Source organism: Leptosomus discolor, chromosome 11 (genome assembly GCF_034619465.1).
Source record: "Leptosomus discolor isolate bLepDis1 chromosome 11, bLepDis1.hap2, whole genome shotgun sequence".
Lineage (NCBI taxonomy): Eukaryota > Metazoa > Chordata > Aves > Leptosomiformes > Leptosomidae > Leptosomus > Leptosomus discolor.
Window position 1 is genome coordinate 14,173,579 of NC_141401.1, and position 141,501 is coordinate 14,315,079.

Genomic DNA, 141,501 nt, shown 5'->3' on the forward strand with positions numbered 1-141,501 from the left:
AGAGGTTTAGGGGTGAAAGCTCGGCCAGCAGCGCCTGGGCTTGCAAAAAAGTCCTGAGAGAAGAAAGCTGAACTGTGCCTCCCCCCCTCAGCTTCCAGCAGTGTTTAGGAAAGAAGGCAACAGATGCCATCCATTTAAAACAAGCATGTCAGTAACAACCACAGCCTGAACCAAAACAGATGTCATCTCTATGGCTGTTAAGCCTGATATTTCACAGACTGCCATGACTGCTGGACAGTGTAGCTTGAGGTTCCCCAGTCGCTTGTTGTACTTCCTGAAATGAAGACCTCATGCTCACAACTCAGAATCCAGTTAATCTGCCATCAGCACAAAATGCTCCTTCTTCTTCCTGACATCTCTGGGAAAAGCTTTTGCATACACTTAGACTCTGCTGGGTAACTAGAAAAAGCAATTTTTCAAGCTCCCCAACGATACAGGAGGACCAACAGTACTGCAACCCGAAAACAGCTGCCTGTTTTTAGAACAGTAAAAGTTCGCTATCCTAGTCTTTTATTATATGATCTATTTGGAAGTAAGCATGTTTATTCTACTGAATTTCCCTTTTGCTACTAATAAACTCTTCACAGCAAGGATGTTCTCCCAAACACAATTTGTGCAGGATCCCATATACTAGCACTTCTCTCACAGGTAAAACCATCTTAAACACCTCTTCGCTTCATCTGGAGAAGTAAAGTGTACTGAGCCTCAGAAATAAGTTCTGAAAAGCAGCTTCCATGATCCTTGAGCCTCTCCTTATATCCAACCTGAACTTCAGAACAGTCCACGTGCTCGCTCTAGATATTTACAAGACAGCAATATCATGTGATTTACTGAGAGTCTGCTGAACGCTTGGTAGACACTTCTAGAGGGGTTTTAGAGTTGTGTACATCTCTCTAAACGGCAGGTCTTGTACGAGATTGAAACAAACTTTTTGACTTCTGGAGTGCCAGCATTTTAGAGGAAAAATTATCACAGCAACTTCAATTGCTATCAGTGAATCAAGTAATAAACATCAGTCTGGGGTAATTAATATCCCAGGGGATGAGAAATCTAGGGCGTGTTAGTTCTCGGTGAAGCCCTAGCATGGGTAGGGAACTTGACTTTCAGTGTCTTTTGTGACACTGGCTCATGCAGCACAGACTCATTGCCATACAACTAGTGTCACAAATAAATGCTTTCTCCTCTGGCAGTTATCAATTTGCTTATTTTGATATTAGGGATTTTGTATAGTGATTGTAAGCAATACACATTCAAAAGTGAAGCTTAAATTCATATTATTGAAGGTTACATGGTGGCACTGAGGATACTTTATTAAAAAAAAAAAATTACAAAAGCGAAGATTGTATCTCAAACGATCTGGTATCACAACTAAATAGTCAGTCATGTTCTTACTGAAATACCCAACCTGCCATGCTGTTAGTTTACAGCTCACCTAATTCCTGTGGCTTTGCTGCTGTGACACAAGACATAGTGGAATCCAACCATTTAATTTTTTTCTTCTGTGTTGTCCAACATGAATTTTACAAACCTTTTTTCAGTTTGTTACTGAAAATATGCCAATGTCAAAACGTCTTTGTGATCTTTCTAATTAGCTGCCCCAACTAGCTCCAACTTTGACAGAGTCTATGCACAGGTTATTGTGTCTTACTCACCTCTGTAGATTCACTTGTGGATCTTAGACTCGATTGATCAGACTGACCTAAATTTCTTAAGTAGATATTCTACAGAGGTTTCCCAAGTTTTCATTCTTAATCTCCTAAACTCACTCATGTGGAAAAAATCCTTATTTTTTTTTGTCTATAGCTAAGTATGAACATTAAGTTTTACTCTCATCCTCTAAAGATCTCTCACTGCCTTAGAACTGTGTAAGATCTACTGCATTCGAGCTCTAAATCCAACAGTCCTATGGAAGTCTGTGTGTAGCCAGGATTAGAAGTGATTTGATTCGAAGGCCTGTACTTCAAACGGTTGGTCCAACCTGCTTCTCCTGGAGAGGAATGTGTGGTGTGGGTGCTGTCTGGTCGTTCCTGCTATTGTCTTTCACCCATCTTTACAGAAAAAGGAAGGAAGACAAAAGAAAGGCACAACTAGAAAAGTGTCTTGCCTTACACTGAGTTCTCTCTTTCTGTCCTGATATGGTCGCTTTTATATGGTACTGCTGTGGACCACAGACCTGAGAGCATTATTTACCTCTGCTTTTTCCACAACAAAACTGCTTTCTCTGTCTGAAGGCTGCAATATGGTGAATGACAATACTGAAATTCTCTGTATAGAGTGACTGCCTTGCGCAGAAGCAGCACAAAGTAATTCCTTCTATTCACATTCTCATCTTCACTACGACACTCCCATTTAGCCTGCTTCTGTCAGCTCTAATTACAAACCAGCAACATCCATCCCTGTTTTTCTTCTGGATAAGCTCTCCCTTGAATTTGACTTATTTCAGGATGTTGGATGCCAGCTGGGAAATGGAGAAAACATTCCGGAAACTGCAAAAACATCTTTCTTCCTAGACTGTTACACAACACCTTAGAGGACTCCAGGATTCTAAAAGAATCACACACACAAAATAGTATGCAGAACAGTGGAGTAAGTAATAAGCAAAAAGAAAATTTCAGTATAAATTAATACTAAAAGCCAAATATCAAATGGCCAAACATTGTGTTAAAATCAAATATATATGGGATTTGCTTTTCAAAACTCTGTCTGATATGTAAGAAGGGCATAAAACCCTATACATTCGGTGCTAAAGGATTTGGCATGTGAACAAGAAGTGCTCCACACTCCCTAAAATTCCTTTCCCTGGATGTACCTGACCCACCAAAGTCAGCCTTCAGCCAACACTGGAAAATAACCAGAAGTCATTTTGTCACTGGCATCCTGTGGGCTCAGCCCTGTGAGACTAGAGGTGTCTTTCACAAAGGAAAACAAGCGGGTCCATGATGGTGCAGAATGTCCCCAGAGATGTATCTCACCTGAATTTGTCAAGAGGCAAACAAAGCTGCCATCATTTGTTTTCTGCTCGTCACTGCGCCTTCCAACACTGACCCCAGGAATTCCTGCCAAAGTCCTCTGGGAGCAAACGTGTGGCCAGCAAAGTGAGGTAGCCACTGGGGAGCAGAGGGTCAGAGCGCCCTTTGTGCCAAGGCACTGGGCTGCAGCCCTCACTGTTTGCCTGAGCTTTGCAACGAAAAATGACTGCACCGATCCAACAAGGGTGAAAGCTATGAACGAGGTGTCACACGTAAATAATCTGTGCAAAGAAACAGACTGCTTTTGGCATCTGAACATGCTTTACACAGCTGAACTAGGGGAGCTCCTCTAGACATGTCTTGGCCACATCCTCCACCATCTTGTTTCCCACTAGTCCAGTTCCTTCCACCTGCAGTCTCTCAACGATATGCCAGACACCATCGCAATCTAGAACAGGTAAAACTGTGCCAGAATTATCGTTGCTCATGCAGTTTTGAGTATAACTTTTGCAATCAGTGTCAAGTGATTCTGTTACAGTTCAAGAAGGCAATGGCAGTTTATTGGGTCAAATGGGTCAAATTGGGTCAATGGGTCAAAACAGATGCAGGCAAAAGGGAAAATGGATCAATTAGAGGCTGTCACAGTTATCTTTTCGGTAATCTTTTTTTGCTGCCTTAGCCTGATGATGAGTTCTGGCCGCATGAGCGTCTAAATCCTTGATATTATCTGTCTTATAGCCTGGAGAAACTAGTAATGCTTGACTTGGTCACCACCACAAGTGTAACCTCCTGTACTGCCACCATTGCACTGAAGATCAAGACAAAAATAACATTCCATCATCAAGCTAAGAAAAAAGATCATCTTGAAAGCAAGAAGAGAAGAAAAATATGAAAAGGAAAAAACCTCCCAAAGATCTAGGACCAGAGATGAAGACCAGAGCAAGGTTAAGCTTGGCTGTGTGCCAGAAAGCTGCCAACAGGTCATCCCACGCTTTCTACTGTGGGTGTTAATGCTTTGCATCCGGAATCAGCTCATAGGGGTTTTCAATGCTCTGCCCTGGGAGATGTTTGCCACTACTTCCCCATTTCCTTCAAGGGCATCCCCCGCCATCCCAGCCGCGGAAGGCCCGAACACAATGACTTGCAGCACAGCACAAACCAAGGTGCGTTCCGGGGCGCTGCCGCCGTAGTCCCGTGTGTCGGTGGGGCGCTCTGGTACACGCTGCCAAGGGAAACGGGCACCCTTATTTCACCGTCAGCCTCACGGCGTTACTCCCGCCAGCGCCCTGTTACAGCGCTTTACTTTAACCCCTCGCCAGCCCCCAGCGCCTCCGCAGCGCCCCTCGGCCAGGCCGCAGGTGGGAAGGAAGGGGCCGAGCAGCCAGGGGAAGGGGCACGGCCACCGCAGGCCCACCCGGGCTGCTGGGAACCCGCTCGGCGGCTGACATGAGGGACCTCCGCCCGGGCCTCACCGGGCCCCTACGATCCCCTCTGCGACGGGGACGAAGCCAGGGCCCCCGCGGCTGGCCCCGGCCCGGCCCCGCCCCGCAACCACCTCACGTGGGGCCGCACGTACCCGGGGCGGCGGCCAATAGGCGGTGCCCGCGGGCACGCTCGCACTCAGCCGCAGGCGCCCCTGGGTCGAAGCGCTTCCCCGCAGGGCAGCTCCGCCCCCTCTGCCTTCGTCTCGGGCCCCACAAGCATCGCGAGAGCAGGCGGCTTCCCTCGCTCGGTTACTTCCGCCCTCTCCGCAAAGCCTCGCGAGATCTCGCGCCCTAGCCTCGGCTGCGCCGCGGCCGGTCTCGCGAGCGGCGGCAGGCGGGGCGGGGCGGCCCCAGCTCTCGCGAGACTGCGCCCCGGCGCAGTCTCGCGAGAGCTGGGGCCGCCCCGCCCGGGCCAGCTCCCCCCGGCCCCCCGCTCCCCTCCCCGCAGAGCTACTATGGTCGCCAGCGATGGACCCTGCCAGGCCAGGTCAGTGCGAGCGGGGCCGCCACCGCCTCCCGCAGCGCTGCCTCCGCCCCCGGGGGGCACCGCCGCTACTCCTCCCGGCGGGACCCCCGCGGCCTGGGCCATCGTCTCGCCCCCTCCGCACCGGCTGGCGGCGGAGCGGGGCCGAGCGCGATCCCGGCGGTGTGAGGCCGCGCGAGGCGGTTCGGGTCTCCCGCCCCGCCTCCGCCTCCTTCCCGGCGCTGCTGCGGGACCGCCGGCGGCCCTTTGTGCGGGAGCGCTGCCTGGGGCGGGAGCGGGCGGGCCGCCCCCCCCGCTGCTCTGGCGTACCCGCCGCCCCCCGCCCGGGCCCGTTACCGCCCCCGGCGGCGGCTGCCCCCGCCGCGGGAGGCGCTTTGTTCGCGGTGGCGGTGGGGACGGCTTCGGGGCCCGCCCGCTCGGTGGCGGCTGCCCGGGGCGCCCGGCTGCGGCTGTAAGCCCGTCCTGCCGGGCCTCCCGTTATTCCTGACGACCATTTTGGTCCGTCGTTCGGTTCCCGCTGCCGCGGAGGCCGCGGCGGGCGAGGGATGTCGTGGCCGTAAGGGTGCCCGTTCGTAGGGCCGAGGCCTAAACGGTGCTCGGCTTAATTTGGGGGGTCGTGTTAGCTGTTTGGATGTTCAGGTGACGCAGGTTTTGTGAGCTGTTGGTGGTGTAGCGTTTGCTTTGCAGTGGAAGCGTAACTGTCGTGTATGACGATCAAAGCAAACAGCAAACAAAGGGTAAGTGTTATGCTGCAGATCCAGCGTTTGGTATTTGTGCTCACAGGAGCAGCTCAGTGATGTCAGAGCTAACACCATTTTCCCCATTGTTTGTAGTCTAGATTTCATTTCCTTAAGCTTTTACTATATGACGTTCTTTAGGCCTGAGGGGGTAATCGCTGGCACAGTCCCTTTGCTTTGCTAGCAATTGAATTAAAAAGTTCTTTTTGTGAACCGTTACTTCTCTTCTTGAGAAGTTATTTATTCTGTCCACCTAATAGCTGTTACGAGGTTTATTTTTATCTCCTTTGCTTGTCAGTAGCCTAGCATTTAGTGCTTGATGTTTTCTGCTCTGTTTAAACTTGTATCTCTTATCTGAGTTGGTGAGGTGCATTTATCCTGTTTTGTAGATGGTAAACTGAGACAATAAAGGTCAAAGGTATTCAGGCGTGTGACTACACTCATTCCTTGCATGACCTGTATATGCCTTGTATTACATATACTTTTAAAATCCATCTTAGTCACATATCTACATCATTAAGTGTCTCAATCCGTTAAGAAACCTTTCCATATTAAGATATACATAACGTTCTAGAGGAACACTATTTTTGGTAAAATCAGGAATTAAAAGGCTGTCCTTATGAGTCCTCTATCGGTGCTCCAACCTCCCATTCTTTTATGGCTGTAACTTTTTTTTTTTTTCCCCCCCACAGGAAGCCCTTACCAGCCCGTAATTGAAGCATTAGGAAACTATCCACAAAAGAAGTTCTACAATGTCTCAAAGCTTGGAGGCGCCAAGTATGGTAATGAAACTTCCAGTGGTTTGTAGTTCGGGGGGTACCTGTAGTGAACACACACCGCTTACCACTATGAGGTGTGGGGAGATGCAACTGTGAATATGTGAATTCTTAACAGATGTGTTTGAAAGCTTAAAATTTTCCAATCTGTTCTTGCTTTATGAAGTTGGTAGGGGGTAATATTTCATCTAGCTTTTTTTTTCAGTAAGGGAGGAAGTATAGGTGTTGCTGGAGTTTTCTTTTCAGCAATACTCCAGATCATAATAATTTCTCTTTCAAAAAAATGAAGTGACAGAGAACTCCTGTGTAGTACTTCAAAAATAAATAGTTTTTACTGTAATTTTGTACTTCTGCCTGGTGTTCTACTTTCACCTTACCAGCGACTTCAGATAGTGCTTAACTAACTGTGTATTTACTAGAACATAGCTTCTACTGCAGTTGCTGCAGAAAAGTGAGTTTTTGTGGTGTTCATACAGTTGCTTAATCGCAGCATGTCATTAGTAGGTAATACAGCACTGAGGAGTATGTGCCACAAAAGCTTCTGTAGGCTCTCTGTGTCTGGGTGCCTTCAGAAAAATAAAATGTATGTGCACATTTGATGGGAGCAGGGAATACGTGCAGATGGAGAGAGCTACAGATCAGTGTCAGCTGGGCTAGGCTTTAGTCTTGCAGATTATCAAAACATACTTTCATTATTCTCTCCCTTTGTTTTCTTGTTAAACTCCTAAAATACTTACCTGAGGTACATATTAAAGGTGTTTGGGATTTTTTTTTTTTAGTTTTGCAAGGTCTGAATTACTCTCTTTTATTCACAGAATTTGTGATATGTTTCTTCAATAAAAAATTACCAGTGGATATTTCACTTTAAACCCATATTTGGCAGCAGTAATTACTTCCCTGTTGTTTGAAGGGAAGAGGGAGGGAAGCTAGTGCACAATGGCTGCTAAAACTTCTGTGCAACAGCTGTATGCTCTTGCAAATTTCTACTACTTGTGATAATGAAGTTGTTCTTTCAGATAAGCACATAAGGAGGAGGTAGAATGCTTCAGTTTGTGGCTTTGTCCCGGAAGAAGCAGTAGTGTGATAGTAACAAAATCAGTGAGTTCTACAGCAGTTTTTTGAAAAGCCTTGTGACAGGAGCGGAAATATGAACAGAAGATAGTCCTTTCTGCTGAGGTGTGCTGTAAAGCTTGGGGCAGCAGTGGATATTCCCGAAGACAATCAGAGGAGTCAGAATAGACCAGGCTAAGAGTGTCTTTGTCTTCCAATAGCAGCTTCTGTGCAGAAGTTGGAAGTCTCATTTTAGCAAGATACTAAATAAAATTCAGTCAGCATGGGACAGCACTGGTAGCAAATCCAGCATCTGGAATTGCTTGTGGCCTTTGTTACTAGAACATTAATTTTTGGTTTTACCTGTTTGCCCTCTGCCTTGGGGCTTCTGACTAATCTGACAATAAGTGCCTATTTAAATTAATCAAATTACTAATGTAAATGTTAATTCATTTATTTGCCATTTGCTAGGGAGAATCTGATTTTTCTAGTGTTTAGAATAGTATTCAGTTATGGGGAAGGTGGTAGCTAGACAGAGCTCAGAACGATTTAGGAAAGAGGGGGGCATCTGGAGATCTAGTCCAGCCTCTTGCTGGGACTAGAGCTAACTTGGAGAACCGTTCTCGATTGAGCTCTGCAAGGATGGAAATTCCACTGCCTCTCTTGATCCTGTGCTTCACCACCCTCCCTGTGAAGTTCTTTTTCTTATATCCAGTCACAGTGTCCCTTCATGCACCTTGTGGCTTTTTTTTATGTCCTTTCACTGGGCACTTCTGAGAAGTCAGGCCTCACCTTCTCTGTGGGTCCTGCTGGGTTCTGGACGACTACAGTTAGTTCATTTTGCACGCTTCTCTCGGGGTGAGCAAACCCAGGTCTCCCAGCTGCTCCTGTGTATCGGGTACAGCAGCCTCATAACCATCTCGGAAGACCCTTCACTGGATGTGATCTCATTTCTTGGGCTCTCCTGTGTCCTGGGAGGCCGAAAAGCACACACAGTGTTGCAGATGTGAGCATACTGGTACCTAATAAAGAGAAGTGGTCACTTCCCCATAGCTGATGGCTGCTAAGCAGCCCGTTGGACAGTTAGATTTACCAGAAAAGGCAAACGAGTTTTCTTTGGGTAATTTGGCTTTTAAATAAAGGAAGTGGTGCCATTACAGCTGATTAGATGTATTTTTATTAATTCTTATATTAAGTGATTTGTCTAATTAGACAACAATGGGTAATATCTGAGAAAGACACACAATGAGAACAGAGTAAGCAAATCCTATATTAATAGCTTGTGGACAAACCTGGGGGTTAGGTTGAGACCACCAAATCTCACTTTTTTGTTAAACCCTGAACTAAATTGTTTCACCCTCTTCTTCCAACTAACTTTGTATTTCTCGGTGTTCTCAAAGTCATCTGCCTGCTTGAATGGTGCTGAAAATAGTGGGATTGGGGATAAATGTGAATTAATTTGATTTTTTTTTTGTTTGTTTGCAGTGAACAGTGAAATCTGCTTCTTTTTTTCTCCACCTACTTTTTTCATTCTCGTTTCCTGTTCCCTATTTTTTTTTGTGCCAGAAAGTGCTGCTAATCAGTACCTTAATCCAGATCAGTAGCAATCTTAGCTAAAGTTGTATTTAGTGAAATCTCATCATTCTTTTTGTTTTATGAAATGCGTTTAATTTTAGGGCACGTGGCAGAACAGTTTCCGGTCTTCATAACACTGTTTATTTGAAAGAAAAAGAAAAAAAAAAAAAACCCAAACACAAAATATGCTGGTGTTGGATGCTTTTGGCTTGATATCTCAAGTAACGGTGAAATTTACAGTTAGAAAAATACTTTTGAATATTCTAATTGTTGTTGCTGTTCACCCACTCTGGTCAGTAATCCCCGCTCTAGATTCCTTGCATCCCTGTCCCGCCAGCAGAGCATACCTTCTTAAATGCCAGCATCGTCGCACAGTGCAGTTAAACCGCTGGTACCTTCCATTCAGATCCCGTATGATAACTCCTCCTCTGCAAGGTACGCACTGTGCAACTCCCTGTGCCGTGTTGTGTAGTGGAGATGGAACCCAAAGGCCACTGGAAAAGCAGGCTCCTGTAGCTGTCATTCTTCCAGTCCCTAGCAAACTGGAATTCTTTAGAAATGCGAGACTGTGACTTTTAAAAACTGTAAGCTGAAGGTGTTGCACTAATTCAGTCAGTTCCTTTCCTTTACCCTAGATACTCTGCCTTATTCCATACGAGTGTTGTTTGAATCCAGTATCCGTAACTGCGATGGCTCCTTAGTGAAGGAAACAGATGCTATGAACATCTTGGACTGGAAAACAAAACAGAACAATGTTGAAGTGCCCTTCTGTCCTGCCAGAGTTGTTCTTCAAGACTTTACGTAAGTGTCTGTGTGTGCGCCAACACCACTGAAATAATCTGTCTAAACTCACCGAGTTGGGTGTACAGTTCTTTGGCTTCAAATGAAACAGCACCCAGCCTTTTGATTCTCAAGTATCTCTCTTTCTCGGTAGAAACCTGTGCGCTGCTTCTGCTATCCAGTAGATTCTCCTGGTAATTACATTTGGTGCAAGGACAGGAGTTGTTCCATAGGGTACCCTGGTTTTAGTGCAGGTTGGCAAGGCTGAGGCTGTTGGCCTGCAAGGAACGCTTTGGAGGATAAGAGCCAAAACGCAAATGGAAGTGGTGACATTTTGGCTGTAGCCAGATGGCTGATGGTTCATTGAAATATATGGAATTCTTGCTTGAGATAAGTGAAGATTAAATATTGCTTACTCCACGAGTATATGTAATCCAATTGAATCCATGAATAATACATATCTTTAAAAAAGAAATCTCTTAGGGTATTAACTTTCTCGGTGGTTTGAGCATAGCATAGCTAAAAGGGCAGTCCCTGAGCAATTTGCAAATATTAAATTTTAGCTGTTTTGCTGACTCATTAACTATTTATCAAGAAGTGAGATGATTAAAAAAAGGAATTGTGATATTAATAATAAAATGAGGTAACTCCTGCTTGGCAAGCAAGAGGAGGAGGATTTATATAGTACTGCATTATGTAAACGTTTTCCTCAGTTTTGGACTTCAGGCGCACTTATGTGTGTAACAGCAGCAGGAGTATTTTTGTGCAATGCTATGAGCTGCAGAAATGGCTGGCTCTGCACGTAGAGCACTAATGCATGCTCGGTGTTGATGCATGCAGCATGAGCACCGCTTGCATGGCGAGGTTCTGTCGCAAAGGTAGTAAGTATCTAAAACTTAGTTTTGTGGTAAGGCACCATCGCGCTTCAGAAGCATAACAAGATGAAAGAGAAATGTAATTCTATTTGATATGTTCCTGTCTTCTTGTTTGGTGTGCTATCTTCAAGCGTGCTGATGCTTTTTGTGAACGAGTACCAACTCCCCTAACTTTAAAAATGTTTAAAGTTCTTTGAAATTTAGAGGAAAGAATAATAGGGGTTTATTATCTGAAGTAGAACTTAGGTAGATACAGACGTAAATAAAAGTAAAAAGTAGCTTGTGTATTTTAGTGAGTGAATGTCCCATGTTGTTACGCTGTTTTGGTTTTCTGTCTGTTAGTGGAATTCCAGCAATGGTGGATTTTGCTGCCATGAGGGAAGCTGTGAGAAATGCTGGAGGAGATCCTGTGAAAGTCAATCCTGCCTGCCCAACTGATCTCACTGTTGACCATTCTCTGCAGATTGATTTCAGCAAATGGTAGTGTATCTTTTTTTTTTTTTCATGAACCATACATTTTTTTCTGATGTTGAAGTACGGGTTCACTCTGGTCTTGGTGCTATCCCATCAAATAATTTGTCATGTGTGGACCCCTGAAACTAGACCTGATAGTATCTGAAAGGGAGTTGAGTAAAAATGGATAAAATAACACTCTTGAAGGAGAGGAATAATGGTTGTGAGGGATTATGGATGAAGCTGACGCGTGACCCAAATTCTGGGCAAGAGATTGCTGAAATAACTGGATCTGTCATGGTTTCCAGAAAATAGTATGTCTTAAGAGAACGAGGCAGAGGGAGTTTGTAATTTTGCTTTGCCCTGTTTTTACTGTTAAACAAAACTTTTTTTTTTTTTAACATGACTGCCTTGTCACAACTCCAGAGAAGCGGCTTGCAATCCTGCTGGACATGTTGAAAGACTGAAGTTTCAGCCTGCAGCTTATGACTGATGTTTTCTTTTTTTATGGGCCTGCATTTTACAACAGACTAAAAAAGGCTGCATATATTTGCAGAGGGAGAAGTGTACTTGGAGGAGTCTGGAAAAGTATTGGGATGGGAGAACTAGCAGCGTGGTTTTCCTTTTCTGACAGGCAGTAGTGTGATGAAAACAGCCTGGGGCTGCCTTTTGCTAGAAACAGAGTACTGCAGAAGAGTGTTGCTGAAGTAAACAGTGAATAATGCAGCTCCCTTCCACCTTCTCCCCCGTCCCTCATGGAGCCTTTCAGACTCCTGCAGAATAGTGTAAATTGCTCAAGGTCTTTGGGAATTTTAAAAGTTCATGGGGAAGAAGCCTGTGGTCAAATGGACATGGGTGTGTGAGTCACTGCTGTAGACCTTCCAAATACATGTGGGATTTCCGTTTGGTTACTGTTGGAAGAGTGAGGAGCAAGAAGCGACAAATGATTTGCTGTGTTGCATTTGTGCTGTTCCAGTTCTGTGGTCTGTCCGCTCTTGCGCCTGGAGGGACAGCGGGTTCGATTGCAGTTAGGCCAGCCTAAAATTATCAGAAAGACCAAGTTGTTGGCAAGAGGTCTCAGCATGCTGCTTTGTAATGATAAATCTGGCTTCTGCAGTTTCACTTTTGGAAAGCTTACAGGATCTCAGCAGCTGCTGGCCCGTGATAAGAAACCCTTCACTACAGGATGGTTTGTGCTGCTTTTATGTAGCTTCCATCTCCTGCTGATCAGAGGCTTGTGGACTAAGTTGGGATTTAGACAAGGTGTCCTCTCAGGCCATGCAATATCCTGCAATTTGATAATTAAGTATCTTTCTGTGTTACTAAAGCAGAAGAGAGGAGTGGCTTTAATTAGGAATCCATGATTCGTTAAATAGTGAGAGGTAAAAAATGATTCATTTTTCACAACAAGCTTTTTTTGCTCATGTGAAGACTGAATGTTGTGTAGCATGCTATATGGATTTTAGTTAAAACAAACAAACAAACAAACAAACCACAACTTGGTCTTACTTCTGATTGACTTGAATACTGTACAAAATTCATCCAAGCCTTTGAGAATTCATATTAAAAGCCTAATTAATAAAGTTACATTTCTTTCCCTGAGAAGGCTTTGTCTATAATCATTCCTCTGTGGATTTAACAGAACATGTATAGTACTGTCTTAAAAACCAGCACTTGTTCAGCAAGTCTGCTGCGCAGAGGAGGCTCTGCCCACACCTTTGAAGTTTAGTAAAAGTAAGAAAACCCAACAAAAACAAACAGCAAACACATGAGTTTAGCTTTTGCAACATTGTTTATAAACATTTCTGGTCTGTTCTGAACAAATTGAAGTTGTTTATCTGGTGATAATCTTTCAGACAATCCAGTTCTGTTGACTTGCTTGTTACCACACTGCATTACTTAACTAAGCTTATCCAACGATCGTTTTCTTTGCAACAGGGTTGTAGTAACAGAACTGCTTTTTTTTTCAGATAAAATTTTATAATCTGTTGAAGGGATTGCAAAAAACAAAGGGGGGGCGGGGGGAAGAGGGCAAAATTCCTAATGTCTGAATTATTCTTCTATTTAATGTTGTAGTGCAATACAGAATGCTCCAAATCCTGGGGGTGGCGATTCACAGAAGCCGATGGCAAAGCTTTCTCCGCTGAAGGCGCAGCCTCGGAAGCTGCCTTGCAGGGGTCAGACTGGCTGCAAGGGGCCCTGCAGCACCGGAGACTCGAGTCGCAACTCAGGACAGTTTTCTGCGCAGATTGAGAACACCCCTCTCCTCTGTCCTTTCCATCTGCAGCCAGTGCCTGAGTATGAAAGCTTTCTTACTTGCATTATTTGTACCTTGTGTTGTTAAGCACTGCCTGTGACAATTCATAGAGATGTGATTATTTTTTTTTTCCTAAACATCCTTCTGTACTCTTCTTCATGTGTGCCATAGAGAGATTTCAGCATCTAGAAGAAGGACTGATGTAGCAGATAAGAACTAGCCTACAATAAACTTTTTTTTTTTACAAGAAGGGCTTTGCTGAACACAGCACAGATGGCCAGCTGTGTGACTCATGGCTGTGATGTTTAAATTAAATTTTGAGACTTTTCTCATTTCTTCACAAGGACAAGAAAGCATAGGAGTAATCCTCTGTACGTTACAAAGTAAACCTCAATGAATAAATCCATGAAGCATTGGTTTATTTCTAAAAGTAAATTTTAGTTTTTCTGTGGGAACGTTTCAAAAGCCTTTGGTTCTTAGAGAAGAACTAGGAACTAGCCTATACATCATCCCCCAGCTTCTGTGGAATCTCACAGTCCATCTGTCATTGAGTTGAAATTCAATTAATATCCTGCCTGTATGTAGTGGCCCAGGGGAACCTCATCTCTCTGCCTTTTCCACATTTTCAGTGTTATTAACAGATCATTGAGTACCGTTCCATCTATGACAACTACATGTAATCATCCTCCTCTTTCAGCTGCCACCTCTTTTGTCTGATAGGCTGTTCAGATCCCTGTCTGCCCGTGCTGGGCAGGGGTAGAATTTAAAAGCTGACCAAGTTATATCCCACAATGATATGATGCTGATTGTCTTGGTAATTTTATAGATAGGCAAATATTCCTGCTCAGTGCAGGTGTCGAATGCAGCATTAGTGATGTTTTCAGCAACATTGATGTTTCTGGCAGCAAAACAGTGGTGTTTATTAAGCTGGCGTGTGAAGGATGACTGTCCCTTGGGGCTTTGCAAAGCAGTGTAGCTGGTAACCTTCTGACACTGCAGAGAAGAAAGGGAAGGGTCAGGAGGTAAAACATGTCTCTAGAAGATTGAGGACTTTCTGCCTTCCTGGTACAGAGCAAATGTGTTCCCTTCCTTGTCCACCTCCTCAAAGCAGAGGTTATTCCTCTTAAGTTGTGGATTACTCCTTTGTAATGAGTATCAGTATCTTAAGTATTAATGCTCCTTAGAAAAGATGGTTCATTTTATGAGACTGTACTGATGAGTACTTGTGAAGAAAAAATTGTGTCTTGGAGGCAAAAAATACAGAAATGGACAATAGTTACTGTTGCCCTGATGTTCCACTCAATTGCTGAAGGGCTAGTGCTGAGCACAGAGCGTGTTTTTTACATGAACTAGTGAACACTTTGGTTCTTTACTGTATTGACTTTTGAGGTATGTAACCTGTAAGACTACTGATTAGGAGGAAGAAAAAAAGCTTCTGTGTATTGTAGTACATGCTTGGAATAGATCTCTTAAAACGTCTTTTTGAGATCAAATGCTTCAGGCAAACTATACTTAGAATAAATGTGTTCTCAAGCACAGCACAGATTAAATCAGTTATTTTTCACTGTTTACAGAAAGCTTGCTGCAAGGAAGAAAGTGTCTTTGTTCTAATAAACCACTTCAAACTATGCTGCAGGCTTAAATGAGTGTTTCATCAAACAAGGAAAAATCACGACTTGTTCTTCTGTAATTTGAAATAACGTTGTGACGGTGCTTGTAAACTTGGTGTCTTCCTAGGCCTGAGACGGTATTGAAAAATCAAGAGATGGAATTTGGCAGAAATAGAGAGAGGCTTCAATTTTTTAAGGTATGTCTGTGTACCTGTGAGCTGTGTATTGTGTTGTGTTTTTTGGTTTTAAGAACTTGCTCCATTTGTCTACCAGTGTTCAGGTTCAGATGATAAATTAAATGTAATCATATGGAAACAGCAACCTCTCAAATCTGAATTTAATATGGGAACAGAAAATTGGCTAATAACGTGGTTTGTGACTGAATCTAAAAAGTGTTAGGGCACAAAAGTTCTAAATCTAGATGTCACTTAACAGGGAGATAATTTTTTTGTAATTCTAACTTGAAAAAGTTTACACTGCTTTGGTTCTTGTCAGTGTGAAGGCAGTGAACAGAGTAGGTATTTATGAAGCATCAGTCTTTTTTTTAATGACCACAGTGCCTTAGGCCACAATGAGTTGCTGCATAAAAGGTTCATTTATCCATACTTGTGTTACGAATCTTACTGAAGTTGGAAGTGTTGAACAGAGGCTGGTGTTGAGACATGGCTGCTCCGCTAGTAAACTTGTATTTTTATTGGCAGTCTTGTGTGGTGAACATCGGTTGCTTTGTTCCTAGCCAGGGACCTGCAAAATTGGTATTGGATTCTCATCCACTGATTTAACATGGTTTAGGAATCTAGTGCAATGATCTAAAAATGTTTTCATACAGGTAGACTAGGAGGTTTCTTTCTGAAAGTTGCACATCAGCTTTTACGTTATTAAAGAGAGCAACTATCAAGCTGCATCTTGCTATGTTTCCATGTCAGCTTTTTTTACATCTAGCATCTCGAGGTTGCATTTAGCAAGACACTTCTCTAAATTGCATCTTCAGCCTCATCCAGGAGTGTAAAACCTAAACTCAATTCTGCTGTAAATACAAGTGCTTAGGTTCTGTTGTCTAAATACTAGCCTGTGCTTGAGAGCAGTTGTGTGAACTGGAAGGTGAGATTTGTGCAGCCCTGCCTTTGAAAGGTAGGTATGAATTATTGATTCAGCCTTCAACAGGAGCTGAATAGATGGTTTTGTTGATGATTAAGAGTGTATGGAATCCAAGGGGATCACGCACCTCTGTTTGACAAATGAGCAAAAGCCATTTGCATACATAGCAAGTACTGTTTTACTGTGTATTAGTTTTGTCTTTTTAGTTATGTTCTAAGAATTGAATATACCTTTGAAAAAATGCAACTTTTTTTTCTCATTTTGGAACACACACAGTGGAGTTCAAAGGTTTTCAAGAATATTTCCATAATTCCACCTGAGACTGGAATGGCGCACCAAGTTAACTTGGAATATTTGTCAAGAGTTGTCTTTGAAGTAAAAGATTTCCTATATCCAGATAGCGTGGTTGGCACAGATTCTCATACAACCATGGTAAATGGCTTGGGTATCTTGGGCTGGGGTAAGTATGCTAAGAATAACTTGATAGCACTTTGCCAGGCATACTAAAGCATTACTGAGAAATACTTTCTTGCCACTGGATATTTCTGTCTCGGGCTTAAAAAACTCTATCCTGTATCATGCTTCGGAATGTCTTTTGTCTAAAAGTAATCTCAACTAACATTTCTTTCCAGTAAGAAACTGCTTTTTGTGATTTAAAGAGAAAATAGCCAAAAAACCAACTGATATTGAAATAAGTGCTGTTTGTACATGCAGTATAAGTTTTGTATGAATGTTTCTTTTCTCTTGGAAAGTTAATTTTTAGATAGAAAATATTTTCTGGTTGACCATGAAGTCTAACTTCAGCAGTAGTCTTGCTTGATTGTATTTTTCATGTACAAATATTTAACAGAGAACTTAGACTTAATAGGAAGGGGTTTATTAGGTTTTAGGACCGCAACATATTTAGTGTTGGTTACTTAGATGGATGAAAAGCAACCTGATACTGTCCTTTTCAGGTGTTGGGGGCATTGAAACAGAAGCAGTGATGCTGGGGATGCCGGTTACTCTCACTTTGCCCGAGGTGGTTGGGTGTGAACTGACAGGCACAGCCAGCCCGCTTGCTACATCCATAGACATCGTTCTAAGCATTACAAAGGTAGGAGTTCAGGGCCTTTTCGAACGCAGCAAAGGCTGTGGCAAGTTCTACCCGTGGTGTTTGAGAACCGAATTAAGTGTTGGGAGTATTTTTAGTATGCCTTCAGTCATGGCAGCCCAGAAAGATACATACAATCTCTAACCATTTCTGTTTAATACTCCTCCAAAGTTAGTGTTGATTTGTTTTTTTTCCTCTGCAGTAGTTTGTTTACAGGCCCTCTTTCACTAAAAAGTAATTTTAAAAAAAAAAAGAAAAAAGTGTGGGGATAGGGGAGAGAAGCCCTATTTTCTGTTTTTCTCCTGCTGACAGCACGTAGCCTTCTTCTCTAGCTCAAACTTTTTCTGGATACCTTTTTTGTTCTGAAATACTCTGCAAGACACAAGGCCTATCTAGGGGTGTAAGCTGGTATAACTCTGTGACGTATTTTACTGAAGACAGGGTTTGGCCAGGGTGGCACAAACTGTTGCTGTAGTAGTAGGTGAAGAGATGGTATCAAAGCATTGGAGAGCTGTGGCCGCTTTGAAAATATGGTCTGCTTTCCGGCATGATGCCTTAGGAAGCGTGTGTCTGCTCTCAGCTAGGAGATCTGAACAGCTCGGTTGCAGATGGAGGTGTGTTTCTGACGTCAGCTTCCCGTGGAGATTTTTGGAACCATGTGTTAATGGGGCTTGGGGTTTTTTTTGCAAACTGGGCCTTTAGGTTTCAGCTTTTTAAGTACTCGTGACTTGCAAATTGCAAATTGTTGCAACAGACACTGCTTGCATTGTACCTCCTCACATAACAAATGTTGTTTGTTCTTTTAAACAGCACCTTAGGCAAGCTGATGTCGCTGGAAGATTTGTGGAGTTTTTTGGGAGTGGAGTTTCCCAGCTGTCTGTAGCAGACCGAACCACGATAGCAAATATGTGTCCCGAATATGGTGCTATTCTGAGCTTTTTCCCTGTTGATAATGTGACGTTGAAGCACTTAAAGCATACAGGTGAAGATGACATTAAAATAGTGCTTCATTGTAGTAGTGTTTTAGATGTGCGTCGATAGATTTATTTATTTTTTTTTTTTTTTTTTTTTTGCTTAAAGTTAAAACTGCATAGTTCTTAAACAGTGGTTTTCTGCAGAGTTCTGACATGGATTTAATGTATAAAATTCTGCTGTAGAGTAACAGGCAGTGTTATGGGATATACTTGGCTACAGCTTTATCCTGTAGAATCCCGTGTGTCTGAGTGCTACCTGCTGCAGAAGTTGTACCGTACATGTTTACTGTTGGCTGGTTTTGTGGGACCTTTGGTACGTGGCATTTGGGTCCGAGTTACTTACCTGCTGTATTGGCAGAGATGTTTTCTTGTGGCCTGTTTTGTCTCCGTGTATCCCATGTATTTAAGCGAGGCTGCAGTTGTTGTACGCACAGCGCTGGCACATGGATAGCTGACTTGCACTGGAGGTTTGTGTCCAGTCTGGTTAATTTGTCCAATACCTGATTTACTAACATCTTGTTACTTTTTTATGTCCAGAGTCCTTGGTTTTGAGAGCATATGTAAACCTGAAAAAGAAAAGTATTAAGAAAATTATTACTTGTATTCTGAAAAGTGTGTGGAACATAAGTCATCTTGATATGAAATGAATCCCTTAACCACCTGTAGACTCCCTACAAAAGACAAAGTCTAAAGTGATTACTAGAAATAAGTGAAACTGTAAAACAAACCACAACATATTTTGTTTTTTTCACAATGTTTTTTTTTCCCCTTTGAAGAGCATTATTGCACTGACATTTCAAGTGAAGCTGGAAGGATGTCAATTCCTTATCAAGCAAATAGAGAAAGCTGCAGGGTAACAGATACCAAAAAAAGCCTTTCTGAAACTGAAATCTGTCACTTTTAAATGTGCGTTAAACATTTTAAATTTAACAGCAAACATTTTTTGTCTGGTCAGAGCAGATGAAATATTTTCTAACAGTAGCCAGTAGTACTGGCTATTGTCAACTAAGCATATGAGTTGTATTAAGCAAGTATATCAATAGAGAAAAGCTTAATGAACTTCAGGGACAAACCTCTGTACTTAGGGTTACAACTGCTAAGAGTTAGAACAGCTTATTTTGTTCCTTGACACAAGAAGGAAAGTTAAGCTAACTTAAAAAAACCAAAAAACTAAAAAGCATTTTAATTCGTGTATACTTCCTGAATAGCTCCTGGAGGTTGAGGTATGGAAGTGGTGTGCCTTGAAAAAAGTGGACGATATGTGTAGAACAGTCCTAATTTGAGAACTGTGTGTTTTGTTTTGTCTTTTTTTTAATGCGACTTTTCTCCTGTTTGAAATAACTTTCTGAAGGTTTTGACAAGGCCAAGCTTGAGGTCATGGAAGCGTATCTTAAAGCTGTGAAGTTATTTAGAAATGATGAGAGTTCTTCCAGAGAGCCTGAGTATTCCCAGGTATGCTTGAAATGACTTGTTTCTGTATGTTTGGCTCTCATGATGAGTGTAACTACTGCTGATTTACAACTTTGTCCCCCCTCATAGTTTTAATTGCTTTAATAAAAGTTGCATTTATTAACTTTGAGCAGCAGAATATGTTTGCAAAATAGGGGGGGTGGGGGAAAGAAGGGAAGTACAATGTTCTTGTCAGCTAACAGATACTGAATTCCTGCCGCTCCTGAGTGATCAGGTAAGTCTCACGGATGGCAGAAAAGTTAGCGATAATGTTAAAATGCTTTGAATAAGACCAATGACCTCTTACAGTGGTGGTCTATGAAAATGGAAGCCCAGAGTTTTAATGTCTCAGAATATTCAAATATTAAACAAAAGAGTTCCTGGATGTTTCAAGAGTATGTACCATGTATGGTTGGGCTGAGATTAATAACACATGCTTCTCCTGTTTCTTTTCTTTTTTTTTTTAGGTAGTGCAAATTAGTCTAAGTTCTATAATTCCGTATGTCAGTGGCCCAAAGAGGTCCCAAGATAGAGTGGCTGTTAATAACATGAAAAGTGACTTCCAAGCCTGCTTAAATGAAAAGGTTTGTACAACTGATGTACTCTTTAAAAGGCACTTCCTGTACTCTACGTGAATAAATTTTACGTTACTCACTCCTTGCATACCTGCTGAGCCCTCCTTCTTGCTGTATAAACAGCTTATCCAGTGATACTCTTTTCTTGCTGGACAAGTGTCATGAGAATAGTAGCTGGTAAATCATAGGGTGTTTGTCAGGAACGTGAACTTCTAAAAATCCTTAACTTCCCAGTTTAGATTGCTGGGGAAGAAAAAAGTTAAACAATAAATAGCGTAAGCTCGGGAAACATTTTCTCATTTTCGGAGTTGTTTAAACAGCTGTGTTTTTACTTAATTTCCGAAACAGAATTACCATGAGAAAAGAAAACTCCTCGTATCTTAAAGGAGATACAGAAAGACTTCCAAGATTTGTAGCTAATCAGTGTTCTGAGTTCTTAACTTAGCAAGTTATTTTTGCTTGCAGCTTAACGTCACAGAGGAAATTATTTTACTCTGAAGGTGATATTTTTGGTTAGGAATATGCATAGGTATCTAAGAACGCAGCTAATACAGGAATGCATCTTCATTTTCATTGTTTGTCATTAAAGTTGAAGACTGGCAGCAGTATTCGAAACATTTATACTTAGACGCTGTAAAAATTCTTTCTGTTGGTTTTAGCATTTTTGGCATGTAATGAGGTGTATAATACAGAGTGAGCAGTTGTGCTGGAGAGAGAAATTGTAACTGATCGTGGATCACAGAGTGCTTGAGGTTGAAAGGGAGCTCTGGAGGATAACTGAGTGCTGAAGAGCTGCAGGGTGTGAAATGTTAGTTGACCTAGTCTGCTTTTAGTTATCTTCCAATTAAACTCTTGGGTATGCTTCTAATTCAGCAACAAGTATTGTGTAGAATTGGACATGTACCCATAAGGGATTATTCTTTCATGCATAGCAGGAAACGAGTGTGGGATCAACCATGCTTTGACTGCCGTTTGCTCCCAATTGTTGCAAAGTTAAAGCAAGTATGAAGAAGGAAGGATGAGACCACTGTGTATATGGAGAGAGGCGTGAACGGAGCTGCTTTTAAAATCTGTTTAAGGGCTCTTAATGAGACAGCTGAGTGTTATTTTAAAATGAGGGTTTTCTTTTGGTCTTGCTGTAATGTCATACTGTCTGTGCTATAATACCTGCTAACATGTATTCTTGTCATCTAGTCTGGTGTTAAAGGGTTTCAGATTGCAGCTGAGAAACAGAATGACATTGTGCCTGTTCAGTATGAAGGAAATGAATACAAGCTATCTCACGGCTGCGTTGTCATCGCTGCGGTCATCAGCTGTACAAATAACTGTAATCCATCTGTCATGCTTGCTGCAGGTACGTTGTGACTGGTGACAACTGGCTTGATCTTAATGGTGCTCCCATGTTTACACAGCCTTTACATCTCCTTTTGTAGATTCTCACTAATGACTTGACCTGAAGGTTTGAAACTGTAAACTTTTAGCCTTAAACTTGTGGTATGTTCTGGAGGTTATATATCAAAAGTTACTTCTCAATAATACAATCTCAAAACTTGTCATAAAGCGGTATTAATGACTGTAATTACAAAATATGTACAGTTTTAGGGCCCTTTTCAGATGGATGCACATAGGGACACGATGGATGCAGGAGGTGGGCTTTGGCTTTGACTCCATCCTGGACGATGAGTTAGCCTCAGAGGCTGGAAAGAAAATCCGTGTTGCTGAACAATGTTCTGTGCTTTAGTCCCTAGTTAAGGAGTATGTGCTGTCCCTTCACAGGCTACAATTTTCCCAGAACAGCTAGCCCACTGTCAGACCTTGCTTGCTTCTTTTGAGGCCCTCTGTGGCCAAGGCAAGCTTCCCTTTGAGCCTGTGTGGCCTGTGTCCGAAGAACAATAAATGGGTTTGTGCTGTCAGCTAGAAGGTGGGAAAGAGATTTTTCTTACAGAAAAGAAAATGGGCATCTATGTTATGGGAATGGGAACGACAACCGGAACGGTACGGTTATAAGAGATTTTATTTAGGCAAGTAGTTGCTTTAATAATTTAATAGACTGAAGCTCTATTCATCCTCTGGGTTTTTTATGCTTAATTTAACTAAGGTAGCATCATAGAGGTGTTCTTTTAAGGGACATACAAAACGTAAGCTATCTCTTGGTTTTTACTTTTTTGTTTGGTTTGGGTTTTTTTTTTTTTTTGGGTAGGACTCCTGGCCAAAAAAGCTGTGGAAGCTGGCCTGGTGGTGAAGCCCTACATCAGAACAAGTTTATCGCCAGGCAGTGGAATGGTTACACATTACCTCAGTTCCAGTGGAGTATTGCCATACCTCAGTAAGCTTGGGTGAGTTGTGACACCGGCTTCGTTTGTTGTTTGAGGAAAACAGTGCACAGGCTGTTTATACAGGCTGATAAATATGGCTGCGGTTCATTTTGGGTTGGCGAATTCTTAACTTACTAGTTGTCACTTTGACTACTCGCTGACTTAAGGTTGTGTTACTCCAGTTTACTCCCACCTTACATTTACGATGTGTAGATGTCTGCCTCATCTGAGATCTGTTTATTCAGTAGCAATGTACTTAATTGTAAGTGTTTTACAGGACAGGATGCGCTTGTTTCTATGTTTTAAAAGTGGAAGCTGGATGTAAATTTATCAGGACAACCTGTATTAGTCTTTTGGTAACATTGCTGCTGTTGTGGGTGGTTCAGCTTGTTACGGTTGCTCTGTAGCAGTAACAATTAGATTGTGTTCATAATTCTGTAACAGTGCCCAGCTGTGCTCTGTGGAGGAATGTACTGCCTTTGCCTTGCCCTTACTTATCTAACAACATCGTAAGATTTTATTTGACTTACCCTTATTGATTACAAAAGTGTTACCTCGTCTTTTCCTGCTTGCATCAGTGAGATGTCATGTCTGCTGTTCACTTCCTAAGATGTCTAATTGTCAAAGGAGAAAAAAAAAAACCCTTCTTAATGACTGCTAATAAAAGAAAAAGCCATTTTGCGAACAAATTGCTTGTAATAATTTAATGTGTTACTTGATTTTTTTTTTTTAATTTTTTTTTTCCAATATAGGTTTGAGGTCGTTGGTTATGGCTGTTCAACCTGTGTTGGAAACACTGCCCCCTTGCCGGAAGCCATCAGGAATGCAATAAAGCAGGTAAAGCTCTAAGGCTTGCTGACTACAGACGTACAGTTCTCTCCCAGTTAAGCCAGCAAGAGTCCCAGTAATCCGTGCAAAATGTACTTCACCATTGGTGCGGACTTTGCACATCTGTGTGTCAGAGGGAGACCATGGCGTGGTGGTCATCGCTATGTAAAATAAATGTAATAAACAGTATTTGTAGCGTACAAATGTAAACTACAAGATAACTACATAGGATCTAATCTTACGGAGGATGCAATGTGTAGGGTTTGTATTGTAAATGAAGAGGAGGGGTTTAAAGAGCTTTGTGCTCGAGTGATTTAACCAGCGGTGTCTAAACAGCTGCAGCATTTTTCTCCTGTGAAGTAGAAGAAAAATATAAGAAATAAAAGGCAGGAGAGGAGTTCACTGAAGTGACTGGAGAACACATCAGAGCATCAGGAGTGAGAGGAGGAGGAGTCGGGGTAGCGGGAGAGCAAGATGCTTTTAATTGAAGTGCTAGAATAAACATTTGAAGTGGAATGTTAAAAGCACACCTGACTTAGTCAATGAAAAATAGCGCAAGCACAAAGACCTAGAGAATACATATGGGTCTGCCTTTCAGGGGGATATAATTGCCTGTGGAGTACTGTCTGGAACAAAGAACTTTGAAGGACGTCTGTGCGACTGTGTCCGTGCCAACTACCTTGCTTCTCCACCGCTAGTAGTGGCTTATGCTATTGCAGGCACTGTTAGGATAGACTTTGAAACTGAGCCTTTGGGTAAGTATTCCCTTCCATCTCCTATTTCCGCATCTAATGCGTACACAGAAGAGGTTTGTTCGTGTGCATTTCAGCGTACAAACCCAGTGTATTTGAAGCGGAGGCGTGCTCGTATTCGGTGTGGCTCGTCGCTAAAGCAAAGCATCCATTTAAGTGGTGAAATTCTTTGCGGATCTGGTACCATCTCTGGACATATATCTCTGGAATATATGCATGTTCGTATTTTAATATAAATAGAAGTAAAACATTTTATTCTTCAAAATTACAATTCTGTTTAAAATCTTACTCAGGCACTGGCTTTAATGGCAAAAGTATTTATTTACGAGACATCTGGCCCACTCGAAGAGAACTTCACACAGTGGAGGAAGAGTGTGTGATATCATCGATGTTTAAGGAATTGAAAGAGAAAATGGAGGTAAGAATGGTCTTCTGTTCTACATAACTCAAACATTGCATTCCATTGTATCTTTGTAGTATCTTCCAGTTGAATAGGATTGTTTGTCAGTTATTTCCAGTTCTGTAAAGGAGGACTTAACTGAGATGGGTACTTGTATTAGGCAGTGATTCGTAAGTAATATTCAGTGAGGTTACTTCTCGTATACAATAGAAATTAAAAAGCAAATCACCCCTAAGCTTTTGGCTTCAGATTGTAAACTGATTTCTTAACTTTCTTTTTTTGTAGAAAGGAAACAAACGATGGAATTTACTGGAAGCACCCGACTCAACTTTATTTCCTTGGGATTTAAAATCTACTTACATCAGATGTCCTTCCTTTTTTGATAAACTTGTAAGTACATGGGTCTATCTGCCAGATTATATGCATTACATTTAAGTAAAGGAATAGCTATTCCAGTAAAGCCTTGATGTTTAAGTAACAAATTTGATTATCACTAGATCTTTTCTCAGTCTTTTAAATACTGTTGGTATGTCTGGAATGAGTGGAACCTGTACATCAAGGTGCCTTCATGTATTGCAGACATGTCTTATGTCTCTAAGGATCTTGGAAGAAAAATGTGTTTGTTGTTGTTGTCTTTCCCCCACCCCTTCCCTTTTAGGCCAAAGAACCGGTTTCACCACAACTGATTGAAAATGCCCATGTCTTGCTTTATTTGGGAGATTCTGTAACTACGGATCACATCTCCCCTGCTGGAAGCATTGCAAGGAGTAGTGCTGCTGCTAAGTATCTGACCAACAAAGGGTAAGGACTTCTCATATTAAACAGCTCTAACTATACCAGAGGACAATGATCAGCACTGCTGCTTTCCTTTATAAATGCCTGTCTGCATAAAGTGGTGATAACACGTGGATAGGCAAAGCAGTAACTGTCACTGGGTTTCTAAGTCATTACCTGTCTTGCCATCCCAGTAATCGCCACTCTTGCCGTTTCTGTCCAAGGTTATGAGGAACAGCTGAGACGCTGTCAAAGAGCTTGTCCTCACAGCTGCCCTTACAGTAATAGCTGCTGCCGCATGCCTGCCACGGTGAAAATAATTCACTGACTTACAGTCAGGTGACTGATCTGTTAATGTGAGGTCAGTCACGGTGCTGTCATGGGCCTCAGCAGTCAGACAGATGCATGGAACAGATCAGAAACTCTGGAAACAGACATACTTTAAAAAAACGAAGCCCAGTTTTATAAATGAATGTGGTTGGTGCTCTCTGGTACCTCTGCAGCAGCGGCGGGTGCCTTTCACCTCCACTGAAGTTCTGAAAAGACACAAAGCACAAGGTGGTGCTGAGCTATTCAGTGTCACTCTGCTGAATATTTTGGAAATTACATTGTTGGGTTATGTTGCAGAGGTGTATTATTACAGTATCAGTGAAGCATTACAAAACAATAGCCTGTGGTGTGGACTCTTCTAACTATTGCATTCAGTCTGAATGAGTAGTATTATGAGGGAGAAGGAATTGATGGGCCTCTCTTAATCCCAGGATGGTTGTTTGATTTGTGAATGAAGCTCTCATTTTGGTATAATGCTTGTTAATAAATATGCTGGTAGAGAGGATCAGTAAACAAGCTTGTTTCCTAGAAGAGTCTCCCCATAATTCTTCTGTGCCATACTGCTCATAGTACTTTATAATGAAGTCACAGAACAGGAATTTAAAATTGCAGCTTTCCTCACACTGTGTTCATGATTTATAATAATTACATCTATTCCATGAATAGTTCTTTACAACTTGCACTGAGAACTTAAGAGATGCTGCAATAACTATTACAAAAATCATAATATTGTTTTAAACTAGATAATCTTTATAGTAACTGATTCCTTTTTAAATATTCTTTTTGTTCTAGACTCACACCTCGTGAATTCAACTCTTACGGAGCTCGAAGAGGTAATGATGCTGTGATGACAAGAGGTACCTTTGCAAATATCAAGCTTCTGAATAAGTTCATAGGAAAACCAGCTCCTAAAACAATTCACTTCCCATCAGGACAAACGGTAAAAATACATCTGTTTGCGTAGCCACTCTGAAATTGTGATGTGGATTCAGAACTCACTCAAACTATTTCACTTTGTTATTCCACAGCTAGATGTGTTTGAAGCAGCGGAGTTGTACCAGAAAGAAGGCACTCCTGTAATTATTCTAGCGGGAAAGAAGTATGGACTGGGTAGCTCAAGAGACTGGGCTGCAAAAGGGCCTTTTTTGCTGGTACTGCTGGTTTGTTTGGTTTTGGGGTGTGTTTTTGCTTTTTCCTGGAAATACCTAAACCCACATTGTTTAGTTTTGGGCATGAATGTGTTTAGAAACTGTCCTCAGTCTTTAATACAGCACCACATTTTGTTTTCAAAGACCTCTCCAATTTATTTGCTAGAATCTTTATAGATGAGAATCAGTGGTCAGGATAAATCTGAATTTCCTAATTATGTAACTTAGTGTCTTAGACTCAGGACTTTGAGATAAATTAGACATTTATCTAGTGCTGCCTTCTGTTTGGTCTCTGGGGGTATTAAGCATCTAGCCATCACAGACTAATTTCCGCTAATACTCAGAATATATCCTGAGTCAGCCGTTTACTGATGTGCAGTAATGGAAGCAACTACATTTGATCTGGGATTTTCCTCTTGCTAACTACAGCATGGTCGCTGTCTGTTACAGAGCTCTGTTTCATACTGCACGGGCCTGCTCTGGCTCCCTTGCTCTCATCCAGCTGTGAGGCTGGAAGATGTTACCTGCTTGCTTACAAGACTCATACAAAGCACTTGCTTTACTCTGCAGTCTGAGTTGCAAGATTTTGGACGCGATACGTATTTGAAGCTGACTTTTGCGTTTCACTCTGACTACTGAAATACACAATCGCTTGTGTTTTCGCAGGGTGTTAAAGCTGTCCTCGCTGAAAGCTATGAGAAGGTTCATAAAAGCCAGTTGATTGGAATTGGCATAGCTCCACTTCAGTTCCTTCCCGGGGAAAACCCAAGTACTTTGGGTCTCACGGGCAGAGAGCAGTTCTCTATATTGTTCCCTCCGGAGCTGTCACCCAGAATGACTTTGGATATTAAGGTATCTTTGCAATGTTTTTTTGATTTCTCTGTTGAATGCACTGTTGATTGAAAGCACAGAAAGAAAAGTTAATCCTGACGGTTGAAAGCAGGAAAAAGCCAAAAGTTAATTTTCTTTGAAAATAAGCTTGTAGTCTTGCGTGGAGTTTGTCATGGCTAATGAAGCTTCCCAAGGTATGTACACACGTGTTCTTTCTACACAACTTTTTGTGCCACCTGAAATTCTCGGTTGCTCTTTCAGCCATTGTTTCCCCCATCATGGGCACTGTACTAGGGTAGAATTGATTCTTGTGTCCATTCAGGTGCTTTTTTAAAGACAAGGGTGTGACTATTCGAGATGCTTCAGCCTTCCATCCTGTGTAAAGGGACTGTACGCCCATAATAACACACCTTGTGCCGCCTTAGGGAAATGGCTTTTTCTCTGGTACCAGTAGGTACGTAGCATGGTCCCAGCTGGATCTGAGCTGTGCAGCGAAATAAGCCTTCGGTCTGTTCCCAGCAGTGTCTGAGGCTTGCAGTGGCAGATATGCGAGTTGAATTTGCTTATGTTCAAGAAAACTCAGGGTTAGAATGGTAACTGAGAATTAGCAAGGGGATGTGACAGCAAAAAAAAACCCACTCTTAATTGGTCTCTCTTTTGCTTTTGTTTTGAAGACAAGCACTGGAAAAGTATTCAGCGCGATTGCCTTGTTTGAAAACGAAATGGAGATAACTTTATACAAATATGGTGGAAGTCTAAACTTTGTGGCTCGAAGATTCTTATAGTAGCTACTGACTATATGGGTACCTTGCATAACTGGTAATTCTGAAAATGCCTTGTGTGAACCCAGGAATCTGTACTGTGGAACTGCAAACAGTCCTAGTGTGCTCAAAGTTACTTCGTCCATGGATGTAGAAGATTGTGAATCATTGTAACTGCAACAAGATCCTTCCTGATTTTAAATAATATTCTAATGGTGCTATTAAACATTGCTAAATCAACATGTGTATTGTGGCAGAGAGCTGTAAGTATGGAGGGGATGTTTTATCAGACCATTTTGTAAATAAACTATGCGAAATCTGAAACTGATTGTGCTGAAGATTATTATGTAAGAAGATTTTCTGCAGTTGTTTCCACTCGGTTTTTGCACCTGTAAATGTGTGTACTGCTCTTTGTTGGTTTAAGGGTAGCGGATAATATGGAATGGTAAAGGCCAAACAAATTCTTTTTTTTTTTTTTTTCATCCAGTGCTTAACAGGTATTCAGTTTTGAATTTCTTGCTCGTTGGGTTATGGGCTGAACAAAAAGCAGTCCACATGAGGCCCATGGTATCCTGTATCACAGATCATGAGTGTCTTACCTTTATTATGGGATTATATTTCATCTGGATCCAGACTGAAAACTGCTTATGCTATAAAATACTGCGTGCTTGTAAGTATGGGAAATATCTCTGCATTTAAAACAAATGCTCGCAATTATTTTGTCCCTGCAGGCGAAGTGTAGCAGCCCAGCTTTTCTGGCAGGGTGCAGTATCCTCCGATTGAAGTTTGTCATGCCTACTTCAAGGGATGCAGTTTGACATTTATGACATCAGTTTTTACTGTACTGTCTGCGATACCATTAGACAAAGTACCTCCCCTTAGTATTTTAACCTTTAAAAAAACCCTTTAAAAACACTTATCAGGACTGTTGAAATTCCTCTGCTTTAGATATGACCTGTGTCCATAAGCTGTACTTGTCCGGTGTTAAATAGCTGGGGTGGCCATGCTGCCTGTTAATGCTTTCCAATACGCTGTTCGTGTACAGCGCTTCCAAGCAAGCATCAGATTCCCCCGCTGAAGATCCCAGAGTACTGAGCAAATCTGGGCCTTACACCATTGCCACTCCTCTAAATGTGTCAGCACATTGATGGCAAAAACCCTGTTCCCGATTTCATACTAACAGAAGATGCAGAGTTTCTGCAAAAGTGCTTCTTTTACCACTTAACTAAGCATCGATAGTGTCTAATCTGTGCAAGTGAGTCTTCAGCTTCAAGATGCTATTTCTGTGCTCCTGTATCTTGAAAAGCTTCATAATACTGCTTACGGTTTACAGAGAAATTAATTTCTTTTGGAGAACAAAACTGCAATAACTTGCCTATACATTGTCAAGATTTTGCTTTAAGATTTTTTTGCTCTTGATAAACATTGTGTTCAATACCAAAACTTTCAAGAGGACTTTATTAGCTTTACTACACATGCTTTCAAGTTATAGCCAGACACTAAGCTAGTTGACTTGCAAACTAACAGATGCACCGTTCAAATCTTCAAGTAGTATGTTTCTGACATTCCTTAAAAAAAAACAAAACAAAACAACCCCCTGGCATAATTATATCATTACAAGATACTAATTTTTGACAGTTCAAATGCCAAATTAATTTGAGTTCACTGGCATAACTTTGATACACCTTTTTTATTTTATTGCACAGAGTTCACTAAAGCTTGAAATTCTGTATAATCTGTGTTTAAATTTCACTAGTTTTGCTGTCATTTTCTTTTAGTCAAGATAAAAACCATTTTGGTGACTCCTCCACTGACGGGTGATAAATCAGTGCATTTTTGAGTATTATATTGAAGTGACTGCAGAGTGAGCTTCTCTTGTGGTACACTTACACTAATTTTATCCAGAGTTTATTGAGCAGATCTTATTTCTTGTACAACAGTGTCTAACACTACTTTTTCCCAGCTCAAAGGTATTTTCTTGATCTAGTTCAAGAAAATGCATGTTCATTATTGGGGAGCAAATAGGAATTTAGTGCTGGCACAGAATGATGCCTTGTGCAGATGACAAATGAAAACGCAACTACAAGCCTATTTAAAACTTGTGTAGCTGCTCATGCTTGGATGGAGCACAGCCTCCCACCCTCTCGTGCAGTGACACGCTCCTGGCGTCAGGAGACAGCGCTCCGAGCCATGTCAGGGTGAACCAGTATTATTACCAGTATGTGAAGTTAAGTGCAGTTTCATGGGATGAGTTATCAGCAGGCGGTCACCAATAAAGCCAGTCCTCTCTCTCAAGGGACTCGATGGGTTTCATTACCATAGCAACTACTTTAATTCTGCTGCACTCCTCTGTCTTAAAACTACTGACAGCTTTTGGGCTGGGCTTTGGCACAGCTGCTGTTCAGCTGCAGGCTCCCGCTGTGTTGCTGCAGTGGGTGCAGCCCGCAGCACGCCGCGGGCAGTAGCACCTCTGTGAGCAGCGCAGGCTGGCTCCTGCCCTTCAGGTCAGGGGGTGCTGTGAGGCACAGCGCTGCTCGCGCACCCATCGCCGCTTCTCCCGTGGCAGCAGCTGCCGGTGCAGGTAACACTTGCCTGATTGCCCGTGGTGCTGTGCCTGGCCCCTCTCTCTCGGGCAGCCCTCTTCAACGGCCCAGCGGCAAAGGGAGGACGTTTAACTTTGGACACGCTGCTGGGATCCTGTGAGCTCTAGATGGGCAAGAGTGACATCTGCTTTCTGGCAGTGGCAGGATATGGCGCGGTCAGGAGTGCTGTGATCACACACAAAAAAATATTGTTCAATTCAACCTCTTTTAGCATCTTAAAGCATAGGAGGAAATGCACCTTTTTGAAGAAGTGACTCAGTGTTAGATGTACCTAACCTAGACTTCGCTCTCCATTTTGATTTGGGGGGAGAATCTGTTCCAATTTTTCTAAATGTTTTCTTTCCTTGTGCCCCTCTTCCTCCCTTCCCCTCCCAAACTACAAAGCTTTGGGATAGTGTTGATGTTTATACACTTTACACCTAAGTATAAGGACATGAAACGATGTATATTAATCATATTTAAGCAAATCAATGTCTGCTGTTTAAAGCCAACACAACAGTGTAAGTTTTAAGTTCAGTAAGTATTGTATAGATATATCTTAAGTTCAATTGATGACAATTGTGCATAAAACGTTACTGATGCTGTAAATTATTTTTAATAAAGAAAATTGTATCAGAGTTCTTGTATGTTACCATCTATTTTGCATAGACAGTACGGAATACACTTAACATGGTACTGTAAGTATGTGTGAAAGGGTGGGGTGAATAAGGAAAAGGCTATAACTATGCATGTTGTTGTTTTCTCATCAGGAGTGCCTGACAGGTGGGCTTCCAAAGCATGTTACGTTGATGGAGAAACAGGTTTTCAGTGTTAGCTGAGCTCCAGATACTAGTCTGGATGTTATAACTGTACCAAATGCTTTTTGAATAACCTATTTATTTTCTTCAGAAAAATGTCTAATTTAGAACCTAGATCCAATCCTGTGTTAGAGCAAGCTGTTGACAAGGTTTCGGTTATGGCACATAGAGTTAACAGCTGTGATGAGCTTTAAAAGTAGTTTGGGGGCATCCGACCAACCCACCTCTGAAGACACACGTTCAGAGGAGGCATTAGATTTGCAATGCACACAGAGGTGCTAAACTATTCAAGTCTTACCTTTCTTACAGGTAACGATAAGAGAGGCTGAAGTACAACCGTAGTCCTGTGTGTTGCTTCACAACCGTGGTGTGCTTCTGGCCAGAGTACTGGGCAGGCAGGGTAAGTGTAGGACTGAAAGTCTTGGCACTGCTGTCTGGCAGCTACGGCAAGACCAACGAGGTGCAGATCCGCGATGCGCGTTGCAGTTTTGTTTACAGAGAGAAGGATTATATTCTGTATATTTTTCTGTAACCTGCTATGTATCTTCAAGTTGCAAGCAGAGCCAGAATGCTTTCCTGCTGGATCCATTTTGTTGCAGTGAGCTAAACCTTCAGTCAGCTGCACAAACTGGGAGAGGGAACCGTAAATATTTTCTGGAGCTCTCTTATTCTTGAAAAAACTTGCTTGTGTGATTTCTTGGGGGGAGAGTAGTGAAAAATATTTAGTAGTTGGTCAATCATTTTGTAGTAACATCTGTTCTGAAACGGGAAAAAAAAAAATCCAAGGAACTTGTATTTGTTTCCTGAGGAAATAGTTTACATTTTCTAAATTCCCTGTTGGATTAAAATAATGTTTTCAATTTAATGTCCTTAATGTTACAAATAACACTGAAATATTGGGACAGAGGATTGTCAATAACTGGTTTACTTAAAACCAAGATTATTTTTTTTTCAGTAAGTCTTTCCTAAATCCTTTTTTCCTCATACTCCTATTTCTGTCATAGTGTGACCTCAAATATTGCAGAAGATTACTAGGTTGGGTTTTTTATTAGGAATTTCAGAAGAGATTTATATATTGGTCTTGTGGGGCTCCGAGGTTTTTAATTGTATTAATTGTCTAAGATTCTCTGGGACTGGACAAGTGTTCCCAGGCTGGACTCTGGTACAGTCTAAAGGACATCAGGTTTGTTACAGGTGAATGATCTTCGGTCGCTAGAGCCTCCGCTCTGGCGTGCTGGTAAGAGGACTTAACAAAACAGTCGCAGTAAAGCCCTCCTGCTCGCGGCCGCAGCGCGGGCCCTCTCCTCAAAGCCTCCTCCCGTGGCCGCGCACCGCCCGCTTCCTTCCCGCCCGCGCCGCCTGGAAGCAGGGCCCAGCGCGGCGCTGCAGGCACGGGGCAGGTTGGCCTTGTTCCCGGCCGGCCCCGGGGCCGCCCGCCAGCTGCCGCCAGCCCTGCCCCGGGGAGCGGAGCGGGGCCGGGCCGGGCCCGGGAGGCTGGGCCGGCGGCGGGGGCAGGGCCCGGGCGGCGGGCGGGCACGAGGGCCGGGGCGGGCCGCAGCCCCACGCTCCCGCTCTCGCCGGGCGCTTCGGCCGAGGGGCGGGTTGGCGGCTCCCCGTCAGGCCGCCGCGCCCCGGCAGCCCCTTGCCCCCGCGGGCGGTCCGAGGGCTGGCGCCGCTCCCGCAGGGTCCAAGGGCTGCCTGTCGGCGCGGGAGGCCGCGGCTGGGCCCTGCCAGCAGCTGGGCAGGCGCCGGGAGCGGGCGAGGGACCGAGCGGGCGGCTGAGGGTTTGTTTGGCGTTCCTTGCCGCAGGAGTTCCGAAGGCCGTGGCCGGGCAGGAAGCTTACATCTGCTCTGACGTCAAGACCTACTGAAGTATTTGTCTTTTGCAGACGTGAATTTAGAGCTTCCTGGCCCGGGGTTTCAGCGGCTGTTCCTTAGGAAATCGTTCCTGGTTAGCCACCTACCAGGTTAGGCTGCTACTGCAAATTAGGAAATCGTTCCTGGTTAGCCACCTACCAGGTTAGGCGGCTACTGCAAATTAGCTAATAAAAATGTGACTGGTTAATGAGCTTTTCATGTCCGCTTGTTCTGAACGGATTGAGTACATCTCTATAGAGGTCTTTCTGGGGGGAGGGGGGCTACAGACTAAGTAGCTGACAAGAAGCCCGGGCTGGCTTAGTGGGCTTTCTTTGCTTGTTTAATAAACGTAGGAAACTCCTCTCGGGTGTCTGATTGCATTTTGTTGCAGAAATCACTGCTTCTGCTGTCAGAATACAGATAAGGTCATCCAGCTTCTCTCTTTCTCCTAGAGATACAATGTCTACTGGAAGCAACTCTCAACCCCAGACATTCACCAAACCAGCACTTGGTGAAAAAGAGGTGACCGAATTGGTTGACAGGGTGTTTGGATTAAAGGTGTCTTGGATCAGGCCACTCCCCAGCTATGACGACCAGAATTTCCACGTGCGTGTTTCAAGAAACAAAGGTGCGGCTGAAGGTGCTGATGAGTATGTCCTCAAAATCACCAATTCAGAAGACAGCCAGGAGCCTGACCTCATCGAAGCGCAGACACAGGCCATGATGTTTCTCAGCGCTGAAGGCTTTCCTTCAGCTACTCCTTATCTTACAAAAGATGGTCACATCATGTCTCTGGAGTCAGGAGGTGAGCAATTACAAGTGTCTTCACTGCCTTACTGCCACCCTTAGCTTGGCAGAGGCTTGCTGTATGGCATGCCATATGTATGTCCTGAAGTAAAAGTCGAGGCTTATTTTTAACCGTTAGGGGATGTGTATCAGGTGACCTGTATTTCCAGCCATAATAGTTCAAACTTAAAATACCAGAAGTAAAGCAAGTCAAAGAGAGTAATAGTTAACTGTGAAAACAGTTAGGAATTAACTTCAGTATAACGAATTGGAGAAAACATTGATCTGACCTGTCCAGGCTCAAGAAAAGGAAAAAAAAAAAACCTCATTGAGTAAACGATGTTACAAATTATTTGCCTACAGAATGCTGTAAAATACAGTGCTAGCCCATCTGTGATGCCAGAACAAATTGCTTTAACAGTGCTTGGAAGAAAAGTTGTGGTGATATTTTGCTTATTTTCACTGTAACTTCCAAACCAAAGCTGGGACTTCTGAGACCGCCTGTTCTGCTGCAAAACGGTGTAAGTGGGTGTCTGCAGGCAGTGGAGGAAACGTGCTGTGTGCAGAGTCCGCTCCAAGGACTAGGAGTCCAGCATAGGTTGCAAGTGTGCTAAGGTTTGCACACCATCATACAGCATTCTGGAAATGCATTTTATCAGCTACATCTGACAACTTCTACGCTGGAATAAACCTGTTTTGCCTCTTGCATTAACTCATCATAACGTATGTTCAAGCAACTGACTGCACCTCTCTGTGCTTGTCAGGTGCTGGACCCGGGAACAAAAAGTACATGGTCAGGCTGCTGACTTACCTGCCAGGTACGCCTGTAGCAAAAATTGCTGCAAGTACTCAGGTTCTCTATGAGATTGGTGAGCTAGCTGCCAGACTGGATAAAGCTCTCTCAGAGGTGAGTTTTCATGGCTCCAGCCTCACAAACTTCTTTCTCAAATTAATTTCTCCTCTGTATTTCTTCTTGTGCTTGCTGTCCACTTTCCTGATCTGCAAAATTCAAGTTGGTGAATGCAGATGTCAGTTTTAACTCATCTTTCGAGTGCCAACCTCCAAGCTGGCTGTTACTAAAGGTAATGTGACCAGTTGGTGCTTATGACATGGTATTGGTGATCCTTTCGCCTTGCGTTTTTGTACCATGAACAGGGAGGTACGGATTTCTTTTTTACTTACGCCGAACTCACTGTTTGATGTTTCAAACCTGGCAAATAAGGAGAGTGAACCCTGGGGTGCTCAAATGAGAAGCCTGTAAAGCTTGTTGTAAAGCACTCTTGTATAGCACGCGTCAGGCACAGCTGGATGATCTATTATTTTGAGTTCATTTTGACTTGCTCTCTTTCTCCTGGTCGTGAGAACTGTGACCATTTAACATCGGTCGCAGTTGGTTCCTTCTCTGCGATGCCAGCTGTGCCAACAAACGGAGATTTGTGACACTTCTCTCATTTGCACCGCTGCAAGTCAAATAACCCTAATGCAAAGGAAGTTCTTTCTTTACTTTGTAATTATACAGGATAATAAAGCTGATAAATCGGCTAGTAATTAAGTTTGATAATAAAAAAAACTCTTGCATTATTTATTGCCTTTCATTAACCTTTTCTTCTCATGTTCTGGCTACCGGCTTCAAACAATTATGGGATGTGGATTGCCAGCTTTGCTAACCACATTCATAAATTACAAGAGCATTTTTCAATTGGGAAGGATAATTTACTGTTGCCTTCTAACACTCTGGTCACGCTCTTATAATGCGATTAAAATAATTTATATAGAGCAGCTAGTCTCAAAATATACCTGTGACTTGTCCTGCCAAGGAGGAAATAGTTGATGAGAAAGCAAATTTTGATGGAAAAGGCTCTTTATGCCCTTAACATGTGGATTATCATCTACCAAGGTTTGTCATTTAAAAGAAAGAATCAGAATCATTACTGTCAAAACTCCAAAATATCATTGACACTAAAAATAATACCTAAAGTATTAAGTTTTCTGATGACAGATCGTAAAATACAGCCTGTCTTTTCTACCTGCTGAATTTACTTTGTTGACTCGATAGCAAAGCCATGTGCCATGCTTTGTTCGGGGCACAAAATAGCATTTCACCGCTTTCTCAGTTGGTGTCTCCTTTTGCTTGGACGTGCTTCACATCCTCTAAAGGGAAATAAGTTTATGGCTGTACAGTGACTGCCTGTGGCTTTACAGTGACAGGGGCTCGTGACTTTCTGTTACCCTTCACACGTCCGGTAACCTGCATATACCTTGCTGGAACATCCGATTTGTGCTGGGGAGATGGCAGTGGTTGCCTACCAGGTGGCATTCCTCCTACCAATGTGGTGCTTTATACGGCAGTAGGATCCTGTATTGTGTGTGATTTTTGGTTTAGGCTTGATGTTGTTCCTTCCTTTATCATGCATGGTTCCAGTTTTATCATTTAGCTATCTTTAAGAGCCTTAATAACAAGCGCAGGTTTCTTTTAAGAGGAAGCTGGCTACTCTTGTGGGAAGGTTTTTTTTTTAATTTGCCCTACGCACTGGTAGAATCTGGCCCACAAGCTGCCTTAATAAGCATTAGAGGATTCAAGGATGAGCATGGTATGCAGTGGGAGAGGAGCTTTTCCTCCCTGAATGTCACCTTCCGAACCACCTTTTTCGTTTGCTGGCCTCTCAATGAGAGAGAGGTTAAGGCCCTTGTTTGTTTAAAATGTTTAGGCTACCTGGATGTACAAAGGCAAACTTTCGTAAGAATCAAGCTCTGTCCGATGTCTCCATAAAGTAACCCTGTCCTCGGGATTTTTCCTGTACCAGCTGATCCTAAGGCTCGTCCCCAGAAGCTGCCACCTTTAAATGCACAGAGCGTGCCTGTTCCCAGCACGCTGGCAGGTTTTGTGTCTCCTCTGCTCCGACAGCTTTCTGCAGCGCCAGCTGTGCAATCCGGGCTCTGCCCGTGTGGGGCTCTGGCCTTGGCACAGCCTCAAAGTTCCTACATAATGTCACGTTACAGAAAGTCAGTATCAAGTTTCAAACTATTTAAGTGACTTAAATGACTTCAGATAATCTCTGTACCTTAAAAATGGGGAAGAAACAGTTTGGGTTGTATGTAGATACGGAGATGCTTGCCTTAATCATCCTTCAGGTTATTCTTGTGGATACAAAGCAATAGTCAAAGTCATGGTGCTTTTCAGTGAGTCTCATTAGGAACCTGTTAAAGTTAATAGGGGCTTTGAATCAAGCCCTTTACTCATAAAAGCAGGATTTTTATTTATGGCCTATTTTATCTTGTGCTTTTTCCAAAGAAATTCCATCATCCATCAGTAAAAAGTCTGCATCGAGGTCAGTTCATTTGGAACCTGGCAAACGTTCCTCTTCTAGATCAGTACATTTATGCCTTGGGCCAGAACAAATACCGTGACGTTGTGGAACAAGTTATTGAGCAGTTTAAAGGGAAAGTAATACCCAAGCTAAGCAGTTTTCGAGCCTGTGAGTATTTTATTCTCATTGTAATTATGTCGAACTGAGACACTGAAATTTCTTCTGGGAGTTTGGGTCTGTGGGTCTTATCCCTAGCTAGCCATGTGCAAATACTGTGCTGAGTGAACACAGCGCAGAGTAAGCCATGAGGAGTGTGCTGTCCAGAGTCAGGTCAGTTCTTGATCTTTCTGATGAGTTTGCTTCCAGTTAAGGTGATGATTTTCATGCTGTTACATCAGCTTAACAAAAATATATTTGGACCTTTCATAAAGGCCCAAATAACTAATAATAACAACTATTTAATCATATTTTTGGATTTCAGCTCGCATTGATGCTGATGATAGTTTGATAATTTGAAAACTGCTATTCTGTGTCTGGAAAACACGTAGCATATCGCAGGTAGTACCAGAGCAGAATAAGATCTCCTAACGCTCCCTGTATCTATTGCTATCTGGTCACCCGCTAGCAGGATGGAGGTTCCTAGGAAGCAGTAAGGCCGTGAAAGGCAACACTTGATGCTGAGGGAGACTAGTACGTTGGTTGTAGCTGAATGTTATTTTGAGCCTCTGTGCATCTTTTCAAAGCTGTTTCACTGAGAAATGAGGAAAAAAAAAGTTAGATTCTGCTGTTTAATAATTATTAAATACTGTTTCTCTTTCTTTGGTGTTTAGGTATCAATCATGGAGATCTTAATGACCACAACATTCTAGTAGACTCCAGTTCTGCTTCCCTGGAGAATCCTCAGTACAGAGTCTCCGGCATCCTGGATTTTAGTGACATGAGTTATGGGTATTATGTATTTGAAGTCGCAATAGCGATCATGTACATGATGATTGAGAGCCCAGATCCCCTGAGCGTTGGAGGGCATGTTCTGGCAGGGTTTGAAAGTGTCCTGCCACTCACGCAGGAGGAGAGGGGTGCGCTTTTTCTCTTGGTGAGCGGGAGGTTTTCTCAGTCCCTGGTCATAGCAGCCCACACGGCCCTGCTGTACCCAGAGAACAAGGAGTACCTCATGATCACGGCCAAAACCGGGTGGAAACACTTAATGAAGATGTTTGAGGTGGGCCAAGAAGCGGTGGAGAAGACATGGTTTGAGACTGCCAAAGCATACGGGAACCACGAGTAGGCCGTCCGCTGCCGAGCAGCTTGCGCGGTGACATGACCTCTGCAATAAAGCGGCTCTGCCGGTGCTGGAGCGCGTCCGGTCTGTGCGCGGGGGGCGGCGGCGCACGAGCCGGGGCGAGGGCCGGTCTCCCCTCCCTTCCCGGGGCGAGGGCCGGTCTTCCCATCTTTCCCGGGGCGAGGGCCAGTCTCGCCTCCCTCCCCGGGGCGCGGTCGCTGCCCTTCGCCTCAGCGGGCCCGCCAAGGGGGCGGTGCGGGCTGCAGCGGCCGCGCGGGGGAGCCGTTCCGGCGGCCGAGGCGGCTGCGCGCGCTGACCCTCCGGGCGGGAGCGCGGGCACGCGCAGAGGCGCGCGCGCCAGCCCCGCCCGGCGACCGTAGAGGGAAGGGGCAATGCCCCGCCTTACTCCGGCACACGGCACCGCGCAGGCGCGGCGGCCATTTCCGACGCAGCGGTGAAGGTTTGGGCGCGGCTACAGTGCCCGGTTCCTGCTCGCCGGACGGGACTCGCTCGCCCTGCCCGGCCGATCGGCCCCCTCCGGCCTGCCGTGAGTGAGGGCGGGCTGGGGGGAGCGGGGCGCGCCCCTGCGCGCCGCGGGAGGCGGCGAGGCCCCCGCCGTCCGCCGCGGTGGGGATGACTCTGCAGTGCGGTGGCGGGGCGCTGGGCCGGGCGCGGCTGCGGCGCCCTCTGGGGCTCGGGCTGGGGCCGGGGCCGGGGCCGGGGTCGGGGCCGCGTGCGCGAGGCGCGGCGGGGCGCTCGGTGCGGACTAAAGCGCTCTGTGGTGTCTTGCAGGTCCGCTCCCCTTCTGCCCGCAGCGCGTCCCCGGCACGATGGTGAGTGGCAGCTGCGGGCCGGGCCCGCCTTCCCCGGGCCTCGTCGCGTCGCAGCGCGGGTGGGTCGGCTGCGGTGGGGCCTGGCCAGCCCCCGCGGGGCCGGGGTGCGGGCGCAGCGGTGCCCGTGGGCCGGGCCCGCGTGTGAGGGTCGCGGCGTTGCTTTCTTATCGCGGGTGGTGCCAAACTGAGGTCACGAAGGGATCGGGTTTTTGTACGCGGTGCAGAGCATCGCTAATTTTAGAACGTTGCTTTCTGACAAGAGAGCGATGATATTTAATAAGCTGTTGCTTTTTACAGTCTCGAAGATATGACTCCAGAACTACCATATTTTCTCCAGAAGGTATTTTTTAACCCCACACTTTCAAGTAAACTCTGACTGTTCTGTCCAGCTTCTCAAAGCTAACTAACTACTGTACAAAGGTTGGTCGTTTATAGCGTGTTTCCATCCATCTGTGAGTTACAGAAATTATGTGTACCTGCTAAAAGTAGTGCCCAAGGGTCCAAAAAGTGGAGACTTCCGAATTTGTTGTAATTCAGGTAATAATGAGACCCTGCCCCTTTAGTGAGTCATACCACCTGTCACGTTTTTGAAATAACAAGCAAATCTTCACAATTTGTCTTTTGTTTGGGTATGGATGGATGTTGTTACTGTTAGTATCGTAATGGTGCAGTCACATGTCTCGTTATTCTTACGCATGCTGAAACAAGTACGTACAAATGTATTTCTTAGATGGGATGGACTCAAAAAGTCTAGTATCAGATATTTTCTCTTAATTATTGAAAATCCATTTTGGCTTATTCCAGTGCAGTAGAGAGTTCTGTAGGTTTATTTATTAATTTTTTAAATAAAGGTGTTTTTTTTCACATTGGTGATGCCCTATATTGATGGATTTTCTTTCTCTGACTGCCTTCTCCTTTTCAACCAATTCATTTACTATCAACTGGTAACAGACTGAAGAAGTAAGACTAGGTTGTACAATGAGCATCTGTCAGATTCTTGCAAATTTAAGTCACCTCTCGTACTTGGTCTTGTTCAGTGTTACTTTTTGATGTTACTAATTTAAATCCTTTCCTAGGTCGCTTGTACCAGGTTGAGTATGCAATGGAAGCAATTGGACACGCAGGTACTTGCTTGGGAATTCTAGCAAACGATGGTGTTTTGCTAGCAGCAGAGAGGCGCAACATTCACAAGCTTCTTGATGAAGTGTTTTTCTCGGAGAAAATATACAAACTTAATGAGTAAGTTAAAATGGTGATCGGATGTCCAGTGACCTTATTGGCAACAAAGTACTGCTGTTATTCAGACATTTTAGCACTGAACCTGGTTTATTTGAGGTGTTAGTATTCTTTTTGTTCAGTGTTTTAGACAGGTATGACTGTTTTGTCATTGTTCGCTTCAGTAGTTCTCCTTCTAATGCAGAAGCATCGTTTGTTTTTTTTTTTTTTATCTCTAGGAGAACTTTCTAGGTGGAATAGCCTGTTTGTTGGTACTTCCCCACACAAGGTAACTTTACTGCAGCAGTTAAGAAAATTGGGAATTCTCATGTTTTGCAAAATACCATTGGGGGGGGCAAAATAAAGAACGCATACAGAAGTCACCTGCTATTTCAGCTCAGTGTCCTCTTCTGAGTCTTTGTTTTTCTTTTGTGATTCAAAGAGAACAAGATAATTAGGCAAAATAGGCCTTAGGTTTCTTTGCCACAGTTGTAGCAGAGATGATATATCTCCCTATTACAACTTCCTTTTTAGCTCTCTGGAAGTCAAATTTGTGATGTCAGAGCAAAGAGTGTTACGGACTATGCTCCCTTGCCTGTAAGGGAGGTAGAGCTTCATTCTTGCCAGAATGAATAATAGCTTTTCATCCTGTCAGCCTCCCGTGCTGTGTTGATCTTGAAAGCAGCTAGAACTGTAGGGTACGGGATTTTTAAGGAGGCAGTACAGCAGTGCACTGGTGTAGTCCCCTAGGCCAGCCCTTCCATCTTCTGAAAATTTCCTAAGTTCACTTGGAAAAAGATAACCTGGATTGTCTTTCTTCAATCCTTTCTGTGTAGTGAAAGCTTTGTGGCAATATCAGATTGGGCAACAGATCTTAAATTAAGAGGTAACGAAACCATCAGGGATGTGAGGCGCTTATTTTTCTTCTGATCAGATGAAGATCTCTCAGTTGCACAAATGCTATGTGTCACCCAGCAACTTCCACTGAAGGCCTGTCACACCTGCCCGGCTCCTTCAGTGTTCTGGTGTGTTGTGTCGGGTGGCCTCCAGCTAGCTGCTGGCACGCAGCTTGTAGCTCTTGTAAAGACACTCGGGACTTAATCATCTTTGGTATGATCCTCTTCTCAGAACCGTACGTATAACTACGTACTGACCTGGTTGCTTTTTGCTGTCCATCTCTGCTCTTACAAAATGGTTACGTAATGGTTTTGGTGTATCCTAAAGGCAGGAGCTGGTGAACCTGTTTTGTGTGGCAGCTGCGTAGTTTTGGTCAGAAAAGCCCAACAGTAGGTGTTCTGCTTGAACTGCTGTATGAAGAGGTGACTTTGTTGGAGATTGATAGGAAATCAGTTAATTTGTATGCTTTTATTGCAGGGATATGGCTTGCAGTGTTGCAGGAATAACTTCAGATGCCAATGTTCTAACAAATGAGCTGAGACTGATTGCGCAGAGGTAGGTCTGCTGATAGTTAACATGGTTTTACTTGCCTGCGCTGTCAGATTCAGTTCTGTTCATGTATTAAATGAAAATGAGCATGTGTTTAGTGGAGTAGAAGTAGATTGTTTGAAATAAAACAGCTAGGTCAAAGAGGCTCTAACTCAGGAACTTTTTTCTTGGCAAATGTGGTACAGGATACTGTCAGCAAAACAAGTTTTGAAAACTGTTTTTTTTCTCTTTCATGTTAGGTATTTGTTACAATATCAAGAGCCCATTCCTTGTGAACAGCTGGTAACAGCACTATGTGATATCAAGCAGGCTTATACACAGTTTGGAGGTAATGAAGTGTGGTGAACCATTGTTCTTTTACATGTCTAAAGAGTGATTTTTGGTACAGAATTTGAAGCATCTGAGTCTCTGGACAGTTCTACCAAATTCTTCCGTAACAAGTTATACTGGGAAAAAAACAATAGGTGAATTGAAGAGGGAATGGGTAGTCATGGTTACTGTTTTGCTGCTGAAGGTGCTACTTTTTAGTGATTGAGGAGTTGATGGCTGAGATCCTGGCCCATTGCACAGAATGCTTTGAGCGCTCTTGGACTTAGTGAATGCCTTCAGCAGACCAGCAGAGAATTGTTTGATATGTAACCTTTCAACATTTTGGGCCCATCCAGCATAATGGCACAATGAATAACAAATAAGACTATATGTAGGGGTATCAATATTATAAAAAATACTATTTCTATGGATCAGGCAATATGTTAAAAAATGATGTAAGTAGTATTCCTTAGTATGTGAACAGATGACTCTGGTGTTTTACATATATGTAGTGTGAAAGAATGACCTTTTTATGTACCTGGCTTTTGACACTGCTAAGTTACATGCTTTAACTGCTAAGCTACATACTTTAAATATTAAGTTTTGATTTAAAGCCCTGAGATGATAAATTACAATTTGTGGAGACAGAAATTAGCTGCTCTTGGGGTTAAATGAAATAAACCTCTGTTGCCCCCCGTCTCATGACTTCGAAAGAAATGCTGGTGTGCTTATCTCAAGCAACAGAAGTGCAGAACAGTCTGTTAAATCCTAGTTCACAGGAATAGATGTGAAAGAAGAAATCAAAGGAAGTAATTGTCACTCATGACCAATCTTGTTACTAAATTTAGATTACTAATAGCCTTCTTTTCAACAGGAAAACGTCCTTTTGGTGTTTCGTTGCTGTATATTGGCTGGGATAAGCATTATGGATTTCAGCTGTATCAAAGTGATCCTAGTGGAAATTATGGAGGGTGGAAAGCTACGTGCATTGGGAATAATAGTGCTGTAAGTCCTGTTTTTTTTCCCCTCTCAAAGTCAAGCAAAAAAAAAAAAGTGTAAATTCCCCTGTACTAATTAAACTGAGTTCTTGATTGCTAGTGCAGAGCTAAGTGCCTAGAAACACTGCTGTTACTTGTGTATTGATACTGTCTGGTAAAAGCAACTTTCAGTTGATTGCCCAAAGATACCATTTTAATTTCTGTGAAATTTATAGGCAGCTGTGTCAATGCTGAAGCAAGACTACAAAGAAGGAGAAATGACCTTAAAGACTGCCCTTGCGTTAGCCATTAAGGTTCTAAACAAAACCATGGATGTAAGCAAACTCTCTGCAGAGAAAGGTAAGCAGCTCGCAAATCTGGGATAACCCCCTTTGCTTGGAAGAAAGAGAATGTAGTGAATGTATGTACGCGAGATGTGGTTTGACGGATTTTTAGTTGTCATGTGAAAACTGGTTTTGGAAGGTGCAGCAGCACTCAGCCTTACCCTTTCTAAGAGGCATACAGATAGCTTACTTGAGGAGGATCCACCCTGGTCAGCTCCCGGGGCTCAAGCACAGTTTGGGGATCGTAGACCGCGTTGCTGCGGTAGCAGGCGTGGCTGCGTGTCTGGTAGAGGAATCACGGGAGAGGTATTAACGCGCTTGTGCGTGCTGCTGCAGAAGAGGGCTGCTGCCGTCTGGCTTGCCAGTCCAGCGTCTTGGTAGAGGCAGGACAAGAGCCTTCTGCTTCATTGTCAGCCGTGACCACAGATCATACCCTTCTGATGATTGCTCTGTCTGAGGGACAAAATGTAACGCCGCTGTCTGTTCCATATGTTTCAGTTGAAATTGCAACACTGACAAGAGAGAACGGAAAGACAGTGATAAGGGTTCTGAAGCAAAAGGAGGTGGAACAGTTGATAAAACAACATGAGGAGGAGGAAGCAAAAGCTGAACGTGAAAAGAAGGAGAAAGAACAAAAAGAGAAGGATAAATAGAATATGAAATCAAGTGTTCTGTAGATAATATAGGACCTGCTTCAGTAAAAGATAATCTGGATTTCTTTTTCGAAGCAGCCTACAGATATGCCATGGAGGACCCAGAATTACTTTTGATGAACCAGGTCCTTCATTCAGATGATTAGTTTATTGCTCCTTACATTGACCAATAATTGCTTTAATTCTTGAACACTCTATTTCTTTCATCTTCTGTTTGTTATTATGGAATAAAATTTAAGAAGAATAGTGATGGGTGTCTTTATTTCCTCAGTGATGCCTGGATATGCACAATCTTGAGGGATTTAATCGCTTTAAACCATTAAAACAAGGTATATGCTAGTTGGTAAAGAACAAATATGGTGTTAGAATTGTTATAGTTTTGTGTCTGTGTGTGGGTTTTCCTTTTAAAGTAGTGAAAAGGGCTCCTAAGTTTGAAAAATCATTTCACAAATACGGAATGAAAGTGTGCTGGCATGCCAAGGTTTAATTTTGGCCTTATTTTGTTCTATAACAGGCTGTGTCAAACCAATGGTCTTGCAAGCAGTAGTGTTTTAAACATGCCCTGTAGCAAATGTGTTCAGTTTATCATAGCCTTTCACGAGTGCATGTGTTTTCTAAGAAATTATTCATATAACACTAGCTATATTCACACAAACTAGAAGGACATTGTACAAAGGCCACGTGAAAAAGTTAAGCTAACTTGTCAAAATACATGTAGGTAAATAAAATTATTTTTGGCCATGTTGATGATTTTACATTTTATCCTGAAAGGAAATAGAGGTGTTTTATATTTGGTTTAGTGTTGCTGGTACTTCCCCAGAGAATTTGGTTCCTTTCTCTGACAGACAACAGTCTAGTAAACTAACTGGTTAACCACTTGAAAAATCATAATATTTGTATGTGAGTTGGAAATTACAGTAATTTTTGTTCAGATTATCCCTATACTGAATGCAAAGCAATATGATTTTCAGATTAACAAAAGTATCTTCTAGGTCTGAAAAAAAAATTTATCTGGAATTAATAGAGGAGATGCAAACAAGTTACTAAACATTATTTTGGAGCCTTTCAGTTGCCAAAAGCAAATTGAAGAGCTCATTCAAGTGACAGGCTTAAATGAGAGGCCTTACCTGCTGAATTTCAAACTGACACTGGTGATCCAGCCCCTTAATGCTGACCCTGGATTGTGTCTATCTTGCAGCTTTTTGGGTTTGTTTTTTTTATCCCTGAAGGGTATCTGTTGTTTACAGATGTAACATAACCACTTTAAAACACTGTATGGATTTACTCTGTTTCTTTCTGTTCTTAATCTATCCCAGACATTTTTGACTGATAAAATGTGCTTTGTGAACATGGCCAGGAATTGCCCTTAGTCTCAACAAACCCCATTTTTGAGCTCATTGCTGTAAGATTCACTGTTGAGAACAGAGGGAAGGAATCTGGCTTGAGATGTCTGTGCTGCAGCTTGCGTAGATGTACTGCGCTTGTGCAGCTTCTGCCCAGAGAGCGGTGGGGGCTGGCCTGGGTTCTGGGCAGGCTGCAGGACCTGCTTGTGCGTTGTCCAAGTCTTGGTGCAGGCTAGTTGCTTTAGTCTTTTATACTGAACTTAGACAGTACTTTGCTAGTATTCAAATTTTATAGCTAATAAAAGTTAGACTGAGTTTATTTGAACTTTGTGCAACACTAGCTCTTCCAAGTAACATAGGAAAGATGTTTCATGTAACAAGTCCTGAATAGTTGCAGACCATGTGCAATGGGTAAGTTTTAATCTGTAGTACTAAGGGTTGTATAAATACCTCAAGCTCTATTTTAATGTAGAAAATTCCGTGCTCAATCTTTTTTGATACCGTGAATGCAATACATCAGCGTCTTTTGCAGATTTCTAGATCACTGATGATGGTTATACAAGTACATGGAATATGCCCTAAAAGCAGCAATGCCAAAACGGAGTTTTTTCTAACTTCTCAAAGATTGCTTGAAACAAAACAGGATCCACTCCAGCAATGCTTTCTGTCTTCTAGGAAACCATTAAGAGCATCTGAGTCTGGGTTCATCAATGTATATAAATCACACAAGGCAGTTTGTTTAGTGTACTAGTAGAAGTAGTATTAGATAGCTTAGGATATAGATTTAATAAAATATTTTTTCTTGAATGCTTCTGTTTCTAACAAAGAGGGGATAACAATATATACTCGGAGCTTTGTTTAAAGAATCACCAATAGCATTTCTTTGCCAAACACTGCATCATTTGCTGGTAAAGGAGAACTTTTTAGATACTGTAATAATTAAAAGTATGAATGACTTAAAAGATCGTTCTGATCTGTACTCCATTATGTATTGAAGCATTGTGATAAGTTGTGTGGTTACACTACATTTTACAAGATCTATTTATTTGAAGGTTTTGTTTACCCGAAGTAAAAGTATTGTCAAATAATTTATGATATAATTTATTATTGAACAATAATTACTAATTTAGTTTAAAAACCGCCATCTCTACTGAAAGCCATTCGTAGCTGATTGTGAGATGAGCCTTGGTACTGCCTTGGAACAGGCAAGTAGCTCGAGCTGGCACTCATATCCATGGCGTACAGGAAAGTCCTGCTAAACTACATTTAATTTCTGATTCTTCTCTGCATTTGAACCCAGGACACTAAGCAGATGCTGGAGATCTTTTGTTGACTAGAATCTTCCTGGGACATCCTTACACCAACGCAAGTTCCTTACCTCTTTTCCCTAGAAATAGAGCAGTGTTTGACTGCGTAGGCCTATTGTGTTGATTCTGGCTTTGTGTGCTTTAAAAAAAAAAAAATTTAAAAAAATCACCACTATCTGTGCCTTCTCTGGGAGTGGTTTGGGGATAAGTCGTAAGAACAGAAAAATGATTTTGGCGATACCTTTGAGTTGTCTTTGCTAATCAAAATGATCTTCCTGTTCTTTGTATGTTTTTTTGGTGTACGTAGTGTTTACGTAGAGTTTACAGTGTATTACATAAGTATTTCAACTATTTAGCTATTGCTGTGGATTAAATGTTATTTTAACACCGGAACTTCATGTGGTGCTGTGGAAGGTGACAGATTTTTTCAAAATAGGTAAAAGTATTTACTTGAAATTGTTTGCATAATAATGATGTTAGTAAACTTAAAAGACTGGATAGTTATATCTCACTTGAGTGCATGACAGAACTTGTTAGGGCAAGTACTCACAAATAGATTGTCCTAATAGATTGTAATGTGTTTTATTATTCTAAGTAGTTTAAGAGATAATGAAACTACTTCTTCTCCAGTAATACCTGTGCTGTCTCTTGCATCTGTCAGTGTTTTTTTAAAAAAAAAAAAAAAAGGTAGCTTGTTTTCTAGATGACTGTATTCAGTTCAAATAAAGTAAAATTGACTTCTAAGACTGCTTCTTATGTGACTTATGTGACTGTATTTTGCACTGGAAGACTGAAGATGCCTTCTGGTATGCTTCCCTATTCATCCAAATATTGTTTCGTGTCTGAGGTATAAAGGCACCCAAATTAAGATGATAAACAAAGGACTTTTTATGTTAAATTTGACTGCTGCTTCTGTTTGTTATGTGTTTCCAAGGTAATTATTTATTCTTTCTGTTAATAATCTTAAAATTAGGGACAATACTTCTGCACTGTGTTGTGAGAATGGATATATTAATGATTACAGTGCATTTAAATTAGTGGGTTTAGAGGCCACAGAACTGTGTGATCCACAGATAACACAGCTAAGTGTATACAAGACATCTACGTCCAAGAAGTTAACGTACTGAGGTACCTCATACATGAGAGAAATGACGTAACTTCAGACTAGAGGAGATTCTAGGACTACTTAAATGTCTTTCATTTTCTTTAAAGAATCTCTTCCATTACAGTTTTTCTGTAGTAAAAGTTGCCCTCGTTTTCAAGTTTTAATTGCAGTTATTTCTATTACAATATGAAAAACCACTAAAATAACTTGATTTGAGAGTACCCTTCACTGATTATGTAGCTGTTTGCTTTTATCTGGAGAAAATTCAGCTTCACAAAAAATTATTAAAATATTTCTGATTTCATGAAGAGAACTAAGCAGCTTGCTATTTTTATCTGTGATTAATTTGGCATTTGGCTTTCCAGTTAAAGTACTCTTCAGTGCACAGTAACAGCTGCCGTCAGCCAATTTACTGGAGATTCTCAGGACATATTTTAGTGGGGACCTTCAGATGTCAACTCCCGCTGAGAAGGACCCTTTGAAAGGTAGCAGACATTACCCATGGAATCGTTCAGGCTTTCACTTAATGATAAATATTAAACTTAACATGCTGCTCTTTGTGTTAACGTTTTGCTCCAAGTTCAAAGCAGCAGGAAAAAAAGGATTCTTACTTGTAACTACTCTTTTTCTAAACCAGTAATAATACAACATAATTAATGTGTGCCAGATGATGCTACATAAAATATTTAGCAAAATGTTGGGCATGTAACCTAGACAGTTTAATCTCTTTACATCTCACAGCATCTGTTTTGCCTAGCTAGGATCCAGCTGCAAACCAATTCATAGTTACATAATAAAACCAGTTCGCTGCGTCCTGCACATTCGAGTGGCAACTATGTTCAACACTGTTAACTAGACATTACGGCTCTCAAATGCATTTATGCAATGCACCTACAGTGCTAACAGAACCACAGATTTTACGTGACAGCCTTACGTCAGGGACACCAGGTGCAGTGGTGGACGAGGTGTCATCAAAAACCATGGATTTGCAATTTCAGGAGAAACATTGCTCAGAAATTTTTGGAGCATTCAGAAAACATCAGAACTCCAGTGTATTACAAAAGAATAAAATAGGGGGGTTTGTGCCATGCTTTGGGCTAAAATATAATTTTTATTTACTCTTAAAATCTTGGGTTGACCACTGCATATGCACTGAGCATTTCAAAATAAGAGTCACGCTGCATCGTTTAACACATATATATTTTTGATTGCGGAGGATGTGCAGTATACAAATGGATTCTCAATATATAAAATGACAATATTTACTGCAGAGCATTCAGATCAATAGAACATGTCGCTAGAGGTGTGCTGGAGGAAGCTACTGTGTAAGCAGCCTTTTTTTTGGATGGCTTGTATGGACTGCATTATGTCTTGCACAGACATGCACAACCTAAATCCAGCCGCAGGATAAGATGATACAGAAAAACACGAGTTTAAAAATTCAGAAAGGGACTGTAATGCTTAAGTACTCTGGTTTGGTTGTTGAAAAGATTCATGGTTTACACAGATGCACTATTTTTCTATGAAATGAACACTATATGTAAGAATTTCGGTAATTGACAATGTGCTTAATGAAATTACTGCTTTGGCTAATGCTCATTTTAGGAATTTACAAAGTTGCTAAAATTATTTGAGTTGAATAAGGTCCATTTTTCTGAGGACTCTGGCATCTAGCATTTTTCGTGCAGCAGCTGATTAACACTGTGTAAAGCCATTCAGCCTTCCTTTCCAAATCTTTGCTCTCTGTAAGAATCTTAAACAGTATCTTAAATGTAAAAAATGCATTAGCCAGCTGCTGCTGTTTTCCATGGCACTGTGTACGCAGCACATTTCCACTAGGATGATTTAGGAAAAGTCACTATATTTTGCAGTTGGTGCATTTAAAGTTTTGTAACAGTTTTTTATTTATCTGACATGAGGGAAGAAAAAGGTGGGGGTTTTGTACAGAGTATTCATTATATATGTTTTATAATATACAGAAAGAGGGAAATATTCTGGGTCTTTTTAGCTTGCATCAGGTTATCTATTTTTGATTCAAAGTTGCAAAACATTCTGATTTAGAAACTCAAAAAAAAAAAAGGACCCCTCCTGCGAGTTTCACGTGGAACGCGAGTTAAAAATTAGTTTCTTTAATATTTCCCTTTTCGCTAAACACGTTCCCCACCCCGTGGTTTAAAAGAGGGGAGCGCTGACCCGGGCGGGTTGACCGCGGCTGCTTCCCGTGGGCACCGCAGGTGCCGCCGCGTCCGGCGAGGCGCGGGAGGGCGCTTGGGGGGCCGGAGCCGCTCACCGGCCCGGGCGGGGGCCCTCCCGTCACCGCGGGACCGTCGGGCCGGGCCGGGCGGGGCCCTGGGGCCCAGCGGGGCGGCTGCAGCTCAGCCCCCGCGCACCTGCGAGCGAGCGCCTTCCAGCAGCGCCCGCCTCCCCGCGGGAACTTCTCCTGACGGCCCGAGGGGGAGGCGGCGGCCGTGACCCGCTCGAGGCAGGGCCGCCGAGGGGCGCAGCCGGCGCTTAGCGGGAGGGTCGCCCCGCCACCCCGCGCAGCTCCGCGCGCCTCCCGCACCGCGCGGGGCCAAGAGTCGGTACCTCTGGGCCGCCTCCGGGACCGCCCGCCGCGGACAGCGGCCCGGGACGACGCTTTGCCGAGGCCGCTGCTGACGCTCGCGCCGCCGCCGCCCCCCGCAACGCGCCAACCGCTCTGACGGCCCCCGCCGCGCGCGCTCTCTTCTCCCGCCCCTCGCGCCCCCTCATGGCTTCCCGACGGGGCGTGGCCAGCGCCGCCCGGTAGCAGCGGCGCCCCGTCCGCGCCGCGGGGCTCTGAGGCAGCGGCGGCCGTGCCCCAGCCATGGCCGAGCTCGGAGCCCGGCTGCGCTGCCGCCGCCCCGTGCTCCTCCTCACTTGCCTCTTCGCGCCCTTTTTCGGCCGGCCCGGAGGCGGCTCTGCCGCCCGCGCCCCGTACGCGGGTAAGGCTCCTCGGGGCGGCACCGTGTGGGTGAGGGCCGGCGGGGCGCCCTGCCGGGGCCGCCAGGGAAGGGGGGTGGCGGGGTGACAGGCGGGCGGTTCAGCGGGAGGGTGTCGGAGGGGAGGGCACGGTCAGCTGGGAGTTGGGAGCCCTCTTGAATGCCGGTTTGCGTGTAAACCTGCGGGGCTAGCGCGCCGCCGGGGACAGCGGGAGGCTCTACCGGAGCCCAGGTGTCCGCCGGGCCGCCGCTGCCTCCTCTGGCTGCCCCGGTCCCGCGCCTGCAGCCCGGCTCCGGCGGGCAGGGGGAGCGCGCCTTCCGCGTGAGAAACGCGGCGGGTTTTTGCGTGGGGGGGAAACGCGGCCGGGGCCGGGGCGGCCGCGCGTCGCGCTTCGTGTTCTGCGGAGCCAACTTTTGCCGAAGCGAGGCTGCAGCAGGGCTGATGTGGGGCTCGGGCGGCCGCCAGGGGTGCTGAGGTGGGGGCTGCAGCACTTCGCTAGTTCTTGGGAAAGCAGCTCGCCGGAGCTGCCCCTCGCGCAAGAAGAGGGGAAAAACGCCTTCGCCGAACGACGGCTTTTCAGCTGGACATCAGTCTTGGCTGCCGCACGTTTCATTACGCAGTTGTTATGCTTTTTCATTAATATGTAACGCTTTGAAGATTTGAAGTGTCATAGCTTTCAATTTTTGCTCTGTTCAGTCACTCGGAGGAGGTACAATTGTCGATCTGTGGTGCCTCCTCTTTGTGTTTGCAGCCGGCGTGGAGGTAAATTTACAGATGTCTGAATAATTGCAATATCGCGTATGGATCTGGCTGCACGTAAAAACGTCCCTCTTAAGAATTTATAACAAAATTCTTTTTGGTTTGGTCATGCGTTATTTCTTTGACTTCAAAAGAGTCAGTCTTGTAATTCAATCAGGATGTAACTTTCAGAGTTGAAGGATGGAAAATAGCATGTGAAGCTGAAGTGCTCATAAAATTACACAAAGATGAAAGGAGCAAAATCGATGCTCTTTCAAAGAATTATTTAGAAGTAGTTATTTCAAAACATTGCCTTTGTATAATTTAGGGGTACATTGCTAAGAGTTTTGCAAAATGTCTTGAAGTCGTAACTGCAATATTCACAAGGAGAAAGGAAACTAATGAAAAATAAAATTGACCTCTTAATATTAGCTCAAAATTATAAAAATGGTTGTAAGTACGGTTTAAGCTAAGTAAATTGTATTGATGTCTTGGTTTTAATTCAACATATAAAAACTCAGTCTGTTATTGCGAAGTGTGATTTAAAAGTTTACTCTTGATCTCAATATTTAGAAAAGTAGTGTTTTTCATCATGACAGAAGATCCCACTACGTGAAATTATTATGTTACATCATATGGTATACATGGCTGTATGGAATTACCTGCAGTCAGGTTAAGCCAATTTTGCCTTTTGGCAGAAGCCAGCAGTTTTGACTTCACTGAGAACTGATCATAATATACTGAGGATAAACTTTTCGCAATTTGTTTGCTCTAAAATAAAATGAAATTTACTATTAAGAAGATGAAAACCATCACAGCTTCCTGCCATTAAAATATAGGGCAAACTGATATAATAAATTAGAGTATCATGTACATACAGTTAAAATTATTTTAGAGGTATTACTTTATATGTGTTACAGTAATAATTTTAATGAGTAAAGTCATTTATGGATGTGACTTTGTTTTTATGATACTTTAAGAGTGCTTGTAAGTGAATTTGGTGTTTCCTTCAGTTAGTAGTCCAGAGGTGAACTAACCCTTTATCCTGGATAACTGATTTGACAAGACAAATTATATGTTGATTTAAAATAAATCAATTTATAAGTTTTATTCCTTGCTCTGAATCTTAACCTAACAGGTGAGACTTGCATGCACAAGTTGAATTGAGATTAACAACCACCTATAGCACTGCTGTGCCATGCTGCAGACCTTCCTTAGGAGTTTGTACACCCAAATGTTTTCCACTCGGTTTAACAGATCGGATCCTTTTCCCTGCCCAGCTGCCCAACAGGAAGCTGCAAACTTTCCTGCTTACGTGGCTTTCTTGTTATTTTTCTCTTAAAATATTTTGTGTGTTCTTTAGAGATCCTTAGGAATAAAAATGTGGGCATTGATTTGTGGAGAAATGTCTGTGTAGATTTGTAGAACTGTGGGCGGAAGTGCTTGCAGAGTTTCCCACTTTTCAGAATGGTAAAACGTGATTTTTGTGTAATAGGGTATGCTCTGAAATCTCCTGCTCTGCGTCTGTTTTTGAGCAGAGTAACTGATTTCTGTGAGCCATAGGTTTGTATGCTCCAGTGTATTTGAGACTGGAATTGAGCTGCACGAGCAAAATGCTACCGTGGCAGAAGATAATGCCAGTGCACAACTGCTGCAGCACCCAGGACTGCGCTGACAACTTGTGAGCAGCCCAAGGCCTGTGTCTTATTTGCCAAAGGTGTTATTTACATACGTTGTGGGTTTCTGTTCACTTCCATGATGTGTACCCTCTGAATCTATATGAATAAATGGTTCTACTTTTAAGATTCTACATACTAGTTCTTCCTTGTACTTCTTGTACTGTCTGCACTTGTATATATGCTTTTTGCTTCTTGCATTCAGCATTCCTCAGTGTTGACTTCACAGTCCATCTTCAGTCCTTACTAACAGGTCAACAGCCAGTGAAAATGATGCAATGGTTAAAAGTGGTGTAAAGAGAGACGAGAAAATCCTGGATCTGTTACAGAAAAAGTTCCACTGCCTTCAGAGTGACCAGAATTTTCACCCTGAGGCAGCCTGACAAGAAGCAGCCTTTTCATGTGACCTTAGCTGTTGGGCAGGGAGAAGGATCACAGTTCTGTCTGCTGAAAACTTGAGTGGAGAATATTAGTGTCAATGGACTCACAAGGAAATGTTGTGCCATGCCACAGAGCTGTCACGTTAGTGCTGTGGCTGTTAATCAGGAGACCACTGCTGCCAGCAGCTTCACTACAGAGTTCAGGAAGCTTTTTGGCTTATTGTATGTATTCACCGTAGAATCCATAGCACAGGTATTCAGAAAGGGATGGTTTGTGCTCCAGTTAGCTCTTGATCTAAAGACTGACAGTCAATCTGTAGTTGGTCATGTCTATTTCTTGATTAGTTACAAACTACGTGTCAGTATATTATGCTGTTATTAATCAAACTTGTAAATGCGTTCGTTAATATGGGCTGTAATTATCCCTTGATGCTAAGCTGTAAGGGGATAGTTTAATTCTACTTTCCAATTATCAAGCTGGAAACTTTAATCTAAATTTGAGCTGAATATAAGAAACATCTTCCATGCTTTCTGTGTGCAGCTCTTGCATCTCTGTTAATGTTGGTGCTAAACAATATTGCAGTGCAAAAGCGTTGATAGGTTCATGTCTGCAATATGCCATTTTATTTTGCTAGTAGTTTGCAGGAGATTCATGTGCTAGGTAAAGAGAGAAGGCAGAAATCCTCCCAGGAGTGTATTAGTACAAGTGATAGAAATACAAGGCTGCTACTTTTGTACTCTCAACCTTTGTAATTGCAAGACAACCTCTGAACAAAAGAAAGCAAAACAAACTTGCAAAAAAACCCACCAGCAAGAAATGGTCAAGAATAGCCACCTTTTCCATGCTTGTAGGTGTAGTGATGGGCTTTGGCTTTATCTTTAAACAGGGGAGAAAAAAATACTTGTAGGAAGCACAGACTGTAATAGTTGGCTTTTCTGACTTCCGTTCAGTAGAGTTAGTAATCCTACTTTGACTTAGAGACATTCTAGTAACGATGCTTTTGATGTTTCTAAATGCTTACTGTGAACTACAGGTTTGACTGTTAGTGATTGGATTCTTGGCAGTTGCTAAGCTTAGAAGGAAAAGTAGATAAAAAACTGAAGACCATACAGAAAGTATGACTCGCAGTGCTTTTAAAGGGAGGGGGGAATCAAGAAATAAGACTTTCTATTTTATACTTAATTTAATATATTTCATATGTTTTCTGCTTAATGAAGTAATGGTGGGAGATTCTTTAAAATGTAAGAGAGGCTTAGAAGAGAGATCTGCGTGAACATGATCTTCTGCTGTTTCCAGCTGCAATACAAATAGGACTTGCAGTTAGAATTGTCACCAGCTTTACCAAAACATTGTGATGTGACTAGATTTGTTCAGGGAAAAATGGTAAACTTAAAGGAGGAAAAGCACTGATGCTTACTGTAGAATAAGTTATTTTGTAGGAAAAATGGAAACCTTTTTTTTTCTCTCAAAATGACCACTGAACAATGTTTAGAGTGAGATTTAAAGAGCATTGTGCTTCTAGACTTGAAAGTGCTTCCTTTGTTATAAATTATGTAAAATGTATTACTTAAAAAAGGCACAGTATCATCTTAATACATATACTAGTGTACTGAAGGCAGCTGTACTGTATATATTAATTTACCTTCCTGGTTTGTAGGCAAACTATTAGTTGTATTGTAGCTTATAGTAGTTGGATTTGTGGATAACAGTCTATATGTTCTGATAGCATGCTGTTAAAGAACCTGATGTTAACTACAAATTATGGCTGTTTTGCCATGTTTCTTGTCCTTACTAGTGTTCTTCATTATATGAAATTTTTCAGTATGTGATTGTATGTCTTCATTAATAATATATATTACTTCTGAATCTACATCCTGACATCCAAAGATGTGACCCTTTCCTTTCTCCAATGGACCTCTTGAAAATCCACAAACTAGCGATTCAAAGAAAACCTGAAATCATTAACACTCAATTATATCCATTAGAAAATGCTTTGAACTACATTGTTTAAAGTGTAAGGACCAGTGTTATACCTGCAATCCCAGTGTGGTTCGTTCTTAGACGCTTTGTCTAAGGAAGTGCAGAGGAACATAGAGTTCAAAGAAAGTTTATGCTTTGGAGAAACATGGACTGTGATGTTCTCTTGTTTAAAAACAAACAAAAATTTTTCAAAAGGTACCAGGTATAGCTGTAGCACTAGATAGTTCACTGGTAGTTCTTATTTAGCAGCAGTATTCTTTTTATCATATTGAGATGCTAAGAAATTTCTTCCGATAATGGTACAGTAAGAAACAATGTAAAAAGATGGATTTTATAATTTTATAAATTTTATAATTTTATAATTTTTCTGAAGCATTTAAAAAGCCCACCATTAGCAGCACTACTGAAATTTTGGTTTGAGAATGTTATAGAAGTGAATAGACATGTACATGTTTTGTCACGGTATTCATGCACCTGAGATCCACATAAAGCTTCCTCTTCTTTTCTAAATAGCTCTTCCAAAGTACTTTTATTAAAGAAGATTGTTAAATGTTTAGGGAGGAAATGGTAGAACTGAATTTTTAAATACAATTGTGTCAGAGGTCAAGTGGTTATTTAGAATTTCTACTTGCCATTTTGTCAAAGGTGTGCTCCAACTACTTCAAAGTTTAAAAAAATTGAATCATTAGTCTACTTTGCGTATAAATGTTTGTCTTCTTTTTGCAGAATTCAAATTTCGGCCATCCAGCATTTTCTCATGTGATTTAGGTTTGGGTTTTTTTTGCGAAACATGGAATCACACTGAGAGTCAGCAGGGAAGTGGTTCAGGTTTAAATTATAAAGTAGCATTGTCATTGGGGTTTATCACTGAACAATATAGAGAGCTACCTTTGGTTTAGACTGCAGAAGTTACCTGACCTCACAGAAAGAAAGCCACACAAATACAGGCATGCTTAGAACTGCCCTTCAGAGGCTACAGTGAGCTAGTAGCAGGGGTGAGTGCTTCCATAATCTCTTACCGTCTGATTTAGTATGAGATTTGTACGCTGGGTTATTTGTTTGCTAATCTTGCTAGTCATGGGTTTTAACCTCTTTCTGCTTTTCTCCAACTGGCATAGCCAGTCTGCTGCCTTAAGCCATTAACTGTATTTCCCCTCTTTTCCTCTCTTCTGTACCTTTTTTCTTCTTGCCACCAGTTCTTCAATTCTGTGGGGTTTTTTTTGTTTGTTTGTTTGTTTTTTTAATTGGTGCCAATACCAATAAGTAACTAAGAATTACACCCTTTGTTATAATCCTAAAAGCACAAAGGTACATGGAAAAGAGAAATTAAACACATGCAGTCTGTCTAACAAGTGAGCTGTGTCACCCTATTAAATGTATAAATACAGTCATCTTAATAAATCAGTGAGTATACTGTAGGTCTGAGTGTAAAATGTTTGAAAAAAATTCTGTAAGTATATAAAAGTGGTAAAGGAACATATCCCCATTGAGCATAGCGGACAAGATGCTGTGTTTTAAGAGAAGCTTGATCTGGAAACAGCATGTACCCTGAAGATGCTGTATCGCTGTACAGGAGGTCATCTTACAGGAACAGAGAAATGGTGAAAGAGCAACTTTGCCTCTGCATTGCTTCAAGGTCATTTAATGGGGAGAGAATACCCAGCTGCATAGTCATTCTCCAGTTGTACAAAAAAATTGTACAGTTGAGAGTTGTAGCTGTAAAAGGGAAATTTAATTAACGCCAATAAAAAAATTATGCATTTATGAAACAATAGGCTGAAGTATACACAAAACCTTTCATAATTCAGAAAATAGGGTATAGAAATAGAGGAATTAAGTTGTGTCTTCAGGAAACATTCTTTTGGATGCCTGTAAAAAGCAGGACTTGGCAAAATATGTATAGTTATAAATAAGAAAAATTCCTTGGCTAATGAGGATACACTGAACCAAAGATATCAATAACAATAAATATATTTTAACCTAATAGCTGTGAAGGTAACTGGTGTGGGTGTAACATTCTGTTGCTGGATCCTTTTCGGCAGCAATTCTGATGTCCTGTGTATTATCATGTATCCACCTGAGGTATGCTCAGTGGTACAGAGCAAGTTGCTCATCAGTTCTTTGCTATTTCACAACCCACATGTCAACAATCTTGAAATGGAAAGATGCTATATTGTAGAGCATGTACAAATTTAATCTCAAAGAACAATATGGTGGTGAATGAATGAAATACACTGCAAACAGATAGATCTGTATTGTGAATCAGAAGAGTGATCTGTCTTAAAACCCAAATGCTGATTTTGTCTGCGACAGGAACCATTCAGCAGCATGTTGGTGTACAGTGAGATCTGGAGGGAAAAGGAGTCCTACTGCTCCCACTTTGCTGATCCTGTTCCTTAAGCTACATTCTGCTTTTGCTTCCACTATAAAGCTTCAGAGAAAATCCAGTTAGTATTCATGGTAATAGTTCTACTGGACTGCCCAAACCTGCAGCACAGAAGGCAAGGAATTCTCTTGTGGTTGGGCTCTGCAGTGCTTCGGGTGTCTTGTCTGAAGGACCTGTGAATGCAGCCTTTTGCAGCACAGCAGAAAGCGCTGCTGTCACAAGAGCACTTTAGTGAATGGGAGGGAATTTAAAAACTTGTGTGGCCTGTCTTAGTTGTCTAGGCTGCAGTGGTTGCAGTCACATAGAACTAGCTCAGGTCTGACTAAATTAATGGCTTAAATGGTGTTAACCAAGTCTCTGCAACAAACGCAAGGCATCAAACTGTTGATCAAACTCAGAGGTAGATTTTGCAAGTTGTGTTGCAATGAGAACTGATACCCCTATGCAAGTATGATGCTACCTGGCATAACTGACAGTTTAATAATCCCAGGCAATTCTAAAATTTTAGTCCTCTTCAATATCTGATGATCTTTGATTTACTGAATGTCAATGGTAACGAACTTCAGATGAAAATTGTTTATACTGCCTTTAATTGATGCTTTTGTTTCCTTTACCTTCTTTTATGAGAATAGTTAAATACAATCAGTGTTTTTTCTGCACGTATCGTTCACTACTATCTAGTTCTATTATGTTCACTAAATTCACCTCCTCTCCAAACAAAATAATGTTAATCTTTTAAATCTCTCCTCATGTGGATGACTGTCTCTGGTTTTAATCTGTTTATGACATTCTCTGGTGCTTTTCTGTTTCTGATATATCTTTTTTTAGATGGATGCTGTTAGTGTGCTCATCATTTCTGGAGAGGTCATGCCATACATTTATGTAATGGTATAATGTTTTAAATATGCATCAAAAAGCAATGGTTGTGAACATCTTTGGTTTACTCTGTCCCTTAAACTGACTATAGTAATTGTTAGGTCTTTTTTCAGCAGTAGTGTCAGTCAGTTTAAACCTCATTAGTGAGCACTAAAAATCTTTGTCTAGAGCATATGTTCGTGTCTTCTGGTGGTTGCTCTGACTTCTGTCTGGGAATTGGAGACCCTTTTGGAGCCATTCCCTTCAAGGTGGTGTGTGTAGCTTGTGCTGCTTCTTGAGGTGGTGGCCTTCTTCAGATCTTTCACACTGCCTTTGAAAGCTACTCATACTTGAGTTACTTGTCTGGACACTGGTCTTTTCTTTTTTCCTCTCCTCTCTCTGTATCTTCCCAAGTTTGTCATTCTCTTGTTATTTAGGGTATATACTTTTTTTGCGTGGTTGCGTGGTTTCTCATAATGGAGAAACCTTAAACTTTGTTTTTTATTGGGGGGGATGTGTGGTGTGTGTGTGGTAGCAGGGTTTCTACTAGTATACTTCAGTGAGACCACTTTGGTAAAAAACTTACTTTTTGTGGATTCCCAAAGGTAAAGGATAGCAGTTGTTTGATGAGGTGCTTAGGACAACTTACATATTTCTTTGGAAGTCTGGGCTGCTCTCTACCTGCAGTTTCTGCATCTGCAGTAGTTTTTTGTTTTTTTTTCCAAAGCTCTACCATGTATTGCATTCTCTCAGGAGACAAAAGATGACATTTAATTTCCACTTCTTTGTAAGCTATACAAAGATTTTTGGCTGTTCCAGGTCATCAGTCACTCTCCAGGCATTGAAAAGACTCCTTGAGAAATATGAAAAGCAGTAACTGAATGTATACTATTACTTAACTAGGAAGGTGCCTTCCAGTCAATGTAACGGTAGAATAGGTAGAAGACAGACTGGTAAATAGATTGGCACATGTGTTTAAGATATGAAACAGCGTGGGGAAAAAGTGCTGTACAAGTACTGCATAGGTGTGACCAAACACTAGAAGAAATAGTGTATAAAACATGAAGAGATGATTTCAAACTGGAGAGCAAGTTAAGCAATACACTAGTGTAGTGTGGATGTAGGTTTTTAAAAAGTACCACCTTATTCTAGAGTGCTAGAACTTCAATCCCTCATCGATAAGCTTTCAGTTTTAGAGGAGTTCCATAATTGCATTGCACCAGGTAAATTACATAAATGCATTTTCCCTCTATTATTGCTAAAATTATCTTAATGTTCTTGAGTCACAGATTTTAAAAGTGTGATAGTGGTATGGATATGCTCTTAAAACCAGGTAATTTTATAAAATTCTTCTTCAAAGACCTTGGCCATGCTTCCAGAGAAAAGGGGATAAGATAAAAAATGTAACTGTGCGTAAACATAGCTGTAGCTCTTTGGACACAGGAATGCAGATGTACACTGTTCATAAAAATCAATGTTAGTAAAGTGCTTTTTTTATGTAGGTGTATCTGAACCTTCTTTTATTGCTAAAAGTGAAGATCGTTTGTTTAAACATTTGTTTGAAGACTATCAAAGATGGGTTCGTCCAGTGGAACGCTTGAATGACACAATAAAAATAAAGTTTGGCCTTGCAATCTCTCAGCTAGTAGATGTGGTATGTATAATAAGTTTTGGGGTTTTTTCCCTGATTTTTGAAATTCTGGAACATTATGTCATATGAAATAATTGTGCGTATTTTAGCTTAAACACAATAGATTAAACCTCTAAAATTATTATCAATGTAATAAAAAATGCTTTGTAGATGGGGGCATGAAGGAGTGATAGCAAAGGGGTTGGGAAGACAAATAGCTTTTGTTTTTGGTGGTGTTTTCAGGGAAAAAAAAAAAAGAAATTCTTTTAAGCATAGGGAATTATGTTTTGATTTATTTATTCAATGGGAAAACTATGTATTTTCAAACTTTATCAATCTCATTTCTGTAAAATTCAGGAACACTTGCAAATGCTGCTCTTTTTCCCCCCTTAATCAGCAAAAAACCCTCTAAGCCTTCAAATATGTCATTTCTATAGTAATGAAGATTATCTCATGACATTACCTATGATGTAGAAGAGATCAACTAGATTTTTTTTCCCTGATACTTATTCACTTCAGCGTATTATTTTTAAATTGAATTCACTATTTATAGCTATAAGAGGAGGTTTTCTTCCATGTGTTGACTGTTTATGTTTCCGTAGAAAAACAGTAAGACTGCATAAAATACAGTCAAATAAAAAAATGGAGGGGAGGAAAGAGGCACAGAAGGGGAAAAATATCACTTTTAACAGTTAAATAATCAAAGGTCGTTAACTGTATGTTTAAAAAGTTCTCATATAAACATACTTATCTGTGACCAGAATGCTTTTAGAAGTGTGTTTTAGATTTTAAATTACAAACCTCTGAACTAAGGCAGCTAGTTACTATGTGTGTACTTTTTTCATAAAATATGCTTTACTTTTATAGGATGAGAAAAATCAATTGATGACAACAAATGTCTGGTTGAAACAGGTATGTATAAAATATTGATGAAAAATTCTGAAGCTTCATAATGGCAAGTCAAAAGTTGGAAGAAACTTTTCTAATTAATTGTATAGTCAAAAAAACTTAGTTGTTGCATGAATTTTTATTTTGTGTAGTATCTTTTAAAAATGTCCCTGGAAATGCTTTAAAGGATTAATTATTATAAAACTCTTAAAAACCCAAACCAACCAAACAAAAAGGTGAGTTTAAAAAAATGTACCTAATTAAAAGAAATCTGATATGGCATTGCATGGCCCTTTAATATACCAAAGTGCATGTATCCAACCATAAAAGTTACTGCTTTGGTACATAAGTTTTCTTTCAAAAACTGTGTTAAGAAGATTATGGGTTTGTGTAGTCTTTTGTATAACAGTTGTAAGATCTTTCTCTTGTGGGCTATTTGAGATTATCAGGTAAACATCACTCAAGAATTTCAGTTTCAAAGTTGTGTATGCTTGCTATAAAGAGCTACTTTTTTCTCTTAAGAATGTTTTTTTATGGACAGAAAAAAGCCTCAAGCATTATGACAGTCAGAGTCCATTCTTGATTTAACTTAGAAGAATGTTTGCAGACCCTGATTATACTTACTAGCTTACCAAATTATTTTTGTTTGGGCTACTTCCTTTGGGTCTTTTTCCCCTGTGTTGCTTCCCTTCTTTTCCAGTAGCTGTAATTTCAGGCAAACTTTTTCTTTTCAGGAAAACTTTGAGACTACTCAGCAAGTATGAGATGGCAATATATTGGATAGCACTTTGTGCCCTCTGAATAGTTTCTGCAGAACTTGTTGCAGTTGAACAAGTTCACATAAAATAAGAACTGACCTGAATATGTGTTTAAAATTCTATGTGATGGTGAATTCGTAGAAACTTGAATTTTTCATGTTGAACTTTGTTTGAGTATAAAATTACCAAAGTAATACTGGCTTTCATTGATGCTATTTTTACTGTTGCTGGTAGAAATAGAGTTGCAGCATGATTTTATTTTTTTTGTGATGAAAATGTTTAAATTGCTTTTGATCAGCTTACAAAGTAATTGATATTCATTCAGAACAAGCTTTTTTTCAAATTTAGTTGTTTATACGTTATAATAGCTCTTACTTATGTATACGTGCTCTGAAAAAGGATTTTAATATCTTAAGTTCTGTACAGAAATACTGTGAATTGGCTCTTATAACAGAAAACAAATATCAGATGAGGTAAATAGATGTGTGTTCAGCAAATTCATTCTTGTATGCAAATTTTAGAGGCCAGTTTGATATTTTTTTTAGTTGCCTTTTTATCTATTTTTATCCAGTCTTGCCCTGCTTAAATCAACTTCACACAAATAATGATTTTTACATCTCTCATATCCACAGGAATGGATAGATGTAAAATTAAGGTGGAATCCTGAAGACTATGCTGGAATAACATCTATTCGTGTCCCATCTGATTCTATTTGGATTCCAGATATTGTGTTGTATGACAAGTAAGATTTTAGTCTTTTCATATAAAATACATTCACTTTCTAACTTTACTGTCCAAGCTGCATCTAGGAGGCTCATTGGATAGGTATGTGTGTACATTTAGTAGCGCTAAGAATATCTGGAAGAATTTGCTATGAATACAAATTTATTTTGTTGCCATGTTAAATGCTTAGATGTTTAGCTTTGCTTCTGTCTGTAATTTCTAGTCTTTTTGAAAAGTTTATTTCCACTTCTTCATGTAAACTCTTTCATTTAATTAGAAAGCATTGTCTTGCATGATGCTGGATGCAAACTAATGGTGTAGGGTGTTGGATTTAAAATTAAGTACACATAACTAAGAGGGTTTTTGTTGGTGTTGCTGGGTTTCTTTTTGAGAATTAACATATCTTGGAAGCAATAACTTCTGAATTAACCTTTCTGCTCAATTGGGGTGCCTATACAATGCTTCTACGTGTCTTGACTTTTTGAGTCAGGAAAAAAATCACAGCCGTTGGAGTGATTGTAAGTTCACATTTGGAGGTGGCACACAAGTATTATTTCACCTGTTTTGTTACTTTTTTCTTCAATAATTATGATTTGGCCAAAGTGGAAAGTATGGTTATGCAGGTCAGGATTTTTACGTTCATTTCATAAGTCCTTGGGTGCACAGAAAGTTGCACAGATCTTTTCATGAGTTGAAAATATTCTTCAGTCTTCCAAAGCTGTTTATCCGTGTGAGATTAATTTAAAAAGAAAAATTGACAATGAGCACAATACAAAATTTTTATTATGAAGGGGGAGAAGGGATAAACAGCTAAAATGATAATTACAAAGTATCTTTTCTTATTTAAAAATGCACACCCACACCCCGCACACCCATTGTAATTGCATGCATGTGTCTTCTTTCTTTCAGTGCAGATGGACGTTTTGAGGGAACATCTACAAAAACTGTGGTAAAATATGATGGCACCATTGCTTGGACTCCACCAGCAAACTACAAAAGTTCTTGTACTATTGATGTAACCTTCTTCCCGTTTGACCTCCAAAATTGCTCTATGAAATTTGGTTCCTGGACTTACGATGGCTCACAGGTTGATATAATTCTTGAAGATTACGATGTTGACAAAAGAGACTTTTTTGATAATGGAGAATGGGAAATAGTGACTGCAACAGGGAGCAAAGGAAATAGGACTGATGGATGCTGCTGGTATCCTTTTGTTACATATTCATTTATAATTAGACGTTTGCCACTTTTTTACACATTGTTTCTCATTATTCCTTGTATTGGGCTTTCGTTTCTAACTGTCCTTGTCTTCTATCTTCCTTCAAATGAAGGTGAAAAAATTTCACTGTGCACTTCAGTACTCGTATCTTTGACTGTTTTTCTTCTTGTTATTGAAGAGATTATTCCATCATCTTCTAAAGTTATCCCACTCATAGGAGAGTATTTGGTGTTTACTATGATATTTGTGACATTGTCCATTGTGATAACTGTCTTTGCTATCAATATTCATCATCGCTCTTCATCTACACACAATGCTATGGCACCTTGGGTTCGCAAGATATTTCTTCACAGACTTCCTAAGCTGCTTTGTATGAGAAGTCACGTAGATAGATACTTTGCTCAGAAGGAGGAAACAGGAAATATGAATGGGTCAGAATCATCTAGGAACACTTTGGAAGCAGCTCTAGATTCTATCCGATATATTACAAGACATGTTATGAAGGAGAATGAGGTTCGCGAGGTGGGTGTATATTAGTTATATTACTAAAAAAATTTTATAAAATGTTATAAAATTGGAAATTAGAAAACCAAGTAATGGTTTACTCTGCAGTTGCGTATTAAATATGTGCTATGTTTTTATACTTCCCTGGAAGCTGTGTAATTATTTCTACTGGAAAGAAGTACAAGTATGGTACAATAATGAGAAATCTTATAGATGTTGGGATGCTACCATACAGTTCTTGGGTCCTTGGGTTCTTTAAAGTCTTTTGCTTTCTTCAAGAGGTAAGTTCATGTTGGTAATTACATGTTTTCAGAGATACTTGTCTGTTACAAGAGCATGTACTGTAACTGATCCCTACAGTGCTGCTGGATGTTACTTTCATGATGGGAGAAGTAGGTATTTTTCATTTTAAGGTTGTAGCTGAAGGCTATCTGGAAAATGCATTTGCCTTAACGTTTTCAGAATAAATACTGCTAAGCCTTATTTTGCAGCTTTCAGTAACAAATAAGAAAAATTTTTAATGCCCTAACTTATATTAGGTTAAATACAAGCTATAGCCATATGCTAGTCATTTTGTGTGAGATCAAACATGGACTAGATGACTTCTTGAGTGTTGTGTTCTAGCCATATTATTATTTGTCTCTAAGTTATATCAAAAGATGTCAAAGGCCTTTTTTCAGTCTGTACCTTTGCACTCTGAACTATCCTCAATGGATGTTTACACCATTCGGGTAAGAGCATTGTGTTTTCTTTGCGTGCTTTTTCAACTCACACCATTGGAACATCAGAGACTTAAATGCTGTTTTGAGGCTAGTATAGAAATATAGATGTTTGTTGTGTGGTCTCATGACACTGCTATCAGTTTCTGATGGCAAGGCCTGAGATTCTTTCCACTTATACAGAAATGACTGTCTTCAGAAGTTGCTGGTTGCTGAGAGCATGTTCTTACATGCTAGCCTAGGATTAAACTAATTCCTCTAATGTACCTTCTCAGGACTAAATTCTGACATTATCACAAGGGATCTAGCCTAGATTTTGAAGAAGTATACTGTTAAAACAGCATCTAATACCCTTGAATTGTATGAACAGCACAAATAGAATATTTGCTATTAAATACATAACTTCATGTAAATTAAGGGTTGGTTTTTCTTTCTCTTGCTGAACTTACTCCACGTGACAGTGAATGACAAGAGAGGTGATAAGTATTTTGTTTTTCAGGTGTAATGTTGTTGTGGCTCTAAACCTCGCAAATTAGTATACAGCTGACAGGGCATTCACTTGTATTTTATTATTTGGGCTCCAGAGGAGGGAAGCTTTAATTGCAAAAATTGTTAGTAAAAACTACACAGCTAGTGCTGTTGTAGCCGTTGCCTCTTAGGAAGCAGTAGGCTTGGGAAAAGTGGACAGCTCCAGTTCTAACCAAAGACAATTTTTTGGCAGGGTTTTAATTTGATTGCACAATTGTATCTGCTATACTTGCAAAACTGTGTGTAGATATGAATAATTCTATCAACAAGGAAAATAGTCTTGAAAGTATTGTGAATATTTTCCCTAGTGTATCATTCTCTGCAGCAGTAGCTTCACAGCTTTCAGATCTTGTATGTAACACAACAGCTGCTATCTACTGATAATTTGTTTGTTTGTTTGTTTGGGTGTTTTGGGGTTTTGTTTGTTTGTTGTTTTACAACTTTTGCTTCTAGCTCCTGCCTGGGAATTACACTTTGTGATGAGGCTGTGGCATGAATCCTAAATCCTGCAGTATGTTAGAAAATTGCTTATCACTTTAATCTCTCTGTAGTTGAGGAAGTTCAGTGCTTCTCAGGATCCATTTCTACGTTAAAATCTAGTATTGATCTATATAGCTTACCAGTCTTCATAGAAGAAAGTTTGTTCCTATTCTAGCTCATAGCGTAATTATAAAAAGTTATTGAAGGTCATTACCAAATGGACCCAATTGGAAAAAACCAAAAAGCATACTGTAAAGTGATTAAGAATTGCAGGATTTGGTACTGTATTTTTACGTGTTCTCGTACATGCTGGCTGACTCTTATGCTTTTTATTTTTTAGGTTGTTGAAGACTGGAAATTTATTGCTCAGGTGCTCGATCGAATGTTCTTATGGACTTTTCTTATGGTTTCAATAGTTGGATCACTTGTGTTATTTATTCCTGTTATTCATAAATGGGCAAGTATAATAGTACCTACGCATATAGGCAGTACAAATGCATAAAGTATTTTTGGATCTGTCTCCTGATAGTATGGCTCTAAAGAGTTTTGCAGTAGCTCTATTTCCATGCATGTTCTTTGTAGATTAAAAAAAAAAAAATCTAATAGAGGAAAAAAAATAAATCCCAAAGCAGAAAATTATGTTTACATTAAAGCATGGCATCCCTAGGACACATAGAAGCCGATTTGCGTATTGCAAGTCTACTAAGTTACCTCTAAATCAGATCAGAATTAAAAGGACCTTCTCAAGCACTTGCATGTATGATATGTCAGAAAAGCATACACTGACACCTACTGCGAAATAGAAGGATTAAAAATTTTGTAATGATGATCACTGTAGTCCAATTATTAGATTACTATGTAAATTGTTACACTGAGTATTAAATATTTGCAGATATTTATACAGTAGAGTTGCTTATTTCCATTTACTGTAGTATGCAAAGGAGAATTTTTATCAGCTCTTTTGAGTGTATTGTAGAAGTATAAAGTTTCTACAAAGTAAATTTAAAATACCAGTTAAACTTGTATATTCAACATGTAAGTAAAAATAGCGATTTGGCTATGTTTTGCCTTTCTAAATTTTCTGTGGAATTTGCTGCTAAATTTAAAACCTTGTTAATTCTATCATACTAACCTGAACATTTAATACAGTAAGCCTTAAAATGCCTACAGGATACTTGTATATCAATATCTTTGTATCAGGTATGTAAAGGAATGCAAAGACGATTAAATGAGTCCCAAAGTTGCACAGGTATTCTAATGGACCGGAACGTTCAGATTTCTTTATTCTTGATGAAGAACTTGGTGCGGTATGTTGGTTGCAAACAGGTTAATCATTTCCTGCCTTTATGTTTTTCTCAGAATTAGATTTTTAAGTACAGGTGGAAGGAATTTGGGGAATGCCTTTCTGAAGGAAATGAGGTGAAAGTTGTTGTGCTGTGTAACTAAATACGGATGATTAAGTTTTCACACATTTGTTAAACTGAACTTAGAAAGCTACCTTTAATAGGTTCTCTGACATTGAATCGTATGTAACTAAGCAGTGAGGATGTACAACTTTCCATACTTTCTTTTTTCTGAGTGTGTTGAAAACTAACTTGCAACTTTTGAATTATTCCATTAAAATAAAATATATACTTTAAATACTGATTTTTAAGTTCTTTAAATTCATTCCAATACCACCTTTGTTAAAAGCTTTATCTCTGGAAGAGACTCTAAAATAAATGGGGGTTTTCCTGTGCCAAAGTTTTGTCAGAGTACTTCATAATATAGTTGCATCCTGCAGGGCTAATACAGTAATGCCAAGCTAGAGCAAGTCTTGGAAAGTTTTTATTTGATTAAATTACTACATTAATAATAACATGTTTAGGAGAGAAGTTTAAATTAAATTGTGGTGTCTTTGATAATACGAGTTTTAATAGTGGGTATGAATTTGGAAAATGGACATATATTCCCTGCCCACACTGTCCTGCATCTCCTTTAGAATAGCACTGTTTGGCACTGCACTGATTCTAATACTAATTGCTTATGTCATAATTTATATGTTATTGAATATTTCAAATTGTTTTCACCTGTAGGACATTCTTGGTTTTGTGTAGCTTTTTAAGGCTCACGGGCAGGGAAATGCTGCCAGGCAAGCGCTTTTTTTTTTTTTTTTTTTAAATACCGATTTATAAATAATTCTGATTGATTGTAAAGGGAGTCACTCTTCCTTTTCAGTTTTACACAATTACATCTCACATTCAATATCTGTATTTCCTCTATTCCTATCATAATTAATTTTCAAGGTGAATTTGCAAAGATTATCTGATTTAATCCATTAATATAATAATTTTAACTTTCTCAGTATTACTAAGATTAAAAGATGCATCAGTGACTTTCTCTGTGTGGAAGTTGCAGAAATAGTTTAGATATCTTATTTTCTCTTCAGATGCAAAATTTCTTTTTATAGTGCTCCTTGGGTTTGAATTACTGACGTTTACTCTTACCTGAACAGAAAACAAAGTAAATAAAACTACAGATTAGCTATATATATTCATTTTTATTGACTCCCTGCCTTATCTCTTTACCCTTGTTAAATAGTATCCATAGATTGGCCATTTATATTACAAGGTGATTGGTGGCATGTTGGCCAACGGAGTCTGCGTCTTTATACTAGTAATTCACAACTTTTGCAAATGCATGAATTTCTTTTAGTCACTTCTACAACCTGGTCATGATAAACACAGATAAGATTCTAGCTGACACTAGAATCCTTGGGGTCTTCAGCTTATCAGGTGTGTCTGAAACAAAATAATTTTAATAGACTCAGAAGCATGGACCTTTGCTAATGTAACTGGTTTCTGAATGTGTTGATCTGTAGCTAATGCTACCTTATACAGGTTTTTGTCACTGGGTCAAAATAAATGGAAAAAAAGCACACAAGTTTCAACAGCTTGATTCTCTTTATTTGCTTAAAAGTTACATCACTTGATACACTGTATTTCAAAAAAGTTTCCAGTTTGGTACAGAGAGAACTGTTCCTATTTTTACAAAATATTTTCTTGTTACAATGTTTTGTTTAATTCTTTATTCATGCTCTTAAATTATCTGCAGTTACTGATTAAAAACCACGTACATCTACAAAGCCATTTTAGCATACATTACAGGACTATTTTGTATCTACCTGCCTTCCCTTGTCATGAAACACTTTGCTATAGCAGGATGCTTCCGTATCCAAACTATCCTATCAGAGCATTTTGATCCTTTGCATAACTTGGAGACTGCATCTTGGTGTGTGTTTTACTTGTACACAGCGCTAAACATGATTAGGTTTGAATAGCTTGTTTTTTCTGACAGTCTTCTCATACACTGAAGTATGGGGATGCACAGAGGTCACATGATGGCTGCTTTATTACCATCATCTATTATTTACCTATTTTTTCCCTTTTGTAATAAACCTGCCCATGGTCCTTTCCTCTCACTGTTTGAGTCCGTTCATACACCAGGTGGCAATGTCTGCATTCTCGCTGTTTGGTATGTGTGCTTCTAAACGATTTCGTCCTCGCGAGGGTGCTTGATGAACTCTGTATGAACTTATTCTCAGAAGATCCTGTCATGGTCTGAAGAGACTTGGCACCAGACTTGTGGAAACAAATCTAGCAGCCTGAAGTATTCAACCTGTCTTGACCTTCTGAATATTCATGTAATTTTCAGTTTCTTTATCAACCCCTTCTTAAACCATTTCTGTGAAGTTTAATGTACTACCTGCATCTTTTCCAGTTATTGCAAAAAGTAGCTGTCAAGCATAGCTCATGTTACATTGCTATTAGCTGTTCGAAAGGCTCAAAATTTTTTTGTTTTCGCTTTTTCACATTTTTAACAAAGTCTTCTTGGTCAAGCAAAGTTGAGGCCAAGTGAGATCCTTATTCCGCTACACGCAGAAGAGATGTCAGGTGCTGGGGTGGGGGCACAGAGTTGGTTGGCAAAATTTTTATTTGATTTCGCCACATACTATTTAATCTTTACATTTCATCTCCAGCCATCAAAGGTTGTAAGAACAATCCTGCTGTTCCTAGAATACATACCAGGATGAAAACCCATAGAAAAATACGATCGATTACCATGGCAACGTATTTCCAGTCATCCTGAATCTGAAAAATAAATTGAATAGCAAGTAGGCATGTTTATTAGTTTAATAACTTGCATTAGCAATTAGTACCATTTTATATAGGAAGCACAGTTCTTTTCCGTACGTAGATGTCTCATATATGCACAACTTGCATATCTCTCTTTCCATTGACAAATGAATTCATCTTGAAGAAGCTTTTTTGAATATGCTATTTATGGCAAAGCCAAAAGCTGCTACTTCAAATGTAAAAAGTTGTTCACCAAGACATTGGAGTTGAGGAGATACAACTTCTCTTCTGTATGCCAAAAATGAAAGTGAAATCTTTACATTTTTAGGTGATCAGGTTTGTCCAGAAAACTTTACTGAAACGGACTGTTCCTACTGGTCTTTAGGCAGTATGTAAAAAGGTTAATTGGTATATAATTATTTGGTACATTTCGTATGTAGTACTGAAATTTAGTTGTTGCCATGCATGATGTAAAATTTATCTCCTTATCTTCCATGTAGAGAGGGAACTAAGTTTCCGAAAACTGCAGATTTTTCTAATTTATTCTTTTTACAGTGGGCATTATAACAAGAGTGACACCAAAGTATTATATATGTTATACGTTAATAGTAACTACATTAGGTGATCATTTTAGTTACTCATGAGATTACAATGTAGATTTTTACTTAATTTTTCTTCAGGAAGGCTAATAAATCAATAATGCATTTGTTGTTTTTGAAATTTTATCCTTTTAGCTTAGAACTTGTTTGGTAAGAAAGACTGAAAAAACCCCAAACAACCCCGTATTTTCTATACCAACTAATTCTAAAGATCCGATTTCAGCATAAACAAAATAGCTTCATTCTAACTTTAAGTGTTATACTGCATAGCTTTTAAATTGTGGTGGCGTGGCTACTGCTCTTAGTATGTTTGAGGAACACGATGAAAACTTTACAGGTTTTTTTTAATTGCATTAAGATGCAGTTTTATGAATGGTGATGGTCCCTGTCTTGCAGCAGTTGTCTCATTTAGCTACAGCACTTTACTCTGCAGCAGCAGCAGCAGCAGAATAAGCAACATCATCACTGTGAAGGACATTCATTCTTAGGTTCTTTGTTATTGGCAGTAAGCTGTGGGATTGAGAATGTAACTTTCTAAAGGCCATAGAGTCAGCAAATTCCACTATTAAAGATTATAACTTGGAAAATCCTCACTCCAGCTCTTGTAGGATGGATACTCAAGTATGATTCGCTAGCAGCGGTTACTGAGGTTAAGATGTGCGTCACTCAGTATATGTGTTGTCAATAAAGAGAATGTGCAACAGAACTGCTCCCCAAAATTTTCTCTGTTCAAAATGGCACGTATTTGTAATACAGCTTGGGTAATTTACTTGTATAAAATAATGGTCAGTGTTGTCCTTTTTTTTTGTCCTTTTTTTCCTTTTTTTTTTTTTTGAGAGAGATCTCTCTTTTTTTTTTTTCTTACAGAACACACTAACGGCAAATGTCTGCAATTTGAGTAGTAGCAAAGTATGTTCTTACCTCTTTTGCTTCATTCTGCATTTTCATATTTTCTGCAATGTATTTAACACTTTCAATAGCATCTCTCATTTCTGGTGACAGAACTGAAAATGAAAACAGAGGATCTACAGACTCAGAGCTTGAACTTTTTGTGAGATTGCCACCGAAATCCGAGAACTTCATTCGTGGATATTGGCAACAGCCACATGCCATATCTTGACATACAAAGCCATCTTTGCAGCATTTGGTTTCAGAACCATTGAAGCAATTTAAGTTTGAAAACTCAGAAGTGAAAAGTGGTTTTGGCTTCTGATTAGTCTCTTCATCACTGGCAGGCCTTGTCATAAACATGATCCTGGGAAGTAAGTTCAGGAAAATGGTTCTCACCCACACAGGCATTGTGTGTGTCTTGGGTGTTCTGTAGTGCACGTTAAGTACAAATACTGTAATGACAATAGATAGAGTTACAAATATCATGGTGAAAAGGAGGTATTCCCCAATAAGTGGAATTACCAGGGAAGTAGAAGGTATGGTTTCTGTGATAACAAGAAGGAACACTGTTAAAGATAGAAGGACTGATATGCAGAGTGTCACCTTCTCGCCACAGTCTGAAGGCAAATAGAAAACTAATACAGTCAGAAAAGAAATCAGCAGACAGGGGATAATCATATTGATTGTGTAAAATAAAGGTAAACGCCTAATGTAAAGAGAGTATGTGATGTCTGGATATATCTCTTCACAGCAGTTGTATTTGATGTCATGTTTATACCCAGGAGCTTTAATAATAGCCCATTCTCCACTCTCCCAGTAATCTTTCAGGTTCATTGTAGAGCCAATTAAAACTAAGTCAATTTTGGCTTTATCGTAAGACCAGGAACCAAACTTCATGGTGCAGTTCTGATAGTCAAATGGGAAGTAGGTTACATCTATTTTACACGAGCTTTTAAATATAGCCGGAGGTATCCAGGTCACGTCACCCGTGTATTTTAATAGGGCCTTTGTCTTGTCATCAACTTGGAAATCCCCAACTGCACTGTAAAGCAAGTAAAAATAACAAAAATTAGAACGCAACTACTCCAGGTAGCTTCATACATTCAGATAATATACATTAACTCTTTAATCTGTATGGGAAAGTCAGCAATTACGTGTTGAAAAAGCGCTGAACTGCACGTGCAGGACTGAGTCAGTGGCCACCATAAATTAGCATAGTTAAACTATGTATAAATTTACAGCTGTATAAATTTACTGTGGAGGATTTGAAAGGAAATACTCTCTCCCTTACAAAAACATGGCTCAGTGCACTCAATATTCAAAACGACAAATAGGAGACTGCAAATGGCAGTCTGACTAGATGATCGCTGTAGGTCCCTTCCAACGGAACTATTCTATTCTGATCAAGCACATCAGAACCCAAGAGCTGATAAGAGGATACCTGCAGTACTGGTATTTCCACCTCATCTGTGGACAGTGCAGGTACTATGGAAAGAGGGATTAGGGCTGGGGTGCATCTTTGCATAAGGAATGTATTTGGTGAGGGTTTTTTTAAGTCCCACATTGCTATCCTGATAACACGGATCATACAAGATCCGTGTGACAATTTCAGTTGTTTCTATGAAAAAGTAAAACTAAACAGGTAATTTAAAGTTTTAAGGCCACAGGTAGAAAAGGAGTGTCATCAGTGTTCTGTAGACCTAAATTTTGGATCTGTATAGCTCAGTCCATTTCACTGAGAATGACTTCCCTATGCAGCAGAGGGATCTGTTGAATTATGGTTTGGCTCCTTACAGCCTCAGAAACTGGCATCCAATGTAAACTTCATCTGTGGCTTTTATATGTCAACACTGTTATCGTTAAGGTGTCAAATTGTGAGTTTAACTGCTAAAAAGCTAGAATTTGCAGGTTTTTTCAGTGAAAGGTCTGACTCACAGACAAGGACTCTCCAGTCTAAGGGAATTTCTTGCCATCTCCCTTGTGAACAGTGATAAAAAGTATAGTAAAAGTGGGGGCTTGTGAAGGGGAAAAGCAAAGTTTGCTTTGTCCTGTCCACTTGCAGCTCCGGGTTAGGAGCTGGCTCCTGCCCAGTGATGCTGATGTAGATGCACAGAGGTGAGTACAGCAGTAGGGAGATGTGGGACACAAGTGTGCTGAAAAGCAGGCTTTTTTAATTCAGTGAACCTGCTACTGATTCTTTTTTTAAACTAGTAACGTCACCCCCCTTCTTCCTGGATTAAGAAGATAAATATGCAAGAGTCTTACTTGTTATATAAAACAATATCTGGCTTCCAGATCTGGCCAGATGGTACTCGGATGAATTCAGCACCTCCGTAGTCCGCTGGATTCCACCGAAGCTTGTAATCATTCCAGATCTAATTATGGAAGAAAAGAATCTATGTCAGATTTGTGAAGAAATTGAAATCCGATGTTCTAGACTCAAACCAAGTGCCGTCATGTCACTTCTAGGATTGTTTTATTTTGGATACTACAATGATTAGATGTTTCTTTAACAAACGTGTATGTCTGGTGTTTGTTAACATGGAGACTGCAGGTGGGCCTGTTGGTCTAGATATGACTTAGATGTGTGTGACTGTGTCCCGGGAATGTCTACTCAGTAGGTGAAACAAGGTGAAAGAGGGAATAAGACACTCTCTTACCAGAGAGTGTAGGACTTTAATAATAACTTGGGTCTCAAAAAGCCAGGCATCTGTGAGATGGTGCAAGCAAATTGATGGAAAGCTCTGGTGCTAGGTGCGAGCATTGAGTGAAGGACCTGGGGAGGTGGGTTAGAAAGAGCTGCAGGGTGTCAGGACACAGCTAAGTAACAGTCTTGCTCGTTAGGGCTCATCAACTCCCAGTCTGACAAAGTTGAATATTAAGCTGAAGTAGGGAATTAAGTTGGTTATTAAGGTGACTGCAACAGTGAGTAACTGCATTTTTAATCCATGAAGACCCTTTTAAGTGAAGTCAACATTTTTGGTTTGTTCTCACTTTCCGAGAGCTAAAGAGCACCCGGGGATGCTGTGTGGGACCGCCGTGCTGAGGTGCTTCCTCCGTGTCTGCCCAGGCAGTGCGTTTGGGAGTCCTCAGAGCAAAAATACAGTATTTAGCGACTATATTAGGTGTAGGAGGGTTAGGGCTGCAGCTGGCGCCTCACAACCTGCCTTTAACAGCTGCACCCCGAGCCAGGCCCCTATTTAAGCGCTGCAGCACCCCGAGTCGCCAGGACGGAGGTGGGCAGCGGCCCTCAGCGGGCCGCCGGGGGGCAGCAGCGCGCCGGGGAGGACGTTCCGGCGGCGTTCCCGCCAGAGAGCGGCGCTGAGGGCCGGCCGTCGCCTGAGCCCCGGGCGCCGCTGGCGGCCTTGGCTGTACCCGAGATCCCTTCCTAGGCTGCGGCTTTGCCCCGAGGGAGGGGGGCCTGGCGCTGGCCTGGCGAGCCCGGTGCTCCCGGGAACCCGCATACGCCTCGCTGGGCTCTTCCCGCCTCTGGCGCGGCCTGTGAGGGCCGGGGTCCCCCCGCCCGGGGCGGGGAGCACCTCCCGCGCAGGGGAGGAGGTGAGTTGGTGCCGTCTGGGCTATCAGTGAGCTCTACTTACGTGCTTCAGCCACAAGTTGGTTTCCATTATCTGGTTGACTTCATCCTGGTAAAGAGAGTTATGTTGGGAGAGGCATTGGCCCTCCGTCGCCCGCAGGCGCCCCGGCGGGGCGGCTACTCACCACCTTGACCAGCTGGGACATGGACACCTCGAACTGGATGATGACGGGGTCCGAGACGTTCTTGACGGGTCGGACGAACTGGTTGTAGCTCTCGAAGAGGGCCGCGTACAGCCGGTGCTCGGCCTCGGAGCCGCCGCAGCCTGCGGAGGGCACGGCGGGGTGAGTGGCCGTGGGGGCAGGCGCAGCCTCCGAGGCAGCAGCACCTCGTGGGGGGGTGGTGGGCTTGGCCGGAGAGGGGGGCGACTCAGCCTTTGGTGCCTGTCTTGCCGTGTATTGCCTGCTTAGCACCCGTGTGGTGCGTGGGGAAAGGCCGAGCCTCGCGTATAGTGAGTAGTGGTGTGTCATGACTGGCGTTTGCTTAGGCTGGGAGAAGAGCAATGAAGGGCGATGCTGTGACAGAGGTTTTCTCACAGGCATCTCTGCAAATGGGTTCAAAAATAGTTTCAGGGAGTTACCGAAGAACTGGAGGTGCAAAAGCGCTTTCCCCTAATGGGCCTAGTCCCCTAGGCCTGCCGAAGCTGTAGGGGTGTGGAGCAGAGGAAGGGAGAAGTGTAACCAGACGGACCAGGCCGCTTGTAAGCTTGTTTTGCAATAGGAGGATTCCCAGGAAATGAGAACTCTGCTTTCTAGCCTGAGTCATGATTGCATGATTATAGTGATGATAACAGCCTGCTTGCTAAAATACAGGAAAAAAAGGTTAAAAGTTGATTAACCATTATATTCAAAGAGTTTTCGGCACATTTAAAGAAGCGTGCTGGTTACCCATTTATTATTCTAAGTAATTTTTATTTATTGTGTATTCCTGTTGTCCATTTTGCCACTGATAACTGCTGTTCATGGTGCCCTGTAGCCAACATAAAAGCTGCAAACTGAAGTTCTTAAACAGCAAGGTCTTTCAGCTGTTTTGGGTGTGAAAGCCTGTATTTCACACTACCTTTTTTACTCTTGGAGCTAGCTAGGCAATGACCATCCTGACAGCTGGATGCTATTTAAAAGCCAATGGCCTTTTATTTTTAGGGGACTTTCTCTTAAACGCTCTTCTGGATGACTCAAGCACTCTAACTGAAAAACAAACAAAAAAAAAGGCCTTTTTTGTCATTTACAGATGATGCTATGCAAGTTTGGCAAAGGCACAGAACTAAAATCTGTTGAGCGTACTCTACAGTTTGAAAGACAAATACAAATCTACAGATATTTGCAAGGATGTGTTTAGTTTTTGCCAGACAGTTGTTTTTTGGTCGAGAAAGAGTTGGGAGGCAGAAGTATCTGCAGGTGATTGATCTGCTGTGTTTCACAAAGCAGGTGTTACTTCCTGATATTTGTAAGAGCTCCCCTCTTCCTAAGACAAGAGGGTTCCCCTCATGTGAAACTGTATTCATCTGGAAGCTCTCCCTCTCAACCTTTTCCTGCTGACTTGGAGGGCAATTTTGTTTTCAGGTTAGTGAAATCATTCAAGCCAACTTGCTAACTAAAGAATGAACACATTTCTTTCACACTTTTAAACTGCTAGCCTTGCCCTTATTATTTGGTGTTATCTCATATCTCTCAGATCAAGATTTCCTGGAATAAATACTCCCAAATATTTAGGCAAATAATTTTAAAGCTAGATCTTAACGACTCTTGTAGTCAGTCCCAAATTGCCAGCCTTTTTATATGTCACAAGCACTCTAATTAAATCTAGCATCCACTGTATCTAGAAAGTGCATTAATGTGGTTTTTTTACTTAAATGTTTTGGTGCTTTCCATATCTGCAGAGAGAATGTACGCGGTTTGCAGCACGTATTTAAAGCTATCTAATATTGTCACTTTCTTGTGGTCTTCCCTGCACTATGTAAAACCACACCTTTACATGTAAGGTGCTTTCTCTTCTTAGTGTTAAAATGGCTTTATGTGTCCTGTTTGGCATCTTGAATCAGGACTATTTAACTACTTTGCAAGCAGAAATTTAAAAATAAAACAACCAACAACAAACTATGTAACAAGAAGAGCTGTACTAGGATTCTGTATATCTATCCATTAGTTTGGAGTGAGCTTCAGCACTTCTTAAAAATCATTTGTACCGAAGCCATCTTCTGCTCACCTTTTCAACCCCCCCTTCACCGACAAAGAATAAACAAATTAAGGATCACTCACCTTGACAGAGAAAGCAAACAGCAGCAGTTAGAAGGAGAGCGTGCGTGCTCTCCATGGTGTTGTGAATTACTGCCTGTCGACAGAGGCTGTTGAAGATGAGCTTAGCTGCCAGGATTTTATGAGCATAGGAAGCACAGAATGCTCCGCTCCTCCGATGCGTGAAACGCCTGTAAGCAGCAGACGGCAGGACCCTGAACACAGTTCTGCGCAGTGAGCTCCCATTAGGTTTGCTGTGCTGCCCCCTTTCTAGCTACTCAGGCTGTCAGAGCATTGGAAACAGCAAATAAATTGCAGGCAAAACAGATGTTATTGTAGGCAAAGAACAGTCTTGGGGCAAGGATAATAGGCAAGAGTCCTTAAACTGGTGCATGAATGAACCTGGTAATCTGACAATGCTGAAGATTTTTCCAGTCAGCTGCTATACAGGATCCTTCTCTTTCAGAAGCTCACGCCAATCTACTAGGAGAAATTTAATTAATAAAAATCGTATTAAATTGGGCTGAAATGGATATTGACATTAGGGATGACTGATTTAGCAGTGAACTAGGATCATGGGACCTGAATTTCCAATTATACTGTTCATGTTGAGGGTTTTTTCCTGCCTGTGTCTCATCTTGCAAGCACATGTGCTAGGTGCTTGACTGTGTAAAAAGGATGTGCTATTCCCAGGAGTAATTAAAGGCATGTACAACCGTTGACAGGATCTAAGCCCAGAGTGATATACGTAGAAGCTGGGATCTGGCAAGAGCCAAGGGTTTGGGTTGGAGGTCAAACTTGACCAAACTCTTGAGAATAACTGTCTTTGGATGGTTCCTGCTTTTGTGGATTAGAAAGGTGAAATTTGGGAAGGAGAATAAGAGCATAGGATCCTAGCTTGATCCCAGAAAACCTTATTGTTCAGGGGGAAGGAGATGGGGGAGAATGGGGAGCTGTGTTTGAAGTTCAGTCATAAAATCATGATTTGTGAAGTGGCTCATTCTCCAGGTGTCCATCAGCTTCCTTGTTAATTTACATGGCACTTTTTGCTCCTCCTTGAATGACTGGGTGATGCAAGGCTCATGCATGCAGTGGTTGTTGCACACATCTGGGCAGTCTCTGTGGAGGAAGGGTGGGGAGAGAGAAAAATGTGGGATTCCACACTTGTTTTTGGAAATGACCAAGAGGCCCGATAGGTCCTTCACTCCCTGCTATTAGGGAAGGATAAATGGTGACCCCATTTGACATTGTATTGAAAGATGGCACTGGGAGAAAGAGCACCAGACTGGGTTCAGCTCAGCTGCTCTTGGCACAAAGCTTGTTTATCCTGTTTGCCCTGTCTCTCAGAGCATCATTCACTCTATCCCCAGACACATGCTGTTATGATAATTTCTGTAATTCTATTAGCTTGGAGGAAATAGGTTTTACTGTTCACTTGATTGTATTTCTTTTTTCCAGACAGCTTGGACGCTTGGTCTTTTAGCTTAACCCTTTGTGGATACATCTCTTTGCCTTTCCAGGGCATTGAGATTAGATGTTTTCCCTTTCTGCCTTCTTGGTTTCCATGTACAAGCAACATTATAACTGAGATTTTTGTTTTTTTCTTTTTCGTCCTGAGTAGAAATGAGCTAAAGCTTCAAAGATCAGATCATAACCTGTGTTCCCCGAAACTCAGTGCTTAAATCTGAACAATTTGTAAACGTCTGATCTGCAGAGGCAGCAAAGAGCTATTGCATCAAGAGATACAGCTTAATTTGCCTGGTTACTGAAATTTTCAGTGGTGTTTGTATGCACAGATATTTTGTTTCTAACATCACATGCTGGAGCTCCTGATGAAATCAGCTCAGGTTTGTGGTAGGATTATTTTTATGGCTAAGGAGAGTGATGCGATAAGAACACGTCACCATGACTGCATTGCAGAACTACATAGAAGAAGAATTTGCATGGGTAGGGGAAGCTGATCTGCTGAAGAGGGTCTGCAGTAACAAACAACGTAGCCTTTGCTTTTTAATAAACATGCAACTTTTAGAGGTGTTTTGCTTTGTTAAGATTAAAACTTAATCAACTCAGGTGATGAGGAGAAGAATATTTTCCCACCTTTGTCTGGGGTATTGATGGTCCCTCTATAAAAAGCCAATACTGCTGGTATTTCTAGTTTGCTGTGGCTGCACTGGTGCAGAAACAGTCCCAAATAAACTCACCTGGATGCAGATGGTACATGTGTGTGGTGGTGGTGGCACTTCTATGTGCCCTGACAGAAGACAGGATTGATCAGGATTAAAGAGTTTTATAATGGTAGGGAATGAGGAGGGAGCCAACAAAGGCTTTTCATCACTAGTAGGGAAGCAAAGGCTGATTGCACATTGCCAGTGAAAGACAGTTTTAGAGAAAAATACAGTTTGAATGACCACTTTTCTTCTTTTTTTAATTAAAAGCGTTACTGTAAAACCCCTGAAAAGTGGTAATGTTGTTGTTTTATTTTCTTTGATGAACTGGGACCTTATCATTCAAATTAGCCTGCAAGATGACATTTTTAATGTTTCCTTTTCTTCAGAAATATTTTCTTTTTAAAATTTTGCCAAAAATCAAAGTGGAAAACCCTACAATTCTTTGACAATTTAAACTGGCAACAGTTCTATGTATTACGGAGGTAGAGCTGCTGAGGTTTAGGCAAAAATAGCATTTCCCATTTTGAAAGCACAGTTTTAGGAGGTCAGATTTTTTGAAGTTTTAGGACTTCGGGTGAAATTTTCCATCCTGAAGTTTGGATTGAATTCTTTCTGGAAACTTTAATGATACAGTGATGGTTTCCAAGAACATAACTAGGGAAGAGTGTATTGCCTCACTCATGATGAAAAAAGGAATAAGGTAGCCAGAGTGTATGGGAAGCACCAGAGCCCACCATTTCCTGGATGAGGAGATGTAGTTCTGCAGGGGTCTCCCTGGGGCCAGAGATGTTCCTTTTGAAAGCTTTTTCTGGGTTTATCAAGTCTCGGGCTTCCATCTGCCTGTGCTCTGTGTTAGCTGCTAGCTGAGCTGCCAAATCCTTTCTAAAACTTTTGTCTGTGCTGGGGATAATTCAGCTGAAGGCTGCAGTTACAGAGCCAAGCATTATCAGTCACTAATGCTCATAAAGATAAGGCCAACTATGAGATGGGAGTACTGGAGGCCTCATTTCAGTCGCATTCAGGCAGTGAGGGGGAGGATAAGATAGAAGAAGGGATGGCGGAGGGGAATAATGATTGGTAGGGGGGTGAGAGCGGGACAGAGACAGAAGTGCTGTTGTTGCTGGGTGAAAAGATCAGAGAGAGGTATCTGCTCTGCACAGGTCCTGTGTCAGTCAGGTGGATTGCAGGGTCCACAGGGACTTACTGCGTCCTCGGTTGCTTGGCTGGGTGAGTCCCTCTCCCTTCGGCCCTGCAGGAGTGTGTGGTACATCACAAGAGCGTTTAAGTCTGTGCTGAGGTATGTGCTGCCTCTTTCAGATTCCCTGTTTGGGATTATTGTGGGATTTAAAGGGGCTTCACCTTTACACTGCATGTGCAGTGCTGGCAGCTGCTCTGGCTTCCCTCTGGCTTCTCTGTAAGCAGAAAAAGCTGCTTAGCAGCTGGGGCAGCGTGTGCACGTGTGCTTGTGATGTTCTGTGCGCGTCAGCTCCCAGCATGTAACTTAACATCTCCCTGTGTGGGTGAAGGCACCCCTCTGCTCTGGAGGGGCTGCCTGTGCCCTGTCTGACCTCACAGCTATTGTTTCAGTTCCCTGCAGAGAAATGGCTCTGCTCTCTAGTTTGAGAAGAAGATGACATTTGAGGGGAGGAAAGAAGGTTTGACCCATTAAAACTTTACACCGCCCACCAGTCCCCATGGGGAATGTCCAGAACAGTTCATGTTTGGGGAGATGACCAGAGCATTGCCACCCTCTGGGAGAGAAGGATGTTGGCAGCTTCTGCGATCACAGGGCACACCTGCATTAATAGGGCTGTTCTACAGTCATCCTTCACCTTCTTGCCCTGTCTTCAGTGATGGGCGCAGTTATGGCGCATAGAGGAAAGGGAAAGGAGGGGAGGATGACAGTGTTACACCATTCCTTCTAGCATACGACCTAAGGGAGATGCTGCTGCTGCTCACATAGCCTCACCCACCCCACTTCTGGTACTTTTTCATTGCATCTTTCCTAGGCTGCTGCACGTCAGGCCATGCTGCGGTGCTCAGGCCCCTGGGAGAGCATTTCCAGTGCTCAGGGGTGGAGGTGTGGGGTTGGGGTCTGTGTCGCAGCAGTGCTGGGGAGTTCAGCGCATGGGCAGGGAGGGAGTGAACCCAGGAATCAGCAAAGGTCCTGGAGTTGCTCTGAACAGTTGGAAAGGTGATGGTGTAGCTGTCTAAATCTATGTAGTTACCTGTAACTGCCTGGGAACCGTGATCTAGGTAGAGATATAGGTCAGTTTTGATGTGGGCAAATAGAGCTGGAGATGTGTTCATCTGTGGCTTGTTGAAGAACACAGGTATAGGTGTCAGCTAATCCTCCCCTAGCACAGATGAGCCTCAAATCCCCTTCACAAGTAGTAGTGGATTTTAACAGTTTGTTCACAAGTTATTAGTTGTATCTATCAATGGTGGTAAAATTATTATGTCTTCTGACAACGTTCTAAGGAAAAGCTGAGATTGGTTTCACTTGAAAAATGCCAGGAGCCCACTTCTCTTTTTGCAGGTTACAAACTACCTGGAACAAAGTGTGGTGGGATTGTCCTGTGATGGGAGCCTGGGGCCTTGATCTGTCCTTTGCCAAAGACTGTGCGTGTATTACGTTCTTTCCTAGCTAATTTGTTGAGGATTATACTTAAATCCGCATTAAAATCTCCCCAGCAGAAATGCGCAGGTCTCTTTGTTCTCGGGTGTCTTCTCATCATTCTGGCTGCCTTTCACAGTTGTCTTCTCTAGATGCTTTCCTGTGGTTTTAGCTTTAGATTCATGAAGGTGTGTATGAACCCCAGTTACATGAGCTGTTAAAGTTGCAGGAATATTTCAGGACTAAATCTATATAAAGGAAAATTTTACATTTTATTTGTATTTCGTCACTGAACAGAGTACATACGTGTTTGCTTATCATATATTAATTTGGCCTCTGTTGATCAATCAGCTATCAGACATGGCGAGGTGAGAAACCCATTACCTCAGAAGTATGTCTCTGTTTCTCAATTGGGTTTTAAATGCCATACTCAAACAGCTTAACAGTGATTCCACCTGTAAAGCTCTCTATAAAACAGACAGAAGTAGTTTTGATGCATTTGAAGTAAATAAATGTCGTAGCAATACCTTCTTTGTAGTAGGGAAATTGCAGTATTCTAAGGAAAGAAAATGTCCTTTCTGACATAATGTGTGCAAAATACTTTTTAAATAATAATCTTTGTGAGCCAGGATGGCATCTTGTACAGCAAATGCCTTTCTCTGTAATGTTCAGTCTTCAAATAATTGAAAAAAGGGCCAAGATATCACCAGATAGACTGAAGTAATTGGAAAAAATAGTAGTTCTCTGGCTTTGGTTTGTTCCTTATCACAGTAAGTCAAGTTCTACTTTCCATTTCCCTACTCTAAATCTGATGTAAAAGCAACTTAGTTGGCATCTCTGCGGATTTAACGGAGGGGAACTGAGAGCAGAATGAGACCAAACATCTATGTAAGTATTGACAATTTTAAATGACAACTAAGGGTTCATGGCAGCAGTGTGGTTTTGAAAAAGTGGCTGCAGAAATAATCCGACAGTCCCCAGAACACAAACAAGGACGAATATCCAGAGAAACAGCCTGTCCACTACCATGGCAACATACTTCCAATCTTCAATGACCTGGAAGAAAAAGCCAATTAAAGGTATTAGCAATATATCATATTCTTTTGCTCTTCCTCTTGCTAATGCCGAGTTTTTGTTTATAAAAATAAAAGGAAACAAATCTCAAGGTTCAGGGAATAAACTGACTTCAGGCTTGGGAAGGGATTTTTCTCCTACAACCATTCTGGGCAGTGGAGAAAAATACTGTAAATATTTCTTTGCTGTCTTGGATGCACCAGGCACTGAGCGTGGCCGCCTGGTGGAAGCCAGTCCGGAAGGAATCACAGTATAATCCAATTAAGGAATTTTTTTCTTTAATTTTAGTTTGCAGATGCTATTAATCTCAGTGGACAAAAATAGATGGTGTTTACTGCTGTTAAACAAGGTTAGCTTCAGCGTTCTTATCAGCAGTCATCTTAATCAAGGGTTTTAATGCATATTAATACTGTTGGTTTTATTAAAATCCCTTTTTGCCTTGCATATGTTGTCTGTGAAAGTCATGGCCTTAGATTCTGTTCTCAAACTGAAGTGACTGTTAGGCTGTGATTGTGAAGGGGGAATACAGCAATCTTCATTTGCATCTCAGGAATGATTGTTTTTTCCTCTCTTATTGATTCTAGTTGCACATGGGACATCCTCACCTCAATGACTTTACCATGCTTGTCAATTATCTCATGTCCTATATTAGAATATCACGTATTTTTCCTTCAGTGCACACTTTTAATTTCCACTGCTGCTAATGGGAAATGTGCACTCCTGAATTCAGACTATAGTAAATTTACGTGAGCGGTTGTTACCAGATCGTGATACTGAAGGAGGAAAGCAAAGATTAAAATTATGGGTCTAGAAAGGTGGTATCAGAGGATCCTGTGTGAGAAGCATTCAATTAATTTTCAATCTATAAAATAACCTTGAAAATTGTTCTTAATATCAAGTGGAAGCTTTATAGATCCTTTAGTGTGCAACACATTCTTGCAAGAGTTTCTGAACTATTAGGAAACTTTTTTTCTGCTCTATGAAATCTGCTTCTGTTCAGTCATTTTCAATGTTTACAAGCTCATGTCTAATGTTAATAACTGATCTTCTTTATTTATATTGACAGTAATTTCAGTTAATAGAAAACATGAACCACTCAGTGGCATGCTGCTCAAGGGAATTCTGCAAGATTAGAAACCAGACTTTATTTAATTTGCTTGGCAGAGGGAGGGAGAGCACAACAGGAATAGAAAACTCAGAGTCTGACTGGGATCTCTGTTCTGACTGGATCAGAGTGAGGACACTGGTAGATATGAGGATGATTTTTCCTTACCAGGGGTGCTTGTCTAAACAAAACTCTGAGCCATCTCAGTTTTTCCAAGCATTATTCACAGTGTATTTATACCAGCTTTAGTGTGCTAGCTAGTAGCACATGAGTAGGACAGCAGCAGCACTGCTTAAACGCGTCCTCGATAAAGTGCTTCTCACAGCCAATAAGGAGCCTGATTGAACTCAAATGAAAGAAGTGTCTGTGCTGCTGGCATTAGGATTTTGTTCCAACCCATTGTGTTTGCCATATATGGACAGATATCTTCATCTGGAGGGGGTGTTTGCAAAGGCATTTTACCGATTTTACTAAATCCTTCTATGCTCAGTTAGGTAAATAAATACTTGAGCTGCAGGTAGATTGTTTCTGGTTAACGTGGCCCAGCCATGCGTTGAGTCACAGTCTTACTGAATACAATGGGGAAAAATACTCTTTTTCTGCCCTGGAACTGAATGTTATTTTTTTCCCCTACCAAACGCTACTTGAATGTGAGAACACAGCTTTTTCAAGGATGTTTCATGACTTACTGGGCAATCAACATTCTGTCTTTGTAGAAATAGCCATGTTGCATTCCAAGAGAGTGTCGATGTTTACCAAATTGCTATTCATTAAGTTCTTTTAATGGCAAAAATTATTTCCTCCTATAAGCTATAGCTGGAATCTCTCTAAAAACTTTAGAATAGCTAGGAAGTTCAAATGTGCTTTATGAAGAATAGCATGTTACAGAGGAGAGGAAGTTTGGAAAGACTGGGATGATCTCTCATTTTTACTTACGCTCTGGTCATTGTCATCACTTTTCATGTGCTCTGCTATAAAACTGACTCCATCGATGGCTTCTTGGACTTCAGGAGAAAATTTCGTGCCTGTTCTTAATCTGAAATCTCGGTGACTGCTGATGTTGTCAAGAGTCTCGCTGTTTTTCATATCATATTTTTTGGCAGAGGTTGTATTCAAAAAATATGTGGAGTTCTTGTACAAGTCGGCTGCCTCCATACAAGGATTCTCTGCTTTTGTCTTTTTGCAGTTACACATCTTTTGCCGTGGAGAATTATTTTCCGGACGCTTCATGAACAGATAGGCTGGGAGTCTTTCAAGGAAAACCAGCTTTACCCAAGGAGGCATAGTGTGAGTACTTGGAGATCTATGGTGGACATTGAGTACACAGACACTGGTGACTATTGAGAAGGTCACTAGTACCATTGTAAACATGAGATACTTCCCAATCAGTGGAACATCTAGAGATGTTGGAGGGACTATTTTGGAGATCAGCAGCAAGAACACAGTCAAGGCAAGCAACACGGATATGCATAACGTCATTTTTTCACCACAGTCTGAAGGCAAGTAGAACACCAGGATGGCTAAGGATGTAATTAGCACACAGGGGATGATAAGATTGATGGTATAAAAAAGAGGTTTCCTTTTAATAATGAAGTCATATGTCACATCGACATAATTGGGGTCCAGAGGATTTACAGTCCTCCTTCCTGGGAGCGCTACAATATCCCACTCTCCACTTGGTGTAAAGTCGTCCATGCTTGCCATGGAAGTTTTAAGCACCATATCAATTTCTGTATGATCATATGTCCAAGACCGGAACTTTAATGTGCAGTTTTGTTGATCAAATGGGAAATGCTTGACTTCAATCTTGCAGGCGCTCTTGTAAATGGCTGGTGGTAACCAGCGAATGCTTCCATTATTCTTTACAATTGCATTTGTGTATAGTGAAACTTCGTATGTGCCATCCGCACTAACGAAACAAGAGGACAGAAAAAGGAGAGAAGATAATAAAACGTTAAGAGGAAAAACATAGTTCAAAACAGAAGAGCTCGGACGGTGTCTTGTGGGTCTCAGTTGTTTCTAGAATCCAAGTTTAGTAATATTAGTAATATTTTGAAATCTATGCTGTAGGAAGCTATAACTTGATAGGGAGCTTAATGTATGCATTTCTCCTCATCAGAGAATTGATATTTGGTCCAACACTTACAAAAATTATTTTATAAAATTATTATTAAATAAGAAATATGCATCTCTATCTTATCCAAAGAACTCAAAGTATTTTGTAAATGTTAAAGTGATTAAGGCTTGCTACCTCTCTGAAGGCTGAGTAGAAGTGAGATCACTCAGCATGAAAATGGAGGTACCTTTGATCTGGAGCACAGCCACTGCTAAGAGCACACAGCAACACTTCAGAATTACTTGAATGAGGCAATAAGGATGAACAGTGTCAGTTAGAAATGCACGGAGAGTATAGGCAGCGGAAATGTAATTATATGGTTTATAATTTATTGCGTCACTCCAGTTAATATTTACTTATTACAAAAAACAGAACAGACAAGCTGCAGTGTTCTTACTGCTCACAAATAATCTTGGCTTTGTATCTTCTCCAACTGCCAAACTTCCACCAGAAGAGGTGTCTCTCTTATGATGGGCCCTTTAATTCAGGGAGAAGATCATTATCAGTTGGTAGCCAGTATCTTCTACTGTCACGTGTCTGGGCAAACAACTTGGGGCTCTTTAACCTATGAAGTATCCTGAGGTAGAAATGTGGTCAGCTGCTGATAAATATTATTGAAATTTAGTGTTTCTGAGTGTATTCATTGCATCTTCTCAAGTGTACTGTGCAACACCTTTCAAACACAGCCAATCAGGCTGCCAAAGGAAAGTGTAACAGTAGGAAGGAACAACTATTTGTGACTGTCTTGCTTGACAGATGAGGAAACTCAAAGGTTTGTTCATATGTTGATCAATTACTGTTATTAAAAACTGTGTTAGCCACTTCATTAGACTGCAAGGAAGAGTCTGAACTGGATACATCCCACGTGCCTCCTTTTGGTAGATATGTATGTAAAGAAATGCACATAACCTAAAGACAGTGTGTTATCTGCAAAAATACGGGACCAAACTCACTGTAAGTGTAAACAAATTACGTTCCACTGACTGTGGTTAAATAGGACCCTTTTATTTGAATGGAAATGTGCTCCTTAATGAATCACTTCTTTGTTGACAAGACATCATGGAAAATAGCAAGACCTCAGCTCTAAGGTTGATTTTTCTTTTTTCCTAAGCAGGGAAGTGCTACAAGTATCCAAGGCTTGGCACATGTATAGCTGTTCTCCACATCAGTTACCTTTGGCTCTGGAAAAGCCTTGTGTTGCAAACCCTGGTGCCTGGCACTGAGATGAGATCCTTGCTGCTAATTCATGTCGGCAGTGAACCAACCATGATGCAAAAGTGAGTGGCTACAGCGTCCAAGGGTCATTAGTTCATTGCCAATAAAATTGCTGATTTTTAGTAGAGAAATTGTATCTTATTTATCATGTCTGTATCTCCTTGAGTTAGATTTACCATTACGCTGTACAATGTACTGGGTAGACTCCTGGGTGGAGGATATGTAGGTTCTTCTTGTGGCTGCTCCTGGCTCAGCTGTGGGATAGAGGCTGGGCTGCTGCTGTCTTGGTGCCTTCTGCAGTCCTGTGCACAGGCTACATATGGACAGAGCTGTGGGGCACGGGGATGCTCTTTGTGTTTTACTTAGCACCTTCTTGAATGGACTGGTGCCTATGCAACACTGCTTCGGCAACAGAAAGTTATGGGGGTTATCCTTTATCTAAAATTTTAATTTGAAGCTTTGTACTAATGTAAAAATCCAATATGGTAAGGCTAAAAGCTTGTTCCCGTACATTTAAGAAGCCTTTTAAAACTGTTTCTTTCCATTCTTACAATTCATTAAATGGTATCATTTGGGGAGTAAGGAAGAAAGAAGCAGACAGCGGGGGCGCAATTTACCAGAACAAGATTTGACCAGGCAGAGTACATCCTAATCCACTGTCTGAATTATTTTGTGACTAATACAATAGTTTTAAATATTTCTCAAATCTGATTTCCAGTAGTAGGATTCCAGGGACTTAACTCAGTTATATATAAACTTCCTAGGTTTCCCATCTGTATATGTTCATAAACCGTCATGTGTTCACAAATTCATTGGTTTTCAAATTATAATGAAAGTTTTGATTATTTTTTTTCCCAGAGACTTGATATCATCCGCTTCAAGGCTTTGCTAGAGACTTAAAAACAAAACAAAGCAAATTAAAATTCAGTTAGCTCTTTGTTTGAAAGAAGAGCTGAAGTATGGTCTAGCACCAAGCTTTTACTTTTCTCAGTACTGTGAAGAAACAGGGTCAAATGTTGACAGATTTATTAGGTATTATTATAATTGATTATTTAATAATTTATGAAAATAGAACATAATTTGGGTTTTTTTAAATGAATATTAACTCATGGAGTTCTGGTATATGTGATGTGGTGGATTCTGGTCTGTGGTGGAAGGGTGCAGGGCAGGAAGAAATAAGAGACAAAAAACGTAGCTCAGAACCTAAGATGTCCAGTAGAATTCCAGATGTCTTCTTGCAAACACGACCAGTTAGAATTCATGCTTTCCATATAGTCTAGTTTGATGTCGATCTGTGTCTCAATTGTGAGCCTTGACATGGATCCTCTGGTGTTGCAACGGCTCACACTGCAGACATGCTCCAGGTCTGCTGCAATTTTTTTAACCAGAGACCTGTTTTTACTAAGATTACCATCAAGGTCAGTTCCCCAGTCAGATACACTTGATACCGACTAGAAGTTTACAAAATTCAGTTTTAGAATTTTATCAGACCTATTTCATTGGTCTTGTTTCTTGATACAGAATGTATCTTGAAATGTTTCTTGAAACATTTGTTCACTGTCTGCATAACTACAGAAGTTTTACTTACTTGTTGTAAAGCACAATGTCTGGCAACCAGATATGTTTTGCAGGTATTCTCAGCTTATTTATTCCTTCATAGTCAGAGGGCTTCCAAGCCAAACGATAATCAATCCACTCCTAAGAGAAGAATTGTACAGTAGTGATGGGAATATCCAGACCAGCAGTAACAAAACAACCTCTGTGATGAAGTGAAAGTGGTCGCATTTGTGGTTCGCAAGAGCGTGCCCCTGTGGGTTTGGTTACCTGGTTCAGCCAGACGTTTGTGGTCATGATCTGCTCCCGTTCATTCTGCAGGGAAAAAGATAAAAGTTGTCCTCTAAAATGTTTCACTTTATTGCAGTAATAAGATTTATACAGTGGGCTTTTGAGAATATTTCCAACTGCGCAGCCTGATTTCATCTAGAGTATTTCACGTCAGGTGTTTCTGCTGGTAACATGGCCAGTCTTATGCACGTAATGATGATAAATAGTAACCCCACAAGTGTCGAGCTCCAAGTGGCTTTTAACAAGGACAGTTGTGACTGGAGTGAGTGTGGCTGTTTGGGAGCAATTACCACTACTCTGCTGAGCTGATTTCTACACGCCCCCCCCCCCCCCCCCCCCCCCGCCTTCCCTGTGGATTCGATTTGAAATAAAAGGCACACTTGACCACGAGGAAGGCTTAGATTAACTTGTGTGAGGTTTATGTAAGGTTTGCGATATAAGCTCTCAGCTGGCAGGCTCTGCCTAATGGAACTGCAGTCTCTGTGGACAGCAGTCCAGAAGATGTGTCTCTGTGCCAGATCTGTGTGGCTGGGCCTCTACTAAAGGGACAAGATAGGAGGTCAAAGAGTCAGGAGGATTTTTGCAGGAAAATGAGTTAATTCTCTGATCCTGAACGTGCTCAAGATTGTTAGAGCCTATAAGATGCCTACTTTTGCTTTCTGCTTGAAGAGTGAGGGTGTGGAGGGATAGGGACTGAGCTGTGCCATTCTTTACCCTTGCCTGTGCATCTGCTCTGTTTAGGTTATTGATCACTGGGGCCTCTGGGGGGTAAGACACATTGCTTTTTATGCCCAGAATCTGCAATCTGGGAGAAGACTATGCTAGTGGTGGCACTGCACTGTGTGAGGAGGCGTGTCTGTGTCCAGGTGGAATTCTGGAGAGAGGGAGCACTTGTCCCAGCGTTGTCTTGTATACATGACAGTATATTCTGTATAAATCAGTCTGCATGTGTATATGAAAGCTCATCTGTTTATGCAATTTCCCTTATGTTCCATCAGTGTCTCTCTCTTTTCCTCTTGAATTTCAGAATATAAATTATATGGGTCTCTTAAAGTTTGCAGCAGTCCAGTCACTAGCCCGTACACAAATTCTGGCAGAGAGGCAGTCATTTGTGTCCTTTTTTTCACCCAGGGAGAGAGCAGCAGAGCTGAAAGCTCCAATTCGGGAAATTATTCCCACTTGTGGTGCTAGATGTTGTTCTGATTGTAGTTAATGCTAAACCTCTCTTGGCATTGGGGTGTGTATTTGTACCTTGGAAGAGCTGTTAAACTGTGTGAGTGACAATGTCTTTCAGACTCATTGAAGTAATTTTTATTGAATATGAGGAGTTACTTACATGAGGATTGTTTTAACCATGTTATGCTATTCCAGCCAGAACTAATGTGTCTTCTTCTTTACAACATTTCACTATTCTTTGCTGATATGCCTGATGTACCATGAGCTTTTGAGCTGGCTTCGTAGCTTGTTTTCAGGCCGTTCAACCACATTTCTTTGATGCAAGCAGCAGAAGATGGTTTAGCACAGTTTGGGATAGATCCTGACCTGGTGTAACTTACTGTATCTGTACTGAAATCAGTGGAATGAATTTGATTTTTTGATCAATGGATTTTTATGGAATGAAGATCTGGCTGCTGTCCTTTGTTGCTTAGGTATAGATTGATCTCCCTGTTGTAGCTGCATTCTGAAGTATAAAACCACAAAGTCATGTGTGTGGGCCCTGCCTACTAAATATTACTATGTAAACTAGAAAATAACAAGGGCATAGTAATACCAGTATGACTTTTACTTAGAGTGCTGTGCAGGTAGTAATGAATTAAAAGGCGTGGCCTAATTTGAACTTACCACGCTGATGAGCTGTGCCAGGGAAACCTGCAGTTCTATAGATACCAACTGGGATGAGTTGACAGCTGGTCGAATTAACTTATTGTACCTGTCAGGACTCAGTAGGTGGTTCATTAGCTTTTCTTCAGCATCTGCTGCGGTGCTTCCTGTAAAACATCACGTAACAGGGTTGTAGAAGGGAGACCAAGTGACATGATGTAGGGATCCCAGAATTTCTGTGCATCAGATTGTCTTCATGAAATAATGAGGGCTTTTGGTTTTCTAAAGAATGTAGGCTTGTGTGGACAGAAGGATATGGTGCTTGCACCAATATCTTTTCTGCTGAGGTTGACTGTCTTTCACAGAGCATAGATCAAAGCAGATAAATCAAAACCCATTGGTGGTTTTTTTCCACAGTAAAATGTGAAGCTCAAATTGATACATACTTTTGGGAGTACGTTCAGAAATAGAAACTGGGAGAAAACCACACTCTTAATGACAGAGGAAGAACATTTCAACAGTCCAAATGCAGTGAGTCCAGCTTCTCTTTAGTGTCATAGGAGACAGAGTTGCAGGCACATGTACAAATTGAAAGATCTGATCTGTATAGGCAAAACCAGGGGATGAGCTGCAGGATTCACAAGAGTTTTTTAAGGATTGGGAGCTCTTTGGTAGCTAGTGATGTTTCTGTTTCAGAATGATTTTATTTGAAAACCTGAGACAGTATGTATGCCTTATTTTATGTGGAAACAAAACCTGATTTACCGACTAGCACAAATACTGTAAATCTTAGATGGCCAAAGCTGGAGTTCAGTGACTGCAAAATATAGTATCTGCAGGATACTATCAAAAAAGCCTGAACATTCTCCATGGAGCAGAACAGCTTATGGCACAACTGCAGAGGTAACTGCATTTGTTCCCATGTTCTTGCATGTGCTTTTTAAAGCCATTCTAGTGGACCACTGTTGACCACATAATGACATTGATGACTAAGGTCCTGGTAACATCCTGCCAACAGAATTGACCCAGAGAGATTCTGCTGTGTGTTGGGTAATTCTGTGTTGTGTTATACAGCTGGCAGTGATGGACACAGGTGTTACGAAAACAGATTCTAATCCAGTTGACAGAATGATTCTTCCACAGGGAAGGGCACCTAACTCAACCCGAGATAGAGCAGAAATGAGGATAGTGTCCCTACAGCATACTTGCTTCATTATTCCCCAGAGCAGTCCCACACAGCACGCAGTAAAAACCACTAGCCATGTGAGTATTTTAAATTTGTGGTATATTAATTTCTTCTGATTTTTTTATGTTGTAGCATATTCATGAAATCCAGAGAAAGGCAGACATCAAAAGGCCGGGATCATGTAAGCAGCCAAGTTTGTGTGCATTTCTAGAAGGTACCTAGTTTCCGTGTGAACTGGTCTGTAAGTTGCTAGGGGGAACAAGTCTGTCTTGAAACTTGGTAGTTCTGAATTCCACTCAGATTTAAAAAAATACTGTAAGAACATCTTGTTTCTGACCCAGTAAGAAAGCGGAGAGACATAAAAGGAAGCATCATCGAACAGATTTTTCACATCTAAGAACAGCTTTTACTCAAGCTCTGGGGAAAGGTTGAGATAAACATAAGGCTTGTTTTAATACTTTTAAGACCAGCATATGCTATGGCATTGGTATCACAAATTTTGTCACGTATCCTTAACCATAACATTATTCTTCAGAATAGGCTTCTCAAATACTTGCCAAGCCATTTGGGAAAACAAATTTGGATGATTACATCTGTATTTGTTGGGTTGGTTTGTTTTTTGATTCACACTTGCTTTGTACCTCCCTGCAAATCATTATAAAAGCCCTAGTACCATGTGATATTTTAATTTTACAATTATTCTCGATGTAAGCCTGCCTAATCAAAAGTATATCAAGCTAGAACTATTCTGATCCTTACTAAGGTCCGGATTCTATTTTTTCTTGTGTGTTACAGTCAAAATAGAGCTAAACTTCATACTGTGAAGAAAATGTGGCTACATTCTAAGAGTGAATAGTTCTGTGTTTATAAGAATAGGTCAGAAGCCTTGTGATAGCTAGAGAGAGAATGTTGGTTAACATTATTTTATTGGTTTGGTTTGGTTTTGTTTTTTAACAAACATTCCTGCTGTTGCATTTGTAAGTGACATAAGCATGCTGCCATAATTCAGATATAAATAAATTGTAATTTGGTTTGTTTCATGCAGTGGTCACTGAATGCTGCTAGCAAAGCAGAGAATTAGTCTTTGAATTGTTAAATATGTTTTCACTGTGTTGCCATCTTTTTCTGTAAATATTCTAGCATATGGAGTATTTGCTAAACAGTGAGTAAAAAGTAAAAACTGGAGAATATTTGCACAAAGCTAATTCTGAACTTGTAATAATCCTGTTCTCTGAAACCTGGTTTTAGCAGTCATAGTCGTCTGGTCAGCAAATCGAAACATACTGTGGGGTCTGCATGTCTGATGAGAACAGCTCAGATTTCAAAGTACTGACTGTCAATAAACTTTATGCAGATGAACGACAGGCCACAACTTAATTATAAAAAATGATTTGTTAAATAGTGCATCCCTTTAAAAAAATTATTTTCTGTTCTTAGGGAAGGGATTCCTGTAATGAATAATTCTTTGTAAAATTGCCATCCCATCCCAACTTTTAAATAACTTGATCATCAGAAATAAAGATCGAAGGCACTACTCTCTCATCTCACTCGGATGCCTGTACCCAACACCACTAGATGTCAGCAGCGCACCGCCTTAAAGGTTGCTAAAGTCAATCTCTGTACATAACGTGTAAAAATGAGTGATACTTGTATAATTTTTATAATCTATTTTCCATTACCAATCTACATATTAACCAGATGGCACCTAATGAAAACAAAATTACTAGGCATTCAAGTTCATCTTGAGATGGATTTCGTGATGTCAGTAGCCATGCATTTGAAACTTCTGCTGCTCGGAGTTGCAAGAAATGGAAGTGCACAGTTTCCCTTGCAAACTGTGGTGTTTTTTTTTTTCTTTGAAATAGCAGTAATCACCAGAAATGTTGCAGAGGGTAGACTGATGCTTTTAGACAAATTAATTTAACAAGAATGATGAAGCAGTCCTAATTTGGGGATGCAGTATTTTTGTGTACTGAAAGCAGTAATAGAGGAAACACATTAGGGTGGGTCCTGAGCTAGGAAAATTGTTTTAGCTTCACTAAATGCGCTACACATCTGCTCCATGACAAGCGAGCTGCCACATAATTTGCAGTACACATTCTGCAGTAAGTTGGGGTTTTTTTGGTTTTTTTTTCTGCGGGAGTATGACCATTACAAAAAAAAAAGCATTAGGATGCTTCCAATTTCACAACAGAAGAAACAAAACCACAAACCTCATTCACTCCCCTGTGCAAACTTTCCCTTTTACATGGTCTAACTTAAATATATAAAATGAAGTAACTAGTCATCCTGTGTTATGTTGGTTATTTTCAGTGTAATGACAAAATCTGTTGGAGTGATTTCCACAGATCAAAATGCAGAACAATGTGGACAAATACAGGCAAGTGCACTGTTATCGTTGTCTAAATTATAAAATTTCATAAGGCATGTTTCCTCCATTTTTCTGACTCCAGTTATTTTAAGAAGCGTTGAAGTAGCATTTGTTTAGAAATTATATATTGTAGCATATGTTGTCATTTTTGTTCTTTCCTCTGTCACAAGTAACTTATGTGGATCACGGTGGCATCAAATTCCCATCTCTAATTAGTAAAGAGCAAGCGAGAAGCAGCAATAAGACAATCCCATTATCTTCTCTGAAATTACTTTGTGATGTTGTTACTTCTCAGCATACTCTTGAGTAAAAAGATTTATATAACCTCTTAGAACAACGCACGCCAATTTGGAACGCTTATTTTTCCAATGGAAGTAGTGATGAATTTACTGTATTGTAAAGACTATTTTAATTTCTACACTGCGATTAATGCAGATAAAAAGGAAATACTACAGGGATGAAAAGTTTGTAATCTAAGAATCGAAAGTAGGCCCTCACTCTTCATTTGTTACAAAACAGATGTTTTCTGAAGTTGCCTTTCAGTGACTGAACAAAACAAAAAAACTGCAGGATGAATAGGTAATTATGGGAAAGACATGATTTTTGTCTCTGTTCAATTTCAGCCAGTTTCACTCTGAACACTTCAGTGGAGTCTCTCTGTGGGAAGAAGCTCCCATGGTAAATGCACTGTTTCATGCTGCTGTCAGGCTGTGCGTGTTGGCTAAACCATGCAAGAAATCCTGGCGGACTGAAGTAAATGTTCTTAATGCATGTTTGCTTTTTTTTTTAAGCATATATTTACATACTTCAACTTAATTTCAACATACTAATCAAACAACTAGGAAGTATGAACTTTGCAAAATATATAACTTGAGCCAATATTGTAGAGGGATGAGATCTGTCTTATTTATGGTTCATGTCATGGTTCATTTTTTATTTTTTCACTCTCAGCACAATACCTGCTTTTCCCATCACAGATGATCCTCGGAGCATCCAAAGGGATATTATTTAGTGATTATCACTGTCATCTCTAACTGTTCTGTTGTTTTATATCCAACTTACTGTCTCTCCATATCCATCGTAATGGATTTGCTGATGCCAAACAAGCCAGAAACAACACTAAAATAATCAATTTCATGCATCCTCTTAAAGTCTGCAACCTACTGAGGTGGTAGATAAAAGTGATCTGAGAGCTTATATCGCAGTCCTACCTCCTAGCCCCGAAAGCTATCCCTGTTCTGCAAACTGTAACTGAAAGAAAAGATCACTTACCGTTAAAATAAAAGGAGCCCACTACAAAGAGAAAGAGGGTGTATGTATTCCTCATGGCAATAAGAAGAAGAGGAGGATTACTATTCTTCAGTTAAGACAGCTGGCAATAGGCTCTGTTGTCAGGGATGCACAAGGAAGACATGTAAATGCAAACCTGAATCTTGGAGGTATTAAATGCCTGGAAAGAGACAGACAGTAGGACCTGGCAGAAGCATTCTGCAAAGTGGAGTTTTCGTGAGCATAGTGGTCCCTCCCCCTTTGCAGCTGTTTAAAGAGCTTTGTGAAGAGGAAAAGCACATAAGAAGAGGGAACATAATGTGATAATGTTGAAATGAGGAAATGAAAGAGCAAGCTAGGGAACATGATCTGCAAAACACAACTGCTTAATTCTTGCTACTAGATAACATTTAGAAGGCTTTCTGGTTAATAAGTGCAATGGCTGAGAATAGCTGTGTGAAAAGGGCTGGATATAACTTTGTGCCATAAGACCTGTTAGTGAAAGACACGTCAATAAATTATAGCCCTAGCAGAGGGTAATTTTCTGTGTCAAGAGAAAAAGTTGATTGCCTAGTGCTAACCCTTTTCCACTCCAAGGCCCACACATGTGATCTCTCTAAACAACAACTCCAAAAGGCTTTTTGGGAGCAGCAGGAGAGGGAACAGAGGATTTGTTGTCATTAGCATTTGGCAGGATTTTAAAAAGAAAGCTAAAGCAGCCTGTTGAGAAACAGCAATAGCTATAAAGACACTCCAGAGGAGCATTAGAGAAATTGTATCGAAGTCATCTTTTACAGCTGAAGGGTTCAGCAGAGTATAGAGTATCATGTGTTTTGGGACTTGCCATGGGAAGTTTTGTGTACAAGGAAGGGGAAAGAAGATCTTGCGTGCCCTTTGCAAGCGTTGTAGGGCAGGCTGAAATCCCTGGAGAGAAAGAAAAGGTGATAATCTTCTAAACACTGTTTTATCTCCATATTGAGGTTCCTCTCTGCTTCAGCTGGCCACAGGATGCAGTTCTGCTCGTCTCATCTCACAACAGTCTGACACCATTGGCTGGGATGGAGGCTTTACCAGCATAACATACCAGACTTCTGCACCTGGCACAGTTGCTACCTGACTGGGGTTATTTGGAGAAGGTCACCTGCTGCTGTTTTTAGGCAAGTTGACAGTGTAGTGCTGAACAACTCGTTGCCTTCTCCCTAAATGTTGTAGCCACATTCTTTTATCACTAAATAGGCCAGTATGTTATAACTTTGTTGTCTTTAAACGATCTGCCATCAGAGGTAGCCCAATAGGTAAAGAGACTCTACTAAAATTTTAGGCAATTGTACTACCTACGATCTATGTAACTCCTCTAAATAGTCGGGGGTTTTTGGGGGTTTTTTTGTAATCATTTCTTTAGGGTAGGAGGATGGAGTTACTGAGACAAATGGAAAAGCACTCACTGCATGAACTTCTACTTGGATAAAACAAGCTGTTACAAATCGGCTTTGATGAAGTGGCTTGTGCTGTTGCCTTGCCTTACTCTGAAAACTCAAGGTATGTCAAGTATACCATATCCTCCACTGAGGATTCCCAGTAGTTCTTTAAAAAGCTCACAGCCTTCTACCATGAGAAGGATGGCTTGTACGTTCTCACCTTTCTTCACCTGCAATCTCAAACAATTTCCTTTAATACACTTTTAATATAACACCCTTAGTTATAGTATCTCAGGTTTTATAGTGTTTTGAACTTTAAAAAATATAAAACTTTGATCTCTTATAACTACTAAACTTTTATATATATATATACATGTCATCACTTAATTTAGAGGTGGATTTATTGCAGCTTACTGCTATGCAAACATCTCAGATGATAAGTTCTGCAGGCTATGTAGGAATTGATGGTTGATGATTTCTGTATACTCAAAGAATTTTTACAGCATGCTGTTGCCTTACTGTTAGCCATACCAACATAAATGTGCTGGGTTTGTTGCTTATTTTAATGCTTAGGTCTAGCCTGGTATCAGAGATCCCTTGTGCTAGCACCTGCTGTTATTTTAAGTCTTTTCTGTGCTTTTGTCACTTCCTGTTCCCTCTTATTCACTATCTGTTAGATGGAATTCATTCAAATTAAGGTTGTTCAGCCTGGAGACGAGAAGGCTCCAGGGAGACCTTATAGTGGCCTTCCAGTAGTTAAAGGGGGACTATAAGAAAGGTGGGGGCAATCTTTTTAGCAGGGCCTGTTGTGATAGGACAAGGAGTAATGGTTTTAAACTAAAGGAGGGCAGATTTAGGCTGGATAGAAGGAAGAAATTCTTTCCTGTGAGGGTGGTGAAACACTGGCACAGGCTGCCCAGAGAGGTGGTAGAAGCCTCATCCCTGGAAACATTCAAGGCCAGGTTGGACGGGGCTCTGAGCAACCTGATCCAGCTAAAGGTGTCCCTGCTCGCTGCAGGGGGTTGGACTAGATGACCTTTAAAGGTCCCTTCCAACCCAAACTATTCTATGATTCTAAATGAGAATTAGAATTCTTACCTCAAAATAGTGAGGGGACTGAGGGGGAGGAGAATGGTTCCAGTGAGACAAACAGGAGAACGGTCATTGTAGGGACACCTACTTGGATGAAAAAAAACAGTGCAATCTTAGTGAGTACTGTGAACAGACTAACTGCATGAAAATATAACAGTATTTCTCTGCTTTCTTCCAGCATTTAGTTAACAGCATGTAGAAATGGAGCCTTCCCACAGAAAATTACCCTCTTAGTTTAATAGTCACAAACCCTAGGAGGTGTGTCCCAAGCAAAGCGTTTATGCTGAGCCCTCCACTTCTTGCTTCTCACTGCAGAGTGCTTGGCTTGTGCCTTGTCAGAGGCTCATGTGGTCAGAGACCTTGCTACACTCTTGAGCCTGCTGGGCAATGGTACCTTTCGTGATGTATGGGGAATTGCTCTCAAGGAACTTTGTCTTTGGTTACTAAGGGTATGTTTGCAAAGCACCAGTCCACTGGGAAAGAAAGACTGCACCTGTTTCTCTGTTTTTACTTTCTGATACCTGACCTATTTCTCCTCATAGGAAAACTCTGCCAACCCAGCCTCTGTGCTTTTGCAGCTGCTACAGGAGCCACAGATGTATGGACCCTGAAGTCACTGCGCTGGTACCATCTATGCTGCTTGATGCTTGAGAGTTGAGGAGAAGCTCAAGGTATAACAAAACAGATTGGGATTGCTTCTCCAAAGCAGCGGGCCATCACAGAGCCAAAGGGTCACAGATTGCACTATTTTGCTGCCAAAGCCGAGGTGAACAGGGAGAATTGCCACAGCTGGTTTTCTTCTCTCTGGCCATATTCCTACCTTTGCCATTCACTTGTGTTCACTCATTCTGACAGATCACTGAGGGTCTTCCTTGATCACTTTTCCCCACAGCAATGCTGCAGGATTCCATTTGTTCATTAAGTAGAGATCTTGAAATGAGAAGTCTTTTTAGTAGACATTAACATATGTGATACTCTGGATTTGCATATTAATGCACTGTGCAAGCATGGGAATAGCATGGCAGAGAGCCATCCACTGAACTGGCTGGGGGTTTGTTCCTGGTACTGTAATGCTTTGCATGTCTTAGGGTATTAAAGCTCTTAGATGCATGAGGAATGCAAAATGTCCAAGTGCCCAGGAAAACTGGAAGTCCGCTTTTGTGGATTTATCATGGTGATTTCAAGCTGCCACTTGCATTAGGAAAGAACCAGTCAGAAATGTTGGAGCTTTCAAAGTGGAAGCAACTTGGAGTGCAGCTGGCCTCTTTAAAGAGACAGGTCCAGCTACAGGGAGATTGCTGCAAAAATAAATGCTTCCAGGTGGAAAGCCACAATTAGTTTCCAGTAGTTGTGACACTGAAATGAAGTTCAGGGCTGAGCTCATGGCTAAACTGAGTTGATAAGGGACTTCAGATTAGCTTGTTAAATGCTGGCCTTATAGAACACGTTGGACTGACTTACTGTCGCACTAGCAGAACAGCTGTCACTTTCTGGTTGAAATTGAAACAGAAAATGTCCGTTATTGTCAAATCTTGTTTTTCTAGCACCTTTACGTCTGAGTGAACTTTATTGATATCTGCCAAGGTCCTGGCTCATCTCATCAGCACCAAGGCATACTTTGCTCTCTGATCTGTTGAAAACCAGAACTTCTTACAAGTAACTTCTGCAAATACCCAACGTGGCCCCCTGCAGGTAAAATCATAGTTTTCCCTACTCACTGCTGTCTGAACGAGCTCATTTGAACAATTGTGCTGGAGCTAACATTGTTCATTCCTGGATTCTTTTTTTTCCTTACAAGGGCACTTACAGTCCCATTGGAGATGTGTGATACCTCAGCCATTCTGGTGCTAATGCTTTGGGTTAAGTTGTACTGTTCTAGCTTCCTTTAACAGTGCTGTAGTATGTCCCGATTTAAAGTCTGCAAGGCAAAACAAAACTGTGGCACTGTAGTTCCAATAACTGTCAGATGGATGAGCCTAGCTAGGTCCTCACACAAAACAACTGTTGTGAGAAATCGGTGAGAAGGGCAAGGATATATGGAATATTTGGTCTGTTGCAATCTAAAGGTTTGGAATTTAATAAATTTTTTTGGATTAGTAGATGCTTTATACTGGAGAACTAGTTTTCATCCAGAGGCTTACTCTACAGTGATGGACCATGCCTGTGTGGGTTATTATGTCATAAAGTCCGTTTCCTACAGCACTGTGGTAACTACATTTGCCTTGCAAAATGTGTCCTAACCAGTACGTACAGGTCTTTGTAATAAACTGTCTTCAGGCAAGTTATAATATCATCACATTTTTGCAAATGACAGTGGGAAATGGAGCTGTGGATGCTACTAAATTATCGGGTTAGTAACACTCTTTTAAGGTTTCAAATGATGGTACTATATGTTGGTGTCTGATGTCACCGCATTAGAATCTGCTCCAAACCCACAAAAGGTTCCAGAGAATTGCCACTAATAGCACTGTGACAATGTTAATAACACAAACAAGGCATACAAATGACTCAGTAGCAATGGATGCGATTCCAGTTTTCATTATCAAAATATGAATGGCTACGGATCCATGAAAAACCACCTTTCTGCTCTGGAATATGTCTGATGGCAGACAAAGTCACTCCTGGAAAAACAATGCTTTCCTTTTCTGGTTAATTTTTGAAAGCTTTCACCATAGACTTTGTGAGCTGACAGCTGGCTTATGTTTGAGGAGTATTTAAGGCAGTAATATTAAAGCCTCTAACACTCACTGATTATCATCAACACCTTTAACGTCCAAAGTGCACAAGTGTAACAAGTCCAGAGAGTTCTCCAAAGCACTGCAGAAGCAGCAGCTGGGGGTAGTTATGCTATTTTGGAGCTGAGGCTTTTATTTTTATCAATCTCTTTTTCTTACTGTCACATGCGTTGAGATTCGTTGCAGGGCAACCTGTTGACTGCCCAATATATGACTGGCAAACAGTCGTCTGTTCTGTGAAAACATTGTAAATGAAGCCGTAGTTGTTCTTGCAATGCCTGCATTTTGTATGAAATTAATAGAAAGGGGCTAAATATGTCCGTGTTTAAGAACACATCTTCGCCAATACCAGTGTATTCCTATATACAGTATAAGCATTTTTGTGTGCTCTTACTTTTTGGAATAAACCCCCTAAATGTAGATTCCAGGAGTAAGAAGCTCTATTTCTTACATTTAACTGCCTTGCTACATTATTCTGACTAAGAAACTGCGCTTTCTTGCCTGCCAAATCACTGTAATTGTTGCTCAGTTTCCAGTTTTGGTGTAACTCCAGAGTGTGTCACATCCCTTGGTAAAGGTCCAGCTATGTTTTTAATATTCACAATGTATTTTCTATATTTGGTAGAATTGCCCCTTTAATCCTAATCACTTTATTTTGCTTTATCAAACTGAACCTAAGAGTCAGTTAGTAAGGATTTATTTCCAGCTTTTTTGGTATTTATACCTTTCTGCTGAAACATCTGGAATGTTCTATAGTGAAACCCTACAGCAAACAACTGTTTACTATGGGTGCCAAAAATTATAAAGTGTGTAACATTCCTGTGAAATAAAATGTAACTATCCCCAGAGTAAAGACAGTAAAGAGTAAGCAGCCTGTGCTAAGGCAAATACACATTCAACTACACAGATTGAAATTTTAATACTGTTTACTACTGCTGTGTTTTCTGCAGTAATTGGTAAGCTGTTGAGAAAACTCTACTGTCTACTAAAAGTAGATGCTGTGAATAAATCACATGTGATATTTTCAAGTTGTGTGTGGAATTTAACATTGCAGAGCCAGACCTGCGGATCTTGCTCAGGCTGTAGTGTGATTTGAGGTTTATCTACGAGGTTGGCAAATTTTGTACTAGACGGAATTTAGAAGGATCACTGTAATTTTGGCAGTAAAATGAGTTTTCTTCTCAAGATGCCTCTATATACTGCAGGGTGCTAATAGCAATAGATAAGTTCCTGGAATATGCATGGTCCTCTGGAAAACCCAGAAGTGCTGGGGTGCTGAGCGCATGTCACCATCACTCCTCTTCAATGAGGCAGAACTGCACGCTGCTACCTCCTTTCTTGCTTTCACTGTGTTGGGCCGATGCCAGGATAGTAGTGGCTGTTTTGTACACTGGGGCTTTTAGGGTGGGGCATTGACATGTGTGGGTTATTCTTCTGTTATTGAGGTCACTTGTGTTCCAGAAAAAAACAAACCCTCCACTGCTTGGCAGAGTCTCTCTTGCACCCGTGATGGAGGGAATCAGAACATCTGTATCTGCACAGCCCTTCAAATGGGGGAGTAGGAGAAAAGTGAATGACAATTGTGCTGTTTGAGATTGACATTTTTATTTGGACCTTCTGCATTTCAAAATAAGCAAATTTAAAAAGTGCAGGGAAAAAAAGAAAAAAAAAAAAGAGGGCTTTAGGATACAAGACTGAGAGCCAGAAGACATGGATTTTGTTCTACCATGAGTCTCCAGGGCTGCATTTCAATAAGCACCATCCCTGCTCAGTGCTCCTGTTTCCCCAGGTGTAAAGCAAAGATAAGGATTTGCAAAGAATTAACTAATGTTTGTAAAGGGCTTGGATGGCAAGGAATGAAAAAGAATCATGAAAACACAAGGAGGCCATGTATTACTGTGACTTTCACACTTATGCTTCTACTACCAAAGAGGATTTTGGTTGTTCTTTAAGAAGCGAATGGAATGAATACTGGATTTGTCTGTCCTGAAGCTAACCTGGCAATACTGCTTCATCAAGACTAAACATTAGCATCCTTTTAATGTCGTAATCCCTTTTTTTTCTCTTCTCCTTTAAGACAAAGATCCAGATGTGGCTACAGTGATGAATACATCTTGAGCAATAATGTGCATCATCACTCTACCTCAAACTGAGGATCATTAAAATCACATTAAAGGTTGGCAGAGGCCCATTAAAGAGCTGGGGACTGGCTGGACTTCCAACTTCTAGTTTTCAGGCTTCTGCAGTTTTAAAGTACCCAGACTCTCAGTGCAGCAGAGGAGGTTGTTAGTGAGATTCCTTTTTATTTTAATTGCTTTGAAGGGATGTAATGGAAAATAAAATCCAGTTTCAGGTTTAACAAAGGTTTGCTGGAGGTCAACTTTGTTATGGCTGCTGTCAGTGAGAGCTGGATCCCTGTTTGGAGTTGGCTTTAGCCAACTCTCTTGCAAGACCCACTTATGCGGAGTTCTTTGGGTTCCTGTAACCTTCTGGTGGTTACACAAAGTAGTGAGAACAAACATGACTTAAACTTACATAAGAGAGCAGAAAAGGCTGCTGTTTCTGCTTCCTGGCAGATGCTGAAACTGTGAAAGTGCAGACAGTGGGTTGTCCGAGAAGAATCTAATGGGCAACCCCAGAACAGCTGTCTGCAGAAGCATGGAAATTCGAAGTAGAAGCTCTTTGGTCCTGTTTTTGGTGGAACAGAGCTGAATGCTTACTATGGTTTTAATGTCAGAGGCCTGATAAAGCTGTCTAGCTGACTCTTGCTTGAAAAGTATTTAATGTATAATGTGGATATATTTGATCTCTCTAAACTCTTTAAAAATTAAAGATGTTAAATGTAAAGAAATGTGGCCAGGACACATGCGCAGGGCATATGATTCTGTAAATATGGGAGTTCAATAAGCAGTTCAAAATTCTTCAGTATGAGTAATTTCCCTCAAGGTCACTTAAAAGCTATTTGTGTACAAATTGTTCCTGCTGTAGTGTAGAGAGGAACGGAGCTGAAAACACTGGAGGAAAAGGTCTCTCAGGTGAAGAAGCAGGCACAGCCTCAGTTTTTGCCTAGAGAGAGAGGCTCCAAACTTAATAGTTTTAATTTGTGGGTTTTATACCTGTTTAGATTGGGAAACTTGGAGCCCAGAGGTCTGATACCAGAGCAAATACCTGGGAGATGGGAACCCTGTCTTCAGTGAGGAAAGTAGTGGTACCAGGGCCAAAATGGAAGTCTAAGCATCTTTTTCTAGTCATGCCCCCGACAAGGTACAGGATAGGAGTGAGTGACAGCAGGGAGTGCTGCTGGTCACCATGATGCTGAGCACAGAACTGCCAACAAGAAACACAGATTTTAAAAGGCTTTCATACCAATGCCACAGTCACAAAATGATCTGTAGTGAATGTAATGGATCTTCTGCTACTAACCTAGACTTCTTACCCCTGCTCTGCATTTGGGTTTGAGAGGGCATCACACTCTCTCTATATGAATAGCTGGGCAGAATTTCACTAAGAAAGCCTTCCAGAATTTTTTTGATCACCTGTCTCTATCAGGTTGTGTGTGAAAGCAGCATTTGAGCCTGTTCTTAACAATTCTTTGAGACTCCTTGTCATGACCTGGCCTTGCTAATAAAAATGGTGAAATGTAAACAAAGAAACGGCAGATGGCAACCAAGAGCTTGACTGCTAGTGCACACAATGCAATAATAAAATGGTAATAAAATTATGCAGGATAATGAAGTAATTCCCTATTCTTGGATTTTCAAATTTAGTATTTGTATAGCAGCTAACAAAAAATTGTATAGAGCCATATGCCTGACAACCTGGTGGTTTTTTTTTTCTGATTATGCCTCTTCATTTAGTAGAAGACACTACTAACTCAGGCAAACCTTGCCTTGTATATAACTTGTGAACCTTTCTCAAACGTGTAACGACTAGCGTTTTCTCTGCCCTTCCTTCAGCTTTGGTCTACTAGGAAAAACTGAAAGAATATGAAAACATTTAGAAAAACACTGTAAATGACATTGTATATTAATTTTTTTTTCCAACCTGAAAATAGAGCTCCCTAGTTTACTAGACAATAACCTATTATCTCAGCATTACACATCAGTATATATGTAATGGAGGGATATGAGCATCTAAAGGCAGGCACTTCTATTGCCTTTTTTTTTTTAATTTAGAGCAAGAAGCCCAACTTGGATTTTGATTTTTAAGTATGTGAAGTTTTTGAAGCTCCATCAGTGTCCCAAATTAAGGTTTTTTTCTTTTGCCTTACCCAGCATGCCACAGCAAAATTTGTTATTTCTAAGTCAAAGGAAGCAGTTCCTTCTGTCTCTTCAGATTTGTTTTTTGTAAGCTTCTTTAATGCCTCTGGTTCTATCATCTGCACTGTGTGGAATGCAGTAATTTGTGCTGACATCATCTAACTGCCCTGAAGAAAAAGTATGTTGCATATCACCAAGGCAAGGAAGAAATTTATCTATAATTTAGGACAATAATGGGATTTAATTCACAAAGTCTCATAGCATCTCACGTACTGACAGTCTACTGTCATTAGCGATGTCTTGGGATTCTGTTGTGTGGATATAATCAGTTATGACTGAAAGGAAATCGTTACGAGGGGCTCAGTTTTGTAACCACTTCTGGGGTTTATTATCCTTTGTGGCAGTTGTGCTTATGAGAAATTAAGAGTTGTTTGTTTTTCCAAGCAAGAAAACCCACACGAATTATTGACGTTTTGAGGGAGTGGTTGTAGTGAGGTGCTGATGCTGAACAATGGGCAAGTTCCTTCTCTCCAGCAGTAAGCCAACTGTGACAGCCCAGATTGGTCTGATGGACTTCTGGTGGTTATTTGTAGTTCTTCAACCTGTCCTCAGTTCCTTAACCCTTCCTTCAGCACAACACCGTACCACTGCAGACTGCTGCGATGGCCATGGAACACCCACTTACCCTCCGTTTTCAGGCCTGTGTAGTGTCCCTAACCTGCACACAGATCTCACTGGGGGAGCTTTATCCAGCAATGTCTGTGACCCAATCTTTACCTTCTATGTGCACCTTATCGTATCTGCGTTCTTTCCCCGTGAATGGTTAGCATGGTCCTTTGTGCCTACGCTGCTGAACAGATGTATGTATCCAGAGGAAGGATGCTGGAGCTGGGTTTTGGTGTGATGCAGCTTAATGTGGCCCTGAGAAAACACACAAAGTTCAGATCACTGGTTTTGAAACTCCAGACTGAAGCATAGGATGCTGTCTCCTTGGTGTACTGCTGAGAGCTCTGTCCTGCAACTGTGCTCTCCTCCTCCGTTAGTCACTGCTAGAGGAGTACCAGGAACACAGCTTTTTCCACTAGTTATGCAGTATCCCTCCACTCTAGGATATATTACAGGTTGTAGATTGTAGGATTTGGGGTAGGACATGTTTTTGTTTGTTGTTTTTTTTTTTTTTAATATTGTGTCTCCATTCCTTTTGTTTAGTACACAGTTTATTTTTTGCTGTGCTATATACAACAACAGCACTACTAGCTTTTACATGTGCTGTAGAACTATGAGTGTTATGCGTAGGCTGGATTACAGAACAGCCATATGTATTTGGGAACAGGCCACCTCTTCCCTCTGCCAGTGCCTTGTGCAGTATGAGTAAGTAACAACATGCTTTGATTAGGCTTTTTAGTTCTCAAAAGCCGAGCCATTTAAGCCCAGGATGGCTGTTTCAGGGATCTTGTTGCGAGGCTCCTGCTTCCACCTTTCGTCATCCAGTTTAGAGCTAATGGTACCCACTGGCCTTGGCTCTGTTAGTCAACACAGCAGCTTTCACTCTAAGGCTTTTCCTGATTGCTGCTAACACAGCACACTGGAGTTGCAGATACCAACGTCCTTTGCTAGGCACTTGAAGTACCACTAGTCCTGTTTTACAGATCACGGAACGAAGTAAAATGAGAGAATGAAATTTAGCCCAATTGTGCAGGAAATCACTGATAAGATGAGGATTAGAGTATAGTTCTCAGTTATCAAAAATTCAGTCACCTATCTGCTGTTTCCTTAAAGAATGGGGTGGATTTATATAAAATCCAAACCTTCCCACTATTTGAGAGATGAGCTTCTTTGACTTATTCATCAATCCTAGCAGAGGGCTGTGTCTAGTTTCAGAATAGTCTTCCAATAAATAGGTGACAGATTTACTACACACTGCATGCTGTTTGCTGTAAGGTTCAGTATGTTAATACACAGCAGATGGAATCTGGATCTATGTTCTTGATTCCTGTATGTGTTAATGTAGGCACAGAAAGATTCACTTAATAAGAATTTAACAATTATGTAATTGTGTGACATCTGTAAAGTCAAAAACCAGAACACATCATCTAGTGTCCTTGCTACTACAGATCACAGGAGTCTTACCTCTCACATATAACTTAAGGTTAATCTAGAACGTGATTTTTAAACTTCCACACTTTTAAACTTCCACAGTTTTTAACTTCTTAAGACTTCAGATGTTGAAGAATAACCATATGCTTAAGTAGCAGGATTCTGATGGTTAATTAAATCGTTAGAAGTTGGTACCTGATTTCTGAGTTTTGGCCACTGTGTATCTTTATGTCCTTGTCAAAGGTCCATTTACACTCTGAAATCTTCCCTATTAGATAAGTTTTAGACCCTTAGCTTTCTTTTGGATAAGCAAAATAGATAAGGTTTCTTGGTGTCTCATTAGTAAAGCAAATTTTTTTTCAGACCATAAATCATTCTTGAAATTCTTTGTGTAATTTGTCAAGGTGCTCACAGCTCTTCATAGAATTACCGGATTGTTTGGGTTGGAAGGGACCTTAAAGGTCATCTAGTTCCAACCCCCCTGCCATGGGCAGGGACACCTCCCACTACACCAGGTTTCTCAAAGTCCCATCCAGCCTGGCCTTGAACACTTCCAGGGAGGGGGCAGCCACAGCTTCTCTGGGCAACCTGTGCCAGTGTCATTCCAGGTTCGTTCTAGAGCTTTAAGTAGTACTTGCAAGACAAACCAAAGAGCTATTTGAATGGGCTAAGGGAAGCATAGCTCTCCTCATATGTCTCTGACTCCAATTACATGGAAAAAAAGACTACTGTGCGGTTGGATCTATCCCTAACAGTTTCAAGTGGTACATGCCATGTGTCTGGAGAAGTACGAAGAGCTTGTAGCTACTGAGGCAAGTGGAGATGCAAGGGATGGAAGACAGTGAAGTATGCTGGTGTTAGGAGATTGTGGGTCTCTTTTATGATTGCACACACAGCGTCATGTAAGGACCCTTCTTCAAAGTGAATGGTGGCTATACGAGTGCAGTGGCTGTCATTCTGTTTGGAAGGGTTTTATCATGTGGTTTTCTGGTTAGTCTTTCAGGTGCCCAGGTAACTGCGTTCCCTCATAAAAACAAAACACTGTTTCTCAAAAAAACCCACAACAGTGCTATTTTGCAGCCTGGCTGGCACTTCACATTTTTCTGCGTTGTTTTTTTCCTGGTTTAAATACTCCTGGATTCAAATACTGAAGAGTGATTAATGAAGAAAAATTAAATTTAAGATATGCAAAACATCACAGAAAACTTGAGCCTTTGCTATATCAGAGAGATGCATAATATTATTAATTATTTTTTTTTTAGTCATATAACATCTGTTACTATTCCCCATGGTGTTGATTGAAAGAACTGAGAGATTTATGCTATTTGTACCTGACATTCGCATTTCTGTGAGTAAGGATACCACTTCTGTGATAATTGCTTAGCGTTCTGTTCATGTTCAGATCCTTTGTTTGTGCGACTTTTGAAATGGTGCTGTTCTTTTCTGAAGGATGCTTTGTGGGAGCACACAATTCCCTTACGTAGTGGAGCACTCCCTGAACAAACACTCATTCAATGGATGGTGTTTATGAAATATTGCAGTTGTGTCCATGACTTTGGGTGGTGGTCTCACTACATGTTCAATGGATTACTTCCTTCTGAATTTTGTTTGATCTTTGCATGTTTATTAAAGCATCACCTTTGTTCTTTCAGTTACTGGCTCATAGTGCAGCCTTTGTGTCCTGGGATGTCTCCAGCCAGCATAAATCTAGTATAGCCAGCTTGTCACATTATATGCTATATAAGGCAATATGTGGCCTCTAGTTTAAGAAGCTATGTTTCTGTTTGAAGAGCATATGTATCTGATTCACTAGATAACACGTTTAATTCAGCAAGTAATAGATCTGACTCACTGAGTCATTCATTTGCTTGGTAAGTAGTACATATAAGGTAATTAACGAAGTGTGTGGCTTAGTACGTGGTCTGTTTTTTTTATCCTGAATAATTAACTTGTGTAGGTGCATGAGATTCATCTCTAGCTGTCCGTAAAATCTCTGTCAAACTGGTTTTGTGACAGGACTATCCCAGTGCATAGTTAAAAACAAGAGTTTCCCTGTTGTCACATAAAATATAGCAGCAGTCCCTCTGAATGTGAACATGAGCTAAATATAAACATATAATACATTTGCTTGTCAGTAAAGATGGTGTATTTTTAGAATTCAACTGGAACCTTACAATTTCTTATATGTAATTGAGAGTCTCCAGAGAGTACTGTGTCTTGGATAGCCAAAAATCTTGTTTGAGTTCTACCCAGTACAATCGACACTTCCATCTGCACCTTATTTGTGGCAGTCTGAAGCATGCCAGCGTGCAAGAGAACAAAAGAAATCCCATTTTGACTAGGCTAGAACCACGTCTGTGATTTTCTTTGTACTGTCCCATTTGATTTAGCAGGGCTGGCACAAAAGCAGACAGATTAGGCCAAACCAACACTGAACTAATTTCTCAAGGATTTTTCTTGCTGAAAATTTTAGAAGACTTTGTTTTGTCATCATTCCAAACAAAATGCTTTGATTTTGTCTAAGTTGTAAACATCACAGTCACTGAACTGGAGATATTCTGAGGTTGAAATGCTTTCAGTCTCTGATTGCCACTGCTTTGCTTTCCCAGAGCTTTTAAAATATTCATATTCCTCGCTTTCTAGTTCCTCTACTTTAAATGGCCACTTTCCAATACTGGGAGCAGGAGACCTGCCTGGTTTGAAGCATGTGCAGTCATTTGAAATTCAGAGCTAGATTGGGTGTTTCTGCCTGCCCCTACCTTATCTCATACAGGCGTGCCCTGACTTGTTATGATTTACATGACTCTTTTTTTCTTCCTAAATACCATTTTGTTGAGGTTTCATTTAATTCTAAGTGCAATTAATTTTTGTAGCAACTGTCAGTGGGAGGTTATTTTTCACCTGAAGACAGCTGCTGAATGTGAGCATCTGAGAGAAACATGACTCCTTTGTCATTAGAGCTGTGAGGTTTGTCCAAAGGACCACATGCGTCCTCCCAGCCCTCCTGGTGACCTGGGTTCCTTTAGTCCTTGCGCTTTTAGAAGATGTCCTTGGGCTGCTGTCATTGAAACACAGAGCTAAAAGAGTCTTAGAAAGTGGGATGAAAGAGGTTGGGAATCAAGATATTGGAACACAGTTTCTCCAGGGATCAGTTACACTGGCTGAAAAAGGGGGAGAAACTTCCCAGAGAGCTTATAATGTTTGATTTCTTTATAAAGGCTAGATGTGTCAGGACAAAGACTTTAAAATGGCTTCAACATGAATGTTTTAAAAAGAAAATGCAGCAAAAGACAGCTTAATCTGAATTTTCTCAACCATTTTACATTCAGAAATTTTAAGCATCCCGTAAAGAATACTTTTACGTCAGTAAGGATGTACGTGCAATAGAAAATGATAGTGCTGTCCTGTTGGTTTAACACTAGCTGTTTTCTTCTCCTTTTTATGGCATTGGAGAGTGGAGAAAACAAGTCTTCCTTAATTAGTGATCAGGTGCTGTGAGTTTCAACACATTGACTGATGGATATGATGTGTAGGCAGTAGCTTTTGCAGCTCCTATTTACACGGAGGGAAGGAAGAGAGGCTGCTCTGCACAGCTGCATGCCGTGATGGCAAGTGCTCATTCCACAGGCCCCTGGAATCCATCCCAAAACCTATGCTGTAAGTCTTTGCTTGGCAGGGCAGTATTAAGGAGGGGAGTAAAGCAGATGAAAACATGTGCTGGTAGGCTGGTGAAACTTTTCTTATTTTTGTCAGACAAACCTCAATGCATTATTTCCCTACTGAAACTCGATTTTGAAATTTGTACAAAAACTGAAAAAAAATGGTTTTCTTTTTCTTTGTTAAAAAGCAACATGTTTTTGACTGAATCAGATATCTTTTGCAAAACTTCTCATTTTGCTGAAGAGGTTATGCTCCATCAGGAAAGTGGCTGGTGTTATTAATCAGTGTAAATAACTTGTCTGTGGCTGGGTAGTACCTCGTGGTCAGTCATTTCTGGATGTGTCTATCCCAGTGACATTCTGATGTGGATTTCCTTCTGCTTTGGGCAAAGGTAGGTGAAAAACGTGAAGGGAAAAAAGAAATAACTGAGGTTTTAAAATAGGGAGAGAGTTCCTATTTATATTTAGTACTTCAAAGTATTTAAATTTAATACTTTCTGTATTAAACTCTTTTGTAGACTGGAAGACTAAGGGGTGCGGTATAAGTGAAATAATTACTATAAAGAATCAGGAGCGAGGTGGCATGGGATTTTTGTGCTGGTTATTTAAAACTGATTTGGATTTTTTGCACTTGTTTTTCCTACTTTAAGTGAATAAATTGTATTTTGGAGAGAGGAAGCGTAAGTGTGGTGTTTGTTAAAGATTCATCATCACCCTTCAGTCTAAGATGTCTTAGTGCCTCTAGCAACGTCAAGGGAAGCTAGCCTTGATGAAGTGTATCCTTCTAAGATTCAAAAACTTCTTTCAGATCAGTCCCTTGGGTTTTGCTTAATTCTTGCAACAAAAAGCTCTTTTTGATATGTGAAATTTATAGTTCATTTATAATCAAACTGTCTTGTGTTTGCCTGAGACTAGTGGTTCTTTCTGGCTTTGGTCTACCAACACTAGAATCAGGGAGGCTGTAGAAAGTGAGTGACAGGCACAGGAGAGCAGAAATGTGTGGATTAAAAAGATACAAATATCTGTGTTGGGAACAAAATTGGATTTTCAAGCCAATAGAATTTCTCCTCTGCTGTCACAGCAGAACTGTAGGCCTTTGTCAGCTGGCGCAAGGAAGCGGGAAGAGAAGGAGAAGCTGCTTATTAGTGCACAGAGGCTTTAGAGAGGTGATTTTGGGAAACATGTTGTATGGAACAGCTCTCTGCTTACAGAGGAATTATTCCAGACTTTCTGTGACCAAGTGGGTCTCTTGGTAATACAGCCCATTTTAGAGAAGGGTGGTCACAAGTGAGCACAGAATGCTAGCATGTGATGTAGGGGCTTATTTTCCCCTTACATCCTTCTTTGTCTGGTTGACTGAAGTCAATTGCTGTGTGGTGTGTAGGGAGAAATACCGCATTCCCCAGCTTCCCCAAGTTCTGACTCTGACAGCTTCTACTCAGAAGACTCTCCTGCCTGATCTCTTACTTCCACTACCCAACCTGTGTTTGCTCCTTTGCCAGGGACACCTCCAAAGCTGCAGACATAGAATTGATCTGAGCACACACACTATTAGTATGAAGTGCTGTTTCCTGTTAAAGTAAGAGCAATGCTGTTTATGTTCAAGTTACACTCTCCAATGCACAGCTGAACTGAAAATGTCAGTCCAGCCTGTTTGTCCTGGCACTCGTGTAGTGTCTGAGCATAGGTTAGCAAAGTTGTGAGCCTGCAGGGAACTACAGATCCCACAGGTCTTTTTATCCTTGTGCTTTGCCAAGCAATTATGAGCATCACGTTGAGGTTTATGTTGGCTTTAGTGCTCTTTTGTAAATTATCTTTAGGATATTTCTTATTACCTTATTATGTGCGCTTGGAAAATACCGCAATTAAAGCAGATGAGTATTTTATTAACATGATTTGTATCCAGGCTGTTTTCAGGCAGCTGCAATAAGAAGAGGTGGAATCTCAAAGGAAGCGGTACAGAGGATAAGACTCCCAGTTGGAAAGACTATGCCTGGTACTTTGTTCTGTGTTGCAGTTCTTGCAGAAGATAGCTTTGAACTAACTAGTAACCACAATGCAAAACTTAGAATTACTCTGGTGCTAATCTGTACGAATGTTTGGTAAGTGCTGGAAACAATGCAGTGCTTTCAAGTACATTTGAGGGGCTGTTTGTGCATGCAGTCAATATTTCTGCAGTATTGTTTCCCCAGGAAGTTATTACTTGGCAAAGGAAACTTCATTGTTTTGAGAGGTTTTTATCTGTATGAGAAATCTGAGGTGCAGAGAGGCTCTGGTGCCGTCCTGGCAGTCTTCTCTCTGCAGGCAGCTGCTCTAGCCACCTGCTCATAGCTACTGTGCCATCAGGAGCAGTTCGCTAGATGGGGGTCTAAACGAGATGTACAGAGGTTTTGGAGGTTGTGCTATTCAGCTCTGCAATGCCTACAACTGTCTAAGGAGGCAGTTTCCACAAAACTGTGGGCAGCCAGCTTGTGAAGACATAAGAAGGGTACTTTCATAGGTAAGAGCTGTTAGCACAAAACTGACTACCAGAAAGCCTGGGGGAATATCTCTGTGTATGCGTGGGAGAAGAGTGGGAGAATCCTTTGTCGCTTGTCTGGTGACTTTTCAAAGTGTGTGAAAATTTACACAGTAGTTTGCCTGAGGTCACACAATGAATCAAGGCCAGGCTTTCATTCCCCATGGTAGGTGGTTTAATTTTGGTTTTGTTTGGGTTTTGATTTTTTGTTTTACATAGAGTAAGCCAGACTGTTGTATTTGGGGTTAGCACCCAACTACATACAATGTTAACTTGTGCCTTACTCTAAGGAGCTTCTGCTGCCAAAAACTCCAGAAGCTCAGGTACTTAGTTACGTTCTCTTTAGTGGCTTGGGTCATTTAAGGATTGCTTACGGTCACGAGTAAGTCAGAGCCAGGAACTTCAGAACTGGCTGAAAATGGAGTCTAGTTTGCAAGGCTGTTTCTACTACAGGTTCCATGATGCTTACTAAAAGGTGAGCATATTGGGATTTCTCTCCCTTGCTGGTTGCGTGTCTGCAAAGGTATTGAGGTATTTAGAAGTCTTACCCTTCTGGTGAGCATGGCTTCAATAAGCTGTGAGGTTCCAAAGTTATTTGGGGCCAAGTGGAGAGGAATGTGACACATATGACAAGTCTTGTTTTCTCAGGAAACGAGGCTAGGAATGTAAAGCATAGAGTCACTACTCACAGGAGTAGTTAAGGAGCTGGCCTTGTCCTTGTTGCTGTGACCCTGCTTTTATTTGTTTTTTACTCATAGGGTATGTTTTTTAGTATTAGGATGGTACTGATATTCAGTCTTATTTTCCCAGCCCTTCCTGTTTCTCTCCTTTAAATCTCTCAGCATTGGCTAATCCCGATGTCTTTGTGGATTAACTATCCATGGGACTGCTTTCACTGTTTAATTTACAGACATATCCTTTCCTTCTCTCTCATCTTATCTATCTTTACTCTTTGCACCTTCTTACTCCTCCCTTGCCTTTACCCACCTCCTCATCTTTTGCTTAACACTTCAGCTGTTTCTGCTTCCTGTTTTATCACACCAGTGGGGAACCAGCAAGTTGGCAATGCATGAAACCACTTCACTGATGTCTCTTGCTATGTTTGCCAGTAGCCAGCTGGAGAACTAAGTGCTGGTAGGCCACATACAGTCTAGTTTCATTGAACTCCATATTACTATGAGATCCAAACTACTGTCCCCTTTCCCTTGCGTCAGCTGGTCTGTTTCTGCTTGTTCATCTCAGAGCAGCATTAGTGCTGGTTTTGTGCACTTACTGGCTAGATAAGAGATGTCAGGTCAGTCTCAGTAGCTAAGCATGACCAGATGTTATGTTCTTAAGTACAACAGAAGTCCAGCGTATGAGTTTAGGAGCAGATTGGAAGAGGTCATACGGGCCTCTGTGAAACCACAGCTAAGGAACTGTAGGCTGTAGGTTTGGCACATGGCATGTGAAGGACTTAAAACCTGTGTGTTCTTTATTATGCTATATGACAGCAATCTACAGAGATGCAACCTTTGGCCTAGGGCTCCCATTGTGTGTGTGTTGCACAGAGGCAGAATAGACAGGAGTTGATAACCTGTAAAACAAGGTGCCAAGAGCAGGGTAATTGAGAAAGAAAACTAGTGAGTCTGACTAGAGGTGGTTCAAGCCATCCTGAATAGCACCAAGCAGGCACTGTGTCAGTGCAGAATTTGGGGGAGATGTTCTGTGGGAGCTCTTCACTTTTATTACTTGCCTGTAGATTTACAAGTGCTCTAAGGAGGGAGGCTGGGTTCAGAAAGCAGCAGGTGCAGAAACTGATAGCTCTCCACATGAGGAAGGCTGGATTTCACTACTACTTAAATGTCAATGATTTCTTCCCCCTCTGAGGTCAATTATGCTGATTCTGCAAACTGTGGTCCTAACCTGTGTACAATCTTCTTGTGTCAGGGTTGCCGTAATCAGATGGGGTGAAAAATGTGTGCTGTAAGTCTGGCAATAAGATATTAGGATTTCTGGCTACCAACTCGATATTTATTGCAAGCATTATTGCTTTAAATAATAAAAAAAGTCTTGTGTATTTTATTTTTACTTCTATCGCCATTTAGAAAACAATTTGGGTCCATTATCAGCTTGCTAAAGGGAAAATTTTCTGATGAATGCAGCATAGCAATAGTTGATTATTTTTGCAAGGCAAAAGACAAATAGCCCAGCTCCTGAGATGTGGCTTCAGGGCCAACTGTGTATTCTGCTAGAAAGATTGCTGTTATCATACAGCTCACAGGGGACGCAGTATTGAACTGATTTCTGTTGCCTGCGTTGCAACTGATTCCTTGTGTTATGTGCTTCTGGGGGAGTCAGGTCATTGTGCCGCTAAAGGTTGTGCACTTTAATTTGGAAATTTATTTTTTTTAATCTTGCAGCAGTTGAAAAATCAAATTAATCTAACATTATAAAGGATGATTATCTGTCTGGGTTATATTTCTGATAATTTAGTAAGTCATCTAAATAACAGAAAGATGGGAACAGCCAAAAGGTGAGACAGTTTTTCTTAATTTTTCGTAATATCCAGGAGTTTTGTCTTAGCAGCAGGAAAATAAGCCATTCCTCATAACTGAATTCAGTGGTGAATAGAGTTGGTTCAGCTGGTTCCTTGGTCTTTCATTAAGTGTTTGGAGTAAGCCTGAACTTTGCTGAAATCACTGGAGCTTGTTAGCAAGCAACCAGCAGTCAGAGAGGAGAGCCATGGGAAAAAATCTTGGTTTTGCCCAAGATCTAGGTGGTTGTGTGGATGTCTCCTTATGACTCACCTCATGGCTTTTGTTTTTGCACTGGTGGTTCAGCAGGTGGTTTGGCTCTGAGGTGCAAGCAGAGCACAGTCTGCACACAGAGCACTGTATCTGAAGTTTGGGTTTGTCTAGGTCGGATCCATTCCTCATTCTTCTCCATGCTTTCTCTGCGTGCTTGAACAAGTCACTTTGCTTGTCTCTGCTTCCTCATTGGGAAGTTGAGAGGATAAATGCATTATAAAGCTGGGAAACTGTTAAATGCTGTGTTATTAGGGATCATATACATGCACTTAGGTAAGCACACATCAGTAAAAGTCTCTAGCTGTTACAGTGGTTGTGTTGCACGAGGTGGTTTTGGTTCTGTTTGCAGAAGGTGGAAGAATAGTGCAAAGCAATACGAAGTCTCTCAGCCATTTCCATAGGGGAAGACTGCTGTAGTCCAGTGGTGATTTATACTTCAGCAGGGTTAGCTTTTCTATCCCAAACAAAAAGCCTGGGTCAGGTGACTGAGTTGATCTTATCTATTTTTGGGAGTGGGTTGGGGGGGGCTATAATCACTTCCTCCGTTTCTTAGTTAGTGAAAAGTCAAAGCTGTTCAACCAATTGCAGATCCAAATCTAAAACCAAAGGGTGAGGAGATAGCAGAAGCTGGGTTGTGTTGGGTTTGGTTTTTTTCCTCTGTGTTTTCCCCCTCCTCCTTCCCTTCTGCTCCTTCCACCTCCTACTTTCCTTTTCTCTTCCCAGTCTGATGCCTGCATAGGTCCTAAATTCTGTCCCCATAGATAATACAGCAAGGTCGTTGCTGTATTATATTGCTAAATTACTCCTATTGTTTGTTCTTTGTCAATGTCTGGTATGACAAATGGAGAAAGGAAAACATTTAGAAAGTAAGAATGTAAATCTGCCAGAATTGCCAAATAATTTGAGTAAGGTATGCCCATGACAACTAAAAGTTTACGTTTTATTATGGATTCCGTATCAAGTACACGGTGCCCCTTTTTCATGATGAATTAATGTGAGCTATACCTATTCAGCTTGATTCATGTGCCTGTCTGAGCTTCACTCACCCAGGATATTCGGTTGCTTTGGAAGTACTTTTGAAAATTGCTTTAGTGGTGTCTGCTTCAGGCTAGGTATATGCAAAGGACACTTTCTTTAGCCCAAAAGGAGCTATTTACAGCAGCTGGAGTATCAAGCCAATGAGGCAAAGATTAAGATGTTTTGTATTTGAGGAGAATGGAAATTCCAACTCCCAAGCCCACGAGGTTTATTGGAAGTTGAGGAGAAGGTTTTGGATCCTTTTTGAATCTTATGTCAGAGTGTGATTGTTTCCTGACTTTTAACAGAAAATTCACAAACATAGGCAGAGGAATAGAAGAAAAAATCCAAATGCTGGAGAATATACCTTTCAATGAGGATATTTTTGGATGCTCTAGTAAAGGCCTGTAATTTTGCTCAATGAGATTGAGTCAAACTGACAGAAAAAGGGGAGAAGGAATTCTAGTAAGGTGAAAATACCCAGTGAGTTACAGTATGCAGGTCAGGCAAAGCAAATCTACAGATACAAGGTCCTGAGTCTGAATCTTCATGCAGTAAGCCTCTTATTAGGTTAATTAGCACGTTACTCTTGGGCTGTAATAATAATAAACTAGCTTTTACAGAAATTCAAAGTGAGGTTAATTTCTTCTCTCCATTTATGTTTATTGTGTGCGGAAAATCCTGGCACCAGTGGTCACAATGGAGACGGAGGAGTCCTGTAAAAATAAAGTTTATTCAAATAAAGGGAGAGTCCACTGGGCATATCCTGTGGGGTGTCTCAAAGTTGCTGGGGTCACAGCCCCCTTTTTATCCTAATTTCCCAGCTGCATAGGACCCTCTCCTGTTCCCCATTGGCTAAGTTACTGGGAAGGCACAGACTTCCCGATCCGCCTACTACATATACTACATTTTTACCCCTTAACATGTACCCCACTTTGCATCATGCATTGTATGTTTCATTAGCATATCATTATGCATCTCCCGGGCAGAGAAGTTAATATTAATAAGCCTATTAAGCCTGCACACTGTTTCCTAAAGTTGAAAAGTTCAGACTTCCCTTGACTTTTTTGAGGGAAATTTTTAAATTATTTTTCTTTTGGGTTATCTTATCTAACAGAGCTTTGTAGTCTGGAGAGTTCTCCTGATTGTCTCTTGCAAGTTGTCTTATTTAACAGAGCTTTGTAGTCTTGTCCTTGGTTCCTGTTGAGATTCTCTAATTGCTGAGATATATGGCACCTTTTGTTTTACAAGGCCTGCTGAATAGTGTTGTATATCTGTCAAGATCTCCTTGTCTTAGTCTTATTACTTACTAAATACATGGCTCCTCTGGATAAACAGTGCCATGTACTTGCAAAAACACTCTCTTCCTTATCTATTCACTGTTTATATCTGTGGTATCTTGTACCAGCCTGGGTAAATGGTACTATATTTTTGTAAAGACGCTCTCATAATCCTATCAATTGCCAGCATAGCCTGATAAAGGACTTGAGGATTGCAATATTGACCACTTTCCTAGAGACACAGAAGTGAAGTGGCTTGCCCAAAAGTTGTGTGGTAGGTCAGTGATTGAGCTAGGAGTGTGCCACCCGTGGCTCCAGTTAAAATGTTGGCATCTTGCTTGTCTTTCTCACCACACAAAGGGAGCGTACAAGCATATTCTTTATTTTGTGTGTGATTGGGTTTGTTCCTGCTGTGGTTGGGAAAGAGAAGATTTTGCACTGCACTGTTGGTGTTCCTTTAGACCCTCTTGCTGCTCTACAGAAAAAAACAGGAATCGAGATGAAAATGCTTTCTGTTGCTGCTGCTCATAATGTTGCAGGAGAGGATGATTCTCTCCTTGTGACTTCCAGAGCAACACACATTCAGCATTGTGACCTCTGAATAATACCTAGATGCAAGCATTTTGGCAAGAGTCTATTTATTTCAGACCTAGGAAAGGAGAAGGTTTTAGACTCCACTCTTTTTTCCTGTGCTTGAAAGGCGTATGTAGCTGGGTACAGCAGGGGCTGTGTTCCTGCTGAGATCTCCTTAAAGTCTGTAGCATCAGCAGCATTTAGTGTCTTAAGTTCCAAGCTGTCTCCTTTGGGTGTAGACCTGCATAAGAAATCTGGGCAAGACCATAATTTGGTTTATCTAGATCACTTCTAGAATCTTCTAAAATTTAGATCACTTCACCAGGCAAAGTCCTTGGTGACTGGAAAAAGGGAAACATTCCACCCATTTTTAAAAAGGGTAGAAAGGAGAACCCTGGGAACTACCAACCTGTCAGCCTCATCTATGTGCCGGGGAAGATCATGGAACAGATCCTCCTAGAAGCTCTGCCAAGGCACATGAAGGACAGGGAGGTGATACAGGACAGCCAGCATGGCTTCACCAAGGGCAAGTCCTGCCTCACCAACCTAGTGGCCTTCTATGACAGAGTGACTACATCAGTGAACAATGGAAGAGCCACAGATGTTGTCTATCTGGACTTCTGCAACACCTTTGACATGGTCCCCCACAACATCCTTCTCCCTAAATTGGAAATTTGATAGGTGGACTGCTTGGTGGATGGGGAATTGGTTGGATGGTTGCATCCAGAGGGTAGTGGTCAATGGCTCAATGTCCAGATGGAGGTTGGTGACAAGTGGTGCCCCTCAGGGGTCTGTACTGGGACCAGTGCTCTTTAATATCTTCATCAATGACCTAGACCATGGGATCGAGTGCACCCTCAGCAAGTTTGCAGATGACATCAATCTAGGTGGTGCGATTGACACGCCTGAGGGATGGGATGTCATCCAGAGGGACCTGGATAGGTTTGAGAAGTGAGCCCATGAGAACCTCATGAGGTTCAAGGCCAAGTGCAAGGTCCTGCGCCTGGGTCCGGGCAATCCCCGATATCAGTACAGGCTGGGGGATAAAGGGGTTGAGAGCAGCCCTGCAGAGGAGGACTTGAGGGTACTGGTGGACAAAAAGCTGGACATGAGCCGGCAATGCACGTGTGCCACCCAGAAGGCCAACCGTATCCTGGGCTGCATCAAAAGCAGTGTGGCCAGCAGGTCGAGGGAGGTGATTTTCCCCCTCTACTCTTCTCTGGTGAGACCCCACCTGGAGTACTGTGTCCAGTTCTGGAGTCCTTAGCACAAGAAAGGAGCGAGTCCAGAGGAGGGCCGTGAAGATGCTCAGGGACCTGGAGCACCTCTTCTAGGAGGACAGGCTGAGAGAGTTGGTGGTGTTCAGCCTGGAGACGAGAAGGCTCCAGGGAGACCTTATAGTGGCCTTCCAGTAGTTAAAGAGGGACTATAAGAAAGGTGGGGGCAATCTTTTTAGCAGGGCCTGCTGCGATAGGACAGGGAGTAATGGTTTTAAACTAAAGGAGGGCAGATTTAGGCTGGATAGAAGGAAGAAATTCTTTCCTGTGAGGGTGGTGAAATACTGGCACAGGCTGCCCAGAGAGGTGGTAGAAGCCTCATCCCTGGAAACATTCAAGGCCAGGTTGGACGGGGCTCTGAGCAACCTGATCTAGGTAAAGGTGTTCCTGCTCACTGCAGGGGGGTTGGACTAGGTGACCTGTAAAGGTCCCTTCCAACCCAGACTGTTCTATGATACTATGTTTTGAAGCCTGCCTTGCTAGGTTTGGCATCGCATACTGTCTTTATTTTGGGGTTTGATAGAGATGTATAAGAGAAATACTTCGGCATGTTTAACAGCCAGTGGGGTCATTCTTGGCGAGTGTAGAAAAGTACATGATATTGTTGTCTATGCAGGAGGGTGAGGTGGCTGGGGAAATAATTTTGGTCATACTTAAGCAGTTTTTGACAAGGGCTAGGTAAACATGAGTTATAGCTGAAAATCAAGCTGTTTTTTCCCTAGAAGCTTGGCTGGGTTAATTTCTATGCTTCCCATGTTCTAACAGGATAAACTTAGGGAAGGCTTTCTGGGCTTATCATGCTCCAAGCACCACTCCTGATACACCCTTTTCTGTTTCTCCTGCCAACTGGCACAGCCTTTCTAAGTCATCACCATGCTATGCCTTGAGCAGAATTATCCCCAATATAATCTCACTGAGGTCAATGAAAAGATGAGTCTGGATTTCTGGAAATGCATTTTCTGTTCAGCCTTCCTGTATTAATTTCTTCATCTTGCCTTTGTCTGTGACCTCACTCAAAAACAGTGTGGTTAAGTCAGGAGTATTCTGGGACAGTGGATTTGGGCAGCAGATGCCATGCAAGGCACATAGTGCTGGATGGATTGTTTTCTCTAACCAGTGTGTACGTTAAGTACTAGGCTAAATCCGTTGGGATTAGACAAGTGAGAGCAAAAGAGACTATTACTAGAGGGTATTTTCTTCCCATGCCCCAGATTTTTATGTTCTTACAATTTTGCTCTGAACTGGAATCAGTGTGTTTGGCACATTTGATCTTTTCAATCTATTCCAATTACAAAGATTTGAAGTAGCATCCAAAAAAAAGTGCTGATTCCTTCAGCATGGCACTCAGCAGTCAGCACAGCACTTTGTCACAGCTCTGCTTGCCAGTGTGCTGCATGCTATTTATATCTCTTCTTATCTTTCCCAAGTCCTGGCTGGAGGAGAAACGCAGCATACTGGAGTCTGCAGATAGACCTCACATGAGCCCTGGCACTCCCATTCATGTGTTGTGTCCTGTAATAGCAGCAATGTCTTTCACACAAATGCTCAGACATTCCTAAAACCAGCCATCTGGAACACTCGGGCATTATTCCATTGTGTTAATGATCTAAATATCTTTTCTGGTCCTTTATTTATTTATTTATTTATTAGTTTGTGCTATATGCATGCTTTTGCTTGTTTGAATCTTACATCAATCTGAGAATAATCACGGAAGTCAAATGGATTATACCTACACTAGTGTCAAGTGTGGAGTAAGGGAGTGAGTCCCAGAAAACTCAAGACACTCCTCCCTTCAGACCTGTTATTTCAAGTATGCTAAGTCTTTGAAAATGCAGTGGCTGGAATATATGTGCTATCATTTTGAGGCTTTTTGGGGGGAATGGAACACTCTTGAATTAGATAAGAGATGAGGCAAGTGGATGCACAGCAAGAGAGCTGTGTGGAGGAGGTGGAAACCCAGGATTAAGGCAGAGAAGTTAGAAATCTGCCTGGGAGGGCTGTGCAGAAGCGCTGTTATGAAAGAACTGTGGGAAAAGGCACCATGAATGCAGGATCAGAGAACAGACTATATAGGCTGTGAAAGAGAAAGATAAGGCCAGGGAGGCAGCTATGAGATGACAGGTGGGCCTGAGAATTGTGGAAGATGGGGCTGATCTCAAATGAGGGGAAGACGGACCTCTACAAACAAATGTGGTAGTTAGGATCTGGCGATGAAATGACTGAAAACGATGTTGTGACTGTGCGGAGCGGGATTATCCTGCAGATGTGTCTTAGAAGCTGGATGTGTGCAAATAGACTTCATTTTACCTCTAAGAGTCACCAAACTGCCTGAGAAGAATGAACAAGAGACAAAACAGGCTCAGTAGTGTGTGACCTGAGACTGTGAAGCTGAGAGAGATGAGGCTCAGGAGGCAGATACTCTGTGGTGCTGGGAAGAGGGTGTGAACAGAGCAGGGACAAGGCCATAGGGACTTTGAAAGGGAGGGACTGAAGTTTGGAGTACAGCCTAATCTACCTGTCTAGAGGAAACCACATTTGACCCTTGTAAGTGCGGCACTCAATAAGTGCATTCCCCATGGTTTTTCATAACAAGTAGAACCGTTGTAGAAATGCCTTGAGATAATTTCAGTTCCCATGTTTCTTCCGGTTTTCCATTATTCTTTCCCTGATTGGCAATTCTAGCTGGACAAGCTGTCAACATGAGTGCCTGAGCTGGTTGACAAAATACCTGCTAGACTGGCTTACCTGGGATTCTGCTCTTCCCCTTAGGAAATGTCTTGGTATTTTGCAAGAAGTACTAAGGACACATCAGAGTCCCAAATGTGCACTGGGACTCCAGGCCAGTTCCACCTCTGCAAAAAGGAGTTTCCTGTAAAACATAGGGTCTGTTGCTAACAGGGAGGAAGGAGTATCATGGCAAAGTGTCTTCTGTTACCTTTTTGACACATCAATAAAATACCAGGAGAACTACAACTATTGCTACACCTTTTTTTTTTTTAAAAAAAAAAAAACCACAAAAACCAAACCAAAAAAAACCTCATAGAAATAATTACTATTAGTGCGTAATAAGCGATATAGGCTTGTGAATTAACTTTGTTAGGATGACTAGCTTTGCTCTCCATTTCTACTGTCTTTGTAGACAGTTCTGGCATGGTTGGATTTGTTAAGAGATTTCAGCTGAGGTCTGATATGTACACTGTACATCATCCTGCAATAGCTGCAGGACCAGGAATGAATCCGTCCTCTCAACCTCAGTTCAGCTGAGGCTGGAAGCGTTGTGAAGGCAACATATTTGCCCTCAGAGAGGATGGCAGGTCCGGTTTGTATCATCACCACTTGCTCTCAGTTAAGGCACAGCATTTGCAGGCTGTGACACTCTCATTTCACGGCTGCAGGGTAAGTGTAAAACCAACAGCACTTAGATGAAGGAACAGAGAAACATGAAAGGGGTGGGGGAAAAGCTGTTCCATTTGAAGACACAGACCAAAATCTCCAGAGAACATCATCCCTAGTCTTTACCACACACACTCAAATACACACATATGTGCACATGCACAGGCTGGGAGCCTTGATGCACAAATAAAAGGAACAAAAATCAATATGTTGCTGACATTGGGAAGGTAATGGTGGGCTGTACCTTTGGTGCTGGGATCAGCTCTCTAGTGTGTAGTGAGAAGAGCTACTTCTAATGCTTTGGAACAGTACAAAATTATTAATATTTAAATATATATACCTTTTCAATTCCACTTTTCCTGAAAGGTATGCTATTATAGATCATGCTATCCCAGAGGCCGATAAGAAAATGGACACACTGAGTCTTATGTTGATTTTTTTTTTTTTTTAAATTAAATTTCTTTTACTCTTTCCTATCCCAGCATTGCTGGTAGAACTGTCATGCTGTCCTTGTCAAAAGTCTGAGATGGAAGAGCAGACATCAAGAAAAAATAATTTGTATTAGATAATGCCATCTCAAAGCAAAGGGGCTTTGAAAGTATATTCTCACACTTCTGGGCTCCTGGCTTGCTCTGATAATGGAATTATTAAAGAAGTCACCGCTGCTTTCAGGATGCTTAGGACTTGCAGGACATTGCATGAAAAGTCAATGAGTGATGGAAATGGTAACATTTACTCACTCTACAAGTGCATTTACTGTCCTCCTTTAAGATAGTGGAAAGTGTTGCAAAAATGGAAGATGTCTGGTCCCTGCAGCAGTGAGTCTACCAGGCTGCAGATAAATCAATGCAGCCCATTTATAACTGTCAATACAAAACAGTTACCAAAAATGCCTCTCATGGATGATATGCACTTTTTGCATATAGTGATACATAGCAGGTGCTCTCTCATAATGGAGAGGACTGTCTGTACAATATAGACCACACTACCCTTCATAAATACAGAAACTGATGGAGAAACTCAAGTGACTTATCCCAAACTCTCGCTGCAAATTCCAACAGTTAATTCCTATATGAAGGGCCAATAACTGGTCCTTAGAAGTAAGCACCTTAGTTTTGTGTGGTATGAGGTGAAAGAGCGGAGGTGGTTAAGGAATTGGAAGAGTTTCTCTGTCAGCTCTTAAGGCAGAGCAGAAAAGTACAGTGGAAGCAGGAGATGAGTCATTTTGCAGGCGGGCAACTTGCTATGGACTTTTTGCACGTGGAAGCTGAGAACAGCTTAGTGTCTCTAAGGGCAGTGGTTGAAGAGAGTGTATCTAAAACCTAATTTAAAGATCACAGAAGTCGCCATAAACTTGTCTTCAGTTGTTTCCTCTTGTGCAAGGAAAGTGAATTCTCAGTAGCACCAATAAACTTAAGTGCTGTATTCCTGTATAATTGCAGGGTGAGCTGGCTGCCCGTATTTACCCTCTGTGTCTGAAATCCTTTTCAACACAGTGTTTCCTCCTGGTGCTAGGCAGTGAGGGCCAGGGGCACTACCTTGGCCTCTCCTTGTCTGTATAGGGGATGATGTGTCTGCTTTGCTGCCTCTTCATGCCAGCTCAGTCCTGCCACATCCATGCAGTCATACTGTGGCTGTATTGTGAGGGTGCAGCAGCCAGGAACAGAGTGCTTAGCAAATGCTGCTTTCTCTGCTGCTGTACCTGTGCAGGAGAATTTGCTTCATCCTAAATTGAATTCATTGCTCTTTATACAATAATTGATTATTCTCATTGAATCATCAGGTTTCTTAAACTTTGGGATTATAACTTTTTGAATGCCAGACTTGCAGATATTGAAAAGTAAAGTTGGATTTCATAATGTATTAATTCTTCTGACACCTCTTTCTGTTATGACAGTCTTCAAGGTGTTCTCTCTGAACCAGCGTTAGTCCCACTTCAGCCCATCTTTGTCCTCCAGACGTATTTGGCAAACAGAGCATTTGATGTGCTCTCAAGACATGCCATGGCAGAAGAACAGTTGGCAGGGTAGAGAGAGGTCAGCAGTGCTGCGGGGTGTTTGGGCAGAGCTGGGTATAGATTGCATGTGACAGTCAAGTGCGATCGGAAGTGCCAGCTAACCTGCGTTTGTAAGAAGCAGTAGTAACTGCTCAGTAGTTTCTGCTACGAGAGCTCAACTATATGCAGGGATTTAAAAATAAATAAATATTCTGTTTTATCTTTGTTAATCATAACTGTCCTGAAAATATAGGCAGGAAAAAGTGACTAGTGAGTAACACATGTGTAAGAACAATTGTGCTGGAGCAAACAAAGGTCCTTACATTCAAACATCTAATCTCTGATGATTGCTGGTAATACATAAGACACTTAGTGAAGAATATAAGAAAGAAACAGAGTAGTACTCAAAATGCAGGTGCACTGGAGATTTCTGCAAGGAAAACCTCATGTCTTCTGTTTTGCTTCATTTTCTTTTAAATAATTCCAAACATATCTGTCTTTTTACTGCCTTTGAGTATCCAACTAACACTTTTATTGACCCATTCATCATGACTCCCATATTACTTTCTTTGGGGATAGTAAGTAATGTATTGATAAATACATATAGTTAGCATTGTTTTGTGAATGATTGTGTTTTAAGAATATTGAGTTTGCATCCTTATTCAGCGTTGTGAGATCTTTCTGAAACCCCTTGCAGTCTTGTTTAAATTTAATTACCTGAAATAACTTTGGATCTTTATCAAACTAATCAAGCAAGTTTCTTATTCAAGTCACTTAATTATGTGACTGCAATGCAATTCAGCTTTGAGACAGACACTTCAAATGCATGTGTGTTTGAATATAAATACAGATTTTCATGCTGATATTATTCTGCTAATGATGGTATAGCTTTGCTAACTATTTTTTCGGATTTAAATGTCTAAATAAAATGACCAAGGCTAAAATCCAGGATTTTTAAAAATATGATTATACCTGTGGATAACGGATAGGGTAACCTCCTGTGTCCACTATTAAATTTCACATGGGTGCACAGGGACAACAGAATTTACTTAGACTACCCATTTCTGTTCTTGTTAGTTAATGCAGTTTTTGCATTTAGAGAAGAATGCATATTTCCTGTGGAGATTAGAAGCAATATTGAGAGCACGTCTATTTTAGATGTTTAAGGGCAAAAATAAAGTGTAGTCTTGCTTTTTATATCCATAAATTTAGATGGCTATAGTTCAATATGCTGAACTAATCTAAATATTGTGTCTGATGGTGGCAGTAAGTAAGGACTTGGTAATAGCTGATAATATAGTTGCTCTGTAATTATATGTACTGGTAAAATTGATCAAAAAAAAAAAAAACACCCAAACCAGACAGTGCTGGGAGACTAACCACAAATGAATCTCACAGTGGTTTTTAATCCTTATGAATTCTGAAGAAGAGAAAAGGCTTGATTAAATCATCAAGATTGTGAAGTCTCCTTTCCATAAAGATGCAATAAAATAAGAGGGTAATAAGGCATTAATAATATCAATTTCCTTACAGACTATCAGCTCGCAATGGTTTCAGTAAGTACAGGAATTGGATGAAAAAGGCAAAGTCTTTGGAGAATGAATTTCTTTAAAGGGAACTAAAGGTTCTTACAGTAGAAAATAACAGATTTAAAAGAAGGAAAATTGAATGGAAAGGTGCCCCTCGTGGTCCGTAGCGAACTGTAGGTGCTCTGGGGTGCACAAACTATTTATCATGGGAGCAGCCATTCATCAAGCTAGTTTTTTCATGTGAAAGAATTCACTCAAGTCTCCGTACCTTTTACCCCAAACGCTTGAGTTTGTTTGATACAAAGTGCTTAGCCTTGCCATGAATGAAACCCACTGAATGTTTAATAGCTCGTGTTGATAAAAACCAGCTTTGTTCTCCCCTGGTGGCAGCTGCATTTGAGGGATGTATGCCTACTGTGGGGCTGCCCATAGATGAGCTGTCTGAGCAGGGCTGGCTGATAGTTGTATGAGATTAGTTTGTGCCAGGATGCAAATTCTTTGAAGCTGAAATTTGCATATAATAGCTCTGGGATTTCTTTGTCATTGTGAGAGGTATTTTTAATGAATTACAAGTATGCATTTCTTTAACCAGGGATTGGCTCTTTTGCAAATGTAACTAGTATGATCACATGTGCAGCTTTACCAAACAAGCTTCAAAATTTTTCTAGAATATTTGGAGATGTCTTAAAAAAAGACCTGGCTAAGCTGATGCCCTCTTACAAATTTGTCTGCTGACCCCAGTCCTCTTCTACCTCTGTCTTGGGATTTGGAAAAGTGCATGGCTGATATTTATAGGCATATGTGGTATGCTGGACCTTCCCTGCTAGAGTGTCTGAACACAGTCATTGTGGCTCAGGGCTGAGGAGCTCAAGGGCAGAAAATGTAGTGAGGTTGTGGCCTGAGCAAAACCAGTAAGGATTGCTTGAGACCACCAAGTTCTTAATCACTTGATGTGAGAACAAATCCATTTCTTAGGATATGAAGTTCTCTAAGTCACTGTCTCTTTGTCCTTTTCAATTACTTCATTTGAAAGTCAGTAGCTACTTAACAGGAGTTTTCAATACCTCCTTTCCAGTGCATCCCCAGGGAAAATTATTTGAGGGAAATAGAAGATGACTTGGCAGCACTAATTCACCATTAGCTACCAATTATATTTGTGGATGATCAATATCATACACAGAAATAATGCAGAATGACTTCTTTCTCTACTTCATGATGCTGGCCTGCTTCCCTTTCTGATTAGCCCACTTAAAAGTAGAGAAGAGGGGAAGGTACTAGCCAGCTCATTTTCTGGGGTTTTTTGGGTTGTTTGTGGTTTGTGGGTTTTTTTAAACGTTTGAATGCTTTACCTTATGAGGTTGGACTTGATTTTGCCTCCCAGATCTGGTGCAAACCACAGTCATTACCTATCCAGAGGCCTTTTGACCCATATGAGACGGGTGGTTTTTTCTCAGGCTGGTTTATAGATGGTGCCTTCAGCAGTGAGAGCAGAAGATGACAGTGAGCCAAAGAGACCTCATTAGTGTTTATCCACAGGGATGTCATCTGAACTATTCACTGCTCCTGTGTGTGCAGGACTGCAAGCAATTAAACTTGCTTGACTGGAGAAAGCCATGATTTAGTAGTCAGTGTAAATAAGAGGAGGATTAAATTATCACTGTGACATGACACTGGCCACAGTTCATTTTTGGGGCTAAGTCTCAGTCAGCTTCACGCCAGCTAACTCTAAGGACTGACATGCACTTGGCAGGGCATTAAGTTGCAAGGGATAAAACAGTTGTGACCTTTTGCCCTGCTTCTCCATGTGCCAGAGAGCTCAAGGGGCCACAAATCAGCATGAGACAGGCTGTAGTCTTTAGCCTGGAATATCAGTGTGAGTGGCTTTTCATGCAACTACTTGTAGTTTAGTCTGATTCAGTTGCAGTTTCTTTGTATATACCGTAAAGAGATGCTAGTTGCTTGGGACGTGCAGAACAGAAAACATAAGGTAAATTCAGATAATTCGGCGGTTCCCTAATCCTGGTAACTTTATCCTTTCACAACTAAATGTTTTAGCTTTTTCTATTTTTTTCTTTATACTGTATCTGTGGTTAAGAAAAAAAATGTTAGTAGCAGAGAAAATAAATAGACATGAAAAAAACCCTGAAACTTACGGAGGATCAAAAGATGGGTAATATATAAACAGTGGTGAATTTTTGCAAAAGCAAATACAAATTTTCCAGGTACATTTGGAAGACAATGGTTATACAACAAAAACCTGCTTTTAATTCAGAAATTGCTTGTAAGGTGTTTAGTTTAATCCACACATGGCCAGCTGAAGGAAGATTATGCAATGAGTAACATCCTTTCAGGACTGCTTGAATGAAGTCTCAGACTGGGAGTCAGGACACCTATTGTAGAACCAGCTCAGGTCTGCAGTTTGATTTTGGGCACACTGCCTCAACCCTATTGGCTTTCACTTCTTCTCTGACCTTGGGTATATCTTGTCGGTTTAGGATGCAGATGTATTATAAGTCAGATTCCCTTTGATGAAGTGCTTGTGCTATGAAGGCATGATCTCTGCTTCTGAAATAACCTTTCATCAAATCTGCCTGGGTGAGGGGCCCCTCTGAAACGTCTTCTAATTTAGGAGATTTTTTTTTTCCCCCCAGTGTCAATGATTTTAATTGGAGCTGAATTTTCGATGCAATCAGAGAAATATTTTAATTTGCTGTGCACTGTTGTCTCCTCCTTATGATGCATTAGCATTGCTGGAGCAACTAATCTTTGAACAAGGTCCTGAGCCAGGAGCTGCAAACGGTCCCCAAGCCCATGCTATGAGGATGTTAGTATCAGGAGGCCCCTGTGCTTTCCAGGGACTGTGGATCTAAGCTTCTGAGCTTGTGAAGTGCTGAGTTACCCCAACCTGGCTCTACAGGCAATAGCTGCGTGGTAGCATTTTTGGTTGTTTTTATATTGTGTGGTTCTGGTTTGAAGTGGGTTGGTTGGTGGTTTTGGGGGTTTTTTTTCCAGTTCTTAGTTTTCTCTCTGGGGATTTTAGCTTTCTTGTTACCCAATGAAATCTTAAAGGGATAGTGGAAAAGATGACGTTATCAGCCATCCTGGAAAGACATGTGCTGTAGTGGGTTTGGTCAGGGGCTGTCAGAGGGGAAGAGGACTTGCTAATGAACATTGAAAGGAGAGGCAACCAGAGGATGCACTCTCCATTCTTAAAACTAGGTCAGTCCTTATTAGACAGCATTTTTGTATGTCACATAACAGGCAAATCCCAGAGTGCAATACTTCTTTTCTGAATATAAATGGACTTGCATGAGTTCTGTGGATGTGATAACCCGCGTTGGACTGTATTCTTATCTGAGCACTAATGTTTGCCCAGCTCCTGCAAAATGCTGAATGTTAACTCTTTGGTGAAGTTTATGACTTGCCTTCAATTTACTGTCTGAAGCACTGCAATCTTGATTAGGTTCTGCAACAAATGTGCAAATTATGCCAGGAGTGTTTCAAATGGCATTTTCATGCTTGTAGCTCTTTGCTGCTAATCAACGTGCAGAAATGCTCTAACATTTAAATAGCTTTAGCAAACTTCACCAGAATTACTTGCTAAGAGCAAATTGCAACATTAAAGGTTCATTTCACTGAAGCTGCGGGCTTTCAAATGCCCATTCAGGTTTGACATGAACACTTCAGATCTGAAGTTGCACCTGCTCCAAAGATACAGACTCTTCATCATGTGCTAGTTTTATTGATACAGGCTACTTGAGAGTAACCCTCTGAAGTGATCCTGAGGACTAAAATGTCAGTAAGACTGGGATCCTGTTGTGGCCACAGGTCCTTATGCTTTTAAGCCAGTAGCAAAAGAGCTAGAGTCTAATGTGTTTCCCTGTGTACTTGTTTATTGTGGTGGGTTTTTTTTGTTTGTTTTTAGCAGAGAAACCTACTTGCAAAAGTTCTGTTACTGTTTGTGCAGATCTCAATTTGTGCTTTGCTGACTTGTGAACATTGAACCCATGACTGTAGCCTCTCTAGGTTTACCAGCGTGAAATTAGGAGGGATTGTATCACATGGAAGAGTTTCCGGGTGCTAGTGATGCTACTACATTTTAAAATGGAAAAATAGTTTATGTTTTGTTGGGTCAGTTTTGCATTTAAGTGGTAGTAGAAATATATATAGGAACTTGTTTGCTTTCTTCAGTTTTCTATTTATTTGCACATTCTGTTTTTAAATGTAACTCTGTGAAGGCATTTAACAAATCTGTCATCCCATTCCATGTATAGATTAGCCTCGTTAATAAAGCTTTAACAATATTCTAGAGCTTGGCAGAGCAGTGAGGGTGTGGCTCGGGAAGGGGCATGCTGGGCGTCTGCGTTCTGCCTGGTCCGTTACCCTCTGGCTTGTCAAGAATGGTGTGGTGTTGGGCTGGGCACAATGAAATACCTTTCTCCCTCTATTTGTTAGGCAGAATGGTTACTTAAAATCATTGTGCTCACCAAACAAATCAACACATTGGAAGTTAATTTACTGTCTCTGTTCTGCAGTGTCTACCTCTTAACATTGTGGTAGGCATTCTTGTGTATTTTTCTGTAACTGACATAGGGATTATTTTTGTATTCTTTGTACAAGATTGGACCTTTTTGCATGTGCACCTAATGATCTTTTTTTCCTTCTCCCTTGCTTTTTTATAGCACCCTGACTTGAGTTAAATCCCCATGATTTTCATGTGGATCTTGTGTAAGCGTAACTGAATTTTTGAGTGTTTGCCCTGTGGTAAGTAGTGTGTCGCTTGTTTTGTGCTCACATGAAATGGAATTAAACTTTGCTGGTCCTAGTTCCTGCCACAGTTACCAAAGGTCTCAGAAAGACAGTGGTGATTCAGTTGAAGTTAAGAAGGTGAGCAGAAGGTGTTTACAAAAGGTGTCATGGTGCAGGTAAGATGTCTCCCAAGAAACCACAGCCCCTTAGTCCAGCTTCTGGGAGACTGTTGGTGAAGCTCCATCACCTGTGGAAGCAAAATCTGGTTCAGAAATAGGTTTTAGGAAAAACAGTTGGTTTTGTCTCCCAGGACATTCACAAACACAGTAATACACCAGTAAAACATAGCCAATGTTTTCACAGTCTCTTTCTTCACAGAGTTTCAGAGTATTCTGCAGACGGCTTTCAGTGAGCTTTGAATCCGCATGATGAGGTGGTTCAGGGTAATCATCTTTTCCCTTTATTTTTTTTAACTAATGGTAAAAATGAGGCCTAGAGGCATTGCAACTCATCTGGCCCTTTTGATCACACTTGTTCACTTACTGAAGAGAGAGAGCATGTCTTTTAAAAAAAAAAAATTCCCACTCAGAGGTTCAAATATTTCGGTAATATCAAAATACAAATTAAAAAGCTCAAACCCCAAGTATATAGGCTTAATAAAATTTCCAGTTCCAAACCAGACTGCATTTTACATCAGCGTCTTATGGACCTGCACAGAAAAGACTTCAAATAATTGAGTAGTAAATATATCTTGATTGACTATGAGTATTAATAATATCTGTCCATAGTTAACAACTACTTTCAATATATAGTCATTCAGTAATAGTTTGACAGTGTGAGTTACAGTGCCATGTTTCATGCTACCTTTTCTTTTAGGGCTGTGGTTGAGAAGTAACTGTGTACTAGCTGTGAATTATTTTTTTCTGTCATTTATTCCTTGTAGTGCCTTAATGAAATATTTTATATCATTGTATTTACAAAGGCACAATGTCTCAAAACAGCCACCTGAAAATAAGTAATTCATTAAGTAGGGAACACTGAAACAGAAAGGAGTCTTCTCTTGATAGCCCAAGGCTGAAAACATTTGAGCACGTGGAGTGTTCTTCACTGCACTGTTTGTAATTGCTGCAGCACTTGGATGCCCCAGCTAAGAACCAGAAGCCACTGTGCTAGACCTGTACTCACACATGGAAAAAGTGCTAACTCTTTCTTCAGCTTTATCCTTAGAACCATCAGCCTTTTGCTCACAGAGTTGGTGACACTGCCTCAGGGCTTAAGTCTCACCAGGTTCTCGGGCACAGGAAGGGGAGAAGCAGGAAAGCCCAGGCAGGTCCCTATTGAAGTTGTTACTGCTGTTGTTGATATTACGTTTGATTTGTCAAATGCCAGCAGATTTCTTGATACCGTGCCAGAGGGAGGTGGATGTTTCCTGTTCTCTCGAGTTTAGAGTCTAAGTGCCACCTCTGTGAGCTGTACAGCCTTTTACTGATCAACTGATGCTTTCAGTTGTTTTTTGAAGTCACGCTAACAGCAGATATCATTGCAGAACCTGATCCTTGCTAAGCATCCAGATACTAATGCATTGGAAGACTCTGAGGAAAAGTTAATTTATAGGCATGATATTAGCTTGCTTTTTTTTATTTGGGTCTTATCTGAAGGCATTTTGTTGTAACATAGCTGTCGTGATGGATTTGAAGGAAGAGAGAGAAATGCTGGATTTGAGTGAAGAGATGAGACCTGGTGCATGGAGTGTGGAAGGAAGCAAATGATAAGAGGGCAACTTTGGAAGAAAGCTGGAGGGGAAAGGCTGGTCAGAACAGATGCTGCAAGGAGACATTTTTGCAGAAGAAAGGGGGTAATAATTAACAAATGACCTATAGGCGAGCTCACACAATAAAGTATAGAACACTAGAATTGTTAATGGAGGGAGCTGAGCTTTAATGCTTCTTGGTGCCTTTGAAAAACGTCTTCATGAGTATCGAATTCCTTTCAGAAATTATGATTCTGTTACCACCTAAAAGCTTCATCTGTGTCCTCAGTCTGCTTTTGCTATGGTGCCACAGGAAGCCACGGTTAATCTGCCTGCTTGGCTCTTCACTGTGTCTCCAAAAGACAAGCTCTGCAGTAGCAGTTCTCTTGCATTAGTCTTTGCCTACAATATGCTTCCGTTTGGCTCTGGGGCATTCCCAACAGCATTGTAAATAATGTATCAGGACTGTCCATCTTCATCATAGCAGACACAGTGGAAAGATAATTGAGGGAACCGTAAACTTGCATTTCTTTCTCTGCCTGGATCTTTCCAAATCCTTATGAGACTCACATGTGTGTTTCTTTTTCTACATGTACGTAGTCGTTGAAGTGGGGTATCGCATTCACCAGTATTTTTGAATATGAGGAGTAGAGTTGCTTATGTTTCAGCCTTCTTAGGAAAGTCCTAATCTGATTCCAACCCATCTGCTGTTACTGTGTTGATTGCTGTGTAGTTCTGTAAGGTGAAAGTAGAGTAAGCAAAGGATGGATTTAAATCACAGAACTGTATGATCTTTCCTGGGCTTTTAAGAGCTTGCAAAGAAACTTTCTCCACTGTAATTCAACTTAATTTTATGTATTATGTTAGCAAATAATTTAGTCCTTTGTGATTCCAGTACTTGGAAATCACTTCCTAGGGTCCTGCTCCAGTATGTACTGATCTCCAGTTATTCCAGGGAGAGCAGTTTATGCATGCAGAAAGCTTATCTAGACTAAGCTTATTTTAAAGGAGAAAAAAAAAAAAAGCTCCAGACAATTTTTCCTTTTGTGTTAATTGCAAAATTTTAACTGTTTGAATGTGAAGTCTGTCCCTTCACATTAGGATTTTTGGACCCCTTTCCAAATGTTCTCTAATCTTTCAATTAGTACTGTAATATAACATGTTAGTATTATTAACACCATTAATTAATCTGTTAGTTTTCCCAGTGAAGTTCTGAATTTCTATATAACTGGGAATTTCTTAGGGGTGCCTATGAGAAAGGGGAAAATTACTAAAGAAATCACACATGCATGCATATATATATATATATGTTTATGTATAAAATGACTGGAGAAACTGGTTTATGTAATTCTAGAGACTATCCCATATGTAGTTGGTACTTGCTGGTATATTTGCCTGTTACAAATAGAATTATCTTTAACTGATGCTTCCCTATATTTTTTTCTATTTTGACTAGGAGGAGTTGATACCTATTAAATAAGCTGAATGTTTTAGAAAAAAAGTTTATTAAAAATGTTTTCCGTTTAAGACCAACTGATTTCCACAGCAAATACTACTTGTAATACTTGAGTGAATTAATTTGGTTACTTGATTATTAGGTCCTTGGGAATTTAGAACTAGTATATTTTAGCCACTTTTACCTGGCTTTTAGTCTGAGATCGGGAGAGGAAAATAAGCTTTCCAGATTTTTTCAATTCCTACTTGATTTTAAGCTTTTAATGAATTTTGAAATAAAATAAGAAAAAAACATTTTTACACGCCTGCAGACAAGACTGCAATTGTGCAGATATAATTATACTGAGCTTCTGAGTTCATGCATTCAGTCAGCAGCCTCCCTCACTTCAGTGGTGAGTAAATTCAAAATTTTTGTAGTAAGCATACAGTGCATATATTTTGCATTTAGTTTTATTTCTTTTAATGAAGATATAATATTCTAAGCCCTTAATGTATGAAGTTTCTCAAATTAAATTTTAAATACTACTACTTTAAAAAATAATTCAGAAAATTTTAAGCTTTGTATTATCATGTAGTACACTCACTATTTATAGTATCCTTCATTTGAATTCTAATTGAATACGATTTATTTGATGAATAATACAAACCAAGGTGCAATATATGGTATTAATTATACATGTAGGGAGAGCTTGAAAAGCTTAAGGTTGGGAGGGCCCTGCCCTACAACACCACAGGGTCTGTTCAGCTGTTACTAAGCCAGAAGCTCTTCATCCAGTATTGAGTGTAATCCTTGTTGTGCAGTGACCTCTACAGCTAGAGGGATGATAAAAGATGCTTTTAAGCTGTGTGGTGGTCTGTGACTGGCATCTGCAAGTGCAACCCACATGTCAAAAGCAATCTGTGTAACTAGTGTAGAAAGACCCAAGGGGTTTCAAATAAAGTTAAACTTGTAACAACCTGTCCCCATTTTGTTACTGAATGACAATCATGAGGTAGCTTACATGTGCTAATGACATCAGTGTTGTGAAAATACCACAGATGCATTCTTGATAAAACCTGACAGAGGAAAACTAAAAATTTATAATGATGGCAAACTTCTGTATGGGCAACCTAGAATTCGATATAGGCACAGTGATTCCAGAAGCTTAGCTGTGGGTTGTTTTACTTGAAATTATTTCTACTTATTGAATTTTCTCTGTTATGACTTCTTTCATTTCCTGTGCAAAGATTCTAGGTCATGTCTTCTGGTGGGGATTAGTGCTTATGATAGCAGAGATTTGTCAAATAGAAAATCAATTCATTGTGGCATAGTGTCCACATGTGATCATTCTCTTATATATTTGTTTTGTTACATATACTATGACACAGTCTCAGGAATGAATTAAAATCAGAGCCCTGTTGCACTGAGTGCTGCTGCTGGGCTCCAAAGAGTGTCCATTTGTACTGTCTCCCATGGGTCACCTCCAAATGGTGGAGGGAAGAGTATTCTTTTCTCTCTGCAAGATAGTCAGGGAGCAGTTTGGACAACTAATTAAGGAAGTCTGGTGCAAATACTGTTTTGAATCCAGAGCTGGTGAACTGCATCAGAGCCGGTAACCTCAGCATTGTCCTCTCGCTCAAACATCAGGTCTGAAATTCCCTGATGTTATAAGATTGTAGTAAATGAAGCCAATGAAGACTAACAAGATCTTCAAAGGCTTTAATAGAATTTCCAGTCTCTCTGAGTGAGGTGTGGTTATATTATGCTCATGGAATAAGCTTCATTGTTCCAGGCTAACATAGCGTAGTTCCTGGTTGCAGCAAAAAGTTTAGGAATGTTAGAAACGACCACTGCACTAATGGTGTGGCATTCCTGTACCACTACTTCAAGCTGTTCTGTGTTCTCTTGGTCCACACACAAATCCCTCTGTCAATAGGTTTGGTGATGCTTGGCTGCAGATACGCTTGTCCAAAGAGATGTGTTGACTAAAACCTGATTTTTGCTTTCTCCTTTCTTGTTATTGCATCCATTTTGTGTGGTGCTAGTAGTACTTTGGTGCCTTTCCGCATTTCACCACACCTGGAAAGGTAGGCAAGCTTTCTCATGATTCAGCTACAGCAGCATACTGGAACACCACAAAATGCAGGGCAGGCCTGCAGAAATCCTCACAGCACAGCCTTAGGGACATAGGGTGTGGCACAGGGCTCTGTGCTATGGCTGCTTACACATGGCTTAGGCTGCTGTTCTCGGACACTTGTGCCTGTCAGACAACCTTAGCTGTGAGCAGCTGCTTCCTAACATCTTCCAAATCCCTTTGGAACAAAGCCTGGAAGTTTGGTAATGGAGAGCAAATGCATTTAGAATGGCACTCCTGCTGTTTTGTGTTTCTCTTTTAATGATTAAAAAACAATCTTGATATGCTGGTAGTTAGCACTGACAGAGAAAAAGGAAATTTGCCTCCCTGTGAGACATCTATTCATCAATTAAAAACGAGAGATCTCATTTTGCAGATTAAGTATCTAAAGTGTGTGACGTGATGTATGCTCTGGATGGTGTACAAGCAATTGACAGAACCAAATGCTGGGTGGACTCTGCCAAAAGGCCGCAGACTGCTAGGCTGGGTCCCCAAGAGCAGGCTTGTAAGTCTGCTAATATACACAGATTTATAGGATGATATGAGGCAAGTCTGGGTTTTGTCTTTCCAAAACCAGAAGCAATTACTGTTTCAGCACAAACACTAACTTTTTTTTTGCTTCCAACAAATTTTGTTTAAAAACATGTTGTGAAAAATGGAAGAAGTAGCAAAGTAGTGGATATCAAAGGGGTTACCTGACATGCATCAAATGTTACCTACTTCTGCAGGGCTGCAAGGATGCTCAGCACCTCTTAGTTTCAGGTCTCAATTTTTCATTCCCCAGAATGAAAAAACATATCTTTCACAGAACAAATATAGTAAGCAAGCAAGAAGAGGGTCAAGCAAATACTTGATATAGTCAAGGGCTCAATTATGCATCAGTGGATTCAATTTATAGAGCAGAGAGCATCAGTCTTGGACAAAGTCAGTCTCCCACATAAAGCACTAAAGCATGCGCTGACAGAATGAATTAAATGGAGTGCTGGCCAGAAGTCACTTCTTCCAAAGGTTATTTGATTCAATCTTAGAGAAATTAGACTCCAGAAGTGGAATATTTACATCTCTTGTTTGAAATAACTCAGAATGTGTAGAAAAAAAAAAAAAGGAGCATGTTTATTACTGGCTGGCTTATTCTTGGGTGAAAACCTTTCCTTTGATACAAGCGTAGGTCTTCTGGAAGTAATCAAGTGAGGAGACACCCCTGTACACTTGGTTTACAGAATCTAAGCATCTCAGACTGTCAGTGATTAATTTTTCCCAGATGTGTTTTGATACAAGTGAATAGTTTGTGTGACATCTCAATAATGCAAGTGGTATAAAATGCATATAGGACTAAAGAGCATCAAATGCCATCTTTGTCTACTTCTCTTAGTTACAGGACCAAGAAAATCTTATTTGTGAGAAAGTGATAGAGTTAATCAACGTGTTCTTGGTACTATATGCACTGCTTTAATACACAGAGTGTCACAAGAGATACAAATGAACAGTGCTGCAGATCCAGAATGAGGTCAGTTGCATTCCTGTTTGCTGTTGTGTGCCAGTAAAAGCTTTTATATGACTGGTCTGCCTACATATGACCCTAGGAAATCAATAGACCTTATCCTCTGTTTCTGCAGACAACCAAATCTTGGCTTCGAAGTACTTCTGAATGGGCTTATACACCTGAACTAGTTAGGTTTGCTCCCATTACTCCTGTTGGATGGAGGATTATCTTTCAGAACCAAATCAGACAGATTTGGAGACTTTTGCTTTTCTATTGGAAAACTTACAGAAGCAGAATGCATCAAGCAGCCAAAACCAGAAGATTTTGACTTCAAATTCAGAGGAGCAGAGTTGCAGTCAAGCTGTCTTGAGCCATTAAGTTTGACTGAGGCCTTGAAGTTCCATCTCAAGCCCTAGAGGATGAAATGCTGGTTTACTGCCAAAAGAAATAGGGCTACTAAGATGATGAGGGGACCAGAGCATCTCTGCTGTGAGGAAAGGCTGAGAGACCTGGGGCTCTTTAGCTTGGAGAAGTGAAGACTGAGAGGGGACCTTATCAACACTTATAAATATCTAAAAGGTGGGTGTCAAGAGGATGGGGCCAGGCTCTTCTCAGTGGTGCCCAGCGACAGGACAAGGGGCAACAGGCACAAACTGGGGCACAGGAAGTTCTGCTTGAACATGAGGAGGACCTTCTTCGCTTTGAGGGTGGCAGAGCCCTGGAACAGGCTGCCCAGGGAGGCTGTGGACTCTCCTTCTCTGGAGACTTTCAAAACCCACCTGGACATGATCCTGTGCAACTTGCTCCAGGCAAACCTGCTATTGTAGGGGGGTTGGACTAGGTGATCTCCAGAGGTCCTTTCCAGCCCTGTCCATTCTGTGATTCTGTGCAGTAAATGCTGGTTTACTGCCAATATGATTTTATCTTCGATGTGTTCTGCTGGGGAAGCTGCTATCAGTTCATATTAGCTGATGTAGATGTGAGAAGACACAGGGTGAGCTGTAGTGAAGGACTCTGTGTTCTGTGGCCTTTCACATGCCTCACCCACCCATATATAAAAGGCTTGAAGATGGTTTGGATCTTGTCCAAAACACAGTGCCTCATCTTCCTCCCTATACTTCATTCCACTAA

The 141,501-nt window shown here is 41.1% G+C and overlaps 6 protein-coding genes across 10 annotated transcripts; 4 read left to right on the forward strand and 2 right to left on the reverse strand.

Moving 5' to 3' along the window:
• Window positions 1–4,881: 4,881 nt before the first annotated feature.
• On the forward strand, window positions 4,882–28,702 carry IREB2 (iron responsive element binding protein 2). Of its 2 annotated transcripts, none has more exons than XM_086471491.1 (22): window positions 4,882–4,940; window positions 6,367–6,456; window positions 9,711–9,876; window positions 11,073–11,210; window positions 13,260–13,481; window positions 15,178–15,247; window positions 16,425–16,608; window positions 17,105–17,244; window positions 18,052–18,223; window positions 19,567–19,667; window positions 20,132–20,248; window positions 21,434–21,593; window positions 22,440–22,575; window positions 23,307–23,391; window positions 23,981–24,137; window positions 24,428–24,552; window positions 24,820–24,924; window positions 25,193–25,335; window positions 26,431–26,578; window positions 26,667–26,789; window positions 27,453–27,638; window positions 28,292–28,702. In XM_086471491.1, the coding sequence occupies exons 1-22, from the start codon at window positions 4,922–4,924 to the stop codon at window positions 28,400–28,402; spliced, it is 2,898 nt and encodes a 965-aa protein (XP_086327617.1). In that variant the 5' UTR covers window positions 4,882–4,921; the 3' UTR covers window positions 28,403–28,702. The 2 variants fall into 2 exon arrangements, with proteins under 2 accessions (XP_086327617.1, XP_086327618.1); XM_086471492.1 differs by lacking the exon at window positions 4,882–4,940 and adding an exon at window positions 5,632–5,674.
• A 5,062-nt stretch (window positions 28,703–33,764) lies between these two features.
• Window positions 33,765–39,077, forward strand: HYKK (hydroxylysine kinase). Of its 2 annotated transcripts, XM_086471494.1 has the most exons (5): window positions 33,765–33,797; window positions 34,088–34,440; window positions 35,186–35,328; window positions 37,714–37,897; window positions 38,560–39,077. In XM_086471494.1, the coding sequence occupies exons 2-5, from the start codon at window positions 34,095–34,097 to the stop codon at window positions 39,012–39,014; spliced, it is 1,128 nt and encodes a 375-aa protein (XP_086327620.1). In that variant the 5' UTR covers window positions 33,765–33,797; window positions 34,088–34,094; the 3' UTR covers window positions 39,015–39,077. The 2 variants fall into 2 exon arrangements, with proteins under 2 accessions (XP_086327620.1, XP_086327621.1); XM_086471495.1 differs by lacking the exon at window positions 33,765–33,797 and having other exon boundaries at window positions 34,068–34,440.
• Window positions 39,078–39,524: 447 nt separating this feature from the next.
• PSMA4 (proteasome 20S subunit alpha 4) lies at window positions 39,525–45,031 on the forward strand. 3 transcript variants are annotated; one of them, XM_086471372.1, is made up of 9 exons: window positions 39,525–39,555; window positions 39,801–39,841; window positions 40,139–40,181; window positions 40,918–41,080; window positions 42,431–42,508; window positions 42,742–42,830; window positions 43,686–43,816; window positions 44,025–44,148; window positions 44,631–45,031. In XM_086471372.1, the coding sequence occupies exons 2-9, from the start codon at window positions 39,839–39,841 to the stop codon at window positions 44,783–44,785; spliced, it is 786 nt and encodes a 261-aa protein (XP_086327498.1). In that variant the 5' UTR covers window positions 39,525–39,555; window positions 39,801–39,838; the 3' UTR covers window positions 44,786–45,031. The 3 variants fall into 3 exon arrangements, with proteins under 3 accessions (XP_086327498.1, XP_086327499.1, XP_086327500.1); XM_086471373.1 differs by lacking the exons at window positions 39,525–39,555; window positions 39,801–39,841; window positions 40,139–40,181 and having other exon boundaries at window positions 41,042–41,345; XM_086471374.1 differs by lacking the exons at window positions 39,525–39,555; window positions 39,801–39,841; window positions 40,139–40,181 and having other exon boundaries at window positions 41,046–41,080; window positions 41,296–42,508.
• A 6,354-nt stretch (window positions 45,032–51,385) lies between these two features.
• CHRNA5 (cholinergic receptor nicotinic alpha 5 subunit) lies at window positions 51,386–67,468 on the forward strand. Its single transcript, XM_086471857.1, has 6 exons — window positions 51,386–51,503; window positions 61,020–61,171; window positions 62,015–62,059; window positions 63,426–63,535; window positions 64,426–65,257; window positions 67,307–67,468. The coding sequence occupies exons 1-6, from the start codon at window positions 51,386–51,388 to the stop codon at window positions 67,466–67,468; spliced, it is 1,419 nt and encodes a 472-aa protein (XP_086327983.1).
• A 3,499-nt stretch (window positions 67,469–70,967) lies between these two features.
• CHRNA3 (cholinergic receptor nicotinic alpha 3 subunit) lies at window positions 70,968–78,533 on the reverse strand. The gene is made up of 6 exons (XM_086471854.1): window positions 78,425–78,533; window positions 76,292–76,431; window positions 76,171–76,215; window positions 74,837–74,946; window positions 72,602–73,613; window positions 70,968–71,096 (listed from the first exon to the last, which is right to left on the reverse strand). The coding sequence occupies exons 1-6, from the start codon at window positions 78,477–78,479 to the stop codon at window positions 70,968–70,970; spliced, it is 1,491 nt and encodes a 496-aa protein (XP_086327980.1). The 5' UTR covers window positions 78,480–78,533.
• Window positions 78,534–84,100: 5,567 nt separating this feature from the next.
• Window positions 84,101–97,245, reverse strand: CHRNB4 (cholinergic receptor nicotinic beta 4 subunit). Its single transcript, XM_009948062.2, has 6 exons — window positions 97,191–97,245; window positions 92,383–92,528; window positions 90,520–90,564; window positions 90,284–90,393; window positions 86,301–87,273; window positions 84,101–84,241 (listed from the first exon to the last, which is right to left on the reverse strand). The coding sequence occupies exons 1-6, from the start codon at window positions 97,243–97,245 to the stop codon at window positions 84,101–84,103; spliced, it is 1,470 nt and encodes a 489-aa protein (XP_009946364.1).
• Between the last annotated feature and the right edge of the window lie 44,256 nt (window positions 97,246–141,501).

What these genes read in the sequence shown, in the direction of transcription:
- IREB2 (XM_086471491.1), top strand. An exon ending in CTTGGGTATCTTGGGCTGGG is followed by an intron (nt 16,609 to 17,104) that starts GTAAGTATGCTA and finishes TGTCCTTTTCAG; the next exon opens with GTGTTGGGGGCATTGAAACA. An exon ending in CAAAAGGGCCTTTTTTGCTG is followed by an intron (nt 26,790 to 27,452) that starts GTACTGCTGGTT and finishes GTGTTTTCGCAG; the next exon opens with GGTGTTAAAGCTGTCCTCGC.
- HYKK (XM_086471494.1), top strand. Translation starts at nt 34,095, where the DNA reads ATGTCTACTGGAAGCAACTCTCAACCCCAGACATTCACCAAACCAGCA. An exon ending in CATGTCTCTGGAGTCAGGAG is followed by an intron (nt 34,441 to 35,185) that starts GTGAGCAATTAC and finishes TGTGCTTGTCAG; the next exon opens with GTGCTGGACCCGGGAACAAA. An exon ending in TGGATAAAGCTCTCTCAGAG is followed by an intron (nt 35,329 to 37,713) that starts GTGAGTTTTCAT and finishes CTTTTTCCAAAG; the next exon opens with AAATTCCATCATCCATCAGT.
- PSMA4 (XM_086471372.1), top strand. An exon ending in AAAATATACAAACTTAATGA is followed by an intron (nt 41,081 to 42,430) that starts GTAAGTTAAAAT and finishes CTTTTATTGCAG; the next exon opens with GGATATGGCTTGCAGTGTTG. An exon ending in CTGAGACTGATTGCGCAGAG is followed by an intron (nt 42,509 to 42,741) that starts GTAGGTCTGCTG and finishes CTTTCATGTTAG; the next exon opens with GTATTTGTTACAATATCAAG.
- CHRNA5 (XM_086471857.1), top strand. Translation starts at nt 51,386, where the DNA reads ATGGCCGAGCTCGGAGCCCGGCTGCGCTGCCGCCGCCCCGTGCTCCTC. An exon ending in TCTCTCAGCTAGTAGATGTG is followed by an intron (nt 61,172 to 62,014) that starts GTATGTATAATA and finishes TTACTTTTATAG; the next exon opens with GATGAGAAAAATCAATTGAT. An exon ending in GATATTGTGTTGTATGACAA is followed by an intron (nt 63,536 to 64,425) that starts GTAAGATTTTAG and finishes TCTTTCTTTCAG; the next exon opens with TGCAGATGGACGTTTTGAGG.
- CHRNA3 (XM_086471854.1), bottom strand. Translation starts at nt 78,479, where the DNA reads ATGGAGAGCACGCACGCTCTCCTTCTAACTGCTGCTGTTTGCTTTCTC. An exon ending in TGTTTGCTTTCTCTGTCAAG is followed by an intron (nt 76,432 to 78,424) that starts GTGAGTGATCCT and finishes TGCCCTCCGCAG; the next exon opens with GCTGCGGCGGCTCCGAGGCC. An exon ending in TGTCCCAGCTGGTCAAGGTG is followed by an intron (nt 76,216 to 76,291) that starts GTGAGTAGCCGC and finishes TCTCTTTACCAG; the next exon opens with GATGAAGTCAACCAGATAAT.
- CHRNB4 (XM_009948062.2), bottom strand. Translation starts at nt 97,245, where the DNA reads ATGAGGAATACATACACCCTCTTTCTCTTTGTAGTGGGCTCCTTTTAT. An exon ending in CAAACGTCTGGCTGAACCAG is followed by an intron (nt 90,394 to 90,519) that starts GTAACCAAACCC and finishes TTCTTCTCTTAG; the next exon opens with GAGTGGATTGATTATCGTTT. An exon ending in GACATTGTGCTTTACAACAA is followed by an intron (nt 87,274 to 90,283) that starts GTAAGTAAAACT and finishes TTGTTTCGTTAG; the next exon opens with TGCGGATGGCACATACGAAG.